At 39.0% G+C, this 144,179-nt stretch overlaps 2 protein-coding genes and 2 long non-coding RNA genes across 6 annotated transcripts; 1 reads left to right on the forward strand and 3 right to left on the reverse strand.

The window, feature by feature from the left end:
* Positions 1-10,895: 10,895 nt before the first annotated feature.
* Positions 10,896-11,641, reverse strand: LOC118819138. Its single transcript, XR_005008134.1, has 2 exons — positions 11,243-11,641; positions 10,896-11,070 (listed from the first exon to the last, which is right to left on the reverse strand). It is a non-coding gene; the product is annotated as an uncharacterized LOC118819138 (long non-coding RNA).
* An 11,778-nt stretch (positions 11,642-23,419) lies between these two features.
* znf710b (zinc finger protein 710b) lies at positions 23,420-39,558 on the reverse strand. Its single transcript, XM_036586444.1, is given in 6 exon segments — positions 23,420-24,493; positions 24,496-24,606; positions 24,691-24,862; positions 25,174-25,365; positions 35,157-36,689; positions 39,317-39,558. Coding segments are annotated over 6 exon segments (2,082 nt in total). The 5' UTR covers positions 39,362-39,558; the 3' UTR covers positions 23,420-24,464.
* A 34-nt stretch (positions 39,559-39,592) lies between these two features.
* Positions 39,593-64,430, reverse strand: LOC118818901. Its single transcript, XR_005008120.1, has 3 exons — positions 64,221-64,430; positions 44,231-44,387; positions 39,593-39,756 (listed from the first exon to the last, which is right to left on the reverse strand). It is a non-coding gene; the product is annotated as an uncharacterized LOC118818901 (long non-coding RNA).
* Positions 64,431-84,884: 20,454 nt separating this feature from the next.
* Positions 84,885-112,287, forward strand: tmem208 (transmembrane protein 208). 3 transcript variants are annotated; one of them, XM_036586394.1, is made up of 6 exons: positions 84,886-85,074; positions 109,429-109,524; positions 109,608-109,661; positions 111,166-111,302; positions 111,456-111,540; positions 111,624-112,287. In XM_036586394.1, exons 1-6 carry the CDS (start codon positions 85,069-85,071, stop codon positions 111,759-111,761), a joined length of 516 nt encoding a protein of 171 aa, XP_036442287.1. In that variant the 5' UTR covers positions 84,886-85,068; the 3' UTR covers positions 111,762-112,287. The 3 variants fall into 3 exon arrangements, with proteins under 3 accessions (XP_036442288.1, XP_036442287.1, XP_036442289.1); XM_036586395.1 differs by lacking the exon at positions 109,608-109,661 and having other exon boundaries at positions 84,885-85,074; positions 111,624-111,881; XM_036586396.1 differs by lacking the exons at positions 109,429-109,524; positions 109,608-109,661 and having other exon boundaries at positions 111,624-111,881.
* Positions 112,288-144,179: the final 31,892 nt, after the last annotated feature.

Raw genomic sequence — 144,179 nt, forward strand, 5'->3', positions numbered from 1 at the left:
CAGGATCTTGTACTCCTCCTCCTGCCCTTCTCTTACACAAGCCACAATGGCAGTGTCATCCGAAAACTTCTCCATGTGGCACGTCTCAGAGTTGTACTGAAAGTCTGAGGTGTACAGTGAAAAAGAGAAAGGTGGAAAGTACAGTCCCTTGTGGTGCTCCAGTACTGCTGACTACAGTCTCCGATGTACAGTCCTTCAGCCTGACATACTGAGGTCTGCCAGTGAGGTAGTCAGTGGTCAGTAATCCAGGAGACCAGGTGCGGATCAACTTGCATCCTTGCCAGCCTATCTCTCAGTTGGAGGAGGTGAATGGTATTAAAGGCACTGGAAAAATGAAAGTGGCATCCTCCACTCCCACTTTCTCCCTGTACGCGACTTGCAGGGGTGCATTGCGTGTCGAACCTGGGGTCCGAGAAAGTGTAGAAGCAGGTGCTCCAGGGTCTTCATGATATATGATGTTAGAGCGACCGGCCTGAAGTCATTGAGCTCACTGGATCACCCCCTCTTGGGTACTGGAATAAGGCATGATGTCTTCCACAGTGTGGGAACCCTCCCCAAGCGCAGACTCAGGTTGAAAATATGCTCTAGGGGTGCCCCCAGCTCAGCAGCACAGGACTTTAGTAGTCTAGGACACACTGTGTCTGGTCCAGCTGCCTTCCTTGTGTGGAGTTTCCTCAGCTCACCTCTGCAGTGATCTGCAGTGAAGATGTGCAGAGGGGGAGAAGGCAGGGCTGCAGCAGTGCCGCAGATCAGATCTGAAGTGTTAATGTGTGAAGAGGAGGGAGATGGGGCTGTGTTGTCTGTGCTTTCAGCATGTGGGAGGGGGCATGAATATCAATAGAAGAAGATGAGGTGTTGATGTCCAAGCAGACAGAGACTGAAGTACCAGGAGCTGAGAAGAGGGAGGGTGTGGACGTGCCCGCTGGACATACAGGAGCTGTGGAGATCTGAACAGGGCAGTCTAACCTGTTATAGAAGATGTTGAACTCATTGGCTCTCTCTGCGTCACTGTCTAATGCACTGTCCATCCTCTGCTTACAGCCTGTAATGGTCTTCATACCATTCCATATCTCCCTCATGTTATTCTCCCTTAACTTCTGCTCCACCTTCTTCCTGTAGGACTCCTTGGCCTCTTGCAAGTGGATTTTGAGCTCCCTCTGTACGCTCCTGAGCTCTTCCTGGTTGTTGACTTTAAAGGTTCTCTTCTTTTTGTTCAGCAGGCCTTTGGCAGTGCTGGTTATCCAGGGCTTGTTATTAGCAAAGCAGCGCACAGTTTTCACAGGAATGACAATATCCATGCAAAAGTTCATGTGGTCCGTCATGCAGTGTGTAATCCCCTCAATGTCCTCCCCATATGGCTCCTGCAGTACACTACAGTGAGAGTCGCTTCGGCTTCAGGAGACCATTTCCTGAAGGAGCGTGTGGTTACAGGTTGTCTTCGGACACAGGGCTTGTACTGAGGTTGCAGGTAGACCAGGTTGTGGTCAGATTTTCCGAGGGGGGCAGGGGTGTGGCAGTGTATGCATCCTTCACATTAGCGTAAAGGAGATCCTGTCCTGTTCTTCCTAGTGGGGCAGTCTACATACTGGTAAAAAGCAGTGAGCATTGAGTCCAGTGTAATATGGTTAAAATCACCAGAGATAGCAATGAAAGCCTCAGGGTGCTGGGTCTGAAGTATCATGATGGTTGCGTGTATGATATCATATGCCGTCTCAGCATCAACGCGAGGAGGAACATAAACACAAACAACAATGGCATGGGACAGTTCCCTAGGCATGTAATAGGGACGGAGACTCACTGCCAGCAGTTCAATATCCTGACAGCAGATTATCTCCTTCACAGTGACAGGGAGTAGTTATTAACCCCAGTAAATGTCAAAATGATTTATGAGTTATGCGTGACGTCACGTGTGAAATATGTAAAGTATTTTCCCAGGGGGTTGATGTGTATAAAAATGTAAACATCAGTTGTATGACGTCACGTGTGAAATATGTAAAAAAATTTCCCAGGGGTTGGTGTGTGTAAAATGTAAACATCAGTTGTATGACGTCACGTGTGAAAATTGCAACTAATTTTCCCAGGAGGTAATGTGTGTAAAAAATGTAAACAACTATTGTAGGTTGTTAAGATTTTTTTTTTTTTCCGGTGATAAAATGTTCAATTTTCCCCAGGGTGCATGTTGGGAGGGGTGGCAAGCGTGAGCAAATTTTCCCCTTGAGAAGTGTTAATGAAAAAAATGATGTGAATTTTGTGTAAAAGTTTAAGGGTGAAAAATTAAGAGTAAGGATGAAAAAAAAAAAAGATGCGAGGACTTACCGTTGGTGGGGTGGGGTGGGGTTGGGTCGGGGTATGGTGTGTGTGTGTGTGTGTGTGTGTGTGTGTGAATGCTTTTTGATAACTACCCGAGGTTTGCCCGGTATGATGCATGGGAATAATTTTCAAAAGATTCCCAGGATGTGTTTTGGAAAAAAAGATATGTTTTGGAAAAAAAGATTCCCAGGATGTAATGGTATGATGTAGTTGTTGTTGTGTTTTTGAGTGACAGTAGCAAGTGGGGGGCCCGTTCTGCTAAGCGTGACTAATAATTGAACAGGTGTCGTGGTGTTTTTCTCCTCACAATACTATAAAAACTGGCCGAGAGCCATAATAGTTGTAAAAAGTTGCTCATTATGGACCAGTTTGCGAGCAATTACAATACCCCTGCTGGGGGTGAAGCTGAGGTGATAAACTTATCGACCGACTCTGAGTACGAGTCTGACACCGAATCTGCGAGAAGTACGATGGTTCTCACAGATTCTGACGAATCATCCACAGCGGAGGATGGTGTTGTTCGCAACACCCCAGAAAAGGACACGCCAAACTCAGCTGTCGTTCAGGAAAGACCCAGCGTGATCGTGTGGCGATCTTTCAGCGGCACTGGTTCAGACGAATCACTCAGAGCGGGGGCGGTGGATGAAGTTATTTGTATCACCACTGAAAAAGATGCAACAAACTCGGCGGCGGTTCAAGAAAGACCCAGCGTGATCGTTTGCAACGTCACCAACTGTGTCAACTGTATCACCGCCACGGTCCGCTCGCCACCGCGAACAGACAACGTTTTCATTTCGGACGACAACGACGACAACGAGGAGGAAGAGGAGGAGGAGGAAGAATTTCCGGGGGTTTGTCAGCCAAGACCCGGCGACCGTGTTTGCAACACGCCGAAAGTCGGTGCCAACACAGGTGACGGACATCGATCGCAGATTACAGCCCGGTCTCCGATTACGAGGAGCGAGTTGATGAGTCGAGAGTTTCTGCTAATTTGACGTCAACGATGAGATCTGTTTTATTTAACGACAACGCTGTATCTTTTTTTGATGACAGGATACAGAGTGATGACTATGACCATGTTGCGACAAACGGAGGTGTGAACTTTCTTAACGTCAAAGATCCGGTCGATTTGTTTAAACTTGAAACTTTAGTGGACAGAACTTTTCGCTGCGACTTCATTCAATAGAACGAAGCTGAGGATGGATTACCGTCGCAGAACGAATGGGATTTATCGGATTTTACCTCACACGCTGATGATGGAGCAAATCAAGATGTTTTTATGCAGGATATCAACGCATCGACTTTGGGAGGGTTACCACCGCAGAGCGAAGGACACGCGTCACACGTTAACAATGGAGCAAATGGGAGCGCTTCGACGGGGTGTGAACGGAGGTGTCAGGCGGCAGACCCTGAAATTCACGCAGAAGACCGTTCGATCAGCAGACCCTCCTCAAGCGGTGAGGGGGATGAGGTGAGGGAGAGACACAGACCCATGTTTAATCACAGTGAATACAATTATCAAATACATTTATCGGATCTAGGTACAGGTTTGAATTTAATTCAGTTCACGCAGGCTCTACACAACCAAGTAGACCGTTTGTTACAAAAAGCCAGACAGGTTTCACAAGGGGATGACATTATCCAAGTAAGTTTGAAAGGTGAAAGCTTGTTCTCGCCCGTGATATTTCAAACTAACACAGAGGAGCTGAATGCTGAACATTTTCTGAATTACGTAGAATCGGTTGTTCAATCCAATAAAAAACTGTTAAGCGACAAATCACTCATACTGAACGTTCAGATAGTGAGAAACTTTCGAGGCGGAATAGGTTATTCCAGAATGATAAACAGTAATTTGTCATCGGAAATACTTACAAAAAAAGTAGGCATTTAGTTATATTTTTAAACGCTTACCAAAATTCCTGCTTCGCGTGTAGTTTGACGGGTGTGATGAAACCGGGTTTGACCCAAAGCAAATGTCAAAAGGAAGCTCTATTACTTTTAAATCGGTTAAATATTTCACCGGAACATTTAGTTTCATTTAACGACGCGACTTTATTCGAACAGTTTTTAAACGTCAAAATTGTGATTCTTTACAGAGTAAACATCGGTGGTTCGTTTCAGACTTTCCAAACGCATAAAGAGCCGCACGAGAAGACCTATTACCTTCTTTTGCTAAACAATCATTATTATGGTATTTTGAATTTAAAAGGTTTTCTCGGTGTTAAACATGTGTGCAAAGCCTGTCACAAGCCGTATTCGCACAGTAAATACACGCACTGCTGCGATTTTATGTGTAACGTGTGTCAGAGGGTTTGTTTAAAAACTGAGAACGTTTTGAGGTGCGCGGAGTGTCTTAGATTCTGCAGATCACAGGATTGTTTTTTCACACCACAAACGAATGGGATATTGTGAGAAGGTTAAATGGTGTGAAAACTGTAATCGCTCATACATAGTGACGACCAAACTCCACAAGTGTCCCCGGACCACGTGTAACATTTGCAAGTCGCCTTTAGCCGAGAAAGAGGATCCCTCTAAACACCAATGTTTTATCAGACCCACTTTGCCGAGGCCGCAAACGCAGAAATATGTATTTTTTGACATAGAGTCCCGTTTTACGGAACATAACGAGCACGCGGCGATACATATACACACCGTCACGTACGAAGGTCGACATTGGTGCGCCACGGGTCACGACTGCATAGCAAAGTTTTTTAAACGTTTTAGAAAAAACAGATACAAAAAGTATACATTTATCGCTCACAACAGCAGCGGTTATGATTCGTATTTATGCTAAATTACCTAACAAAGAACAAAATAGTACCGCATCTCATTACTCAAGGAAATAAAATCTTATGCATGACCGATATTTTTTTCAAACAACGTTACATAGACAGCCTGCGCTTCTTCCAAACGAAACTGGCTGATTTACCCAGAAGTTTGGGTTTTGAAAATGAGAAAAAGGGTTATTTTCCTTATTATTTTCACACAAAAGATAATTTGTGTTATGTTGGACGTTACCCAAAACCTGAAATGTACGGATATTCACAAATGGCTCCTACGGAGCGGACTGAATTTATAAACTGGTACGATTCTGTAAAAAACGGTGTGTTTAATTTAAAAAAGGAACTGTACCAATATTGTAAGAATGATGTGGTTATTTTAAGAAAAGCCTGCATGATATTCAGAGAACGAGTGCTGTCCATGGCCAACGTGGAAAAATGACTATTTGTTTAAGTTTAAGCGACACGAAGGTGTCGAACTGGATATGTCAAACATCGGATTTAACCCCGCTCAGAGGAGTATTAGCAAACTGTTTCTGAACGCTCTCTGGGGGAAATTTGGACAGAGAACGAATCGGATGAACACGGAATTAATAACGCAGCCTCGTCACTTTTTAGAACTGATGTTTTGCAAACAAACGCATTTCTTATTTTACTTTTATTAACGACGACGTTGCTTTGGTCCAGTGGCAGTACAAAAAGGATTATTTGCAAAAACCCGTGGTTTCTAACGTATTTGTAGCCGTTTTCACGGCGGCTTACAGACGATTAAAACTGTACGATGTGCTAGAAAAATTACAAAAGCGGGTGTTATATTTTGATACGGATTCTGTCATGTTCACGGCGAAACCGGGGGAATACACTCCTCCCACGGGGTTTTATCTCGGTGATCTGTCGAATCAGCTAACGGATGGAGATTATATCAAGGAATTTGTGTCTACAGGACCCAAAAGCTATTGTTTCGTCACAGCCGGCGGGCAAGTTTCTCTGAAGGTCAAGCGGTTTACAGTTAATCCGGAGACAAACTCGTTTTTATTACGAACTAACTTGATTCTCACGGCGACAGAATTTAAAAGATACTTTTCCTGAAATGCAAAGTCGTTATGCAAATGTCCCATTAATTCGAACGTTCGGCTCCTTTCGCAATAAGCGCTTCGCCACGTTAACCCCTCATTGTCTCTGTTCGGGTCAGCTTCGTCCATGCGCCCCGCCGTGTCTTTGCGAAACAGCCCCGCTGCGAATTGCGAATTCAGAGTAGGTTCGGAATAGTTAAGCAAACACTCCAGAACGGCCCTGTAGGCGTACGTGGAACCGCTTTGAGAAATGAGCTTATCGCCGAGGGACAGGTCGACTTGGCTAAAAAGAGTGGCCGCGGGGTAATTGATCAAACCTAAGGCCGCGCCGGCCGCCAGATCGGTTCCGTCCGCGTTGGTAACTTTGCACGTGAGGTACAAAAGCGAACGGTTCAGATCGACGTAGGTGTACCCCGACCCCGCTATAAAAAATTCCAGGGGGCCGTTTTCGGTGATGGCCGTGATCGGTGGCGTTTCTACATATTTGTAGGATTCTATACTGTGTTGCGTCATAGGGATCGTAAATAGGTCCAGCTCGGACTTCATGCATTCCGCCGAGGCGCTGTGTATGAGAGACATCTTTTAAAATATGTCGGGACCCGCACGGGTTTTCCGCTCGCTCTTTTTTTTTCTTCTTATTCCTTAAACGAGAGGCGCGGACGAGCGCACCCGCCAGCTTCCTGTTCAGACTGAGGCCTTTTGAAAAAACGCTTTTATTTTTAAAAGGTACGGAACCGCGACGCCCCGGCGGGCGTATGCGTCGATTCGCGCGGCTCAAAACCACCAGGCCTTCCCCCTCCTGCCGCCTTTCCGACGCGTTTCCCAGTAATTTCCCCGCCGCTGCAGAAACCACGTCTTTCGTGATATTTTTAGCAGCGGTCTTGAGGTGCGGTCTGACCAAGTTGAAGCCCGATTTTAGCAGAGGCACCGCCAGTCTAAACAAACCCCGAAAAACGTTGCCGATCCCTCTTCCGTACTGCACGGGCGCTCCGCTGAAACCTTCTAAACCGGACCCCGCCTGTCGCGTATAGTAGAGGACGTAGGGGCTAGGGTCGGCGTGATAAGCAGACATTTTTTATCGGATCGGTCTAAAATGTAGCTTCACGATCACTTTTCCAAATTCGAACTTGACGTTTCGGTTTTGATCCGTCCTTAACTCTATTAAAATTTCATCAAAGACGTGTTTGCTGAGCGGGTTGTAGTGCACCTTGTCAAAGTTTAGCGTGACGAAATCCAGATGCGCTTTGGGTATTTGAACGGTTCGCAAAAGAGGTGCTAAGGTATCAGCTACAATCTGATGCGAAGAAATATCCGAATAAAGAAACAAATAAAACGTTCCGCCTTTAATATGGGCAGGGAATTTAGTTTCGGTCGGGTCAGTCCACTTCTGTTCCTCGAAGCCCAGAATGTGCGCCAACTGTCCGTGCGTTCGAATCCGAATAGGCCATCTGTTCAGCGAGGTCAGTCGTATAATCTCCTCCGGTGTGACCCCTAATTTTACCCGTCTCGTGACCTTATCCAAATATAATTCGACGTAGGTTTTGGTGGTTCTAAAATATTTGTTAATTTCAGTCAAAATGTCAGCGATGTAAGTATAATAACCGCATTTTACTTTAAAAGCCACCTGTTTACTGAGATCCGGCCCTTCGCACACCCAAAAGTCCGTTTCCTGTCGCCCGCCGTCCGCCAGCGTGTACCAACTCTGGGGAAATGAAATTTCTGCTAAGCCGACCTCCCAACCGCCCCTGAGGTGAACGGTTTTGGCTAACTTCACCCTGTAGCTGGATATATCGTTTTGAGGGTATAATTTGTCGCTAGCGTTACTCGGCAGAGTGATGAAAAAATCTCTAGTTTCTTCCGTGGTGGGGGTCCGCGCTTCCGAATAGGGCTCGCGCCGCTCTCTCACGGGGTTTTTATCGAGCGTCCTGGATAGAATTTTCGTTTACCCAGGAGTCAAATTTTTTATCCCAACCTTTCCATCTCACCTTAACGAGAACCTCGGATTTAGTTTTTTCCTAGCCAGTATTTTTTCTACACGATAGACTTTATTTTCAGGTACAATAATTTTCTGCATTTCTTCTTCATAAAAAGAACCTTCTATTATTTCATTATCGAGGTCTTTTAGTTTATATACCGGCGGGTCTCGTTTAATAATTTTATCCACAAAAAAATATTCATCCGTGAAAGACTGTTCGTAACCTTTCGTGAAGACCCTGCGCTCTTTCGAAATCCGAACCGCGTCACCTATTTTAAATTATTTTCCCGTACAGATGATGAAACACCTGTATCTGATTGCCCTCGTTCACTTCTTCGGGACGCATTTGAATGGATCTGTGGAAGGCACGATTGTAAGCGCTCACTAGTTCCTGAAGCACATCTAAATATCTCAAGGTGTTAAAACCTGTAAAATATCTGAACATCCGCGTTTTGAAGGTTTTGTTAAATCGCTCCACCACAGAGGCTTTCAATTCGCTAGCCGTAGTAAAAATGTCTTATTTTATATTTGTTTAAAAGTTTTTTAAATAAATGATTACAAAATTCTCGCCCCTTGTCAGTTTGAAGAGTTACGGGTTTTCTACCTCGTAAAAGTATTTGATCAAAGGCCTTCGTTACGCTCTTGGCGTTCTTATTTTCCAACGGCTCCACCCACGCGTATTTTGAAAACACATCTATGCATGTTAGAATAAACTTTTTCCCATCGTTGTGTTCCGATAGAGAGGATAAATCTGCCAAGTCTAACTGCCATTGTGAATCTCTTTCGGACGCCAGTACGAAACTCCTTTTAAAGTTTATTCTTCTGGGTTTGTGTAGCGTGTAAGTGTCTGAACTTTGTAAAAACCTATCAATTTCATCTTTATTTTTATTAGCCAACCCCACCTCCCTTACGCTTTTGATAAAGGGCTCCCTACCACACAGACCGCCTTCCGACCCGGGTTTATGGTACAACTCTTGCAGTGCCGTCTGAAACATGTCCAAATGGTCTAGGTGTGAAACACGTTAGGGTTTTTATATTTTCTTCTGGGTAAAACACAGTCTAAAATAAAATGTGGAGAAAACAAACTGATGACAGAAAACGACTTCAAAAGGTTTTTATGTTTTTTTATTTTTTTGTTTAAAGGTTTTATGTGTTTGTTATAAACGGTTTATTTCTTTTATAATTTTTTTGGTTGTTAGTATCTAATCTACTGACAAACCGTTAGTTCGAGATATAGGTAAATTAGTTTCAAACTAAATGTGATGAACACTGAAGTATAAAATATAAAAATGAAAAATTATTACACTATTAAAAATATTAAAATGATTACACTATTAAAAATATGAAAATAAAAAAATGATTACATGGTTTAAAATATTAAAATGAAAAGGTTACACATTTCTACTAAAATATGAAAATAAAAATGATTACGCTCTTAAAAACATTCAAATAAAAAATGATTACGCTATTAAAAACATTCAAATAAAAAATGATTACACTGTTAAAAATATTTAAATGATTACATGGTTTAAAATATTAAAATGAAAAGGTTACACATTTCTACTAACATATGAAAAAAAAATGATTACACTATTTAAAACATTTAAATAAAAATGATTACACTGTTAAAAATATTAAAATGATTACACTATTAAAAATATTAAAATGATTACATGGTTTAAAATATTAAAATGAAAAGACAATACAGTTTGTCTAATAAACATGCACAAAAGGGGTTCAAAAAATATGTAAACTACTAGCAGCGATCAAAAGATGTCATAAAGGTGCTATAAACAATTACACAAACTCAAACGACTAAAATATTAAATGAAAAACATGTGGTGTTTTTTAATAAAACAAAAAGGTCCCAGTTTTTTCTAATAATAATAATGTTTTATGGTTTGTCTAATAAAAAAAATACAATGTATAAACTTACTAGCAGCAAAAAAAACATCGGTGTCATAAATGTCTTATGTACAAATACACAATCTCTCTCGCAAATCACTACACCGATCTGTCATCCTCAGACCCCATCAGAATTTTACACACGTCGGCGGCCGTTGATTCCGCAGCGCTGTTCAGAGGTTCATCCGGCCGCATGTAGAACGGGCTCAGAATTTCGGACGGATCTCTGCTCAGGTACTCGGACAGCGGGTTATATTCACTCAATTTTTCCTGCGCCAGCGTGTAAATTCTACGCAAAATGTTTATTACAAAACCATCATGAGGTTCTTCTAATTCAAAGTGTTGCTTTAGAGACTCTTTTATTTCCAATTCACAAGCGGGAATGGTATTCAGCCACTTCTGCTTTAACTCGTTGTCCAGAAAGCTTACGGGGACGCCTTCCACGCAACTGTGCTGTCTCTGTGATGGGTGTTCAATTTGACACCCAGCGCAATCTCTCGTGACCCATTCACGAACAGCCAGGATGATCGCTCTTGCCCAGATAAATTCCACAATTTTCGTGGCTCGGTCCTTCAGACTGGGGTCCGAAGGCTTCTCGCTCTGACTTTCCGAGCTGGCGCCGGCGTCAAGAGGTTCCTCGCATTGACATTTTGACCCCGTTCCTGAGAAAGCGCTCGCGTTCTCTCTCTCACGCTGCTCGATGTCAGCCGGCGAAGAAGGTCGGCTTTGTAAGCCGTCCTCGTCCACCACGATAAATTCATCGCTGTCCAGATCGGTCACGCCGGAGACTTCCTCTTCTTCTACCTCGCTGGCGCTGGTCGAATCTGACCGCTTTTTTTACGTTCCACGAGGTCTAGATCAGAACTCTCTTCATCGTGCTCTGGCTGGTGAGTGGGGGAACACCCCCAATCTCTCCCGCTGGGCATGTCCTCGCACATGCGCATCGCTGTTTTGTCATGTTGGTATTTAGACATCAGACTTGTCGGGCGTGGAATATGACAGCTGTCGCAACCGCATATTACGCTGGCTGGTGATAGAGAGAGAAAATCGTTAAAAGGTTTAACGGGCTTGTACATGCTTACTCTTCGGCCACACGCTGCAACTTGAAACGGTATAACCCTTTTCACGGCTTATATTCACAAACTACGGTACCTCAAACGGTCAAAATGAATTCTTAAGAAAAAAAGCGTTTTTCTTACCTGTCAGAACATGTTTGATCGCGTGATAAATATCCAGTAGTTCGCTCTCCCGCGAAGTTATTTCAATCAGCTGGACGTGCTCTTCTTTTTCAGTAGGGGCAAAATAAAAAACCCACTGGTCATCATCGCTGGAGCACACGTTTTCATGCCTTATCACAGGTGACGTGCACACTTCCAGTCGAACTCTGTAGGTAAACTCAGTGGTCTTGAGCCCTGTGATGGTCAGGGTGATTTGACGCAATTAATGCGCGGATCTGACCTTCAGTGTGATTGTGGCTGACCTGGACAGTTCGGTCTTGTGTTTTGTGTCGCGAACCATGCATGACCTGTTTCTGGCCTGTAAGATCATAGCATGCAATTCCCCCACTTCATTCGTTTTCGGGACGGTCTGGTTTAACAGGTACAACTCATTTTCAGAAATGGAGACTTCAGTCGGCTTGTCACTGTGAAACAGTCTGCTCTGACGAAAAACGATGTAGCGATTGTTCAGCCGGGGTTCTTTCGGCAAAATTGTCAAATACGTCATCGAAAGACATCTCCTCTTTATGCTCGGTTTAAACAGACTGTCGTCCGCTCTGAATCTGTCGATTTCCTGCTTTTTGTTCTGCGAAGGTGTAACATCGTTTTCTTCCCGAATCGAACGGGGCCAGCAGTGTCTAGGTATGTCATTGCGAACGCAGGCCTTCCTCGCGCTCAAAATTTGACTGGTCCTCAGGGGCTGCTCCTTCAGTTTCAGTCGTTTTAGGCTGTTTGGCCACATGAAATAAGGTATTCCACGCTTTTGGAAGTTGTCCCGAATGAATGTGCGATAGCGCCATTTGCTCAAGGAATTCAAGACCGGAGATCCAGCTTGAGCCTTAGACGGTCTGACACATTCTGGGAATCTTTTGAAAATTATTCCCACGCATCATACCGGGCAAACCTCGGGTAGTTATCAAAAAGCATTCACACACACACACACACACACACACACACACACACACACACACACCATACATTTTTATACACATCAACCCCCTGGGAAAATACTTTACATATTTCACACGTGACGTCAGGCATAACTCATAAATCAATTTGACATTTACCGGGGTTAATAACTACTTCTGGGTTACACCATCTGATGTTCACAAAAAGCACAAGTCCCCCACCTTTGCTTTTGCCGCTCAGTTTAGCGTCCCTGTCCGCTCTCACAGTGGTGAATCCGGGAATGTCCACGTTAGCATTGGGAATGTTGCCGGTTAGCCACGTTTCCGTGAGACATAAAAGAATACATTCCTGGTATAACCGCTGATTACGAACCAGTGCCGCTTGTTTGTCTGTCTTGTTGGCCAAAGAGTTCACATTCCCCATCACCACCGGAGGAACAGATGGTTTATACCTCCAATGTTTCTCCAACATGCGCTTAGCCTTTAGCTTAGCGCCGGCTCTGCAACCCCGATAGCTCCTCTACAGCTCCTCCAGAATGGGGTGCGTTGTGCGGGTGCGACCCTTTGTGTGGAGCGCTAGCTGCTCTTCCTTTGTATAAACAAAGTTATTTCTGCCCACACATGAAAACAGGTTTCATGTCCTTAGCACATATAAAACAGTCACTAAATTAGCAGTATAAACATACAGAAAAAGAAAAAATAAGGAAAAAGTGCAAAAACAATACACAAAAGACAGAGTTACTGGAAAAGCTGCCACTCACAGCGGCGCCGGAAGGAGTACACAGTGGGGAGAGCAAGGGATGAAGCACGCTATGTAAGGAGGATACTATTACCCAATGACTTAGTTTCTTGAACCTGCAATGTGTTCACCTGTGGCTGGAATAACCAACGGACCAGACCCAGCCCATTTGACATTAGCCACTTTGTCCTTGGCAGAACCAGCAGCTCTTGTAGCTTGGAACAACAGATCTGAATTGGATGTATTGGCACATACTCTCATGGAGCACACCTGGTCTGCACTGGACCCCTCTTCAAGAACAGGGGCAACAGGATGGATTTTGTGCCCACCAGAATTGGTATCTCATCAGAACACTGGGGGTCAGGGCATACCAAAGCTAAGACAGCAATGGACAGCCACCTTCTTTGGGAGCTCTAATTCAACCTGTATGTAGCTCCTGTAAGGATAATTGTCATCAGAGCCACTCAGACCCCAAATGGCTAACTCACTTAATGGATGAAGAGATATGTGAGCTAAGTGCTTGGTATACCAGCTGTCAAAGACAATAGTTATGTGTGACCCACTGTCAAGTAAGGTGGGACAATTCTTACCTTCAACTTTCACCTGGGCTAGAGAAGGGGGTCCTACTAACTTTCTTGTTACGCTGTTATTTTTCCCACTGATGACCACTCTATTTACATGAATCTTGGAGGACCCATCCCCAGCTCAGCCCCAGATTCCATCTTGTCATCCTTCCCCATGCGCCATGCACGGATGAATTTCTGAATCACTCTCTGAGGGTCTTCTGGAGCCTGACACTTTACAGCAACATGCCCGTCCTCTCCACAGTGGTAACAGAAAAAGTCACTAGGGCCCAGGGGTGGGGAAGAGCTTGACTGATTGACAGAGGGCAGCTGCTTATGAGCTGGCTTCTCAGTAGCTGGCTTAATAGTCATGACACTTATCTGTTTCCTCAATTTCTTCACCTCTTTTTTTAAAGCTTTCAAGTCCTTTTCATTTTTTAGAGACTCAGAAGTTTGACTGCCACATTGGGTTCAACAGTTAATGTCAAAGGTGTTGACTGCAAAGAAGTGTAATCACCAGCCTCTTGTCTCAATAGTCTTATCTCAGCTTGAAGATCTTGCATTTCATGGTTTGCTTGCGTCATCACACTCCTTTTCGCACTTGGACTGACTTCTTTGTAGAATTCAACTTGTATCATGAAGCCTCATAGCCTTCTTCCAGGCAAATTTCATTCAGCAGCTGCAGGAAGTTAGTTGGTCTGTTCCCCCGCTCTCTCAGCCTGAGAGTCAGTATCATCATGTCAGATCCAGTGGCCCCTTTAATGAGCTGATCCAGATGAGCCCTATTAGCAGCCAAGGCTGGGAGTCCGCCTCTTTGTACGACTCTGTTCAAGCTTTTCTCAATACACGTTAAAAACTGAGAGTTTTTCTCCTGAATGCTGGCAAAGGAGCCTGAATGCAAAATAAAGTTCCTCCCCAGTCTCAGATGTGCCAAATGCATTTTCAATGGTGTCAGTATACTCTTGGGGGGGATGCATCAGGGTTGCTAAAACTACCTGGGCTATCTCAGATGCTGGGCCCTTTAGACTCTCCATAATTTACAACGTTTTCTCTTTATCTGGTCGTTCACAGGTCACGACCATGAGACGAGCTTGTTCTATCCAACCATCTAACTGCTAACAAGGCATCATCAGGGTTGATGCCTTCCCCTTTGCACCAGTGACGAAGCTGCACCATACTCTGGGTTGTGGCTAACTTGTAATTTGCTCAAACTGTAAACAACTGGCTTAAGTTGTGTCTTAAAATCTGACTAAAAGTAGATAGAGCTTATACTTGGTAAAACGAATAATGTCAAATAATGTTTGAGGCTGTAATACTTATTATTTTATAGGCTAAGGTAAAGCATGGCGTCTGGTTTAACAGTTATACTTCTATTTCATCCCAGTGGTGCCTCCATTTTATGTAACACTCTTATTCTCTAAGCACCCAAAAGTAGTTTAAAATATAGAGGACGGGGCCATGGGTTCGTAGCTTTAACAAAAATGTATAAGGATTACCTAACCCAAAATAAAAATATTCAATTCGCTTGATTAGTGTATATGATGAGAAATAACTAAACCAGACACATTAATAGAGTTAAATTATTGTTGCGCTTTACTCTTTTGTCCTTTTTTCCTTTTGAAATTAAACCAAGATTATTTACTGTTCCAAAAGCACAGCAAATTCATAAAAAAAACAATGGTGTTTCAGAAAGAAAGAAAATGATTACATAAAACAGACAAAAAGGAACACCCCAAATATCAATTTAAAGCTTGTGACTAAAACTGAATTAGCTCTATCTATAAGTCTAGTCAAAATAGCTCTGCTCCAGAAGTGAACAACACCAGCAGTTCAAGCTTGTAAGCTATTCATAGTATACATAACAGTATACATAACCAAAACGAGAAACCTTTACAGTATTAACTCAGTGTGGGCCCACAAACACACTCTCTTTCTCACACACACCGAAAAAAAAAATGTTGCAGGCCTGTGTGATGCTCGAGTGCAGTGTGGCTAAACAACTAGCCCCTTCTATAAGTTGGAAAATATAGAAATGAAAGCTTTAGTGCAAGTTTTGCCAGGGAGACTCCAATGCTATGTCACTCATTACTCTGACCAATCACAAGCATCCAACTGTCTTTAAAATGACTCGACTTACACAACGACTTTGCCGCTTTCAGATGCTGACGTTTCGTCATTCCAGTCACGTAGCCGACGTGTCTCACTCCGAGTTTCAGTTTGCATGTTTCTGACTCAGACGGTGAGCTTGCTGCCCCATCTCCGTCGACATCTATGCGCAGGAGTGCTTGCATTCATGGCCTGGAATCTCCCTGGTATCCTTGGCTGTCCGAGAGCTACTGAGTGATCACGGCATTCCAGTTGCAAGCGGTTTGTCGATGCGTGATCTCCTTCTACTGGCTGCTAATACTTTGGGCTGCCCTCCCGTTCCTTTCGATGGTGTCGCCCCTGTTGTTTTCATGGTGCCCTGCTCACCACGAAAGCTAGAAGGAAGCGTTCAGCGAAGTCTTCCTCTCCTTGCTGGGTGAAGAGGACCTGCAGCTCTCCTGCTACTCCGACCCCACCCCCGCTCACCGCCTCCGGTCCCTCAGGCTCCAACTGCCCCGGATCCCCAAATGGTTCAGGTGATTCAGGATCTTGCGGACTCTGCTCTGGGAGTGGTCTGCCTTTGACTTTGGATCTCCCTGGCCCTCCACCTCTGCTGTGGCCGTCCTGGCTTCTGCTCACTCTGTGGCTCTGGCTGCTCCGCTTCCTCGTGGCTCTGCTGTCTCGTCACTGCCTTCTTTCAGTCTCTTCACCGCTGTGCCTGCGCAGGCCTTGAGTAGGCCCTTCATTCCCCCTGCTGCAGTAGCTGTTTCATCTCGCTTGCGGTCTGATATCCTTCAGGGTAAGGACGTTAATCTGGCTTCTCTGCTGACACCAAGTCTATCCTGACTGTAGGGAGGAGCTGGACCTGTATTTGTCTATGATGGCGGACTTTAGACAGCGTTATGGCGGTACGCTTTTTTATGAATATCACAAAGCTTCTTCGGCTAAGGCTGCCTCATACATTTCCTTTTATAACTCCAGACTGGACTGGTCTGCCATGAACACTGAATTGCAGGTTCACCACTTCGGCGGCCACCATGCGCTGACTTGCGCTGTGTGTACCTCTCATGGCCACTCTTCTGCCCTAGGACCTACGCTGCTGCGGCTGCTCCCACTGTCCATGGTGCTGAAACTGTAAGCGCTCCCCGCGATAGGCTGGGCCACCCACTTTTTCATTTTAATGGGAACGTTTTACGCAATAATTTTAATGAATCTGTCTGCTCTTATCTTCATTGTAAGTTTTTGCATGTTTGTAGCTTTTGCAAGGAGCCCCACCCAAAGTCTGTTTCATCTGGCAGGGCGGGGGAAGGCCCCTCTGTCAAAGAAATTTTGAGCGGCCATCCGTCCACTCCCATTGACATGACTATTCTGTCCTCCTATCTTTCTTCTCACCCTGACTGCTGTTTTGTTAATTATTTGCTCACGGGGCTCTCGCGGGGTTTTGGGTTGGTGTCCTCTCCCCTCTGTCCTCTTCCTTCATTTCTAGGAACCTCCGGTCAGCGTTGGATGAACCTAGTGTAGTTTCTGCTCTCCTTGCCAGGAAAGTTGAAAAGCGTTATATGGTCAGTCCTTTTAAATCCCCTCTTTTTCGTGTTAATTCTTTTAGGTTCACTACTCACAAGTATTCTGGCAAAAAGCTGCTTATTTTTTATATGTCTTCTCCTCATTCGGATCTGGTTGCTAGTGTCAACGAATGCATTCCTCTTGAGCCCATTTCCCTGTAATATGCTTCTGTTGATGATGCTATCCGGTTTATTAAGGTTGCGGGTTGTGGCGCTCTGCTGGCTAAAGCAGATATTACGGACGCCTTTATAATTTTGCCTATTCACCCATTGGACTGGCCTCTCTTTAGCGTTAAGTGGAAGTCTAGGTTTTATTTTGACATCCAGCTTACTTTTGGTTGCAGGAGCAGCCCTCGTATTTTGATTGTCTTTCCGAGGCCTTGTTTGATCCTGTTGAATGTCTGTAACTTGCCTTTCGTTCTCCATCTTTTAGATGACTTTTTTTCTCATAGACTTTCTGTCTTCTTGTCGTTCCGCACTAGATGTACTCAGGGGCATTTTTTGTGAATTGGGTGTCCTCTCTCTGCTGAAAAGACCCTTGGTCTTTCCACCAGTCTGAACTTTCTCAGCATCGTTTTGGATTCTGTTGTCTCTTCCCGATGTTAAGCTCGCTAGGATTAGATCTATTTTAGGGGCTTTTCTCTCAGCTTGGTCTGTTTCTAAGTGTGGCATTCTCTCTTTTCTTGGCCATCTCAACTTTGCTACGTGCATCATTCCTCAGGATCATTCTTTTATTTCTTTCTTGCTCCTTCTCACTCACTTGGTGGTGATTTGCCTGATGTCGTTGCCCTTGACGATGGCTGCCGGTCCGATCTGCGGTTCTGGTCTTGGCTCCTCAGGCAATGGAACGGCACCTCTTTCTCGTTGTCATCGTCGTCATCTAGCACAATCATATCCTTACTTAGATGTTTAACATGGCAATCAGTCATTCTTAACTTTATTGTAACAGCTGAAAATATTCCTGGCCATTTTAATGCCCTCGATTTCGTTTACAGGAGTTCAGATGTCAACAAGGATCCAACACCTTGCCCTCCTTTTCTCTTACTAATATTGGACTAAATAGCTATTATAACGCCTCACTAGATTCAGCTAAATATTATACATCAAAACGCTTAGCCCCTTCCACTCTTAAAGCTTATAACTCCACATGGTCTTGGTTTATACTGTTCTGTCTTTCTCTACAAATTCCATTTTTTTCCATTCTCCTGACAACAGTTTGCACATTTATCGTTCATAATTATCAGACTCGCAATCTTAAAACCTTCAATTCACAGAATGTTAGCAGGTATCCAATTCCATGCTAGATGTTATGACACTGGCTATCCTAGTTTGTTCTCCAATCCAGCAATCTGCTTGCTTCTTAAAAGTTTAAATAAATCTACACTGAAAGTTTCAGATAAACGTTTACCAGTAACTCCAGAAATACTGCAGATACTTATCTCTACTCTATGTGAGGGTCTTTTTACACCATACATTAACGCTTTATTTGAGGCTGTTTTTCTCGTGGCTTTTTATATTTTCATGCATCCAGGGGAATTCACTTCTGACACTCAGTCATTCAATCCCACACGAGGTCTCGCTGTCTGATATATGTTCTCGCCTCACTTCTTTACCCTCTTCATAAAAAACTCTAAGACAGACTTCTCGGAAACTGGTGTTTCGATAAAAATCTGTAGACTAAATACCTCCTTCTGTGCCTATTCCTCTATGACCCGTTAACTGAAATGTGTGGGCTTGTCACCCAACAAACATAATGCATGTGTGGGCCCTTCGCCCCGTGGACATAGTGCATGTGTGGGCTCATGGCATCTTATGTTTACAGAAAAAATAATGCAGTACTCCTAACGTTGTGTTAAGCATGAATTTGTTGCTCTCTGCCAACTATTTGCAGCGTCAAGGCCTCAGCCTCTAAATCTTGGAGTTTCCTTTTAACATGACAATAATTTAAACCTTAAAGCCCCCTTATTTACTTCAGGTGACCTAATGCGCTAGAGCGACTAAGTCCTGTCACTTATTACACCAACCACAATAGGCTCATCGTTCGCAATACCATTGACTTATCACCAGTGGTGGATGAAGTACACAAACCATGTACTTGAGTTAAAGTAGAGATACCCAAGGTAAAATATTACTCCAGTAAAAGTAGAAGTCCTCCCTTTAGACCTTCACTTAAAGAATTACAAAAAAATTACTAAAAAATTAATAATGGCTCTAATGTCCTATTATCATTTTTATAACAGACTCTTTCTTCATCAACTCATTTTAAATGAAAATACTCTAGTGTAACTCTTGTAACACCAATATTTTAATAGAATGTCATTAATTAGTCTGACACTGATGTCTATTAATATTATCAAAATCACAAAACACTTAAGGCAAACAATTTCCATTAGGTAGAACCAAGTGGCTATGAAATAACCTTTTGCAAACAAGCAAAGTTTAGGTTTAAGATTTATTTGCAACTTAGTTACAAGTTTAAATTTAATAAAAACTTGCTTTAAACACAGGTTCACAAATGAGTTTTCCTTTGCTATATTGCATCTGTAGGTCTCTGTTCATAAACATAAACTAGCCAAAGCAAATTTACTATAAAATAAAATAGTGTTTATATAAATTCAGAAAAAAGAAACATGCCAGTTACAACAGCATATGTATACATATTTCTATATTGTGGTCTATTTACACAAAGTTTGGTTAAAGTCAGGAGTTTCTTCCATCATTTATGTAGGAATAGGCACCCCAATTTTTGATGCACTGACGTTGAACCGTATGCTTGCACTGGGTAGGAATGTCCAACAGGTCAAAACAAGCTCAAAACAAAGTGTGCGCTGTACCCTGATTGGTGTGCTTGCTTCGCGCTGCTTTTGTTTTGACGTTACAATTTTATGCACACATAAGCCAAAAGGAACAACAGATTTTGCATAATTTAGTGGAGTAAGAAGATATTTGACTTTGAAATTTAGTGGAGTGAACGTAAAAAGTCACCAAAAATAAAATACTTCAGTAAAGTACACATACACAAAAAAAATAGTTAAGTACAGTAACGAAATACATTTACTTCATTACTGTCAACCACTGCTCATCACTCAATCTTAGCATACGCAATAATTAAACACACTTAGTACATGTAATCATTAATTAATTTAACCGCACTTGTTACCCATAACTCATCAACAATCTGTACTTTTATTGGATATATACTGATGCATCTTTGCTAAACTTGGTCTACCCATCGATTCAATCAAGCTGCTTGGGAGATGGTCCTCATCTGCCTATGAATCGTACATAAGGCCAGATGCTCATCTCATCATGGATGCTCAGTTGGCTCTCTAAAAAATTTATCAAGGTATATTATCTTTCTTGCAACTACTGGTGGCAGCTATCGACTTTTAAATTCAATGCAATTGGATGAATACTGCATGAATCATAAATAACTAGTACTGTAATGTGAGACAGGCATAACTGTGTTACTGTGTGGGCCCATCGCCCTGCGGACATTGTGCATGTGTGGGCCCGTCGCCCAAGTGAACATAGTGCATGTGTGGGCTTATGGCAGCCCTTCTATCTAATGTTTACATAAAAAAAATTCTATAGATAACAGTTTTTGTAAGTAAAAGTTCTTGGCGCGGCTCCATCGTCGACCCAGGTCTTCAAACGTGTAGAGCCGTATAGGGACTTTAACTTACAAAAATTGTTATCTATAGAATTGTTAAATATTATTAAGATTAAACTATTTTCCTTCCTTCACGTTTGTCTCTGGAATCTTTTTGGTAGAAATTAAAGCTTTAGTGCAAGTTCTGCCAGGGAAACTCCAATGCTACGTCACTTATACTCTGACCAATCACAAGCTTCCACCTGTTTTTAAAATGGCTCGACTTACACACCTGCCTTGCTGCTTTCAGATGCTGACGTAACGTCGTTCCCCTCCTTCCTCCCCGCCGCCACCAGTTTGTCCCCGCCCGGTTGCTCAGGGGGTAGGCTCCCTGCCGTCCCTGTACGGCAGGATCTGCGAGGCTCTGCGCATTTGAAGACCTGGGCCGACGACGGGGCCCGTGCCAAGGACTTTAACTTACAAAAATTGTTATCTATTGAATTGTTAAATATTATTAAGATTAAACCATTTTCCTTCCTTCAGGTTAGTCTCTGGCGTCTTTCTGGTAGAACTTACAGTTCAGTGGCGGCGGGAGGACGAAGCATTCGAGGTGCGGTGAGGAGTAAACTCCCTTTCTTCTCAGGGTTGAGCAGCGCAGCGGCGAACGTGAAAATCTTAATCAGAGGGCCCACACAGCTTTCCGGTCGCTGTGGGGTCTATCTGACCTTGCTTCTGGGTTGGAGGATCAGCTTGTTTAAGCGGAAACAAGCTAGTCCATGCACAACGAGCCACACTTTCACTTTGCAAGAAACCAGTCCACAAGCACATAAAAACCAGCATCAACAGTTGTTAGTTCTGGCTCGCTAAGTGCTCAAAACGGCCATAACTCACGTGGAAATATGTCTCTTCAGAGAGAGTTACATCGCTCACAGCCTTCATCTAAAGCTCTTTTACAAAAGAAAAGAGTTTGAAAAACGCTACAGCTCACCTAAACTCCTAAACTTTTATTTTCATTTTTCTCGATGCCGTCTCCTCTCATTTTTCCTGCCGTCTTCCCCTCTCTCCTCCTCCTTCTCTCTCTCTAGTCCATCCACCTAACCCATCAAGCTAGGGAAATCTGTGGTTGACATTCTGAATACTCAATCAGATGTTTCAACAATCCTAATAATTCTAAAAGAATAAGTTGTCTCTCGGACACGATTGTGCAAGTCTTTCTAACTCATGGTTCTTAAAGTGACAGTACCTAAATAGAATAATTCAAACACTAGAGAACTAATGAATCAGTTTGTACCCCAGGCTATATGTATATATCACATTCATAGAAATATGTGTAATTGTGTATATGTTGTTAATATAGTTATATATTTTATAGATATATTTATCTGCATTTTGTTGCCTTGTACATTTACTGAGCAATGACAAATTTGGATCTATCTATGTATCTATAGCTGGAGGAGTTTCATATTGAGCACTTGTAAAATTAAGTGAACAAACTTTATGTTCACTTAAACCATTTACAATTTACTGCATTGTTCTGTAATGATTTACAAGTGAAATAAATCATTTTGAAATCGGATGAATCTTTTGGAATTAGCCTGTATTCCAGTGGATGAGTAAATAATGTTAAATCTGAAATGGAGTGAAATTCAGTAATAACTGAGGTACATCTGCCATTTAAAAAAAACTGTGCTTTGCTTGTCCACAAAACATACTGAAGACTGAATATTCTCAAATGTCCATCATGGAGAGCGTTTTCAATGGTTTTACCACAGTTTTTGTGTGGACAGGAGGCCAAAACACAGAAAAAGAACATTTTCAAAAGTATCTGGATACGTGTGGACAGGCCCTAAAGTAATTCTGCTTACCCAAACTCTCCCACAAATGTCTACAGTTTCTCCGAATCATGTGGGGAGTCAAGAAAAATGCACATTTCCTTTTGAGGGAGCAAAAATATGAGCTAAAACCCCTTGCTAGCATACATGTGAATGTGTGAATGGTGCTAACGTTAGCATTATAGCTTCCAAGCCAGCTAACGTTACACTGGCAAATAAATGTAATATTGCAAATTAATATTTCTAAAAATAGCATGCAACACATCAAAACATTATTTTGGTTACACTCTGGTTATGTATTGGTCATGAACCTGTTTGTTATCTTCACCTGGAACAGTTAAAAAAAGCTAAATAAAGCTTCTTATACAGTAAGATAAAGGAAAAAGTTCTACTGAAGTCGCACTCGAATACAATTACTCACTGCTGTATTATTTCACCCGTTATTAGAATTAATTGTTTCTATATTTTATAAAATGAATATTCAAAGCTTTTATGTGCTGTCTTGGGTTAAACATTAATTATTGCCTGATAGCTTGAAAAAATAGGGGGATGGCTTCTTCCCCAAGTTATCCTATTATTAATAGTAGTAATAACTTATTTTCAAAAAGTGGCTGTTAACATTGACATTCACTACACGCTACAATTGGGTGGACTGCATGTCAATTTGCCACACTGTACATAACAATTTTTAAATATTCTGTACTTTCCAGTATTCTATACTGTACAAACATACTTGACAAACACAGAAAAAAACTCACTTATTCTTGTTTTCCGTTAAAAATACTAATTGTTCAACTCGGTTTAAAACTTAATAGAAGTATTATGAATTGAACAAGCTGGATGAAACTTATGTGGCTAACTAAACAGTAAGGAAATGATTGCACTTCAAAAATGGTTTATTTAAAGAACCTACACACTTTCAACTTTGCCTTAAGGAACAGCATACAAAGGATGTGACACAGACCTATTTCCTTGGAGAGGGAATTACCAGGGCTCGCAATGTCAGTCATGAAATGAGGTTTTTCTTAAAGGATATTTTCATCAAAAGTGCAAAATAAATAGGAAATCAATATAAAGGAACAATTATTCTTCACAAAATATGTGGTTGTTAAACTAAAGATTTCTGATGATGTTAAATTCAGTTCTGGAGACATTAATGGAGCTTTAGGGTGAGTGGCACATAGTTGTGTACCACACAGAGAGCAGTAGCTTTGGTACGGGGGCCCAAATATCCACTCCCAAGTTTGTAAATATCCACACTCACCACAACATACTCAGACAGAATTCCATTCATACACCATACTACACTGCTCTACTGAGCAGAAAATTGGCCTAGTGTGTGTATATATTTATATACAGATACATTATTATTACTTTTTTCACCTAAGAGTCTTCTGGTGCATTTATATGAGCATTTATAAGTGAAGGCAATGTTAATGATTGCTGATGGTTGTGGCAATTTAAGTGATTAGTTCGGCTGATTCTTGAGTATGTTGGGATGTGCTGCAGAAATGAAGGCCACAAGGTGGCATGCACCCGCAACAATTTCGGAGTGTTTATAAACACATCTACAGCTGATTATCTAGTGTCTGTTTTGTATGTAGTCATAATAATCTACAATGTACGGAAGTACACTGGTGAACTTTCAAAAAGACTCAGACTCTGTAACTTTTTAAGAGACTCTTAGCAAAGTCTGTTTTTATGAAAAAGGAGCAGAGTAGTTACACCATGAGAGTGAGTCTGAGAAGGCCACCCTCCCATCAATCCTAAAATATAAGTCTTCATTCTCATGGAGGAACAACTCAGTCAGCCTCTGGTTGATAAGAGCCAGCCCAGGTCATCTGTTAATCAACAGTACTTCAACTTGAGTCTAATTCAAATATTGTTCAAGGCGTGTTGTAGCTAGACACATCCTTTCCAAAGTTATAGTAGTCCAGCTCCTGGATGGCCACCTCGGAGAGCTTGGTGAGATTAGGCGCATCATTATTATCCATATGCTCGGGGGTGGCAAAGTTGAAGTTTTCCTCCTCATAGTCCTCATGAGGTTCCAGATCTGGTGGAGCATCTGACAAACAAATAAAAAACAAACATAAAACCAAATTCGAAAATGAAACTTGTGGTTGAAAATTGTTTCTTAGATCTTGTTCACCTTGTCCATCTGGGGAGACATCCATGCCATGTTTGACCTTCATGTGTCGGCTGAGGTTCCCCTTCAGGTTGAATCGGCTAGAGCAGTATGCACACTTGAAAGGTTTGCTGCCAGCATGCAGATGCATGTGACCCAGGAGGTTGTACATTCGGTTAAATGATTTCCCACAGACCTGTAACACACAAATTAACAAACTTAAAAATGAACAAGTGATGTATAAGATTCTGGCTTGATTTTTTTACCTAGATATAAAGAACTAAGGACCTACTGCTAAAGAGTAACAAACTACGATATATTTGCATCTCTGCCAAATACTACAAAAGCAATAAGGAATGTTGCTTGTAAATAGTTGTGTATTTACCATATCCTTCAAAACAGAAGCAAGTGATTCTAAGTGAGTTGGAGTCACACAGTGCCATGATTGATCAGTTTGTTTACATAACATCAGTTTGATTTGGGTGGTTGTGTCTTCTGGAGTCTGACCTTGCACTTGAAAGGTTTCACAGGAAGGTGGACGATCATGTGGGTTTTGAGGGTCTGCTTTTGGACAAAGGACTTAAAGCAGACGTGACACTGGAAGGGCCGGACACTGGCATGGATCAGCATATGTCTCTTCAAGTTTGCAGACAATGTGAATTCTCGAGCACATACATCACACTTGAATCCCTTCATTCCCTGATGATCAACAGGAAGAAACACCAATCAGATCTCAGTGTTATCAGATCTTGATTTAACCCTTTAAAGGCCTAGAACCTAAGAACTACTAAGTAAGTTCACACTGTTTTCTACGGAATTACTGAATAATATTTCATAGGATTGAAATTTAAGGCCCAAAAGCATAGGATGTGAGGTTAAGCTCAGACCAGTGTCTGTTGTTATCAGTTATGCTTATAACAATGATTACCTGTTTTTCGGCATGAGCGATCCATTAGTAAACCACTGTTTACATAAGTTTCCTGCACTCAATACGCTACAATGCTTTTTATCCAGACAAATGTGGCTGATATGGAAGATGAAACTGAAGTGAAGTTTTTCCTTAGTAAGGGTGGGAGTGTGAGTACAAGTAGTGAGGGAGGAAGAAAGGTGGCGATTAAGAAAAAAAGAAAAGCGAATGGAGTGACAACAGAGAGGTAGGTAGGGATGTAATGAAAGGCTATCCCCATTACCAATTACAACAATGATACAACCTAATAATCTTGCAATTCTAATTCTATATCCGGTTTGGATGTCCAGTCAAAAATTTGGGGAAAACCTAATCACCTTTTCATAATATTAAAACCATTCTTACATGCTTCTTCCTTGGTGTTTGAAAGTTAAAGTCCTTAAGCACATATATATTTCCATATTAATTTTCAAAGTAAAAATTTAAAATCTAAAAATATAGTTTTGAACTAACCTTGACCCTCCCCATTTAATAGTTAATTGAGAGAATACCAGTGAGCAAAGAGTGTCTACATTAAATAATCTAAAACAGAAATTCTTTTTGCTTCATTTAATATTTCTTTAGTCATTACACAATTCCAGTTTAGTCATATCCAATTCCACCCACTAGTTATCACTCCCCCAATCACACGATACCACCAGCACTAAGAGGGCGAAGGCTAGCATAAGCTTCATCTGAGTCATGAGAAGCCAGCTACCGCTTTTTGTTGAATGTGCTTGGAGGAAACCGCTAAGCTCCAATTGTGTTACGTCAGCTAGCAGGCGCCTGCTGTAATTAAACATGCAATCAAGTGTGAAAACAATAATTACTTTCACTAGCAAACTAATCTGTAAGTGATGGTGTAAGTTGTTAGTGGTAAAGAAGACAGCAACTTTCCCAAATATTACTGATTTGGACCCTTAAAATAAAACAACCTAGTGGTCAAGAAGTGTAATTTTAAAAGCAGCTATCACAGATCACTGATTTGGACCCTTACAATAAAATGACCTAATGGCACACCTTTTTTCTTATTCTTAGTGTCTATCATCTGCAATCACAAAGGTTTCCTCACTAATGACCATAAGCATAGGATATTAAACTTTGATCAATATTTGTTATTTGTTCTAATCTAATTTAAACCAAAATACAAAAGACATTGCATGCAGCACAAAGGGTTAATCATAATGGCAGCACAACAGCCAATCAGACAGTATATTTGTGAATTGCACACCTATTTGGAGAAATGACATTGCAAACAACAACATGGTAAAGATGTGGCACAGGAAGATGGGTAGAACGCCTGGTTAAGAAAACAAATTAATTCTTGAAATTGTTAGGGATACACTGATACCACTTATTTCCCTTCCAATAACTGATCCTTAAGCATCAGCCACTAACTAATGTAGCTTATGAGCCCTGATCTTTATACAATTCCACTTTTTAAATACAACCCCATTTCCAAAAAAGTTGGGACGCTGTGCAGAATGTAAATAAAAATAGAATGCAATGATGTGCAAATCATGTAAATCATATTTTTGAAGGAAAATACTACACAGACAACATATCAAATCGTTCCAAATAAGTTGGGACGGGGGCATGTTTACCACTGTGTTTCATTACCTCTTCTTTTAACAGCACTCTGTAATCGTTTGGGAACTGAGAAAGTTTGAAAGTGAAATGTTTTCCCATTCTTGTTTGATATAGGACTTCAGCTGCTCAACAGTTCAGGGGCTTAATTGTCGTATTTTTCATTTCATAAAGTGGCAAATGTTCTCAGTGGGTGACAGTTCTGGACTGCAGGCCGGCCAGTTTAGCACCCAGACTCTTTTAATACAGAGCAATGCTGCTGTAAAACATGCAGAAGGTGCTTTGACATTGTCTTGCTGAAATAATCAAGGCCTTCCCTGAAAAAGACATCGTCTGGATGATAGCATATGTTGACAAAATACGTATATATCATTAAGCATTAATGGTGCCTTCACAGATGTGAACGTCACCCATGCCATGTGCTCTAATGCACCCCTATATCATCATGAATACTGGCTTTTGAACTGTGCACTGATAACAACCCGAGTGGTCTTTAGACCACAGCGCAATATTTACATTTTGCACAGCGTCTCAACTGTGTTAGAAATGGGGTTGTATTTCAGAGCTGTGTTCATAATAAGTGTGAATGAATGGCATTTACCTGGTGATACACACACACACACACACACACACACACATATATATACATATATATATATATATGTGCGTGTGTGTGTGTGTGTGTGTGTGTATGTACAAACCCATTTCCAAAAAACCTGGGATGCTGTGCAAAATGTAAATAAAAACAAATGTAATTATATGCAAATCATTTAACCACTATATTTAATTAAAAATAGTACAATGACAAGTCAAATATTGCAAATGAGAAATTTTATTGGTTTTGAAAAATATATGCCCATTTTAAATTTGATGCCAACAACACATTCCAAAAAATTGGGACAGGGACAACAAAAGGCTGGTAAATTTGTTTCATGCTAAAAAAACACCTGGTGGTTAATTGGCAACACGTCAGTAATGTGATTAGGTATAAAAAAGCATCCCAGAGAGGCTTCAGAAGTAAAGATGGGGAGGAGCTCACCAGTCTGTGAAAAACTGGACAATCAAATAGTGCGACAATTCAAAAATAATGTTTCTCAACATAAAATAGCAAAACACTTTTGCTATTTTTCATCATCCACGGTACATAATATCATTAAAAGATTCAGAGACTCTGGAGAAATCTCTGTATGCAAGGGACAAGGCCAAAAACCATATATGCTGGCCATGATCTTTGGGCCCTCAGGCAGCACTGCATTAAAAACGGACATGATTCTGTAGTGGAAATCACTTCTAAAAACCACTGTCTGTGAAAACATTTCATCATTGCATCCACAAATGCAAGGTAAAACTCTAAAACACAAAGAAGAAACCATATATAAACAGGATCCAGAAACACCGCCGCCTTCTCTGGGCCCAAGCTCATTTAAAATGGACTGAGGGGAGGTGGAAAATTGTCTTGTAGTCCAACAAATCAACATTTGAAATTATTTTTGGAAATCATGGACACTGCGTCCTCAGAAAACATTTGGCACATTATTAAATGTTGAGCAGCTGAAATCATATATAAATAAATATATTCAAATATATTCAAATATAAATGGGAAAAATTTCACCTTCAATACTATAGCAGTTGGTCTCCTTAGGTCCCAAATGCTTACAGAGTGTTGTTAAAAAAAGAGGTGATGAAACACAGAGGTAAACATGCCCCATCCCAACTTTTTTGGAACATGTTGTTGGCATCAAATTCAAAATGGGCATATATTTTTCAAAAAACAAAATTTCTCAATTTCAACATTTGATATGTTGTCTTTGTAGTATTTTCCTTTAAAAATATGGTTTACATTATTTGCATATCATTGCATTCTATTTTTATTTACATTCTGCACAGCATCCCAACTTTTTTGGAAATGGGGTTGTATATATATTTATATATATATATATATATATATATACACACACAAACATACAATGCATTTGGGAAGTCTTTTCATTTTTCCACCGTTTGTTATGTTGCGGCCTTGTGCTAAAATAAAAAAAATTCAAATTTTTCCCCATCGATATGCACTTACCCCATAATGACAAAAAGAACAGAACAGAATTTTCGAAATTTTTGAAATTTTATTGTAAGTGTTCAGACCCTTTACTCTGTACATAGTTGACGCAGCTTTGGCAGCGATTACAGCCTCCAGTCTTCTTTGGTATGATGCCACAAGGTTTGCACACATTTTCTGCCATTCTTCTCTGCAGATCTTCTCAAGCTCTGGCAGGTTGGATAGGACCGTCAGTGCACAGTTATTTTCAGGTCTCTCCAGAGATGTTTGATCAGGTTCAAGTCAGAGCTCTGGCTGGGCCACTCAAGGACATTCACAGAGTTGTCTCTAAGACACTCCTGTGTTATATTGGCTATGTGCTTAGGGTCACTCTGTTGATGGAAGGTGAACCTTCGACCTAGTCTGAGGTGCTCTGGATCAGATTTTCATTAAGAATATCTCTGTACTTTGCTCCATTCCGCTTTCCCTCAACCCTAACAGTCTCCCTGTCCCAGCTGCTGAAAAACAACCCCACAGCATGATGCTGCCACCGCCATGCTTCACTGTAGGGATGGTATTGGGCAGGTAATGAGCAGTGCCCGGTTTCCTCCAGAAAGGACGCTTAGAACTGAGGCCATAAAGTTCAGTCTTGGTTTCATCAGACCAGAGAATCTTGTTTCTTCCAGTCTAAGAGTCCTTTAGATGCTTACAAATTCCAGGTTGGCTTTCATGTGTCTTTTACTGAGGAGAAGCTTCTGCCTGGCCCAGATTGGGTGAGTGCTGCAGTGATGGTTGACCTTATGTGAGCTTCTCCCATCTGCACACAGGATCTTTGGAGCCAGAGTGACCATTGGGTTCTTGGTCACCTCTCTTACCAAGGCCTTTCTCCCCTGATTACTTAGTTTGGTGGGGTGGTGAGTCCTGGTTGTTCCAAACTTCTTCCATTGAAGAATTATGGAGGCCACTGTGCTCTTGGGAACTTTCAGTGCAGCAGAAATGTTTTTGTAGCCTTCTCCACACAATCCTGTTGCTGAGCTTTACAGGCAGTTCTTTCCTCCTGATGGCCTGTTTTTTGCTCTGATATGCATTTTCAGCTGTGAGACCTTATATAGACAGGTGTGTATCTTTCCAAATCATGTCCAATCAACTGGATTTACCACAGGTGGACTCCAATCAAGGTGTAGAAACATATCAAATATATGATCAAGTGAAAAGGGAGGCCCCAGAGCTAAATTTTACGTCATGGCGAAGGGTCTGAAAACTTGTGTACATGCAAATTTTTAGTTTTTCCTTTTTAATAAATTTGCAAAAATTTCTAAAATTCTGTTTTTACTTTGACATTAAGGGGTAGTGAGTGCAGATTGATGGGGGGAAACTTGAATATTTTTTATTTTAGCACAAGGCCACAACATAACAAAATGTGAAAAAAGTGAAAGGGTCTGAAGACTTTCCGAATGCATTGTATACACATATACGTACACACACACACACACACACACCCACACACACACACACACACACACACCATAGATAAACCTACACACACACACACACCATAGATAAACCTACACACCCCACCAAACACACACACACACACACACACACACACACACACACACCATAGTAGTACGTAGTAGTACACGCAGTAGCTTCTCTGGCTTGGCACGAATGTGAATGTTATTTCACGTCCAGATTTCTCAATACACTTGTCCCATACACTTACACAATTCTTACAGTCATTAACACTGTCAGCACCTGATGTTTTCAACTGATTTCCTGGCTTAAATCAAACACAGGCCACAAAACCACGCTGCTGCCTGATACAGCTGACCAAAGGAGGTGCACCTCAGACGGAGCTAGTGGGCCCTCTCACCCGACTAGCAGGCTGCTTATGCTAAAGACTAAAGGCTTTCATTACCCCAAGATACTGGTTCTTCTCATATCTCTCTCTAAGGTCTGCTCGCTCATTAGCAACCTGGACAACTGTAACTGACCAGACAGTAGCCACGTTTACATGCAGCCTAATAATCCATTAATAATCCGACTAATCTCTCAATCAGAATAGAATACGTCCATGTATACACTTCAATTGGAATAGACTAGTCCAATTGAGGCCATTCGGAATACAATTTCTATCCGATTGAACGAGGTGGGTAAACCTGTAAATAATCCGTTAAATAGAAGAATAATAGCTGTAAACGCCTGTATCCGATTACATTTCCAATTGGAATGTGGAAGTACGTTCTGCGTATGTGCATTCGCGTCACAGCAAAAGCAGAGAACTCATAAACTGGCTCTGGCAAAAGTTTATAACGTTCAACATGGCAGGAGCAGAAAGTGGTCTGCAGAGGAGACGAAGTTTATGCTCTGAGCTTTAAAAGACGTCGGTGGGATGGGCGTCCAGCTTATGTGTCTCAGAACATGACGTCTTCCTCTCGCCATTCTTTAATAAGCACATGTGAGGTACGTTTTCCTGAGTCTGACATATTTTTAAAGTTATTAAAAACACAAAAGTGCCAACTGAAAACTCATCTCACTCTGACTGAATCTCATGTGATGTTCGCTGTCATGTTAACGTTTACTCTAAGTGGTACTCCACGTATGCGCATCATTTTCAATCGGATTACTTGTAGCGTGCATGTAAATGAAGATTTTGCATCAGATTGTTTAATAGAGTGTGCATATAAACACCTCAGTCTTAATCTGCAATTGCAATGTATTTAATCGGATTGGCAAAAATCTTTGCATGTAAACACAGCCAGTGGGAGATAAGTTATTACTGACAGAAGCCTGGCACAGCTGTTCAGGTAAAGATCTACTGGTATTATCAGCTGCATTTAGAGCTGGGCGATAATTTAATCACGATAACCAAAATTCATATCGTTCGATATCAATACATATCACAATAAATGTCAAATCATTATTTCTTTTAAGTTTGAAGGCTGATTTTTGCTCCTGAGTGGTTTGAGTTGCTGTTTTAAACTGTCCTTTATAGTTAGAACATGACAAACGCTCGCCAAACAGTGGAACATTTTACAAATCTGTCATGGGATAGTGGGAGAAAGTTTCTGATTAGCTGTTTTTGTTTGTTTTTGTAATAGTCATAATTTAAGAAAGAAAAACAGATTATTTTTAGCTGTCTGGTGACGAGTGCTATGCTATCCCATTACAAACACTGAACAAGTGGCCAACAACAGTACTAAACTGTTTAGTTTCTCAACAACATCAACTTAGCATGAACAGCAAACATTAGCTGGCTCGGTAGGTCAGTGATGGATCACACCGCCTTACTGCCGTCACTCCTACCACATCCATATTCATATCAGAGCATATCACAGTATTCAAACACCAGCTAGCAGACGTCTGGATTTCTCTATAGCAATTTGAGGGGTGAACCGCAATATATATAACACCAGACAAACGGAGTCTACTTTTTAGGTACGTTTAAACTGAAAACGGTGCTTTTGTGTCTTGTCTGGTCTACAGTATCATCAGTTTGCGGTGTTGTGCGAGTGATGGATCACCAATTCAAGTTAGCCAGCTGCTAAAAAAGACAGCCTGGAAAGATAACGTTCTCCCGCTTTCCAATGCCTCACAGCTTCCTCAGTTTACTTGCATTTAACTCAGGGCTGTAACTTACATGAACCCACTTCTTTCTTTCACTTTCGTTGCTTGGGAATGCACTAATACTTAAACTTCACTGTCCGAGTGCTGCAACAGCACTTTAGTTGTGTGGAGCAGATGTGATTTAACGCTGCTAAAGCTTGTTAGGATGTACGGAGAGAGGTGAGTTCACTTTAGGACAGTACAGTTACGGCACTGATCTTGTCACTCGCACTTGGTCACAGGAGAACACATCACCGGTTGCTCCACTCAAACAGAGAATGTATAACTCCACGTTTCAGACATTACTATAGTATATTTTGCGATTCATTTTACTCGTCGCCCCCTCCCTCTCTAATCATGTCGAAAAACTCAGAAGTGTGCCCTTTCCTGGCGACAGCAGAGTAGTGTCACTTTCCTTGCAGTAGAAAACGCCACCAGGGCTTTCGCTAGAACGTGGAAGTGTGAGAATGGTGTATTATATTGAAAATTTATGAGGAAAGTTATATTGCGATAATTATCGTTATCGTTTTATCACCCAGCCCTAGCTGCAATCTTGATACAGTATCGGTGCAACCCTAGAAATTATCGAGAGTACAAAAGCCCATGAGTTTCAGTAAAAAAAAAAAAAAAATCACAGAACTTTAATCAAATAATTTTATTCCTTTATTTGTAGTTTTATTCCTATTTTTCTTGGCTGTTTGACCCAACTTCAAACATGGAATTATGGCACAGTAGCAAAATGGAAACCACATCTGGACTGGGGAAAACATTAATAGTAATTTCAAGTTAGCCAGAATATGAGTCCTGAAAATCTTCTATTGAAAGATTAGGGTTTATCCAGCTTTCTTACCAATGTTTCCCATTATGTCTGGCAAAAAACAAAACACTTTATTCATAAGGCAAAATCAAACTAACAGTCAAGCACGGTGAGGGATGTGCCATGGTTTGAGGCTGTATCAGCGCCTGCCTGACATCTCACTGCAAAAGGGTTTACATATTCTGCTAAGCATTGGAAAATGTTAGAGCACAAGGGCAAGTCCATTTGCCCACAAAATGAAAGTGGACTTTGGTCTTGTAGAGAACTCTGAGATGATGTGGCAAGACCTAAAGATTGCAGTTCAAATAAAAAAAAACACTGTCACTGAATCAAAACAATTCTGCATGAAGGAGTGAACTAATATTTCTCCATGGGGACATGAACCTCATTAGTACCTGGAGGAGGCAGTTGGTTGCAGTGATTGTTCAGTAAATGTTCAGTAAACTGACACATTTTGCAACAAATAGGGCAATTGCTTTTTTGCTCTTAGGCCATGGGTGTAATTTAATGAGGTACATGGAGACCACCTCCCACTTTTCAAATAAAAACACTTTAAACAGAAATTGTATGCTTAAATCAATTCAGTTCGAAAGTCATGCAGACACTAACGAAATTTCTCTCTAAAGCCCATAGTACATTATGTTCTACGGTCAAAAATTGTGATCAGTACATCATTGTTACTGAACCGTATAAAAAAGCACAGGCATTTTGAGCTTTCCCTGTGTAACTGTAACTGTAAGTCTTGTCTGATCTAAAATCAAACTAACGATCTCATTCAATGTCAAAAAAGTGGAAAAAACATAGAAAAACATTAGGGTGTGCACAAACAGCTTGTACAATTTCCACAGAAAGCAATATCAACAGAAAGAGATGCTTATAATGCCCAACTATAGTTCTCTAAGTGATGGAGCACAAATACCTATGGATGCATTAGATAGTGTTTGTTATACTGAACTAATCATCCAGCATCACTACCAGACCTCAGTAATGTTCTCATGGCTGAATGCAATCAAATAATCACAGCAATGTTACAACATCTAGTTTTAAGTCCTCCTAGAAGTTAATTACCATAATTGTCATTATATTTATACACTACAATTTATACAGTACAACAAAATTCTTTTCTTTGCATATCCCAGCTTAAAATAGCTGGGGTCACAGCGCTGAATCACCCATGATACAGATCCCCTGGAGCAAAGAGGGTTAAATGCCTTGCTCAAAAGTGGCAACTTAGAAGATCTGAGAATTGTGTAAAAATGTTTGGATATCTTGTTGCGGATAATTTTCCACCACAGATTAAAGTTGGGTCCTACTTATGAGCTCCCATGCTTAAAATGGAATATAGCTGGATGTTATGTGGGTGCAGGAAATTAAAATTTTTTAAATCCTACATTCCATAAAAATTTGTATATGAGTTCCATTTACATATTCCACAGTCAGCTTTCAAACAGACACAGATTCATAAAGCCACACAAACACACATAACAACATAGCCTTTCTGTACCTTGGAGGCACGTGCCTGAGGCTTGAGCACTTTGTGCGTGAGCGAGTGTTGGCGGAGTTGGTGTAGCTGCAGGAACTGCAGGCCGCACTGGCTGCAAGAAAAGGAGCGCTGGGTCTGGTGTTTCAGCATGTGGTTTTGCAGCTGACTGCGGTAGGCAAAGGCCTTACTGCACTGGCCACACTGGAAAGTGGCTGGTCCTTGGTGGCTGACCTGGTGGCGCTTGAGGTGGGCATAGGTGGGGAACTCCATGCCACAGTGCGAACAGACATGGCAGCGGCCACGTTCATGCTTGACCTCATGGGCTCGCAGCTCACTGGGGTAGGCAAAGCCACGGCGACAGAAGCGGCAACTGTAGGGCTTCACGTCTGAGTGTTGTAGCATGTGCCGTTTTAGGTGGCTCGTCTGGGTGAAACCCTTCTTGCAGACAGTGCACTTGTGTGGCCGAGTGCCCTGGTGTGTCAGGAGGTGTGTCTGCAGGTGGCTGGGCTGCTTGAAGAGCTTGCCACAGTGTGGACAGGCGTGTGGCTTGATGCCATTGTGACCTAGTATGTGTGTAACTAGGTTGTACTTGGAAGTGTAAGACTTTTCACACATACGGCATTTCCAGCGCTTCAAGCCCTCACCTACATCCACGCAATATGACTCGTTAATCTGGATGTTGATGTCCAAACGGTCAATACGGCGGCCCCGTGGTGCTTCCCCTTCCACATGCTCACCCCAAAACATGCCCTGGCTGCTCTCATCAAAGTCCCCTACCCCATCCATATCACCACCCTCATAGCCAACGTCACTAGCCTGGAAGTAGCTGCTGATCTCCTCCCCTCCACCTCCGGCTTTCCCCATCCTTCCATCATCCCCTTCCTCTGGGACCTCGTCAACTCCTCCCTTCTCCTGTGTGTGGTTTCTGTCGCGGGGAGGAACCTCATGAGGTGCATGCGGGTGAGAGTGAGGGTGAGAATGAGTGTGGTGGTCAGATGGTGGGTGTGTGCTCTTGAGTTCCCGGACGCAGGTGGCGCAGCAATTGTTAGCATGAGGTTTGGGGGCAACCCGGTAGCCAGAGGGATCCATCATCTGCATGCTCTCTCTAGGTATCATGCTGTTCATCATGTGGTTGCAGGATGGGAGCCCTGGGGTTACAGACTCACCTTTGACATGTGAACCTACATCTAGGTGCCCTGTGGGGGTCTTGCCATTCTCAGATGGCCCCTGCCACCTTCGTTCAGCACAACTTGGATGCATGTGGTTGTCCTCACCGAGGTTCACGCCTAAGTAGTCACCGTTAGCACCAATAAGCTGCTCAGCATACTCATAGTCCATCCGCTCACTAGGTGGAGCAGGTGACTCTTTGGGATCTCCAGTGTAGAAACCATTCGGGGCAATGGTGGCACCAAAGACCTCATTCTGAGATATGAGGCCCAGTACAGCAGCCTGTGCCAAAGACAATACCACTACAGGGTCTGTCTGTGTCCCCACATCCATTTGCTGGTGCATAGCCTCAGAGTAACATCTGACCAGCCGCTGGGTCTTCTCCTCCTGCAACATACACACACAAACATGTTCAAATAAAAATTCAGCTGAGAGCAAACATGCTGGATTTCAGTGTTTGCTGAATATTTAACTCACATCAGTGGTGTAAAACTGAGGTCCTACACTACCTTAAATTATGGCTCTTAATTACCTACCACTATCAAGAGCATATTTTATAAAAAAGTAGTCTGTAACACATTTTTGAACAAAACTCTTCATATGTATAAATGTATATTTAAAGTAAGCAAAAGCTTAGCGTAAAACTGTAAAAAGTATCGTATCCATCCATCCATCCATCCATCCATCATCTAAACCGCTTATCCTTCTGGGTCGCGGTGGGGTGCTGGAGCCTATCCCAGCTGTCATTGGGCGGAAGGCAGGATACACCCTGGACAGGTCGCCAGTCCATCTCAGGGCAGTATCGTATCGATTAATTTTTATTACACAGTTTAATCAGAAATGCCAATTACTGTAAATATTTACATATTTAGCAGATGCTCTTATGTACACTGACTTACAGTCATCTGTTCACAGAGTAGAGTAGAATATTAATGCCTACTATTGTCTATACATTCGGCAGTAGATGCATGAGCAAATATGGGGTGCAACTTATCAGTTGTAGTTCCAATATCATACTGGGATGAGTCACTCCATGAACAGAGTGCCACTTGAGTCTACAATATTTGATGCAGTGTATAAGCAAAAACTATTTGCTAAGAAGTGTTATTTACATAATTCACAGCAGAAAACTTACATTGGAAAGTTAACCTTCACAACCAGTTTTGCCAAAAATATTCCCCTCTGTCACAAGCTCAGTATGATGGTGTTGTACTTCTCAGTGTAACTTTTCCTCCAAGAAATAAATATGGTTACTGAAATAGTTTTTTTTTTCTGTAACTGAAACTAATGAGGCCAAAAGTAGTACTTTCTTGACATATAACATCAAATTATCATGTCCATTTGGCATAATCTTGTGGAATGATTCAGATTAACAGTACTTTAATTTTATGATTAATCACCAAATAATGCACCAGCATTTAACTGCATTAGGTTACATCAGGTCGGTCATCCCTTTTGCAGCTATAACAGCTTCCACTCTTCTGGGAAGGCTTTCTACAAGATTTTGGAGTGTGTGTCTGGGAATATTTGCCCATTCTTCCAGAAGAACATTTGTGAGGTCCGACACTGATGTTGGATGAGAGGGGCTGGCTCGCACTCTTTGTTCTAGTTCACCCTACAGGTATTCGATGGTGTTGAGGTCAGGGCTCTGTGCCACACCAACCTCACCTAACCATGACTTTACTGACCTTGCTTTGTGCACTGGGGCTCAGTCATGCTGAAACAAAAAGTGCCTTCCCCAAACTATTCCCACAAAGTTGGAAGTATAAAATTAAGCAAAATGTCTCGGTATGCTGAAGCATTGAGATTTCCCTCACTGGAACTAAGGTGCCTAGACCAACTCTTGAAAAAACAACCCCAAAGCATTATCTTTCCTCCACCACACTTTACAGTTGGCACAATGCAGTCAGGCAAGTAACATTCAACTCAGACTCATTCATCAGACTGCCAGATAGAGAAACGTGATTTGTCACTCCACAGAATACGTTTCCACTACTCCACAGTCCAGTGGCAGTGTGGAGCAGTGGACCACACTGCCACTCCACTCCATCCAATGCTTGGTATTGTGCTTGGTAATATAAAGTTGCGTTCAGCTGCTCTGGCCATGAAAACCGATGCCATGAAGCTCCCGCCACACAGTTTCAAACAGCTTAATTCAATGATTAAGAGATGTGTCCCAATACTTTTGTCCATATAGTGCATATTTGAGACAGAATTGAAGATTAAGACCTAGTTCAATCAGTTAATTTAACTGAACCCCACTGCACATTGTTACAGAAAACCAGACTGTAAAGACAGATATATATCCTTTCTACTTTTGCCAATATGTTAACCTTTTCATTGCCAAAACACCTGCTAACTTCTCCTGAGTCCTCTACAAAGTACATTCCTTGCTTTTTATATTCCGACTGTCTTCACTTTTTATGAGAAGTTTAAGAACTAAAGAATGATCTCAAACTTTATTAATACCTTATGCAAACCTTGTCAAAAATACTAGGTAGGTAATACTAAAAATTAAATAGGGAAAATGACAGTGAAAGACCAAAAATGATGAAGATGGAAAAAGTGTAAGAAAGGAAGAGCGACAGAGTGCAGAAGTGATAGAGAGAACGAGGGGGGGGGCTGAGTGAGCGAGTGAGAGAAATAGAGATAGGGGGAGGGAGGGGCAGACACTGAGTGAGCAAGAGAGTGGGTGAGAGTGAGAGAGAAAAGGAGAGACAGACAGAGAGAAAGATAAATAGAAACAGACAAAAAGGGAGGGAAAAAGACAAAATGAAACATTAGATGAGAAAGTAAATCAGAGGGTGAAGAACACGAAAACACAGACTGGTGAACCAAACACATTAAAAGACTTTTTTTTTTTAAACAACATAGTGCCTGTAATTCTATCATTAAAATAGGTCAATTCAGTGTCTTCCAAGAGAACAATCCTTTACATTACACAATAAAGAGTACACGCACACAGCCAGATTATGCTCTATGAGGGTTTCCTACGTGCAGTATAAGGAACTCACCACATTCTTCTTGGTTTGGGGTTTGAGATGTTTCAGAGATCTCATCCTGAAGCAGAGGTTCACAGTCACCTTCTGGCCGTCCTGCTCTTCACACTCTACTGTTGTCTGTAGCTACACTGGCTCTAACAACACACAAACACACACACTCCCTCTTTCCCTTTTCTGTGTGTTGTTGTTCTCCCTCTCTGTTCTTTCTGTGAGCTCTTTTTTCCTCTCTCTCTCCCCTCCCCTTCTGTCAGACTCTCTCTCCTATGTGCTTGCTCTAATTTCCCTCCCTCTCTCACTCTCTCTCTCTCTTTCTCTCTCTCTCCCTCTCTCTTCCCCTCCCCCATCCCTCTCTACCTCTTTCTGGCGCAAGAACGCACATGCACACACACACTCTCAGTGCCCCTCTAACATAGAGGCATTCTTTCATTCTTTTTCATTCTCTCTCTCTCTCTCTGCCTCACGCACACACACACACACACACACACACACACACACAGACACAATTGTAATACTAACATAAAAACACTGTTATATGACCGGTATGTCCAAAACATTATAAACACCCGTCCTAGTACTAGAGTAAGAGGAGCAGAGACAAAGAATGAAAGGGAAAGGAGAGGAAGACAAGATTCTTTTGGGGGGGGTATAACAAAATGTAGGGGAAAAAGGGATAGGGAGAGTGAATGAGCGAGTGAGGAGATAATATAAGGACATATCATTATGAGCAAAATAATAAAAAAGAAAGGATTAAGAAAGATGAAGAGGACAGATAGATGTGATGATGAAAAGATCGCTACTGTCAGGGAGGGACATTGTTCAATGTGTGTGCGCACATGGAGATTTTCTTTCACTGTGCCACCTGTATTGAGTGTGCACTGAGCATGGACAGTTATCAGCTGATGTCCCACCTCTCCCACTTTTACACATACAAAGAAACACACTATGTACAGCTACAGCTTAAATCCAGCAGGGACAAACAAAATATGAAGTAACTACCATTAACTAAACATGTACAATGTGCTTACTTTTGATAACCTTACTGTATTTATTACTTCTTATGCATTGCTCATTCTCTCTTATTGGATTACATCTGTATTCACATGCAACTTGTAGAACTGAATAACTTGCATAAATGCAAAACAAAGCATTGCATGTAGTTTTCCATATACTTGAAATGTTACCATACACTGCTTATATTTTCACAGGCTTTAGTCAAACAAACAATGTGGCAATATGTAAACAAGATTAGCATTATCATTGTTAGTATTAATTATTATTAATATTTGGTAGTAGGTGTAGAATAATTGTGGTTACACCTCTGGAGAAAATGGCTGAGAGAGAGGGGGATTCAGGAAGAAGAGAAAATGGACGGATGAGGGAGGAGAAGAAAAGGCTTCACCAGTGAGGAGAGAGAGAGGGAGGGAGGTAGAGCAAGAGAGCAAATAGAGAGAGACGGAAAGAAGGAGAGCAAATGGAGAGAGAGCAAGAAAGAGAGAGAGGGGAGGGGATACAGAGAACAAGAGGGGAGGGGAGAGAGAGACAGGAAAGAGAGTGAGAGGGAGAAAAAGAGAGGAGAGCAAAGGGTTAGAGGAGAAGAAAGAAGTGGGGGAGGGGAGGGACATAGAAACCAAAGGGGTGGGAGAGAAAGAGAGAGAGAGAGAAAGAAAGAGAGAGAGAAACACAGCGAGAGCGAGCAATGATTAAGAGAAATAGTGAGAGATGGAGGAAAGGAGAGATAGAATAACAAGAAAGAATCAGGGGGAAAAATGCATTATCAAAGAGTAAAGAGTAAAAAAAAGGAAGAGAGGGAGGGAGAAAGTGTCACAGAGAAACAAAACACAGATAATACAGAAACAACAGAGAGACTAGTTTTGAGGAGTGTAAGTATTTAAACAATACAGTTCAAACAGTACAGTCCATATGGTACTATCATCTCACAAATAATAATTATGATATTCACGTATCCATAACAGTTCATAATCATATATTCGATTAACCGCAGGGGGAATTTTTTTTTTTCTCCTGGTAATGTTATTATGATACACATACACAGTAAACTGGTGCACTAGTGCTAGGAGGATAAAAACTACATTAACACTAGGACTAACCGGTGCAGTTCTAAATGGCTGTTTGTGTTTTTGCTGTCTTTATTTTTGTTTTTCATCTAATGTTTCATTTTGTCTTTCATTTTGTTATTTTCCCATTTTGTCATTTTGTTATTTTTGGCCATCACTTTGTTTTCAGAAAGGCTGTGTTGCTGAAGAGATGTTCATATTTGCAAACATTCCCTTACATTTTAAAGTTCTAATTAAAGTCATAATAAGTCATAATGAATTATTGTTTATTGCTTAGTTATAGTTTGTAATGCCATGTGTTGGAACCCATGGTGTCAAAGTTCATCACCAGATGTTTTGTACACACTGGCTATGTTTCAGAATAAGCATAATATCACTATGCCTGTAATACTGTTGTTATGTTTTAGTACTGACATGTAAATCATATCATATATCATGACAATTTTATAACCCTAACTGTAGGCATACTTATCCAAAAAGTTAGACCTCAAGTTGCAGACTTTAAGTATGCAAAAGAATCATTAAATTATACATGACAAGATATTAAGTATTCTATCTTTGTCTCTTCTTATGATGTGTATTTTGCTCCCTGATTACCTAATCAAGAACAGCCTTGCACTTGAGGGCAATACTCCCTATGATACAATAGCTATCAAAATGCTAACAATTGATGAAAGCTGGTAAAAATGAGTTAGCATTATCCTACATTTTCGGCCTGGGTTGGTATGATGGTTGAACCAAATACCAGTCAATTTATTGCTAATGTATTACTGATAAAGAACATTTGCTATGTATATTATAATCTATAAACCAGTGGAGGTGTGCAGCAGCCTATCAAATGACACTGCAGAAAATCTACAAAATGTTTGGCTGTTTACAGGAAATTCAAGCAGTAATTTATAATGGCACTTGGCACCTCAACCGTCATTAAGAATACAAAAATCTATGAAAATGCATGATTATGCACATTGTAAATACCCTCTTTTCTACTATGCTGCATGCCATCTCTATGCTACAGACTGAACTGATGAGGCAGAGCAGAGACAAAAATATAACATTAATAATCAGAAAGATTCTGTCTTTTTGACTCCAGTACTAGTGACTTGATTTCAATGCAGTGTCAGTGAGCTGGAATTCCTGGTGGTTTAGCCTTCTCACCAAGCTAACATTAGCCTCTGGCTAATAGGATATAAATATAAATATATAAATATATATAAATGAAAAAAGTAGCTTAATAGCTTCACACAAAAAAACAGGTTTATCTGCTCAGATCAGAATATTTATTATTAAACTGTCAGTGAGGTTTCAATGAGCCGGAATGAACCTGCGCAGTTTCTCTAGCCTTCTCGCTAGGATAATATTAGCTTTGTGGTCAAATGTAGAGCAAACATAGCTTAGGCTAACAGCTCCACACAGTATGGCACAGGTTTACTCACTGAGATTTCAGTCTTTATGCTCAAAACTGGCATCAGAGAGGCTTCAGTGAACCGGAATAAACCTATACTGTGGTGAAAGATGCTAAGCTACTGCAGCAGTATGCTACCCCCTTAAAACATTGCCAGGCGCCGGTGCTAGCATCTTAGCATTAGAACGACCAAGAATGCAAGAATGCACTATGCTTGCAGTCAGAAAATGCTTTTATATTAAGTAATCGGGCCAAAACCATTGCAAACACACTTTACAAATGAATGCAGTTTTGTTTAACAACAAGCTCGGAAGACCACCAACTGTCTAAAAATCTTTAATTTCAAGTTCTCTTCATCAGCCAAACGACTAAAAAATTATAAACGCAATGCCGATGTACTTAGTTGGCTCATATTATATATGCTATAAAATTGCAACTCAGATCATCTAAAATAATCTAAACAAAGATTAAGCAATAAACAGTTGCAAAAAGTACTGCTACTATTAAACACTACCCAAAACGTCAGTTACCTAAAGTTCATAAGTTTAAAAGCTACAGTAACATTCTGGTTGTGTGGGCACTGTGTGATGTTCCTGCACAGCTCAGCTGGCAATTTCACTGGCACCTTATTCTACATACATGCAAAGCAAATGACAAAGGGATGTGACTTCCATTACAATAATTAGTATTCACCCTTGCTGGAGCAGTTCATAGCAGTGCACTCCCCTGTGCATGTTCAACATTACTTTTGTTGTTGGGGAGATACTGCTACCACTTAGATAAAACCTTTTTTCCCCATAATTGCTGCTCGCCACCTGTACATCCAAATAAGAATAGGGCTGAGAGTCTGATCTTTGAATATTTCCATTTGCCCAATATAAATTGTTTCTAAGTAGGCAAACATTACACTATAAATGAAAAAATATGAGTGCACACATCAACTGAATTCTGTGTTAATGCAAAAAAAAAAAGATCTTAAATACTGTTCTTGTATAAACTGCGGAACATAGTACTGAGTCCGGAATCCACATCCTACACTTGTCCTCTTGTATCTATGATTTAGGAAATGGATCAAATTTCACTTCCCACATCCAAACTCTCAGAATATTGCTGTTAAATTCTGAAAACATGTCAGATGCATCGTGACATTCCCAAGTTGCTGAGAGGGGTTTAATGAAAAGTGCAATATAACTGATTGGCTTCAATTTTAAAGTGCATCCACATTTTTGGGATATTTTTGAAAAATCCAGTTTTCTCCCACTTCAGAGCAATGACTAACAAGACATACTTTGCAGAAAGTAGTAGAGTAAAAAGTAGGATATTTTACTTTGAAATGTTGTAGAGTGAAGGTAAAAGTCTCAAATAGAAGCACTTCAATAATACTTGAAAAACTACTGAAGTATATTATCAAAGTATGTGTGATACAGCATGACTGTCCAAGCTTACCTGTGAATGGTAAGGATTTCACTTGTTAAATCAGTCCATCTCAGTCTTCAAACACATGGTCTTCTGATTTGTTGGAAGAAAACTTGCCATCACACTGGCCCTTTGCAGATAAGATTGAAAGACTGATATACAGTGCCTTTCAAGTCACCAGATTCGCCTGGATTACAAATGACAAACAGTTTGTTCTAGCCAGTATACTTATTGCAAACCAATATGCTCTTAAAGTAAATGTTCAAAGTTAAAATTCATTATTTGTCAGTAAATCTGCAAAAGAAATTAAAAACTGAAAAATGCTGCTTCCAAAAGTATTTAATCAAGGGTGTCGCTAGGCCTGTTATTTAGCCCCACCTATCCAGTGGAAGTAGACTGATAACTCTGGCCAAGGGTCTTCAAGAAGTAAAATCAGGACGGGTAAGATTGAGCTTCACAGTGGCCATCCTCTGCTGTGTAGCGTTGGGGAAAAATGTAATGGCAGCTCAGCCAATCGTTATCAGACCTCGTAAGCTGTAAGCCAAATAGACCTGGGAAAGGGTCTCTGGTGCTACTCACTTTGTGAAGTAACATCAGACGACAATCGCTGAAGTTGTGACAGGATTTTAGCTGAAAGCATAGTAAATTAAAGATTAGGCCTCATTCAAAATATATAATATACAGTCCGACTCTGTTAGGTAGTTGCTTGTTAGCTAGCTAACTTTAAGCTCCTGTGAGGTAAAGAACTGCTTGACTTTAACACCTCTGTTTGATCTGTGATCTATGTAGGTGGACAGATATTGTATTGAAGCTGTAAAAGATCTATGCTTAATACACCATGAAGAAACACATCTTCTGTACGCCAACTTTACTAAATAGACATTTTTTGATACATTTTCACCTATTGCTACTCTACAAGTACATGATAAACAGATATTTTGGGGCCATTAAAAACATGCTACTGGGGGAGTATGCCTGGACCCTCTTAATAAAGCCTCAGCCCCCCATCCTTAAGTCTCTAGTGACGCCCCTGTATTCAACCCCTTCAGAATAGTACTACAACCACCTGCCAGAAAAACAACTTTAAATCTGTTTGGGTAAGATTTTACCAGCTTTACACACTGTTTAGGAGTGATTTTCACCCATTCTTCCTGCCAGATTTGCTCCAGGTTGTTAAATGACACTTGTGGACTGCGATTTTCAAATAAGGCCACAGACTGAGAGCTAGACTTTGACTTGACCCATGTAAAATATTCACCTTTCTGTTGTTCACACCTGTGTCGCTTTGGCTAAAAGGTGAAATTTCTCCTAAAGGAGTTTTGAGTAGACTGAAGCAAGTTGTCTTGCAGTATCTCTTTCATCTGTGTAAAAATGAAGATTTCACAGCACAAGGGTTAAATACTTGTGCAAACAGCATTTTTAGTTAGTTTTCCTACACAATATTTTCTTCACTTTAAATTCATTTATTATTTAAATTAATTAATTTAATTAATTAATAGTCTTCTAAAATAAAACATGTACAGGACTTAATACTTTTGCAAGGCACTGTATATCTTGATATTTACGCATTTTCTGAAATGACTTAAAAGAGTGATTTTTAAATTGGGAGAGCCATAATTTGGTCTAAACAACGTTTATTAATCACAGTGAGACTTGGAAGTAAACAAAATGTTGCCAAGCACCTTTAAAAATGTTAACCACAATAAGACAAATAACAAAAAATACCAAAAAAAAAATGTTTAGTGTTCAGACAAAACCAGGGTTTTTCAGTTATTTAACATAGATACTGTAGGGGATACTGTTTGAGGTGTTAAAGGAGGGTTTCAGATACTAAATCTTTACCCCCCAAGGTATGCTCTGTCAGCATTTCTAGCAGACACTGTTAGCTATAGCAGTTTAAGGTGGTAGAAAAATGCAGAGATAGGAGCCTTGCATGTATTCTCACCTAAACCAGGACTTAAACCCGCCTGTGTGTGACGCAGTGTTACCACTGTACTTTTCGGCCACTTTATGTGCATTACATTATTGCTTGAGGTTTCCATTTTGCTATCCTGTTCATACTTAGGAGACAAGGCATTGGGTCACTGCCATTGTCTTCAGGGAGTTGAACTGCTTGCATAAAATGCACATAATAAGACACAATAAGATCTCCACAATATTTGCAACATTGCCTAATTTTGTACCTCCAAAAATATAACCGCATATATATATATATCGCAAATATTTGATACATCACCCAGCCCTAACTGCAAGTTAGCAACATTTTGTCCCTAACTGGAGATAACACCGGCCATTAGAATTTTAAATGGTAAAAAATATAACAGACTCCAGTGAATTTACTAACAGACGCACCAAAATCTGACAAAAACCCTTGTGTGGTGTTCGGGTCTGTGGGACCCATTTTTAATGTGTACTGCCATACAAGTAAGCTAGTAACACCTTAGCATCCACCTGAGATATCATAGCAATGGCCTAGCAACACCTTAGCAACCGCCAAACAACAAAAACAAGCTGGAATATGATAGCAACCTCATTTCAACAGCATAACAACTAACTGGAATGATTAACTCTTTTACTGCTTAGTAATGTAATTTTTGTGCAAGCACAAAGTCATGTGTAGAGAGTGCCTGATGTCACTTATGAGAGACTGTTCACAGAGCAGCTGGACTCAAAATAAACATCAGTGTTCAAAGCATTTTAGCTCTGGTCCCATTTAAAAAATCCCCAAAAATCTAGGGAATATTTACAAGCAAAACTGTATTTGTAAAAAGGATTTCAGATATTTAGTATCATCACCTATAGTTTATTTTAGGCAACTGAAGTTAGTTAGCTTAAAAGCATCCATGGGATATCTAACATTACTTACTTCCTATAAAGGTGATTCATGTGCGTGACGTTTAGGCCCAATCCCGTTTCTCCCCTTGCCCCTACCACTTAACCCTTACCCCTCTGTACATTCATGCCTAGGATTGGGGTGTCCCAATTTTTTTTTTTTTCGCAAACGAGGGGTAGGGCGAAGTGTTTTGGCTACACAGCCCTGCAAAGGGAGGTTTTTCAAAGGTACACTCCAAACAGAGTGTTATGAGAAAAAAAACAAACACCGGCAAGATGGAGGCGCAATTGATCAAATAAACCCACAAATGTAAGTATTTTCTCCATAAAAAATAACGATAATGGTTGTATTACCTTAGTTTAATGTTGTTTCAATGTATTATGGTCCTTTTCTTCATAACAAGCACAATAAATTGTGAGTAGTATGCTGATGTCTTGGTAGCTAGGTAGCTAAATTTCCCATTCCACATTAAATGGTGCAGCAGTTCTGATGCCTGAGGTGCCAGAATGTAACCATTGAGGCGGAACGAGAAAATCTGAACAAGAAGCTAGCGAATAGCTGACTTCAGCTTTGTATCACTTAAGATTTAGGGGTGGGCAGTGTCACATCCCTGCCTCTTTGAAGGCATATGACTCCCTAAATTTATCTAAAGAACAGCAGCGAGGTTGCTGAACTTTACCACTGAAGTCAGCTTCTTGTTCAAATTTTCCAGTTCCACCTTAAATGGTGCAGCAGTTACATTCTGGCAGTTCAGGCACCATTTAAGGTGGGACCACCGGCACCAATGAACATCTACTCTCTGCCGAGCACTCACTCTCTCAGTTGATCATTTTTAAGGGAGAAAATTAACTGTTCCTCTGAAAAGTGGCTGTAGCAGCAGCTTGTTTTCCTCTGTTCATCGCCAGCTGACAAACCACTGAAACTGAGATAAGGCTGTTTTCACTTCAAACTTAATACTTGAGTGATGTGTGCATGCTCTACTCACCATTGTTGCTACTGTAATTGCTTTAGCAGAAGCAGCACTGCCCTGCAACGAATACTTCCTGCAGCAAAAAATGTGGAAATGTGAAAAGAGCCATTTGGGCCTTCGTCTCAGTGGCTACAGCTTATTTTAACCAACCAGAGCCAGCCCGTTAGCTTGTAAGCATTACTAGCTGCAACTATCTAACATTGCTTATGATCTGTGACTGTGATTCATGCAAATGCATTGCTTTCTCTGACAAGCTAAATCATAAAACTCTATCTATGAAAGTTTATATTCTAACATTTAGTCAGCTACAGCTTACTTTAGCCAACCAAATCTAGAGTTGGTCAGAGTGAATTAGCTAGCTGGCATTCATAATTAGCTACTACTTTTATTTCTTTACTTATGATGAAGCTTCATGAAGAACAGGATAGGTTTTGCCCCCAACAGAAGTATTCGGTGGTGTTACGGACTTATCATTATGTTCTGCTATTTTTGTTTGCCTTTATGAAGACTGAGAATAGGGCGGAGTGAAGGGGAGTGTCTATTTGTCTGTGTCATTCACGTGACCTTTTCCTTGCAGCGTCCACATTAATGACAGCCTTCCATTCCTGGTGGATAATTGATAGATAACAAATATTAGTTCTGAATAACAATATGTTAAAGTACTGTGGTATGACCTTATGTTACAATGCCATTTTAAATCACTATGGATAAAAGCATCTACTAAAAAAATTAAAAGTAGGCTACTGATGCCTGATGCTTTATCGCTGGATGGGCAAATGGTAGGAATTTAAGGGAGGAAAAAAAAGCTCTATGTTAACAGGAGATAGAATAAGTGACGTTATGTATGATTAATATAAAAACTGATGCCATTACCATAGTGCCAACATTAGGTAAATAAGGCAGCAAACTGTGTAAACCAGTCACAGTGTTATGCATGGTGATTGTATTGATCAGCATGGTTAGTTTTGATGGCTTTTGCATAGTAAACATTAATATTAGTGACATTAGTCAAAACACTCCAGTAATTGAACAATTCATGCTGGTTACACAGGAATATAGTAAAATTTTTCACTTCTGTTTTCTGATAGCTGTTCTCACATCAAACTGCACAGCACAGAGAATACATTTTAATTTTCCTGGTCACAAAATTGGAGACACATTCATATAATGACATTGAGACAATTGTCCAAGTTGGGCCATTTTGTAAAATGCAATAAAAACGAATCTGTGATTTGTTAATTCTCTTGAAACTTACAAAGTATAAAAGTACAAAGAAATAACTTTGTTTAACTTTGTTTTGGCAGACCAACTTGATTGTATTTTGTGAATATAAACAAAATTTGAATGTAATGCCTGCAACACACTCCAAAAAATCGGGATCAGGAAAAATAAGAGTAAAAGGTTTATAGAATATTCTAGTTACATCATTTTAAAACATTCCACAATAAGCAGGTGAATTGGTTACAGGTGAGGTTATTATGACTGGGTATAAAAGGAGCATCCACCAAAGGCTCAGTCTTTGCCATCAAAGACAGTTCGTGGCTCACCACTTTATACCAAACTATGTGACAGACTGTCAAACAGTTCAAAAAGAACATTCTATGTAAGATTGCAAAGAATTTAGGTCTTTTACCAACTACCATACATAATACTGTGAAAAGATTTAGGGAATTCGGAGAAATCTGGGAAACCACTGTTGAATGTGCGTGACTTTCGAACCCTCAGATGGCACTGCATGAGAAACCATCATGTTAAATATAGCCAAATGGGCTCAGGAGTACTTCAGAAAACTGTTGTCACTTAACACAGTCTGCCACTGCATCAAGGAATGCAACTTGAAACTCTATAATAATAACTCTATTACACAAGGAGGAAGCCATACAGTAATTTTATGTAGAAATGCCAATGAGTTCTCTGGGCCCCAGCTATTCTTAGATGGTCTAAAAGATAGTGGAAATGTGTGCTGTTATCAAATGAGCCCACATTTCAGCTTGTTTTTTGGGAAAAAATTAACATTGAGTTTTCTGTGCCAAAGAGAAAAGGGACCACCAGCGAAAAGTGCAAAAAGTCAATAACTGTCATGGTATGGGGGTGCATCAGTGGTCATGGCATGGGCGACCTGCATGTGTGTGACATGGAGGTGTATATTAGGATTTTAGAGACATATAATGCCATCAAGATGACGTCTTTTCCCAAGAAGTCGATAAGTATTTCAGCAAGACAATGCCAGGCCTCATTCTGCATGTGCTACAACAGTATGGCTTCATTGACACAGTGTGCGTGCTGGACTGGCCTGCCTGCAGTCCAGATCTGTCTCCTATTGAAAATGTATGGCACATCATGAAGAGGAGAATCAGACAATGATCACCACAAACTGTTGAGCAACTGAAGTCTTGTATCAAGCAAGAGTGAGCAAAAACTGCAACAATTAGTTTCTTTTAAAAAGTGTAATTAACAGGAAAGGTGATGTAACACAGTTGTAAACATGCCTCTGTCCCAACCTTGTTTTAAGTGTGCTGTGGGTATCAAATTCTAAACTTGTTTTTATTTATAAAACACAATTAAAACAGTGAAAACACTGTAAAAAATTCTTTGTACTTTTGTCATTTAAATAATGGTTCAAGAGAATTAACAAATCAAAGATTCTTGTTTTATTGCATTTTACAAATTGTCTCAAGTTCTCCAGAAAAGGGGTTTTGTAAATCATAAGTCCACATTTATAAATATTTTTCTGTCTCCCATTTTCCTATAAATGATTAAGGCTTTCATACACATTCAATAGAGTGACAACATTAATCTATTAACATGAGCCATTTATTTATTTTTAATTATTTGTAACCAAAGTGTATTTTGTTTATATTTTTATTTAAAAAATCCCAAACCAAAATGACACATATCAGATAATACCCTAACTTAGTCTCACACAACACAAGTTAGTACTGCTGCTCAGTCATCCAAAGGAAACACAATTAAAAGAGAAAATTCCACTGATTTTTAAACATTTCTGCATAATTTAGTTGTTAAGGTATGCACAAAGTCATTCAGTGTGGTTTGACAATAAATAGTTCTTTGTACAAAAACTAAGATGTCTTGGTGGTGATAGCAACCAGAGATCACAATGTCTAGAACGCAAATATAGCCATTTTATTTACTATCCAAAACCACCAGTAAACCTACATGTGTCTTGTGAGTTTTTATATGTAGTGCTGATCATGATAAAACAGTGGTAAATTGGAAAAAAATGTCTTTGAGGACTATTTTGATTTACAACACCCTGTGTGTGTACCCCTCTATCATGAATGCAAAATAATGTCTCAGGCATCATGCAATAAATTTGGAGCCATTACATGTATTACACCGCATTACATGATGTAGCTTTCAGAATTGCTTCAGATGTCTGTTTCCTATAACTACTGTTTTGGATAATTCTGTCAGTTTCTCTAGAATGGTACATTTCACATCAAGCCTCCCTGAAATCAGTGGAATTCCCTTTAACTTCACCACAACTTCTTCCATTCCTTTTATAATCATTTGGAAAAAAATAGAATAATTCTGTTTTTAACATGATGTATATATTTGAAAAAACATACAAATGACAAACTAATGGTTAAACTGACTGTTTGAACTAAATGACTGGTTAAACTAATCACATGAGGCCATAAAAACAGGAATAAAAATACACTTTTGTTTATATATGATAATTTATGACAGTAAATATAGGGTATTGTTTTAGCAAACTAGTCAATCTTTAACTGTTAACTACAGGAGCATCACAGTGTCTTTGTACACTTAACTGCATTGGCTTTATCTACTGAATAGACACATTTGTAAGAAAAGCTTTTAAACACTTGTAGTCTTAAATTAAATTAACTACCTCTGCAAAAGAAAGAAAAAATGGACAAGCAACTGTTCATTGTTTTATTTTTCAGTCAGGCTAATGTTAACAAGTTAGCTACTAGCAACCACTGCTACCTCCTGTGCAATTCACCTGTGTACATTTTACAAGATTCCTTACTAACATTTAATTGGTTAAGTGCTGGATAACATTTCATATAATTCATAAGGACAACCTTAAAAACAAAGGTACCACACATTAAACCAGGCATGCCCAATCTTATCCTAGTCCTAGTGTGGCTGCAGGTTTTTTCTTCATTGCACACAGACTGCAGCACACCTAATACTACTGATCAGATGGTCTCAGTCAAACAATCAGTCCCTTCGCATTAGCGATGAAACGATATTAAAATTTCATATCACGATTATCATGACCAAAATTATCACGATTATCGGTATTATCGTGATATTGTTCAAATGTTTTAAAAAGTAAAATAAATAAAAAAATAAATACTGATACACAAACTGAAACTCTCACCAACTTTTATATTAACACAAAAAGAATTGGCAGCAATATGCACTTTTTGTTTGCATAAACATTAAAAAATAAGGTCAATACATTTTTAGTATTACTTTTGTATTACTTACAATACTTGTAATACTCTGTAAACAAAAGAATAGCAAATGTATTATTATTACAGTTATTATTATTATTATTATTATTATTACTACTACTGTTATTCTTATTATTATTATCATTATTATTATTATTATTATTATTATTATTATTAATTACAATAACTAGGGATTTCCCTGCATAGAGAATTAAATCTCGACCAACTCTGAGGTGGGTCTTAATGGAAAATTACTACTTCTAAGAAGTGCTGCACTCGGGGGATTTCTGTCCGAACTGCAACTGCAGCATTATTGTGCCGTTGTGGCGCTGAACCCCTAATCAACACAGTGCACCAGGAAAAACAGCCAAAATCACAGAGGAATTGCGTGACCGCGCTGTGAGCTGCAGACAGTGTAGAACTCACACAGTGTGTCTTCACCTGTGGAGCTGCTTCTCTAAAAGCATTTTAAAACTAAAACATAACTTAAAATTAACATGCATCTGAGCTGCGGCAGAAACACTCCTGAAGTTTAATCTCTGAAACTCTGCTTTTCCTAAAAGCAGCACACAGCGTTACTCGCGCGAGGTCCCGTCTCAAAGCACACTATCTTCCCTATGTAGTGCACTTCGTGGATCATGAAATAGCAAGTCCTTCACCCAAAGAGTGCAAGAAACGTTCGACTAAGTCATCTATAATCAACATTAACAACTGGCTACAAAGTCCCTATTTAAAACTCAACTGCTTGTTAATGATGATCGTGTTTGTTTGAACAGTAGCGCACTATGTAGGGGACACTGAGTGATTTGAGACGGTGTTATTCTCAGACAGTAAACACTGCAAGCGAGACGAGAAAGGGGAGCTGTGCAGATTGAACCTCTGCAGCGTCTCGTTCCAGAGCTCGTCAGACTTGGTCTTCTTAGAAGACTGAAATATCTCTGAATCTCCGAGTTTTCACACCGCGGTAATCGACCGCGGTTTTAACGATACTTTAAAGTTCAAACGGTACTACTAACCGTCATTAATTTTACCGCGGTTTACCGTGAAACCGGTAACCGTTTCATCTCTACTTTGCATATAAAATTGAAAGCCCCTACATTAAACTGATCATATCACATTATGTCTTCTCCACAGTTTACATGTAAGGTGAACTTTAAATTGAGCTGTGTTTAGTCTTGCAAGTCAAACGTCTGATGCTCCATGTAAGTGCTGGCAGAGCCTCAGCTAGATGGCATGCCCCTGGATCTGCCCTGATAATACCAATTAATATCAAATAATAAGATCAAATAATATCAGGTCGGTGATGTAATAGTCTATAATAGTCCCTTGAGAGTTTTGAAATTAAAAAAAATAAAGCACAACAAATGCTTATTCTGCCTACTCTATTCACTCCGTTATTGCTATTCTTATCACAACTTGGAACATCAGTGCAGGTGGATGTTCACAAATTGTACACTATGTGAAATGCTACAAAATCACATGAAATGCTTTGTAAATTTCACATTGGTTATGATTGTGCAAGAAAATTGTTTTTGTATAAAACTGTAAACATCAGTATAGTTTAAAAAATGTTCCTTAAGGAGGGCACTTTCTCACCATACAACAGCTGGAGTAAGGTTACCCTATCACTGCTACTGGGAAATATTACATTATTATTAAAGATGAATATGTTTGAACATTTATTTGAATGAAAATAGACCCTATGATGTGGTTGTAGAACTGTGTGTGGAGTGGGTGAATTGAATTAAAATCATATAAAACTCATAATAGTAATGTTTGTCTGTTATACCTGTGTAAGTACATACCGGCAAAAACACTTTCCTCTTAAAGAGATCCATTCTTTTTCAGACGCGTTCCCACAACAGTGTAAAAGCTAGACACTAATCCTCTACACAGAACACACTTCTGCATATGTTTATAAACAATTACTGTTTACTTGCTGAATTTAACATATAGGAAAATAATAAATAAAACATAAAATGTGACCTCTGCAAAAGTTATGGCATATTTTATTTTTAATGTTTTATGGTTTGCGTCAAAAAAAAGTGTGTAAAGTATGTGTTTTTTCAAGTAAAAGTCAATTTAATTTTATTTGGTGAATATGTTGCTCCAAAAAACAGCTATCAAACAGCCTATAATTAAACCAGAGGCTTATATGATAGCATAGATAATCTACCTGTGCTATCTAAACAACCAATAAACAGGCCTGTTATTTTGACTAAATTAGCCACACCATCCATTTTTTCTAGTATAGGAATGTTGCTTTCCCGTGACACCAGCACACAGTCTCTACAAGTTTCCAGTGCGCAAAAAAAAGCTGTAAATATGAAAGGGAGGTTGCTCTTTGCACTGACAGACTGAGGATCCTCAGCCTAAAGGCTACTGTTTCTGTCATCAGCATGACCATGAGTAAAAAACACAAAAGCTGGACAACATATCAGGACCAATTCAGGACTAACATTACACATTAAAGGAAAACAGATTAAAAGAAAACTTCTGGTGAGACAAATATAATTATTTCTGTGCATCTTAAAGCAGCGGTGGTGTGTTTTTGGACATTTAAAAACCTTACCCTAGATTGAGTTAAAATACATCTGTGGTGCCTGCTACGAAATCCACTCTACGGTAGTAATGTGGAGCATCCCTAACAGCCACCCTTTATAGCAAGGTGCAGAAATGTTTTTCCAATTCAAAAGGATAACCTTTTTAGCTACAACTATGCTGGCCATCAAGCCTGCTGATGAATATATAAGACAGAGAACACAGAGACTGTGAGTATCCACAGATTACAGTACTGAGGTCAGGCTATAGATGCATATCAAGCATTTTGGAGAACCACTTAAAGACACTAGATCAGAAGGTCTGAGCAACGGGCAAGACCAGAATAGATGTTTTGAAGAGCCATCAGCTATATTACATTTAACCAGAGCTGATCAGCACTATACGCTCACTGCGCATGTTGCATAGGGCCCCGCAAATTATGCAAGGGTCCTCCCTCCCCCTCATGTCAAGGATGGGAGGATGCTCATAAAGAAAGAAAAAAAAACATGAGAGTGATTTGCTGGAACAGCAATAAGGTAAACTTTTGTTCTCTTCAAGTCTGAATTCAGCAAATAACATAAAAGTAAGAGTGAAATACAAATATTTATTAAATTACAGACAAAGGTGTTAAAACTGCAGCTCAGAAAAGATAAGTGCATCGCATGTAAAACGTGTCTATATGTGCGTGTACAAAATGAAACTCGTGCTTTGTTACAGCAGCCTCTGTGGAGACCACCATTTATTTATTTACTCTATAAGTATTTACTATTAAATAAAAAAATAAAACCCATATTTAAAAAAATAAGGTAAATACAAAATGTTTTTATTGTGCAAAATAGTTCAATCAGAACTGAACAATAAATAGATAAACCTGCAGTTTGTACATGCAAGCCTGCAGCAGCTTCTCTTGCTCAGCAAAAAGAGTGCAGAATGTTGTTTCACATCCTAATTTCTCAAGTAATTTGTCTAATACATGCATCCCATACACTTGCACTAAAATCTCCAAATGTCAGACTCTCACAGTGTTTTGTCAATATTAGCCATTTATGTTGTCAGTAGTGGCACGCGAGCTGAGGACTTCTTGACATTTTTGAAGTAAAAGGCCACAAGACTCCGCTGCTGCAAGATGCAACTGAAGGTCGGAGGTGCACTGTAGGCAAGGCTAGTGGACACATAGGCCCAAGCTAGCGGGCCGATATGCTAAAAACTAAACCAAGGCTAAAGGCTATTGATACCCCAAGAGACCAGCAACTACGTCTCTTAAATGTTTGCTCCCTTGATAACAACGTGTTTGCTCCCTTGATAACAACTTTAACTCAGACTGAAACTGACTACTCAATATCAGATGAGGGATTACTAAAAGAAAGCCTGACTCAGCTATTAAGGTAAATTGCTAAGGTTTGCATGTTTTACATTGTTTCTATGTTGTGTTATCTGGTGTATTTGTAACACAGCAGTGAAAACAATAGCTTAGAAAGAATTCCAAGCAGTATATCACCAACTACTATTACTATTCAGACACCAGCTAGCGACGGCTGGATTTCTCTATGCTATCGTAGTAGTTTAAGGGGTGAACCGCCAAATATCTGACGTTTGCTGTGTAAAACCATTATCTGCAGTGTGAATCTCTCGCACCAGTCAAACAGAGTCCTCCTTTTAGGTATGTTTAAACTGAAAGCGGTGATTTTGTGTCTTGTTTGATCTACCGTATCATCAATTCACCGTGTTGTGCCGGAGTGCCGGAGCGCTGCTTCAATTAGCCAGCAGCTAAAAACAGCTAGCCTGGAAAGATAGCGCTCTCTCGCTCTCCAGTGCCTCACAGCTTCCTCAGTTTACTTTCGTTTAAATCAGGGCTGTAACTAACATTAACCCACTTCTTTCTTTCACTTTCGTTGCTCGAGAATGCACTAATACTAAAATATCACGGTTTGGCGCTGTAACACGGCGCTGCAGACATGATTTAACACCGCTAAAGTTGTTAGGATGCACAGAAAGAGGTGAGTTCACCGTAGGACAGTACAGTTATGTCATTTATCTCGGCACTCACACTCGGTCACAGGAGAACAGATCACAATCGCTCCACTCAAACAGGGAACGTATAACTCCACGTTTCAGATGTTGCTAAAGTATATTTGGCGACCCCTACTCGTGGCCCCCTCCTTCTCTAATCAAGTTGAAAAACTCTGAAGTGCGCCCTCTCCTGGTGACAGCAGAGTAGTGTCGCTTTCCTTGCAGTAGAAAACGCCACCAGGGCTTTCGCTAAAACGTGGAAGTGTGAGAATGGTGTACTATATCGAAAATTTTCGTCTTATCGCTCTATCGAGGAAAAGTTATGTCACGATGCTTATCGTTATCGTTTTATCGCCCAGCCCTACTTCATGGTATCACTCATAGGTATCAATACTCCCATTGCTGATATTGATACTGTGTCTAAGTGCCAGTATGGGCGATACCGCTACGATTTCGGTACAGGCAGAACCCTTGTGAAAACAGATGATTAGACAATTTGCAGTATTAATTTGCACCAAAATTTCAACCACTGTAACAGTGGGGGGAAAAAAATGATGGCCATGCAGATCTATTTTGCGATTTCACAGAGGGACATTAGACAGAGCGATTTGTTATCTCTGTTCATGCTGAATATCAAGAGGGGTATGACACTCAAGGACGTCTCCTTTGCAGATACGACACCATTTGAAAACACAACATCCTGCTCAACATGCAGAACACAGCAAAACAACAGAAATTGAAAGAAGAGTCCCGCTACCCACACTTTTTGAAATGCCAAAAAAATCACAAACGACAAAATACAAAGATCTAAAATTAGGGATGCATCAATACTATTTTTTTCAGACGGAGTACAAGAAATTTTATGTACTTTCCAATACCCTAATGAGTAACCTACTTAGAATTAGTGTAAATGAGTGCAATGTACTTAAATAGTTAAATCATTAAAATCTAGCTGATGTTAAGTCACGTGCATTAACTAGCTATGCTACATTAGTTACCTTGGATCAAGTATCATAGTAGTGGCGCTGAATGTCCGCTAAAACAAGGCATACAGTGTGAAATTTTAGAAATCTTGTTCCTTAGTGACAACTCTGCATACAGTCAAAACCTATGACTAAAACACTTTGATTGACATGCTTTGCACAGCGTATTCTAGCGAAAACATGCCAAAGTGGGACATTTAAAATGACCAACAACTTGGCATCCAACTGCCATGGCATTAGCAAAACTTTGCTGGGCAAGCAGACTATCGTCCATGCCAGCTTGTTTTTTTAGCCCAGCAGTGTACACTAGGCTTACGTCACATAGTATCAGGTGGTATTAGATATCGGTACCAGCTCATTTTTATATGTATGAGTAAATGAGCATGGTATCTGGCCAATACCTGACACTAGTATGGGTATTGATAAATCTATCTAAAACTAAAAAAATAATGGAATTCATTGCCTTGAAAGCACTCTTAGGTCACTCTCTTAACTCACTGTTAATATTCTTAATAAATGTAACTTATTGTTAATAAATAAGACTTAAAGGCTGAAATATGAACTATTTAAGTGCATCCAAACAACTCAATCATTATGAATAACTATTTAATAATTGTCTACATTTTTTTTTAAATTATGAAATGATGTACTGCGCAAAAGTCAGAGACCACACTTAATCTGATTTTTTTTCAGTCAAAACAGCTGTTATGTACAAGTTATTCATTTAATTTTATGTTTGAGACCTAAACATTGAGCCAGACCTTCTTTTTTGTCGATGTCTGTGACCCAGCACCTCTTATTTTTAATTTACTATTTCAGGTTTTACAGGGTGACTCACAGCAGCATATGCACATCACATTTTAGTGTTTTTTTTCTCCTGACTCACTACTGCTACTTCCTTCAATTTTACCAAACATACATAGTGCAGCCTTACGTATGTTTGTTTGTTTTATATAATTAATTTCTTTAATCAAAATTTTCAAATTTTCAATTTGTAAAAAAAAATGGTTTTACCCATTTATGCATTCCTTTTTCAGATGGGAAAAGAGACAGTTATCAGCTATAACTGATTTAGTAATAAGAACCATAATTAACAACTTCAGTAAATGTAAAACACTTTTCTTGCCCAAACTAGTTAAAAAAATAAAGAACCAATCGATATATAGATAAACCAATGGTGTGTATGCATAAGTATGTTCTCTTGGCTTGGCAAAAATAGTGCTACATGTTGCCTAAATTTCGCAAGTCATTTGTCCCATGCATGCGTCCCATACATCTCTGACTATCAGACTGTGGAGTTTAGTAAGCATTACAGGCATTTACGCTGTCAGTACCAGCTGCATTCAGCAGATTTTTCACCTTGATGGGAGCATCCGGCCTCATTATACATTGTAGTAATTATACCGCTGTTGTTTTGTTTTTTTTCTGTAACCACAAAAAATTCATTACAATCTAGACATTTTTCCAAATTTAATTTTAAATATGGCAAATACTGCTGATTATTTGAAAACTAAACCATTGTATTTGTATTGCGTTCACTGATTGTTCTGGCAAACTCCTAGCTAGTTATGTTCAAAGGAAATACAGCAGTGAATATGTAGCGCTAGGCTTCATCTGCATGGGAACTGAAAAGGAGTACCTACCATTCTGTGGTGTTTGCTCAGGGGTCTTTTCAACCAAAACTTTGAAATCCGACAGTTTACACCATCACTTGGGGACCGAACACATCAAAGAGATATCTAATTGTCAGATTGAGCCAGAACTCTGTTTGCAACTTTCCTTTCATCAGCCTGACATCCAGCAATCAGTAGCTGCCAAACATCATCTTCACATAAGTTAAGAGATCAGCTAAATCTTGTAGACCACTGAAGCTTTTGTAGTAGTTTGTGGGGGCTGCGAATTACAACAAGAACCCTTGACACAGAAAAAGCACGGTTTTATTCTGTTTATGTTGATATTCAATAATAATTCAGTTCCCGGTTCCCTCAGTCATTGCACTTAGCTGGTCTTGACAACAATTTCTCCAATTGAAAGTCCAACTGATGTCAAGTCAGAGATTAAAACAAGACTACTGGTTTATGGTCTCGAGACCAAGAGGGGACTCGAGCACTACAACACTACTAGTTATATCTGTATATTAAATCTATGTAATAAACTCGCACAAAATTTCAAGCATAGTTTTCAGTTCACACATATGACCGAAAAATAAATACATACACACATTTTCTAAGCCACTTATCCGTCTGGATCGCAGGGGGAGCTGGAGCCTATCCCAGCAGTCATTGGGCGGAAGGCAGGATACACCCTGGACAGGTTGCCAGTCCATCGCAGGGCAGACAGACAGACATATACATTTATACTTACACCTAGGGGCAATTTAGCATATCCGATTGGCCTGACAGCATGTCTTTGGGAGGAAACCCACACAGACATGGGGGAACATGCAAACTCCACACAAAAAGGACCCTGGTCGCCCAGCCGGGAATCAAACCCAGGCCCTTATTGCTGTGAGGCAACAGCACTACCCACTGCGCCACAACTTCGCAGTATCAAGGGGAGGTCTCTCTGTCAAGCTGCACTGCCTGATGTCATAGATAGTGTTGTGTGGAGGGAAATCACCCACGTGTTTGTCAGTGTTGCTAACATGAATGAGTCTCAGACTTATGTATATATTTTTGTTGCCTTCCTGGCAGCACAGAGATGTGCAGGGAAATACCTGCAGAACGCATAGTCAGATGAGCAAATGCATCCATAAAGTAATTTTTGAAGACGTTTTTTGCACTCTGTTTTCACTGGTGTTTTAATCATTTCTGTCAACTTCCAATGTTTCAGTGTTTTAAAGCACGGCAAAAGTTTTTGTTAATGTATTACAGTTAAGTGTACTCGGTAATAAGAGTATTATGATTTATTATTTATAAATACATTATAAAGTTCAGTCGCAACTTTATAATAGTGCTCCAATTAATGATTATTAATGTTTAAAAAAGTATATAGTAGCCACTTAATGATTAACTAAACGTTAAGTAAAACGTTAATAACAAATTAGCAATATAATAATTTCTTCATTTGAAACAAAATTTAGACAACTTACTTACTCACAATGGTTATAAATTGTTTGTATGTGACAAAGTAGACAATATTTCAAGTTAGTAGCTATGAGTTATGAGTATCAAATAATAAGTAATTATTAAAAAATGAACAAAATGAACATTTGTATGCATATTTAGCAATTATATAAATATTAACAAACTATTAGAAACTATTATATTTTTTAAAATTCTGCAGTACTGTGCTGTGACTACTCGCTTGTATAATTTTGCCATTTTTTAAAAAGGACATGTCAGGCTGAAACCTTATTTCAGAAATCATAAAACAATGTCTCAAACATCAGGAAACGTAACATAATGATTTCATGTTTCATGTGAGGGAGCTTTTAGGTTCATCAAACTCTTCAGAAGCCTGCTTCCTTTCATGAGCATCATGAACAATTTTGACTTGGTGAGTTTCTCTCAAATGGAACATTTCACAGCAAACCACTTCTGAATGACAGTTTACACCTTTACCATTTAATTATGCAGAAATTTTGAAAAATCGGTGGAATTTGCCTTTAAGTTGCTAATTATTAGGGTCTATTATTATAAAGTTTTACTGTTTTCAAGTCATCTTCAAATATTTTAGCAGTGTTATTAAAGAAGTGGATTCAGTCACAAAAATCAGCATCACTGACTTTTAAGCTCAGTTTTATGCCAAAACCACAACAGCAGCAAGTTCTTCTCTTACTGATGAACACTGCCTTCAACTCATAACGTAAAATTACATGGATAAACAATGTTTACAGCAAAATAATGGCACTTATCATGTAGGTGTTGCATTAAATGTATATACTATCATCCAATGTCTAGTGCAAATTGTTTAATTTTCCAAATTATAATACCTTTAATTCTACTTCTACTCAAGTGTGTTTGTCAGGAAAGCAGTCTACCTTTTACTCCATTACATTTCAGTCTTTAACATTTAGTTATGTATGCCTTTTCTGGGTTTACTTTCATTATGATACACTGGAGAGAGCATCTGTTCTGCTTTTCAGTTGGTTACACCTACACAAAAACAGAAGAACTGAGCCTAACAAACTTCCATTTCTATGCAGACAGATCCTGGATTTATTATGATGTTCCACCTCAGATCTATAAGTTGCTCAGTATTTAAGTAGTTTTTGACCTGTTACTTTTGTACTTCTACTCAAGTTGCTTTTTGTTAAATTACTTATAGTTTTACTTGAGTCATTATTTCACAGAAGAAGCAGTACTTGAATATGGGTTTAGGCTACTCTGCCAACCTCTGCTGGACAGTCGTGGACAGCACACAGTACAGCTTTAACTCAAGCCATAGAACCCACAGAATTCAGCCAGACCTTGTAAGCAGAGCTTAATGAGAAGCCCTAATAATTTTATTGTTAGACTAAAATGGATCCAAATAGATAGTGTAATTTAATTGAAGACTAAACTTGAACCAAACTAAATGTGTTTTGGATAACTGCTCCACAGATAGACTCCCTCAGCCCTCACAAGAGACCATTACATGATAATATCTACAGGATGGCATGGCAGTCTCTACAGGATGCAGAAAAGCTAGTTCATGCATTTATTACCTCAAGGCTTGATTACTGTAATGCCCTGCTGTCTGGATGTTCCAGCAAAAGCCTTAACAAGCTTCAGTTAGTCCAGAACACTGCAGCCAGAGTCCTCACAAGAACCAGAAAGTTTGACCATATCAGCCCAGTTTTATCAAACCTACACTGGGTTGCCAGTTGAATTTTGCATTGATTAAAAAATTATTTTATTGACATATAAAACTCGAAATGGCCTGGCCCCTCAGTACCTGAGTGAACTAATCTCTTATTATGAACTATCACGCCTACTTAGATCACAAGGTGCAGGCTTACAATTAGTGCCAAAAATTAATAAAGTTACAACAGAGCCTTCTCATACAAAGGCCCCCAGCTTTGGAATAATCTTCCAGTCAGTGTTCAGGACTCAGACACAGCCTCAGTCTTTAAGACTAAACTTTGACTTTACTTGGCAGTCGACTACACACCTAAAAGGGTAATTCATTGCTCCAAAGCACAGATGCCCTCTTGCCTTACAATTTGAAGGTGAGATGCAAAATACTGTAATTACGATACTGCAGCGAAGTCACACATTCTATGTATGTGTAAAAATCACACATTATAAAACTAGAAACTAATCTCCATCAGTATATACAACATAATGCAAAATTTGTACTTAGTTTAATTCCACCCTTAAAATGTTCCCCTTCACCACATTTTTTCGCAGTCTACTACAAACTTTCTTTTTGTCTGTTAAAGTGAAAACAACTAATTGACAGCTAAATTTAGTTCACGCCATAGGTTTGTAGCTTTCTTTCTGATCAGAAGAGCTAATTTGACGAATCACAATTGGCCTGTCACGACTCTATGGGCAAGTTAACGACAGTGGAGTGCATACAAGGCAAATACATCATGCAAAGCAAACAACAACAGAAAATTCTTGGGCCTCAGTCTACTTTCAGTTCACAAATTTTCTTAGGAACATTCGGGAAACACAAGTGAACAATAACTACATTAGCCTATATCACAGCAAGCCACAACCGAAAGCATAATAACATTATATTAGCCACTCAGCTACACTCATGAACTTCGCAACATTCTCGTACATAGCTGACCACAATTAGCCTTCAAGCAAGACGTCTGAGAGAGAATAAGTTTGAATCCAAGCAGAAATGTGGTCCAAACGCGCATATCTTGTCCCGGTCGTTGTGGGCTAGGCTAGCATTTGTACCATTAAATGGAGAGGAGGACTGTGGCCTACTGTATTCGTTTATGCGGCTTTTCCCACTCAACCCCCTCCCCGCCCCCGCCCCCGCCCCCGCCCCGCCGCCATCTGTTTGTGGCATGAGAGAATGTGGAAGTAAAAAGAAAAGGCGACATTTTGGCTTTGAAAAATAACATGGATAAACAATGTTTGTCGCTACACAGTTACACGTATCGTCATATAGGTGTCGCATGAAAAGCGGAAATGTATATATTAGCATCCAGTTCAGAGTGCAGATTATTTTACAAGCCAGTCATAAAGAATTCGCTGAGTTTCGCTGGAATAGACATGGGGCCAATCGACCGATCAGTGCTAGGCAATGACTTTAATATTCCGTCCAAAAACAATGAAGTCGTTAAACTTACCACGCTCCAAAAATCGGTTGTATACGTAGAAAACACTTTGGAATATTTGAATACCGCTGTATAGTTTGAATTGTGGCTAGGTCTGGTATCGGTGCTCGGCAGGAAGGAAGAAGGGAATGAGAGCAAGAGTGACGTGAACGAACAACAGCCGGGCACCTCCTTGCTGTCAGAAGGACAGGAAAGCCACAAGAGTGCTCACTAACTTTAAAATATGATTAATAAAATTCCACGTAGCTAATATTCCCCCCTAAGAGCCAACAGCTCATAGATTCTAGGGGATGTAACTATATGTAGATTTTTTAAACTTTACCTTTGACTGTCATCAAAAGTGTAACAGAATTATACATATTTTGATAATGTTTCAGCCATAGTCCAGTCGACAGCGCGAGAACGTTAAACACATTTGGCTAACCTAAAACTGAAAAAAAGAGAAATTCCACATGAACATATAATCGCAGAATAGACCAAATATATGTCTCTGTGGGGCAGGGCGTTTTTCTATCACGACAATGAACATCGGAGGACGCAATTGTCAAACTATTCTTTTTTACTTATTTTGCTAACACCAGAGGTCGCTACAGACAAATGGGAAAGGGCATTTGGCGTCTGGAGTGTAATTCAATAATGTAGCCTACGTCCCTACCTTGCCCTTAAGAAACCAGATCTGAACAATGTTTTTACTCATTAAAAGCAATGACCAAACAGTGTTTGTCACAATGTTGCAAGTACCACATTAATGATGCGTTCATAGCCCAGTTACTGAAAACACCAAAAAATTAACTTGTGGCTACAAAGAGATCTATCTCTAAGAGGTAGAACCCGGCTTTGTAAAGCAGAAGGTATTTCTAGAATGACCTATGTCATGTTGATAAATCAATTTGTGAGGACATTGGCAGATTGCTTTTTGATATAATGGAAACATACATTCTGTTAAAAAATATGTTATTGTAAATTGTAATGAATTTCTTGGTCTAAACGCTAACCATAAATCTATATGAAGAGCTATCCCAAATTTTGTGTTCTCCAAAGTGGATGGTCTTCAGTATCTTTTGTTATGTAATTACAGCATATCCAAACTACCAATTCAGTTACTACATCTACTTATTTTATTAGCAAAAAGCTTATTTTAAGCAAAAAGCCATTTTTCCCATTTTTAGGATTGACATGAAAACTATTTCGACACTCTTGCTATCTCAAACTATCAGAACCTTTTCACTGCTAAATGTTTGTACCTTGCTCAGAATTGTGTTATTTTGATCTCCTTTCCATGCAAAGGGTTAACATTAAGGCAGCTTACAATTGCAATTACACTGTAATGCTCAGTGGTACCAAACAACAAAATAAACAATAAATAAATAAATTATAATAATAAATGAATAAATTAGATAAAATAAACTATATTCCATTTCTTTTCAGAAGAGGATGTAGATTAACAACTCAGCTTTAAAGGTAGAAACATTTGGAAGAACTATCATATGTCATTTTCAACCATCATGTGTTTGAAAGCAGGAAAAACATGGACACCTCCATGAAAGCAAGTATTGTTAGCAACAGGTTAGCCAACAATTGAAATGAGTGATAACATTCATATAACCTTCTCAAAACAGTGAAGGCTGGTTCTGAGCAGATAAATAAATGAACCTTCCTTTCCTAACTGCTTTCCTTGATTTTGGTTGATTTAAAGCCCATGGACTCACTAAACATGTTTGCAAAGCTGAGTAATATGTGGATCTACATGACTGGTCAAAGATCAGAGCATAATAGGCCCTTTTCATAAGTAACAGACGTGCGTAAATTCTGGATAAAACAAGTTCCGTTATTTTCTTACAGACAATTATTAACCACAGAAACACTGGCATTTGTATCACTTCAGCTCACCACAGAAAGCGGTCTCACTTTATCTTTGTAATAGTTGCTAAGACTGGAATTTGAGGATGTGTCCAGAATGGTTGGAGATCACCAAACACACAACAATGTAGGACTTCAAACTAAATAAAGGGTGTATATGCTTCATGGAAAAATTCCTTCACAGCTATGCAATACCATCAGCTAACACCTACAGAGTGATAATTCGATGGATAGGTGAAAATGACTTTAACCAAAACACTAGATAAGCCATGTTAGGTGGCGATGTTGAAACAGCTTGTTAACAGTAAATAAACCAGATGGCAAAAAGTTAAACACATGTCAGCAGAGGAGCATGCCAGGTTGTCATGGTCCGTGTTTTCTACAACCGGCTCCAGTGAATCTACTCCCTGCTAAGCACTTGCTGTCTCAGATGCAGACACCTTTTGAGGGAGAAACTGAAAACTGAGGTTTTTACCTCCGTATGACAAAGTTTATTCCTTTGTTAACCACACACACTTATTTTTCCTCTGCTCATTGTCAGCTGACAAACCACTGAAACTGAGAGATAAGGTTGTTTTTGCTTCAAACTTGAACACTTGAGTAAGCTGTACAGAATCTATTCATCATCGTTGTTACTGTTGTTGCTTTAGTGGAAGTGTTATACTGCAACGACTACTTCCAGCAGAAAAAATGCAGGAATGTGAAAAGAGCCTATCAAGGAAAGCAAGAAAGTTTCATTTAACTATTTGGACACTGCTGTAGTTAAACAGCACATAGGAAGCATTGAAAGTCACGATAAACATCAACCTCAAGCTCATTTTATAGATCTATGTAGATTTAATGGAATAAACTTTCAACAAAATTTAAAGTCCCAGGGAAAACACATACTAAAAAATTATATTGTATACAATTTTTTAAATGTTTGTATGATACTATGTCACATTAAACATCCAGCAAATCTTGAATTAAAAATGAGCAGCTTCACTGAAAGGTCTCTGTCCAACGCTCCTAGCCTGCTCCACCACTCATACAAAACTAAAATCTTCATGCAGCTTTTATGTGATGGTAACTGCATGAAAAAAGTCACAGACAAACAGATGTGCAGACAGACAGATGGATGAATGAAGAAATGGACGGACAAAGCAATGTGCGAAGGAACAGATGAACAGACGTGTATACTTTTGGTTATGTTTGGTTAGCTTTAGCTCACCAAGTTTCTCTGACTCAGAAACTGTTTTGTGTGGACGGGGCAAGAGACATCAGCCTTGTGATTAGTAAGGGGAATGCTTATAGAAACATTACCCAAGATTAGGACTGCCTAGTTTACATCAAGAGAAGAGAAATATGGTGAAATATATCAGTGGTCATTATTATTAGTCATTGGAACACTATTCAAAGGGTATACATAGTGCATGTTTACTGTTTGCTTGCAAGAACAAGATTTATCTAACTAGAAATAACATACAGGTTTAGGTTCCCTGGGTCTGGATTTATCACGTTTGGAATCAGCTAACTAACTCTGGTGAATAATACATCAATCACAACATCATGGTGAGGTATGCATTGATATTGCCACTACAGAATACCAATCTAATATTTTACCTTTGAAAACATGCTGTTTTCCAGCTAAAAGGCTAGTAATTTTATGTTAAGTGTCAGGCAATTAGCATTTGTCTGTTTCTTTTTATGACTTTAGATTGAGTTGTGATGGGGTTTAATATGCCACAGTACAGTAAAATTGTCATCAGTTTGCTAACTAGACAGGCAAGCAGTGTTTGCTGCCTACAACAAAATATGCCAATGCCTGAGTGAAATATGCCGAAATCGAGTAAAACTGCACTCACACGTTTGGGAGTTTGTGTGGACCCACATGTCAGTAAGGTTGTTTTTTCATTATATAGTTATTTGGCATTCTTCTGGAGTTGGTTAAAGTTCACTCCCTTTTCATTTGATTCACCTTTTAAGCATGTTAATCCTGAAAAACACAATAAATCTCTTTAATCTTTTGCAGTGTGTGTGTGCCTATTTGCAACATGTAAACAAGAACTAACCCTGCCAAAATGGCATGATGATCCCATAATGTGTCACGGCGTGACGTCGACTCCCAAGCCCTAGCTGTATTATTCCTGCATTCCATGATGTTTTGAGTGACATATGGAGAGAACTTCTGAAGAAGCTTAAACAAAAATAAAATGCAAACAACATCCTAACATCATCCCTGCCAGAAAAAAACAGCATTGCTGGTCATCAGCAAAACCAGCATATGTTGTGTTATGGATGGTGGTATGCTGGTCATTCAGCATGACAATGCTGGGTGACGAGCTAAGCCAGCACCAGACAAGCACTAGACTAGCATAAACCAGGACAGACCAGCTTAGACCAGCATGTTTTTTTTTTCTTTTCAGTAAGGATAGAAAAGTGGGAATACATCAAAATGTAGAATCTTCAATGCTAGATAATATACATCTGCCATTCTCTGGCTATATTCACACACTATCATCTCACCTGGTTTTTCCCCAAATCTTACAAGACGATGACTCCACTACACCCTTCCCTTATTTTAGTTTTTAAAGTTTATATCTACATGAATTTGAATTCTCTTTTTTGACACAATCTTCTACAAATAAATGTAAACATTTCTCTTAGAAGCAATTACATAAGTGAATATGAACTTAAAGAAATTCAAATACAAATAAACTGGCTTGTATTAAACTATCCCAAAATTCCCTGTTTTTTTTATCTCAGTAGTTAGACTGAACAGTCTTTAGTCGCTTCTTAGTCATAATTTTTATACCATGTCCTTAAACCTAGCAGGTTTCTTAACAACTCTCACTTCTAGTGTTCAACTGTTTCTCCATAGGTTATTCAACAGACATCTCTACCAACTGATATTTTTTCATCATTGTCTTTCAGTTCCAGGTTCATATGTTTGGTTCTGTATTTGTTCAGCTGTTGTTTGTTCTTTTCTGTTTCAGGCATAGCACGTTCTGTGTATCCTCACTTCTGAGGATCCTAGATCCATTATCTTTATTCATCAATTAAAATGATCCTACTGAGGTTATTCTGACAAGGACACATCAGAATAACCAACACTGCATCACCTACCTTGAATGTGTGCTTTTTTGCTCTGTTGGCCTGGTCTGTGTATTCTTTCATTTTCTTCAAGTGACACTGTTTTCTAACGTGTTGTGCATTATTCTCTTTCACCAGCTCAATACTAAGTAACTTTCTCCTAATATCTCTGGAAAATATCAGAAATGGTGGTGTTTCTTCTCAATTACGGTGTGTAGTTGAACAAGAAATCATGAAAATCTTTGTAAATTCACTTTTTCAGGCTTTGCCTTCACACTTGCAAAATTTCAAGGCTTTCTGAAGGTAAATAATAATAATAATAATAATAATAATAATAATAATAATTTTATTTATATAGCACTTTTCATGTCGGTGGCAGCTCAAAGTGCTTTATAGACAGGTGATAAAACATATACAAGAAATCATTAGTATTTATTTAGAATTAGAAGAAAATGAAACAGATCAAATTAGAAGATAAATACCATCACGAGACATAGAGTTTTAATTAAATGATAAATTATAGAGATAAGTTTTTAGATGCTTCTTAAAAATGAGCACCGAGCTTGACTGTCTAATAAAAGGTGGCATTGAGTTCCACAGTGTAGAAGCATAATAACTGAAAGATGCCCCTCCATGTTTTCTGTATTTTACAGAGTGTATTTGTAGAAGGCCACTATCTGCAGATCTTAGATTACATGCCGGAATATAAACAAACAGACACTCTGTGACATAAGCAGGTGCTTTAAGGTCATTTTGAGCTTTAAAAACTAGTAGCAGAACTTTATAATCTATCCTGAATGATACAGGTAGCCAGTGCAGTTCTTTTAAAACGAGTGATGTGATCTCTCTTCTTTGTTTTTGTTTGGATGCGCGCTGCCGCATTTTGTACGAGGGATGTATAGTTTTCTTAGGAAGTCCAGTAAGAAGAGCATTACAGTAGTCAATTCTGCTTGTAACAAATGTATGAACAAGTTTCTCTGTGTCACTCTAAGAGAGAAAAGGCCGAACTTTAACGATATTTCTCAAATGATAAAAAGCTACTTTAGTGACTGTGTTTACATGCGGGATAAAACAGAGCTCAGAGTCTAAGATCACACCCAGGTTTCGTACTTCAGGTTTGATATATGAAGCTAAAGAACCAAGTTTCTCATAGATCATTTTTTCTCTGAGTTTCTGTACCAACGATCAGTATTTCAGTTTTTTCATGATTTAATTGCAGAAAATTTGGCGACATCCACTGAGAAACATCTGACACACAGCTGGTTAGTCTGTCTACAGAGTGTTGAACTTCAGAAGGAATAGAAATGTATAACTGGGTGTGATCAGCATAGCTATGAAAATGTATACAATGCTTTCTAATGACATCACCTAGAGATAGCATGTACAAAGAGAAAAGCAAAGGCCCTAAGACTGAGGAACTCCACATGAACTGCCTATTATTTAAACTATTATTTAAATATGATTTTAACCATTCTAAAACTGTGCCCGAGAGGCCAACCTAGCATTCAAGATGCTGGATTAAAATCTCTAATAAAACCAAAATAAAAGGATTTTGTGCATCAGTGCTGAGCCTGAGGTCATTCATAACGCAAATCAATGCTGTCTCAGTACTGTGATTAGAACGAAAACCTCACTTCAAGTTCTCATATAAATTGTTGGATATTAGATTCGCATTTAGTTGTTTGAAAACAACTTTTTCTAAGACTTTACTTAAAAAAGAGGTAGGTTTGAAATTGGTCTGAAATGATTTAGTATGGAAGGATCCATGCTACTCTTTTTTAGCAGAGGCTTTACCAAGGCAGTTTTAAAAGCTGTTGGCAGAGAGCAATTTACAATAATTAAAACATCATTGTGAACACAATCAAAAACCATATTGAGGAATGAAGTAGGAATAGGGTCAAGATCACATGTGGACAAACTTAGTTTGTTTAAAATTCTGATAGTTGATAACAGAGAAAGATGTCATTACTGATGTAGGATGCTTATCATGAACATTATAGGAGCTCGTTTCAGTCAGCTGAGCTATACCCTGTCGTATCAGGTCTATTTTATTTTAAAATTGAATTGCAAACTCTTCGCACATTTTAGAAGATAAATCACCATGAGACGCACTAGCAGAAAAGTTGGGGTTAATTAGTCGGTCTATGGCCTCTCAATCTTTTGTTGCTTTTCAGGTAATAGGGTGAAGCATAGATACGCTTGATACCTCCTTTCTTCAAAAAGCTCCCAAAAAGCTGAACAAGTTCTCTGTCTTTGTCTGTGACAACTTCAAAAGGGTAGCCAAAACAAGCAAAAAAATCCATCAATTCTGATGACAGTCTAAAATGATGCAGGAAAAGAAGATAAAATAATTAATAACTGTCACATTATTGATTTATTTTGTTATTTTTTGTCATTTTTTGTTATTTCCTGAATAGGACCAACCAGATCAATTCCAATCTTTGTTAAGGTTGCAGCGGCTAGTCATCATGCAAGGGTTGATTCAGAGTGCATGCTGCACAATTTCTTACCAGCCTCTATACATCTAAATCTGTGTTTGGCCAGTAAAACTTACTTCTTAAGTACTATTTTGTTGTGGCCACTCCTTTATGCGTCTTATGTGCTAGTTAAGTACTTGACTCACCAGTGAAGATGGAAGCACTATTTTCTCAAAAGACTCTTTTCACTCTTTTCTCAGGCCACACCTCCAAAAGTGGTGGGGCAAAATATATTGTTGAGTAAAAAGGAAGCTTTTTACTTAGCTACATTTTAGTCATTCATATTTAATTCCATTTTTTGTGTTTAATTCTAATTTGTTTTGATGTTGGCAATATTTGTACTGCTTTGTGATTAGTAGCATCTCCGACTTTGGAGCTTTGTATTTTAGAACAAAAAAAATCCCAAAAATAGAAGAACGCTGAATGCAGTAAGAAGTTCCACTACAGTACTCAGTACTTAAATAGATTTTCAACCCTAAGCCTAACCGACCTTCTTTTGTATAACCACTTAAGTTATTTTGGGTAGGGTACTTTTACTTGTGTAATTATTTTATGCAAGGATCAATACTTTTACTTGACTATTGATTTAGGCTGCTCTATCCACCCCTGAACTTGATCACGAACAGTGTCAGTGGGTGTGTTTACATTCACTCAAAAATAATAATAATAATAGGATTTCTGCAGTTATCTGATTATTCAAATGGTCATATAAACAGCATACTCCAATGTAGAAATCCAATTAAGAAATCACAGCTGGATTTTAGCTCAGTAATCAGATTTCTCAGTGCATGTAAATTCCTACGTGGTTTTCTTTCAGATTTCTCAGCCTGCACATGCACGAGAACAGACCACAGTACCAGAAATGAGCAAGCAGCGTATGCTGCGAGATGGCAGCAAAACACTTATGGAGCAACGCTGGAACCAACCACATGCTTGACGAAATGAAGGATTCAAATATTCTTCTTTTTCTAGATGATGTATGTTCATATTTTAAAGCCGCAATGTTTTATATTAAAGCTGCGGCACTGAGTTTGAGTAAGTTACAAGCTTATGGCAAAGCAGAAATCTGGTTACTGCCTGACTCATGTGGACCCAGAGTTTAACATTATCTGATTACTGACAAAATCAGATTTTCTGTAGTTATCAGAGTATTAAGTGTATGTAAACACACTCACAATATGGTATCTCTTTTATTTGGTTCTGATGGTCGACTGCAAGAGCTAAAGTGGACTAAATTACACGTGTGTGTTTTTTATTGATCAGAAGTTTTACAAGGATGCAAGTGCTCTGTTACTCTCACATTCACCACCATGACGCTTATTGTGTAGTCGGAGAATTTGATGACATGAGATCCTGAGTCACATGAGCAGGCAGAGGATTCTGGGAATCGTAGTTCTGAGGCTGGCTGGCCGAATACGTGACAGTACCCCCCTCCAAAGTAGACGGAGGATTTGATGACACGAGATCCTGAGTCACATGAGCAGGCAGAGGATTCTGGGAATCGTAGTTCTGAGGCTGGCTGGCCGAATACGTGACAGTACCCCCCTCCAAAGTAGACGGAGGATTTGATGACACGAGATCCTGAGTCACATGAGCAGGCAGAGGATTCTGGGAATCGTAGTTCTGAGGCTGGCTGGCCGAATACGTGACAGTACCCCCCTCCAAAAGAGTCCTGACGAGGGCGACCAGGACGACCACCCCGCCCCCCACCATCCCTCGGAACAGGGGCCGAACCAGAGCTGCCGAGGCGCTGGACCGCCGGTGAACTCACGTGGTCTCTGCAGACGAGCCGGAAGGGATGCGGGTAGCCCTCTATGCGGGTGACCCCTGGGACGTGGAGCAGGTTTCTCAGGGTGCTGGCTTTGAAAATCCACCATGAGCCCAAGGTCCAGAATGTCCTTGGCCAGCACCCAACACTGCTCCTCAGGTCCGTAGCACTCGAGCCAATGTCTCCATTCCTCTGGAGCTAACTTAACTGCTAATAGTTCTCTATCCCCAATTCCATAATTTCTTTCTGCTGCTGACAATTTGTGGGAAAAAAAGGCGACTGGGTGCAACTTTACTGGTGATCCAACTCTTTGTGACAAAACTGCCCCCACCCCTGTCTCTGATGCATCTACTTCTACCACAAATGGTTTGGAATGATCGGGGTGCGTGAGCTGAAGTGAAGGCTTCTTTGAGTTCTTGAAACGCCTTCTCAGCTTGCCCAGTCCATTTGATCCTCTTGGGGGCGCCCTTGAGTAGAGATGTGAGTGGTGCGGCTTTTGTACTGAAATTCCTAATAAACCTTCGATAGAAATTAGCAAACCCTAGGAATTGTTGGAGCTCTTTGAAGTGGGAGTGGGCCAGTTAACTACGGCGTCGACCTTGTGATCATCCATGAGAACCCCTTGACTACTGACTACATAACCCAAGAAGTTGACAGACTGTAGACTGAATTCACATTTCTCCCCTTTTACATACAGATTATTTTCTAGAAGTCTCCAACACTGCTCGAACCTGCAGCACATGGGTATCTGGGGAATAAATCAATATATGATCCAGATAAGCAATTACAAATTGACCTAGCATGTCTCGCAGTACCTCATTAATAAATGCCTGGAACACAGAGGGCGCTATAGAAAGGGCATCACAAGGTACTCATAGTGCCCCCTAGTGGTCATAAAGGCTGTCTTCCACTCATCTCCCTCTCGGATACGTATTAAATTGTAGGCACTTCTAAGGTCTAGTTTGGTGAATATTTTAGCCCCCTTTAACTGCTCCAAGGCTACTGGGACCAGAGGAAGTGGATAAGGATAGGGCTTCGAAATGTTATTGAGTGCTCGATAATCTATACAAGGCCGAAGTCCTCCATCCTTCTTAATGGAAAAGAAACTAGAAGATATTGGGGAGGTAGATGGTCTAGTAAAGCCTTGTTCGAGCGCCTCTTGAATGTACACATCTAATGCCTTCTGTTCTTCCTGGGTTAACGGATAAACTCAGGCCTTGGGGAATGTATGATTTTCAATCAAGTCTATGGCACAGTCATAAGTTCTATGTGGGGGTAACTTGGTGGCATTGACTTTGGTGAAAACCTCTTTGAGGTCCTGATACGCAGGTGGAATGTGGATCTGGGCTTTTTCTTCATCTGGGCTTTCTACTGATGTGGAGCGAACAGAGAGTGAAGGGGAAATGATGCAGGTTTGCAAGCACTCGTCTGACCACTCGGTAATTGTGTGATCGGACCATGAAATCAAGGGGTTGTGATTTTCTAGCCACGGGAGTCCTAAAATGATTTCGAATTCAGTTTGTTCTAGGACTAAAAAAAGACAATGTCTCTTGATGAAGGGCACTGGTCTGGACTACTAGGGGCTTGGTGATCTGGGAAATGGTTCCAGCTCCTACCGGTCCTCCATCCAGTGCTACTACTTTCAAGGCATTCAGAAGTTCCTCGACTGGAATGTTGAGTTCCTCCACGATCCTGGCTTGAATAAAGTTCCCTTCTGCTCCGGAATCTAAAAGGGCTGAAACGACAACAGAATCGGGATGACAGTATATACACTGATAGGTAGCATAAATGATTTAGAGACCCTTTTGTGGGAACACTCACCACATTAGCACGCGGAGTATACTCCACGTGCTTTCCAAGGGTTGGCGCCTTGCTAGTTTGTGGTCTCACAGCACAATCCTTAATCTGATGACCCGACTTCCCACAATACAGACAAAGGTGATCTCTCAGCCTGTGTCTCCTTTCTTCCGGAGTTAGTCGCGCTGAGTCACATTGCATGGGTTCGGGGGCTTCCAGTGATTCCGTAGTACTTCGTGATCTAGTGAAACTGCGTCTGACATTCTCGTCATACTTCCTCTTGACCCGATGTTGTAACAGATGATCGATTTTAATAGCCAGATTCACCAGTTCCTCTAATGACAAGTCGTCATCTTTACATGCTAGTTCATTCAAGATGACGAGTCTGAGTCCTTGTCTAAACATAACTACTAATGCAGCCTCGTTCCAACCACTACTTGCTGCTAAAGTCCGAAATTCCAAAGAGTAATCCACTACGGAATGAGCCCTTGTTTGAGCTGAGCTAATAATTCCCCACTAATTTTTCCTTCATAAGGATGGTCAAATACAGTTTTGAATTCACGTAAGAATTGGGCATATGAAAGACGGTGTATTCTATTCCAGCTTGCGGTAGACCACTCTAATGCTTTATCCGCTAGCCTGGAAACTATGAAGGAAATCTTCGCCTGGTCATTACTAGTGGGAGAATTATCAAAATAAACGGAACATTGGAGTAAAAACCCTCGGCATTTATCAGGGTTACCGTCAAACTTATCAGGTTTACTAACTGGAAAAACAGCAAGAGAGTTCAGATCCTGAGCAGCGGGGTTAACTTAAGGTTCAGTGACGTTCAGAGTCTGTAACTGGCTGCTTAAACCTTTAACGCTTGCTACGAGCTGAGCTAGCTGAGAGTGTTGTTCAGCTTGCTGGTGAGCTAGCCATTCTAGTGAGTTAGTTACCCCAGAAAGAACTTGCTGATGTCTGCCGAGTAGCTGTCCTTGTTCCATCAGTGCCTTCTGGAAAGCTAAATCCGCCATCTGCCTGTGCGGCGAGGTATTCTGTAACGTGCGACCAGTAAGCAGACGCTCGCGGATGTAAAACAGTGAAGAAGCTTTACTTGGGGATTCAAACAGATATCGTTGTCAATACACAGGCATGGGTCAGTTCCAGAGTTAGCAACAAAACACAGAAGGCGATCATAAAGTAGGGTAAAGCAGATCAGAGTCCAAAACACAGGCGAAAGTCAAAAACCGAATATCCAAAAAAAACAGGCGACAGTACCAAAAGGGCAAATCCGAAAAGCAGAGAAAACGAGAAACAAAACACAAGGTCAAAAACACGGGAGCTCGAAACCAGAAAGAACGCTCAGTAGTTTCACTAGGAAAGCAATACCTCGCAATGAACCTGTCTATAGCCCGGGCTAATATACTAACTAAAACAGGTCATGTGAGAAAACATACAGGTGAAAATTATCAATATTCAGAACTAGAGCGGTGATAGGCTGCTGATGATCTTCCCAGAGTCAGGTGATGAGGCGGAGGCTTCTGGGAATCGTAGTTTTTAGTCACTTGTGTAGACGGAGGATTTGATGACACGAGATCCTGAGTCACATGAGCAGGCAGAGGATTCTGGGAATCGTAGTTCTGAAAGCTGGCTGGCCGAATGCATGACACTTATCATCTTTGTGGATACCAGTTTAACCGATCACGTCGCTCATGCTTGCCCAAAAATATGCTACATGATCCATGTGCCAAAATCTTGTAGCTTGTAATACTGGAAGGAAATGAGCGTTTGTAAAGAAATGTTGAAGCAGCAGATTGTGCGGACAGTACAGCAAAAATGTGCTTTGGTGTTGAATTCTCTTGTGAATTAGTGCGATTCAGTTGTTTAGTGTTGCCTGAATACATGTGGAATCACATGTCAAAACCGAACTAAAGAAAAAGTTTGACAGGTTTGCACCATCCAAGTCATCTCCCAGCTAAAATGGAGATTCTGATTGGCTCTGCCACTGAGTTTACTCTGTCTGTTCGTGATGCTTCATACTGTTCAGGGAAAGTGGAGGTTTCTATGTGTGCGTCCTGAACTCAAAAAGTAGTGGGGCGTCTCCCCATTACTTTGAAAAGTATTGGGTCAAATGCCCACTGGCCACCGTGGCCCTCCAATGGCCCTGCATTTACTGGCTCAAGGTAGTTGTTGATCTCTAATTCAAGAACCTCAACATCTCACTCTCTAAAATTCTAGGGGTGTAGATGATATAGCCAAACCCACTAATTAAGAAGAGGGGGCAATTTTGGATGCAAAGTTGGGACAGCAATACTGAAAATCACTTGCGTGATCAGACAAGCTGGATGTTTGGACATCTGGACGTTTGGATGTTTTTGGGTACAGTCGACTTGAGAACAACATACTCGATATTGCACCATTCATTTTAATATTCAAACACTTTCGATGTTCTTAACTCCTCCCCGTTCTGCCATGTGTTCAGCCCACACTTGTTTTTTTGTTCTTAGCTCCGCCCCGTCATTGTTCTCAACTATCTCCTCTTGAGTGTTTGTATATACCCTTTGTTTCAGTCTAGTATTTGCTTGGCATTAAATGTGCATTTCTTTGTTCTGTATTGTTCATAGATCAGATGTAGCTTTGCTATTATGTTTGTTGCTGTTGTTCTGGTTTAGTTTTGTTTTGTGGCTCTATTTCATTTCTTGTTTGTTGTTTTTCACTGCTTATTGCTCCTGTCTCTGCCATGGACTTCAGTAAAACCAATTCGCACTTGCATTCAGCCTCATCTCCTGCTCACCCAACATTACACCATAGTTATACACAGTTGTACATCCATTTTATGATGGATGTTCCAAAGCTGCTGAGAGACAGATGTGCTGTACCATTAAAGGAGACGGATGAGTCTGACTGAATTTTTTCTTATCTAGATAGCATCAATGATACAGAAGTAGGTTCAAGAGGTAAATCATTTAAAATCTTTGTTTTGTGATGTGTTCCAATAGTCTATTTAGCTGGTTTACTGAATAGTCAATTAGTTCAGTGTTGGTTGTTGTTGTTTGTTTGTAGTGGTTTATATAAAAATTTGCATAGATTTGAGTGTTAATGTCTTAAAGAAATCAGCTAAACTGATTAGCTAGGCTGCTATCTCTGTCTCTCTGTGATTAGAGATCTGTCTCTAGTGTGCTTTGCTTCACCTGAATGTTGGGACAACAGTGGAAACTATTGACATATAAGTGTTTCTCTTTGTGTAAAGTTTGCCATTTTAATATCTTTCACTAACTTCTCTAGTTTCAGTTGTCCAAAGAAAAGGAGTGACTTCATGTGAAATCGTAGTGGATAGTCTGGCTGGCTGTTCAGCCTTTAGCTAATGTTATATATGACAATTATTATAGTCTATCACATTCATATATTTTCTTCTGGTTTTATGATCAAATGTATTGTATAACCCTTAGAACCCTTATAGCAATTTGCGGCCAAACACGTAGTTGACTTCTAGCCTTCATAACTTCCGAACAGTTTAAGCTACAGACATGATACACCTATCAGGACATTCAGCAGACCCGTCCCAAACGTCATTGAGCATCAGCATCAGTGAGTAATTTGACTCAGAAAACCATCCAATATTGATATTATTGATCTGTTTTTTGGTCTTCATATTCCAACAAAGGGTTAAAATAGCAAAATGATTCACACATCAGATCACTCATCAGACTCTGCCTTCACCATCCAAAGTGATTTCATCCACCTGTGACCATCCATCAGCGAGCAATTCAGCTCCAAAATCACCCAAACCCCACTCGCTATCGTTATATTACATTTCTGCTTTTAGCCTTCATATTATAAATAAAGGGTTACAAATAGCGACATCAGCAGCCAGAGTGAGAGAAACCAGCTCTAACATCCCACAACCCAGCACAAACACACAGCCGGATCACTGTAAAACCTGCTATTAGCTCTCTGCTTTAGCCTTCATTTGGCAACAAAAGGGTTAAAACAGTGACGCAGTTCACACATCACGTTGACCATCAGGACTTAGCCCGTGTGTCCAGAGTGACTCTGTAGAGATTTCAGTAACGATTCAGTGAGTAATCCAGCTCCATTTAAATCCTCACAGCAACATGTTCGGTCTACAACTTTCCCTCGTGTCTCAAACAGTCCTCTGATTGATTTAGACTCTGAGTTATATGACTCAAAATGCAGTCACACATAAAAATGAGACTAAACGCTAACTGTATGCTCTGTGCATGTGGCTGAGCTGAGAGAGTGGGGGAGGGGCGAAAAGGCGACAAAATGTATTGTCCCAAATCCACTACACTGAGTGCACCTTCACTCTTCCCCTCAAAATCACACAAACAGGCCCTAAAACACATTTGAACAGATAAATAACAAAAAATATGACAAATATTATTATAAAATTAATCATTATCTCTGTCTTTCAGTTTACATTGATTATGAGTTTTAAAAAATGTGATTTTAAATATGCAACTCAATTTGTAATTAAAACAAATTGCCTGTCTTGCTGTGTATCATAGTTTTAGCACTCAGCATGAATCCAAGAGAACAGAAAATCAATAAAAACATGGCCGCCTTATGCTAATTGTTTATTTTTACTCATAATAACCAATAGAATGGATGACCATCAAAATTCTTGCACTTTCAGTTCGTGGACACTCCTAACAATTTCTGAAAAAGTATCTGAGCTACCACTTTTTTTCAAGATCTCTATAAGCAAAAAATTACCAGGCGCTAGATATATTTTTGCTAAAAAATTTGCCTAAATCATAAAGATAAGAAATTTCTGTTGACATTTAGACGTCAAACAATGGCATATCTGAGTAGCCCAGGGTCTCCTGAAAATAACAGCATATGGCATGTGTGACTGTCTCATGTAAATACTTTATAATTGCAATTGTAATTGTAATTGACCCAAAATGCCAAAAAAATTACTCAAAAATTTAGGGTTCTAGAGTTAAAACAGTGATAAGAAGCATCTAACTGGAATTCAGAAGAGTGTTCGAGAGTTCTGGTGGGGTCTATAGCATTGAAAAAACTGAACTGGTGAATCGTCTAAACACTAAATAAGGAAACGAATATCAACATCACAAATTTGTGATGACTTGCTTTTTAAGAAATAATAACATTGTGTGCACTTTACAAAAACAAAAGGATGTGATTTATAATAAGATTGTAACTTAACTCAGTTTGAGCTTGAGCATGTCTCTTCTTGAACCAGGTTTCCTTTGGGATCATCACGTCTGATATTGTGATCCTATAAGTTCTGAAACAATATCAAAAGAAAAACTGACCTATGTAAAAATTGATTTCTTCAGCTTATACAATTGCTCAGTGGTTTCTGAGTAGGATAGCTAGTGCCAGCTAGCTAGCAGAGTGCTCAAAATATATTACTTTTTCATATTCCATGTGAACATGCAAAGATATCTAATATACTAACTACTGACTGCCTGAGGCAAAAATATTTTAATGTCTTTCAAGGATGGTGTAAGAAAGTGAAAATGAACATGTTATTTTACTGGAACTAAATGGGTGTCCAAAAAGATAGTAACACTATTGTGTAAAAATGATGTACATTACAAAAAAGGGTATCTTAGCTGTTGTATGAATAAATGAATAAAAAAATACTAGATTTAAGACAAATTACCTTTCCAAGATAACATTTTTGCAGTGTAATGCTGAATTTGAATGGCCAATAATAGCCAACAGCAAATAAGTATTCAGAGAAGATGAGATGTTACAGAATGTGTATCATAGTGTAGGACATGGTGAAAGTGGTAATGACAACAATGATTACTGAGTATAGTGAAGTAACTGAAGACTAATAAACCAGTACTGAGAGGGATTCTGTGAGATTTTGACAAGTATGGATGCTGCTTCGAAACCACAGGTAATGGAAAGACAGGTTTACCTTGTACATGGACATTGTGCTTATATAGTGGATGAGAAAGCAAAGGTAAAGATTTCAAATATTTAATAATGGAGTTTGAAAGAGAACTTAATGTCACTGAGTATCACAATACTGCTGGGGAAGAGCACACTGTCAGTATGCTAATGAGGGCTTCTGATGAGTACCGCAATCCAAAATGGAATGTACCTGTACCTTAACTGTCGTCAGCTGCAAATTCTAGTCAGAAAGCAACAAGTTCCTTTTGCCCTCATGAACCCTCTGAATGATGAGCTGAGAAACCTACAAGAGAGAGGAATCATTGCACATAAAGAAACGTGAGCACAGAGGGGATCAATTACAAACTTACTGTAAACAAATAAATCAGGAAAATTAAGAATATGCATTAACCCAAGACCACTAAAAGTGCTAAGGATACAAACTATCCAAGTTATTACAACAGTGTACTACTAGACCTAGCCAAAGTTGGTATTTTATTCTGTTTCAGAGATGAAGAACACTCTGGCATTTGAAATAGACTGAAGAGTCAAGCTACTTGAGCACTTTTGGCAGATATTTGGCCAGATTTACAGAGGAGTGCGCAAAACCTGCAGTATATGCTAAAAGATCACTCTAGTTTGTGCCTGATTTACTATGACCTGCTGTTTAAATGATATACTCTGCAAACTGGCTAACTGAATTGTGGAAGTGACAACGGAAGTGCTAATACATAAATTGACTCAGACTACCTTTCAAACAGAGGAAAAACAGACAGAAAGAAGAAATTCCCTGTAAGACACACAATTTGGAAATCACCGTGAAGAAAATAAATACAATTAAAACTACTAAAAGATCCATGCATATACTGAAAAAAGGGTAAGTGGGCTCAGAGCAATACCTATGCAAACAGGTCAGCCTACAACCTAGCAGACATGCTCAGCAGAGCATACATTCCTGAATTTGGCATTGTTGGATCAGATGCTGGAATAGAGAAAATTCAAGAACAAGAAATCATTCTACAGAAATGTGTAGAAAGTAAAGCAGCAATTATAATGACAGAAAGCACTACATTCACAATGTAGATTATGGTGCTTTTGCCATTACAATACTTTATTTATATTTTTCATATTTAGGGATGATGTCTTGTTCCTTTGCTGAAAGGAATGATTGGCCATGATCAGTCAGATACTCAACCCAGATTGGTCCAAGAGCTGTTTATGATCCATATTCCTGCCCTGGAGCAGGTTAGGTAGTGCAGCATAAGTTACTAAGGTGATGTATCCTGGAAAAAAGTGATCCACCATTGTGAGAATGTTTCAAGTTAGCTAGCTAACATGAACACCACACAAGGGTTAAAAATCCCTCTACAGTACTTGCTTCTCTGGCTCTTTTTTCCAAGCACAATATTTGCCCACTCTAGAGCCTTGCCTTAAAACAAAACTTTAAAAGTGTATGGAGGGGTGGGACATTGTAAATATTGAAGGTAAATCTGCACTGCATAATAAATCCTTCACAAGTGCCATCTTCACCATCATACTCACTAGGGGTTCCATCAAAGAAGGAAGGAGAAGAGATTTCCCTGACTGGAGAGTGGAAAGTAATTCAAGATATTTAAACTCTCTCTCTTGGGAGAGAAGAACACTCGCTGCATCCTTGTTTGGCTTGGCATTCTATATTGGGAGAACAGGAGATGAGGGTGGATGCAAGTGCAAGTTGGTTTTATGGAAGTCCATGGCAGAAACAGAAGCAATAAGCAGTGAAAAACAAGAACACGAGGAAACAAACAAAAAACGAAACGAGGCAAAACTAAAACAACATAAAAGCAAAGCTACAACTGATCTATGAACAATACAGAATGAAAAAATGCACATTCAATGTCAAGCAAAGACAAGACTGAAACAAGGGGTACAGATTTACAAACAATTAAGATGAGAGACAGCTGAGAACAATGAAAGGGGCACAGGTAAAAAAAGAAACAGGTGTGGGCTGAACACATGGCAGAACAGGGCAGGAGCTAACACAACAATAAAAACACACACATACACACATTTTCTAAGACACTTATCCTTCTGAGTCATGGGGGGGAGCTAGAGCCTATCCCAGTGGTCATTGGGCGGAAGGCAGGAAAAACAAAAAACACATGTACCAGATTACAAAGGCACATGTCAGATGTAAACAAAAAAGCACCTGACAGAGGAAAACAAGGAAACCAAGGCTAAAACAGAGAAAGACAGGACAAGGCACGACAGGACATTACATATGGTTTACAAATCAAAAATGGGAATATTTTGATTTAAAAACAAGCTACATAAAATAAACAAATTAACATAGTATACTTAAAGTAAGGTTAATTCTAAAATGTAATGCAATGTTTTGAAGGGTGGCCCAGAAAATGAGTATGTGAGTACTCTGGCGACCCGTCCAGGGTGTATCCTGCCTTTCACCCAATGACCACAGGGATAGGCTCCAGCACCAACCAACCCCAACAACCGCCCCAGAATTTATGGTAAATATATAGTGCTTACTAGTAATATTTACACAATTTGCGAGGTTATTTTGTAAGCACAAAATAAGTACCAGGTATGTTTCAGCTTTTTTATGATTCAGTGCAAAAGTTTGTATCCCTTTACTTTGAAATGACAAAAGGACTTTCTCCAAACTAGAGCGAGGGAGAATTTTGGCGCAGTTTTGCATATATATATATATATATATATATATATATATATATATATATATATATATATATATATTGACTCTTGTTCTAGGTAGTTATAATTGTTAGTTCTGAGTTTGTAGATATTGTAACATTAGCATTTGCACTAATTCAGCACTGTGGTAACGCATGATCAGTTACGTCCCCGTACCAAGACCATCAGCATGCATGACACTTTGATGAGGGGAGCTTCGCCAGCTTTATTGAGGTGAAACTGTGTTATCTGCCTGAGCGACACCTTTGCCTGAATGCTGACGTCCCTGAAGAGCACCTAACATTTCTGGCTAAGGTAAGTTCACGTTATGTCTTACTGTAGAGCATTTTGCTTAAGTTAAGCATTTTGTCAAATGTCTGTGTTTAGAAACAAAGGAAGCAATCTAACGAATCCTCACGCACACATCTTCCAAGCCGCTTATCCCTCTGGGTCGTGGGGGGAGCTGGAGCCTATCCCAGCAGTCATTGGGCGGAATCTAATGAATCTAAAGTACAGAACCTAATCAAACTTAGGTTGATATAAAATGTTACGATTAGCACATTTAATGATAAAATGATAACGTAAGATTAGGTAACCTGCCTGACTGATTAAGTGAGTATTCTTGCAAGTCTCCATATAACGTCAGTGCCATGAACAGTTTGCAGAACGTAAGGATTTAGGGCCACTGCAGCAAATCCTGGATGACCGCTGAGGCAGTCTTTCTAGTGGTTAGATGTAATATGTAATACACTTGCCTAAAACAAACTAGACATATGTAAATGTTTGAAATAATATTTTCAGTTTTTCCTGTGCTTTTTTTAAGCTGATATAATGCTGTCCGGGCTGCTTAAATATTCCACTTCTATTGTGGAACACCTCCAAGGACACGAAATAAGGATGAACAATTCAAAATATAAGATTCACTCTTCGAGAAGAACAAAGTGATCAACACCAGATAGCAGAAATAAAAAATAAATAAGATCCTGTCCATCTTTTTAATATATTACAATAAGTACTTTATGTAATGTTGTTAGATTCTGCAGTTATTATTATTATTATTATTATTATTATTATTATGCTACCACTATTAGCCTAGGGTCTTTTACTTTAAAAATGTTCACTTCCTGTGGCCATCGAGCAAGCTATTGTTGCTGTCTTCACTTATCTGCTAATGTGCTACTTTTGCTTAAGACGTCTCACTGCGAAGAATATTTTAGGCTTTAGGTCAAGTCGTATATCGATTTAAAATATTTGTAAGTATAAATGCACGAAAGAAAGGATTTGCATCACGCTAAAGGAAAATAAAGAGGACGTTTATGAAATGGCGGTAAGTAATATATAACTACGTTTTGTCATCAGAATGTTACTTAGCTACAACTGCTATAGCAAGTCAAGCTAAATCTTATAAGCTGTTGAGTTAATGTATTCAGAATTCGGAATGCTGTGCGATCTTCTGTTGTTGGCCAAATTAGGACTGTGTCGTTATACCATCCAGCACAGTTATATCAGTTGTTACAGGTGTTGCGTCGAATTCCGACTCCCTTTCAGAATGCGCGTGTCACGCAGGCACATGGACCCCACATATTAAACTCGCGATTTCTGTAGTTTGAATGTATAAATAACGGTTAATCTTAAATTACTTAAGACTAAACACCAGAAAAGGACCTAAAGCCAAACAAAGAATCTCACAGTGAGTTTAATTTAATGCGACGAATTTAAGACGTTGGTCGTTGGGGCATCGCTAGGGTGACCAGCCTTTGAGTCATCAAGTTTTATGAGAACATTGCGAACACAGGATACAGCTGTCAGATTTAGTTCCCAAATCTGATACATTTGCACAAGCACACTGACGATGTAATGTGACAGTATTATTCTTTCTCGTCATTATTAGACAGTGAAACTTTAATATCTCTATTAATGATATTTTGGAAATGGCATATACAAACAGTGTGTCCTCAGTTGTCTCTAATTAGCTAGGTGATATCTAGCAAGGACAAGTCTAGAGTGATTTCTGACCTAGGTCATAAACACATGTGCATTGTACTGTGCAAAGAAGAAGTTGAGGGTAGTTCCTCTGGGGTGCAATTTGGGAGTTGGGAGTGTAATTCTGGCTGGTTTCAAAACAGCATTACTAAATTCTGCTGCTTCTAATACCATACTTTTAATTGTGCCAGAATGTCATAATGTTCTCATACTACCTATCTTTATGGCATAATGACATTCAGTTCCCCAAGTGTTGCTCTGATGATTAACATCTTAGTTTAGTTTAGTTTAGTTTAATGTAATAAATTTATCACTGTGACATTCTTTGTTTGGCTTTAGGCCCTGTTCTTATGTTTTCCATGAAGGAAAATTTAAGATTAACACAGAAATCGCAAGTGTAATCTGTGGCATCCCTGTGCATGCGCATACATGCGAAGGGGTGTCGGAATTTTGCACAATTCCAGCAGGAGTTCAAATCTATGGATGCCCGTTTCTGCCATGGGGAGAAGTAGTAGAGTGTGTAATTTAAATAATATTGTAAAATCTTAAAACATACAGAAACATTATTGCAATTATAACAAATAACATGACTGACCTATTTGATCCTGTACCCTGTACCTGGTGCTGTAGTGTGGGATTGTTGATTGGTTTTTGAGAAGCGAAATGCTCCAGCGTTTTGTTCAAGTATCTTTGTAGGTTTGCATAGCAAGCAGTTTTAGTTTGAATCTGCTTACTTTCATTTCTTTTTTTTTTTTTACAACAGAATGAATTAACAAGTAAAAAAATTAATACTAGTAAAGAAATGTAAAAAATGATTTGTAACTTGTTCAGACTTTATTGGTAAGAATTATATGTGAGCATGTGAAAATTAAATTGCCACATGTTAAACTTGAGTTCATAGCAATAAAAATTCTCCCATTAAATTCCAGTCAGGAAAAGCCATGAGTTCATATTAGTGATAACTGAATTCTTACATACTAAAATTGTAAAAGTTGAATTTCAACATGTTCAAATTCTATTTTTCCATGTCATTTCATATTTTTGCTAGTACTAATAACTTTTACTTGTTATAGTTAAATTTCTGCTGTCATGAAAGTGTACATTAAGAGCTAAAATGATTTTCTAACGATGGTTAACAATAGTTTTTTTTAGAGTTGTGGATCCTGTCCTGATCCTGGAGTACCCCTGCCCTGTACGTGTCTTTCCCTTTTTGTAGCTCCTGCAGTTCAACTCAGGAAGGGCTTGCTAATTAGCTGGGCTTACTGAGAAACAGTGAGTCTTACAAACCACCAAAAGACATGAGAGAACTGGGTGATCCCTAAGCATTGAATTTTTTTGGTTGTAGTGTGTGTGGGGGGTGTGTAGTGTGTGTGGGGGGTGTGTGTACTGTATTTTGCAGTACATCATCTAGCTGATGTACTGCAAAATTATGCTCTAACTTATAGCAATGAATAAATGAATACCATGAGCTGTCTAAATTATACAGATTCATACCTTGCGAAATTTGTGTATTGTTGACGATGCTTGTTTGGCAATGTAATAAGTTACAGTTTAAACTACAGATAACATTTTTAGCATCCTTTATGCTACATTATGCAGTATTAGTTGCCAGCTAACTTGAAGCTTAATTCTGTCTAACTCTGGTGGCAATGGCGACAGCATTGCTTTTTAGGGTTCCAAGCACAGAAGGTGTTGGAACCCTATTGTAATTGCTTTTTTGATTTTTTGATTTTTCTTATTATAAGGTGTCCAAACACAAAGTGCAAGAACCTTGTTGTTGCTAGGATTTTTTTGTCACTCCTCTGATCCTTCTTCTTTTTCTTTACTAAAACAAATCATGCAGACCAAACTGTAAGTCGTACAGACATGAAACTTGGTCAATAGGTAGTAGGCCCTCCCGCTACTCAGGTGCATGAGTTCAGCCTCAGCAAGGGTTTAGTCCCTGATTGGCAACTGGCAGCAGGAAGTGGCAACTCCACCATCTGGAAATGGCACATAGTGGCACATGCCACTTTGCGAATGGCACCTGCCGTTAATAACTGGTAACGAGTGGCACTTGCCGCTCATGTTGCTCGATTAGTGGCACTCATAGGTGGCACCTGCTGCTCGGAAATGGTGCGTGCTTCTCAGTACAGGCACGTACCAACAGCTCCTGTCAGTAAAGCAGTGGCTTTAGACAGCGGCTACTCAGCTAGGCTAACTAGCAGCACCATTGGTCATTAGAACCTGGGAAAAGTTATGGTGGAATGTTGACTTAGTCTTTGTACAGATAGTCTATCATTTTGTTATCAGAGTGGAATGAGCCGCTTTAGCCATAGCTGTAAGGTTAGCTTGAATTCGGACTCTTTGCGGACTTTTGTTGTGGCACAGAGGATTAAAGAAAACAGTTTGTGTTACAGACGTGCTCAAACTAATTACTGAATTATTTGTCGTGTTTTGCTAAATCTATATATTGTAAAAAACATTTATCAGTGTCTTTATTAAACAACACGAGAAATGCAGGCTTGTGATCTTGTTTTATTTATTCATTTCTATAATCAACAGTGAACAATGCAAAGTTCTCATACCACCTTTCTGATTATAAGTGGCACCCACTGTTTAAGTGATCTCTATCTGCAGCTCTGACTAGCTTTCACACACACAGACCATTGAGGAGCAAAGTTTTCATTAGCCACGCTGAGAGTATATTGATTATGCACTCTCAGTGTGGCCAGTGTCACTCCTGAGCGGCAGTTGCCGATAGTTGGTGCCGCTGGTGTTTGGTTAGTGCCACTCCTGAGTGGCAGGTGCCGCTGGCTATCCGTTGCAGATGCTAATGAAGAATCATCGCAAATTATACAAATCAATAAACAGAAACAAGATCACAAGCCTGCATTTCTTGTGTGTTGCTTAAAAAAGACGCTGATAAATTGTCTTTACAGCGTTTAGATTTAGCATGAATAACACATCACAAATTCTGTTTCTTTAACTCTCTGTTCAACAACAAAAGCCCGCAAAGAGTCTGTTTTCGAGCTAGCCTTACAGCTATAGTCGCATATGTTAGCCTTTGGCTGAAGTGGCTCATTTCGCTTAGAATCGTCCACCCAACAGCACAGCCAGTGAACCATTATCTGTACAAAGTCTTCAGGTCGGCATAGTGCCACTACCCAAGTGGCATGAGTGGCAACTTGCCATTTTCTACGAGTTATTAACAGCTGGTGCCATTTGCTAAGTGCCAAATTCCAGTATGTGCCATTTCCGGACAGCGGAGTTGCCACTTCCTGCTGCCAGACGCCAGTCAGGGACTGAACCCTCTCTCTTCAGTCTGATGGTGGTGCTATAGCAAAGCGTTAAACATTTTGCTCCATATCTCCTGGACCATATATCATAGAGACAAAATTCTTTTTTTCCCCTGACTACACTTCTTATGCTATATTTAAAAAAAAAAGCCTATATGAGTCAGCTGGTTTCAGAACTAGCTAAGTAATGAACTGGCCTTTTAGAAGACCTGACCATTCTTATTTAGAACTCCTTGAAGTCTTTGCAAACATCAGTAGATGTGTACAAGAGGTGGTCAGCACCTTCCTTGCCTGCAAAACTTTGAACAGTTTACCATCACAGAATCAGCCATCAAATTTCTACAGGCTCAAAACACATTCCTACTTAACCATCTTGATGATCTTGAAAACATCTCGCAGAGCAAATCTGTGCATTGCGAACGTCTCTGAGGAAAGTAAAGAAAAGCCAAAGGAGGTAATGGGAGCAAACATGCTTGACAAACCCAGAGCTCGAGAGAGCGCACTGCTCCCTCAGCCCAAAGCCTGTGCAAGGGAAGCCACAGAGACCATTCATAGTTTCGAGACACCGGAAGCAGCTAATGCGTTCTGTCATCGTCGTGTGGTCAGTTAGGAATGAAGCCATTACTGTGCCACTGGCTGTTAGCCAGGCACAAATTTTGGTTTACCAAGTGTCTGAGTAACTTTTTAACTGTCCATCACTGCTAGTTATGACGGGCCGGCTTTCTGCACTCTGTAACATTGCCGAAGTGTTAACTGTTTGGTGCTTGTCTCAGGGACTGGCATGTTTGCCGTCTCGGGGTTTCAATTCAGACTGCTATTCCCAGACATTTAAGCTTATGGAGCAGGTAGACTTGTTTGCACAATGTGCATGTTCATTGTAATTTACTTGACACATTAACTTCTTAAAGTTTCCACTTTTTTTCACTTTGTTAACATTTGCTTATCTTTAATTCCTGTTATGCAGTTTATGCAAGAAGTGCTTGTTTAGTAGTGTCACTTTTGTTACATGCTAATCTAGCAGAGGCTATTATTTGCGTTTTATTGTCGAGTAACGATGCTCAAGTGACTATTTAGGATGTTCAGGAGTCCCCTTGGACTAGAGTTAGAAAAAGTACTAGAGGATAGTTCATTGATTTGTGCAGCTTATTTGGGGACTTGCTGTTGGCCTGTTGGTTGGGGAGACCAACTTAGGAGAACTTGGTGTGTAATATGTTTACTGCCTTTAACTTGGTTTAGCATTGTTTGTTTTTTTTTTTTTATATTGAGGGGGGATTGATTTTGTAAAGAAGTCATGTGTTCTTATTTAAGAATCACAGTATTGTTGTTAAATAATTTTGGGTACCATTTTTGTTTTATATGTTCATTAGATTGTTTAAATAATTATGGCTGACAATTCAGATGTGAATCGGGCAAAGGGATCAGCAGGCCACTTCATTAGTTGGAATGTTAAAGGTCTCAGTGGATCAGTCAAATGGGCCAGAATATTTGCTCATCTTAAAAAATTAAAAACTCAGATAGCATTTTTACAGGAAACATATTTACGCGCAATTGACCATAACAGACTTAAAAACCCATGGGTTGGACATATCAATCATTCAAGTTGCGATACTAGAGCCAGAAGTACTGCAATACTGATTCATGAAAATATTTAGTTCTCTGCAACTGAAGTAGTCCCCGAACCCCAGCGAAGGTTTATCATATCTGGCTTCCTATTCCAAATTCCTGTTGCCCTCGTGAATGTTTATGCACCTAATTGGGATGACATGAATTTTATCAGTAAGATTATTTCTTTATCACCCAATTTAAATACGCATTGTATAATTTTTGGTGGCAATCTGAACTGTGTGATAGACCCAGTCTTAGATCGTTCAAATTGTAGGGTGTCATACTGCTCCAAGATGGCTCAGTCTCTAGAAGCTTTCATATTACTTTTCACATGTTCACCACTTTTATTCAAGAATATATTATTTTTTCATAGATAAAATCCTTTTCCCTTCAGCTAAGAATATTGAATATTTGGCCATTGTGGAATCAGATCATGCACCCCTCATACTGGACATCTTTTTCTCTCTCTGTCCAGCAGAGCGCACGCCTTGGATGTTTGACACAGCCTTGCACTTTAATATCCAATACAATTGATAACTTCTTGTCAACCAAAAAGATTGGATTTGGTTACACTGTGTACCTTGTGGGAGATGCCCAAGGTGGTAATTAGGGGAGAAATGATATTGTATCTCACTTTATAAAGCAAGGGGTTTGAGCAAAAACCCCTAAAATAATACTCTGATTTATACTCTTCTATTTTCTGAGGACCTCAACCATGATCACTTGTTTTAATAGCTTAATTATGCCTAGTACCAGTCCTGAAGTAAAGGAAACTCTGGACAAAACCTTAGAGCTTAAGGACATTTTGGAATCAATAACAGCAATGCAAAGTGGTAAAGCACCCAGACCAGATAGTTATCCAAATTAATTCTACAAAAAAATTTCAGGTAAATCGGCCACACTTCTTCTTTTAGAAATATTTGAACATTCTCAAAATCAAGGGCTCTAGCCACAAACCCTTACTGAAGCATCTATCACTCTCTTATTGAAACTTGATAAGGACGCATTAGAGTGCAGCTCATACAGATCAATATCACTATTAAATGCAGATGTCAAAATCTTAGCTAAAGTCTTTCTTCTAGGATAGACACCATTATGATGGACTTAATCTCACCAGACTAAACTTTTTTTTTTCTTTTTTTTTTAAATTGCCATTCCTTTACTAATATCAGTGAACTGCTGGGAGTCATCCACTCTTCTGCATCTTTGGAAACACCTGAAATAGTTGTTTCTTTGATGCAGAGAAGGGATTTCATAGAGAGAAATGGGAATATTTATTCAGTGTGCTGAAAAGGTTTAACTTTGGCCCAATGTTGATCTAATGGATTCATTTAGCATACTCATCACCCAAGGCATCAGTAGTCACAAATAAATTGCATGCACAATTTTTTCTACTTAGAAGGGGTATGAGACAAGAGTGCCCTCTTAGTCCCCTTTTCTTCTCTTTAGCCATGGAACCATTGTCTGTCATGCTTAAAACCTTGTGATGTATTTATGGCATTAATAGAAGGGAAATAGAGTTTAAAGTTAGCTTATATGCTGCTAATCTGTTACTATACGTTTCAGATCCTGTTTCATGTATTAAAAACATAGTGGAAATTTTGCACACATTTGGCAGTTTTTCAGGGTACAAGCTGAATTTTTTAAGAGTGAATGTTTTCCTAGAAATCGCCCAGCTCTGCAGATTTTAGACTTGGACTTTTTATCTGAACAAATCAGGCTTCAGATAAAGTCTAGCCTTTGTAAACATAACTTTGTACCTTTAATCAATAAACTGGAACGTAGAGCTGGGCGATATGGCTAAAAATCACGATAAAAAATTTCATGTGGTTCGATATCGATACATATCGTGATAAGTGTCAGATCATTATTTCCTGCAAGTCTGAAGGCTGATTTTTGTTTCTGAGTGGTCAGTTGCTGTTTTAAACTACCTTTTATAGACAACTGTAGTCACGCGTCATTCTGTAGTCCTCGTTATGCCCATATCAGGTACTCTGGGTCTGAGCTCCATTTCTCTATGGCTAGAATGAATAGGGTTTTCGAAAAATCGCCTCTATCGCACCCTGTGTTAAATAAAAATCTTCAGAACCTGATACGTTTTGTCTTGTGAACATTTTTCTTCTGAAAACCACTGTATCCTCTGAATTATGAGGTCGTTAAAGAGCTATAATACTAATATTGCTACATGCAAGCTAAAACTACTGCACATCAATTTGGTGTCACTAAGCTACACAAAACTAAGGTGGGCTGTGCCGGTGCTCTCACGAGCTGTGGTGCCTTATCAAAATGTTCTACTGTAGCGTATATTTACAGGTATACCTGTAAATAAAACGTCTAGGTAGGATATTTTGACAGACTAAAACTCCTTATCAAAAATACTACCTGTGTTAAAACTACGAGGCTGATTTAAGGTTCTTTTTCGCCAAAACTACGAGGCTGATTTAAGGTTCTTTTTTCGCCAGCTTCTTGTTTGAATGTTCCCGTTCCAAATGGTGCAGCAGCTGTGACTAGCTATCACAAACATTAGCAAACGAGACAAAACACTGACCTGTTGGTTCTGTGAAACAGCAAAAATAAGTTAATGTTAATAGATCATATCATATGCCTTTCAGCCCTCCATGAAGCCGGCTGCTTGTTAGATATTTTTTTTTCCAGTTCCACCTTAAGTGGTGCAGCAGTTCAGAATGTGACTGCTGCACCATTTAAGGTTGAACGGGAAAAGTCGAACAAAAAGCTGGCGAATGTCCTGAGAAAATGTCCTCAGAAAAATGTTACCAGCATTAAAATAATAATTAGGATATTCTGATAGCCTAAATCAGTTTATCAGGGGGTGAGCAGTGATATTAAGCTAAGTCTGTACTCGATTAGCCTGGAGTGGAGTGCAGGTACGTTTGTCGGTCTTTTCAAATCAAGCTAAAAGCAAAGATCTATTGTGTTTCAGTGAGCATCAGATGAAGAACAGAGAACTGCAGGGGGACCTGCTGATTTTGTTCTGACTTCATCTGCCCTCAGTCTGTACATGGAAATGTTTACTGCCAAAACCTGCTTAAGGAGGCTGCCAGTCTAATGACGTCAATTCAGTGCGCCGTAGGATTAGCTTACATGTAGCAATATTCATATTTCAACTCTTTAACGACCTCGTAATTCAGAGGATCCATTGGTATTCGAGAGAAGAATGTGCACAGGACAAAACGTATTGGGTTCTGAAGATTTTTATTTAACACAGGGTACGAGGTTAATAACACAGGTTATTTTTCGAAAACCCTGTTCTGGCCATAGAGAAATGGAGCTCAGACCCGGAGTTTCTAATATGGGCATAAGAACATGGCGCCGAATGCAAAATGATGACACGACTACAGTGGTCTATGGTCAGAACATGACAAACACTTGCCAAACAGTGGAACATTTCACAAATTTGTCATGGGATAGTGGGAGAAAGTTTCTGGTGAGCTGGAAAAGCATGGGTGCAATTTTTGTAATATTCATAATTTAAGAAAGAAACAGATTATTTTAGCTGTCTGGTGACGAGTGCTAGGCTGTCTGGGTACAAGTGCTAAACTGTTTCATTTTTCAACAACGTCAGCTTAGTACAAACAGCAAACTTTAGCTGGTTCGGTACGTCAGTGATGGATCACACCCCGTTACTGCCATCACTCCTACCACATCCATATCAGAACATATCACAGTGTTCAAACAACAGCTAGCAGACGTCTGGATTTGTCTATTCTATCGCAGTAGTTTGAGGGGCGAACCGCAATATATCTGATGTTCGCTTTGTAAAAGCATTAACTGCAGAGTGAATCTCTCGCACCAGACAAACAGTGTTGTCCTTTTAGGTACGTTTCAACTGAAATCATTGCTTTTTTTGTCTTGTTTGATCTACAGTAACAAGAATTTACTGTGCTGTGTGAGTGACTTGAGCGCTGCTTCAAGTTAGCCAACTGCTAAAAACAGCTAGCCTGGGAAGCTAGTGTTCTCTCACTCTGAATGCCACACACAGCATCCTCAGTTTACTTTTGTTTAAATCAGGGCTGTAACTAACATGAACCCACTTCTTTCTTTCACTTTTGTTGCTTGAGAATGCACCCATACTAAAATATAACTGTGAGCACTGTGACTGCGCTGTGGTTGTGAGGAGCAGACATGATTTAACGCTGCTAAAGCTTGTTAGGATGTTAGCTAGGAAAGAGGTGAGTTCACTTTAGGACAGTATAGTTACGCCGCTTATCTAGTCACTCACACTTGGTCACAGGAGAACAGATCACTGATTGCTCCACTCAAACGGGGAATATATAACTGCACGTTTCAGACGTTGCTAATGTATATTTGGCCTGATCATGTCAAAAAACTCTTTCCTTGCAGTAGAAAACGTCTTGTCTGTCGCTAGAACATGGAAGTGTGAGAATGTTGTATTATATCGAACATTCTTATAGCTCTATCAATTATCATTATCGTTTTATTGTTCAGCCCTACTGGAACGTCTTACATTTATCTATTGCAGGCAGAATTAACTGCATCAAAATGTATGTGCTGCCCAGATTTTTGTATTTGTAACATTGCCTCCCATTTTTTCTGCCAAAATCTTTTTCTGAACAGTGGACAAAATGATGTTAGTATTTTAGTGGTGTTTCCAAAGAAGTTGGGACACAGTACAAAATATAAATAAAAACAAAAATGCAATGATTTCCAAATCATTTAAATCCTATATTTAATTGAAAATAGTACAAGGACAACATAACATATCAAATGTTGAAAATGTTGAAATGTTACTGTTTTTTTGAAAAATATATGCCCATTTTAAATTTGATGCCAACACATTCCAAACAAGTTGGGGCAGGGCAACAAAAGGCTGGCAATAAAACACCTGATGGTTAATTGGCAACAGGTCAGTAATATGATTGGGTATAAAAAAAGCATCCCAGAGAGGTAAAGATGAGGAGGGGTTCACCATTCTTTGAAAGACTGCACGGGCAAATAGTGCACCAATTCAAGAATAACTTTTCTCAACATAAAATAGCAAAGAATTTTTGCTGTTCATCATCTACCTTACATAACATCATTAAAAGATTCAGAGAATCTGGAGAAATCTCTGTATGCAAGGGACAAGACCAAAAACCAGTATTTGCTGGCGATGATATTTGCGCCCTCAGATGGCACTGCATTAAAAACAGACATGATTCTGCAGTGCAAATCACTGCATGGGCTCAGGAACACTTCTGAAAACTACTGTCTGTGAAAACAGTTAGTCGCTGCATCCATTAATACAAGTAAAAACTCCAAAACGCAAAGAAGAAACCAAATATAAACTGGATCCAGAGATGCTGCCACCTTCTCTGTGCCCAAGCTCATTTAAAATGGAATGAGGGGAAATGGAAAAGGGTGCTGTGGTCCGCCGAAACAACATTTGAAATTCTAAAGACCGCTCAGTTTGTTATCAGTGCACAGTTCAAAAGCCAGTATTCATGATGGTATAGGGGTGTATTAGTGCACATGGCACATCTGTGAAGGCACCATTAATGCTGAATGATATATTCAGGTTTGGAGCAACATATGCTGCCATCCAGATGACATCTTTTTCAAGAAGGGCCTTGTTTATTTCAGCAAGACAATGTAAAACCACATTTTGCACGTATTACAACAACATGGCTCTGTAGAAAAAGAGTCTAAACTGACCTGCCTGCAGTCCAGACCTGTCACCACTGAAAACATTTAGCGCATTATGAAATGAAAAATATGACAAAGGTGACCCTGAACTGTTAAGCAGCTGAAATCCTATATGAAACAAGAATGGGAAAACATTTCACTTTCAAAACTACAGCAATTGGTCTCTGCCCCTGTCCCAACTTTTTTGGAACTTGTTGGTATCAAATTCAAAATGGGCATGTATTAAAAAAAAAAAAAAAATTCTCAGTTTGAACATTTGATGTGTTGTCTGTAGTATTTTCCTTAAAAAACATGATTTACATGATTTGCATATCATTGCATTTTTTTTATTTTTTTATTTTTTTTAACATGTTGCACAGTGTCCCAACCTTTTTGGAAATGGGTTTGTAAATGTGCAACAACTTTAATGATGGGTGAAGGAAGGACGCTGGGGGCAGGTGTGAAGACGGAGAGCTTTTTATTATTTACACAAAAATGCAAAAACCATTCGGCTTTTCAGCCCACGGATTAATTAAGACAAGACGCTCGCTGGGACTTTTCAGTCCTTTTTCTTTCTTTCTTTCTTGTTCAGTTCAGCTCAGCTCAGCTCAGTTTAGTTTAGCTCGGCTCAGCTCTGCTCTCACGCCTTCATTGGTCTCCTTCTCTCTCTCCTTCTCTCTCATCTCTACTGAGGGAAGAGATGACTATAAGTAGGCTGGCAGAAACAAGGCACAGGTGAACATCATCAGCTACTTAGCCCGCTGGTTCAGCCCGACCGGCTTCTCCATCTTGTATTCGATGCTCGGCCACGCCCCCTTCTCCACAAAATGTTTTATTAAAGTTCTATACATTCAGTTGGGCTCAAATAATCTGTAAATTTGACAGCAGTGTCTAAGTTATTTACCCATTTTTGTTATGCTACTAATTATTTAAAAAACACACATTTCGAAATAGTCCTACAGTTCACACCCAACTCAAAGCTGACATTTTTGACATGTTTGTTTATATATATATTTATAATTGCATATCATTGCATTCCATTTTCCAGACTTAGTGGAATAAATGAACAATTTATAACAATTACAGAACAATTTGGACCAATTACTTTTGCTTCTTCTAGTGACTGAATAAAATACTGCAGTATTTTATAATTTAGTGATAATGAATTTAAAAATAAATTTGCCTGACTTCCTGTTTAATTTAGAAACATACATAAATTTGGAAAGTTTTAAGTCTTTATGAGGCGTGTTGTTTGAAACCATTATTGTTTTCTTACTTTAATGTTAGAGAGATGATATTTTCATTTATTAGTACTAGACTGAGGCTGAGACCGATTCAAGACAAATTTCAAAAGCTTCCCCAGATGGTTATGTACGTGCATATAAAATTTGGTCACAGTCAGGATATTACTGAGGATTTATGGCCCCTTGTGTCAGAATAAGCCAGACCAAACTGATTGATATCTTGCAGTCATACTGTGCTTAAAAAACACATTTTTTTAAATAAGTATTGACCTTGAGACTTAACCAGTAGTTTAAAGACCAAGTTTGAGACAATGCAATAAAAATCCAGGGAGGAGTATGAAAAAACGTTTCTAACTTAGATGATCTATTGGAAAACAATAAGGCATGTTAAAAGACTTGTCTGGCTCAATGGAATACAAAACATTCAGAAACTTTCTGTGCCACAAGAAAAATATAGTAAAGCTTATAAATATTGGCAAACGTGAAGTTGACTATTTGCAGTTACCGCTGAAGCTTCTTCTGGTGGCTGGAGAATACATAGCCATTCCTGATTCTGTGACCAAGATATGTTCAAGACAGATTGCCATATTTCCTGTGCAATTTTAGAATACACAAATAAATGCAGAGTTTTAGGTCTTAATGAGATGTGCAGTTTGAAACCATTATCTTTTCTATGTTTCAATTACAGAAAGAATTCTGGCATTTTAATAAATTTGCACTAGATTAAGCATTGTAGGGGCCTATGGAGACCAATTTAAAGGAAACTTTGCATGCTTCAGGCAATGGTTTTGTATAATCTTTCTAAGTTTGTTTATAATCAGTGAAAGACTGTTGGGTTTGTAGCCCCATATGTCAGGAAAAGCTAGGCTGAACAGTTTGATTGATGTCTTGTGGCCATTCTGTACATTAAAGTCAATGTTTTGATGATTATTTACCTACACACTTCAGAGATTGTTGTAACAACAAATTTAAGACAATTTGATTAAAATCTGCAGACTAGTTCAAAAAGCTATTTTTTAAAACTTTTGCAGAAATTGCAATTGCAGAAAAAAAATTAATCTTTGAAAAAATGCCAGTATCAGTGTAAGGCATAACATGATGTAATTGAATAGCCACCTCACGGCTAATTGGGGTCAAACTTGATGGGCTAATAGAGATTGCCTATTTGGACTAGTTATCCAGTTTTTGTGATGATTGCCCATTGCTAAGCCCTTCAAATGCCTGTTGAAAGTTTATTGGCTAATGGTGACCATATTTGTCCAACTATTGGATTGTCCTTAGTATCTCAGTTATAGAGTAGCCCAATGATACAGCATGCAAGGTTTCAGCTCAGTTGGCCAAGTGGTTGCTGAGAAGTAGTTTTTTGGATTTTATAGCACCCGCTGTTGAATAATTGGTGTCAATCTTGGTGGGCTTCCTCAGCATCATGTATTTGACCTATAAGAGTCATGAGAATTGGCCAAAGTGGTTCCGATCTGTAGCCATTTTTATGAATTAAGCTAAATCCCGAAGGGCTTAATTGGCACCTGGCAGACTTATTGTTTACAAATATTATTATTATTTTTTTAAAATAATTCTTGACCTTAAAACTCCCATGAACAATTTGAGACCAGTATTGTGTAAATATCTTGGAAAAACCTCAGACTAATAGCAAAATATTAATGTCGCATAATTTGTCAGTTCTGATGCAAAATATGGGGGCGCAGCTAAATAGACCCAGAGGGCATTTATATGGAATTACCCACAGATTAAGTAGAAGCAAGAGTTTTGTATGTAGGCTTCACTGGGTACATTTCCTTTAGCTGAGTAGTTGGGGGGAAAACTACACCTATCCTCCCATTTTGGTGTTTGGATGACTTACGGTGTCTTCTTCCCAGTTTTAGGGCCGAAAAAGAATAAGAAGAAATATAGCTCCAAGCTGTCATCATAGGGGTTCAAGCAAGTCACAAGCTTCATAGGCCACATAGCCAACATAGCCCACACCATCCACATTTACAATTACAAAAGCTTTTACTGTTTAATAATCTATTTTTGAGAAAATCTTGTGACTTTCCAGAGCCGAGCTGAGATTCAAACCCCTCAGATTTAAAGGCAGGCAGTGTGCCAGTGAGTCACTAAGCTTGTAATGCTACAATAACTTTGAGACAACATGAATGTTTGTGGCAAAAGTTTGACACATTTGATATTCTGCAGATGGCCACTTCCGGCTATATTTAGGGTCCAAACACACAGTAGATAGGACCCTACTGGAATTGAACAGGTTTTTCTTATTATTCTAATTCTGCCCAATCAGCTTAAGGTGGGGGTGCTATAGTACAAGCGAACACATTTGGCCTTGTAACTCCTAAACCCCTTTAGCTCTGCCTACTTATATTTTTTGCTAATTAGCATAATAATTAGCTTAAAAATTAGCTTTCTCAAGACTGTGAACCTCAATAATTATCAAAAACTTATTGACTTCTGTAAGCAATATGGCTGCTATATGCCATAGACGCTGTTCATGAAAATCACGAATATCATCAAATATATCTTATACGTTTTTATTTATGGTCAGATAACTGGTCTCAGATAATGCAGTACATTGTTCCAAACACCTTGCAATAAATAGCATTTTTGCAATTGTTAATTATTTCAAAACTGGGCTTTTCAAATTAGTCTCTGTGTTTTTCGTTTTTTTTTCTTTTAAGGATTTTTTTTTTTTTTAAGGATTGTTTTGCAGTCTTCAGATAAACAGTCAGTGTCATGTGGTTCAGTTCTTTGTCCTGAATAACTTTGCCATTCTGTCATACAGCTATGTCAGAGATTGGGCTTCTTGTCTGGTATTTTGATACCAGGACTACAGCTTATTATACCAAGGTCAAAAGGTCAGTCTGTGCAAAACTCGAAAACACCCTTGTTTAGTGACCCTGGTCAATAATCATAACATATGGAGATCTTTTGACAACTACTGAATCCCTTTCATTCAAAAATGTTCCTTATGGCTCCTTGCATTGGACTTTGTCATGTATGTCAAAGGGCTAAACTTTGAGAACAGTTTTGCAGAACATTTTGTCAGAAATTGCGCCATTTATCATGTATTTTTGGCTTCTGAGACAAAAGCTCTTTTCCACATTACACAAAGCTCAGTAAGAATCTGTTATCACGTGGATGATGGACTATCTGTCTGGACGACCTCAGTATGTGTGACTGCAGGGCTGTGTCTCAGACAAGGCAGTGTCCAGTGTTGGGGCACCCCTGGGGACTGTATTAGCCTCATTCTTGTTCAACCTGTACACCTCTGACTTCAGGTACAATACAGTCATGTCGTTTGCAAAAATTCTCTGATGACATAGCCATTGTGGGGTATAATGGACAGGAGGAAGAATACAGGAAGCTGGAGAAGGACTTTGTTGACTAAGCTGAACCAGCTGCAGCTAAACATTAGTAAAACTAAGAAGATGGTGCTGGACTGCTTTGTCCCCACCATTGATGGAGTACTCGTGGGGTGGGGACCTACAGTTATCTGGATGTGCACTTGGATAACAAACTGGGCTGGAACTGTAACACGCTGTGTACAAGAAAGGCCAAAGCTGCTTGTACTTCCTGGGGAGACTGAGATCTTTTGGTGTGTGCACGAAGCTCTTATGGACATTCTACCAGTCTGTTGTAGCCAGTGCTTTATTCTGTGCTGTGCAGCAGCATTAACAAAAGTGCCCTGAGCAAATTAAACAAACTTATTAGGAAGGCTGGCTCTGTTGTAGAAGTCAAGCTGGACTCTTTGGAGGTTGTGGCAGAACAAAGGACTCTCAACAAGCTGTTAGCCATCTTGGACAATACCTCACACCCCCTCCATGCTACGCTGGAAAAACAGAGAAGCACATTCAGTGGCAGACTGATACAACTGCGCTGTGTTAAAGGGTGCCATGTAAGATCTTTCTTACCCACTGCTATATGGTTCTGCAACGAGTCTCCTTACTGGAGAGACGGTACTGATCTCCTGCTGCCTGAACTGTGCTGAACCACATCACTCACCTCTCTTGTTAATACAAACTGTGCAATATATCATAACCTACTACTGTAATAATACTTACTATGCACGTTAGACTATAAACACTGCTGCTACTCCTAGTTATGTTTATAATCTTGTTGTAACTACCTTATACCACTTAGTGCAATACTTGCTCTCATATAAATACAACTAATCTGTTTTATATCCTATGTAAATATACAATAGATATACTGATACTCTTATAGTTTAATTTGTCTGTTTTTCTGTTTCTGCCTAACTTATGTCTGTTTTTATTCTTATTTTTATTTCTGCCTAATATATGTAAGTTTGTGTGCAATTACATGTTTTGCTATTGTTACACTGCAACTCGATAAAGATTGATCTATCTATCTATCTATCTAAATTTGAACTTTAACATACATCAAGTTTAAAGACCACTGCTCAGCCTTTATGTCAATGAAAGCCTTTTGGTAAATCTTTCTCCGAAATTAAGACCCAAACTGCATTAGGCCTTGGTAGGCCTCACTGCCCCTAACAGAATGAGGTCTGTTTGTGCTCACTGGTGCTTACAACCTTGAACTGCCACTTGCAGCTATATATATAGGGGTCCAACCACTGTAGGTTGATGGAACACTATTGCTTTTGCTAGGATTTTTTTCTTATTATTAGGGGTTCAAGCATTGTAGGTGCATGGAACCTTATTGCTTTCATTTCCTTTTTTATTCTTCTTTTTTTGCCCTAAAACTGTTGGGGAGCAGACATTCTGAGGTATCCAAACATCAAAGTTGGAGGGTAGGTGTACAAGCCCCCATGAGCAAGCCAATGACGGCAGTGGCAAGGAAAAACTCCCTAAAAGCAAGAGGAAGAAACCTTGACAGGAACCAAGACTCAGAAGGGGAACCCATCCTCCTCTGGTCGACACCGGATAGCAAACAGTATTAGTATAAAATATCAGGATTGGATTGACCATTTTCTTGAAATTTTAGAGTCTTATACCCAACATGACTGACGTACTAAGTTTGACGTCAGTTTTCAATTGGGACACTATAATATCCAAAAACTGTTTCTCAGCAACCGCTTATCTGATTGAGCTGAAACCAATGCATCTTTGGGCTACTTTATAAGTGAGGGGTTAAGGACCGCTCAGTCATTGGACAGATATGGCCGCCACTTGCTAAAAAGCTTTCAACAGGCATTTAGAGGACTAAGCATTGGCCAATCATCACAAAAACAGAAGTAAACAATAGACTTGGACTGTATAGACTGAATTTTGTATATAATTGCGCTTTGCGTGAACTTATTGGGAGTGTCAGAGGAAAAATGCACTTAGTATATTAAATGCTACTGTGGATATGTGAATGGTTGTACACGTGGTGAGAGAGATGTATATTACGCCGCCCCGACCTTAAAAGGTGTTTGTGAGAGCATTCCCCATTGGAAAACCTATATGCTAACTTTATATTTCTGAAGCTCCATTCAATAAAGGGTTCAATCGCCTGGGTGCTTGTTACATTGTCGTGGCCCATACAGGGACAAATTTTGGCTATAATATTTTCTTGTGAGCCCACTTCAGCGCATTTCATGTGCATTTTCAACTTGTGTTTTCCTTATTTACTCAGTTTGGCTGTATCGTGAGGTTAGTAGTATATTGCACTTGAGAAGTTTGTTTAGCTCATTCTAGGCTATTTAAACATTTCTAGCTTAACTCCTGGAGTTTGTTTAGAGGTAAACAAAAACATCAGTAACATGCACAACATTTACATATTTCAGTCAAACATATATTTGTACCTTCATTCACCTGTACACCCAGGATACCTCTGGCCCTCCTTTTCACAAAATAGGGTGGTTGAAGAGCGAGATAGGCTACCTCAGCATGTAACCCAGAGGCAGCCACATGGAGATATCACTAAGATTTCTAGCCTGCTTGAACAGTTGTATTTGGATGATCCTAAAGCATCATTAGCATAACATGAACATGTTATGACTTGAACTTGCTGACTTTTTGGCCTCTTTGGAGTGATCAGGTGCTGATGGGAACACTCAATGCATTACTACAGGGTCAGCCCAAAGTTGGTGGCAGGCCAAAAAAGCAAAATCCAAAACTGACCCATGTTTAAAACAGCTTTTTTGAAGCCTTTTTAGACGACGATTACACTACAGAAACTGAGGATCAGCTCCATGCCATGGGGCAAGCCCCAAACCAGTGACTGAGAGATTTGCTTAAAAGCACTTTGCTTAAACTGGCATCCAGAGATGTCAGACGAGGAAATGGTGAGAAGGATCCTCAATGGTTGTAATCTTTGGCTGGCTAGTGGATTGAGGCATAGTCACATCAGTTGATCAGCTTGTTAAGACTGGATGAATGATAGAGAGAGATTGTGTTTTCTCAAAAGCTACTGGAGCAAAATGTCCGTTCTGGAGAACGCCAAATCAAGAAACCACCAAAAAGGTGGGGTAAAGCATTTTGGTGATGATCTCGCCTCAGTGCAGATCCGTTGAGCCAGTGGGGATGCTGTGTTGGACACTGGCAACACATACATGCTTATTCAGGAGAGCTTGTGAAAACAGATTGCCAAGGAAAATATTTTGCTGTGCTCTGACAATCAGGCCTTTATTATGGCAGATGGGCAAGAGAGCAAAGCAGTTGGCAAATTTCCTCTAGTTCTCAAGCTCAATGATGTGTGAAAGTTGATGTGTATGTCCCGAAAGATGACAGGCTGCTTGGCATAGACTTTCTGATCATCAGCAAAATGTCCCCTCAGCCTCACCTTGGCAAATACACAACGCCAAATGGAAAGTCCCATCAGTTCTTGGCAAAATCAAGAACGGCGCTCAGCTGGACCAACATGGGGGTTAGAATTAATTTTTATATGGCCATGTGAGGACTGAACTGCAAGAAGGCATCTTTATTAACTCTTAACCAGAGGTGGTCCACAGGCTTGACTGGGAGGTGGGGTCCACAAAGATGGTCAAACCCTGCGTTATCAACGTGCATGAGATCCCTGTAAGGAGAGGAGTTTATCGGACTTCCATCCAAAAACAGGACATCATCAGAGAACCCGTCCAAAGGATGTTGAAAGGTGACATATTCAGATCATGGGCTTTTCATGTGCTGCTGCTGTGGTTTTAGTTCCAAAGCCGGATAATTCATTCAGTTTTTGTGTGGACTACCGTAGTCTAAATTCCAAGACGTTTAATGATACCTACCCTATGCCCCTAGTGCACGATATCCTGGAGTCAATGTAGGGTGCTGCCTACTTTAGCATACTATATTTGTACAGTGGCTACTGACAGATAGGTATGGATGAAGAAAGCAAGTTGAAGACAGCCATCATCACCCTGCAAGGATTATACCATTTTAAAGCTATGCCCTTTGGCCTCAAGAACACTGCTGCCACATTTCAGGTGTTGATGGAACATGTGTTAGAAGAGCTGAAGGAGAAGGTGTGCTTTGTTTACATCAATGACATTATTGTCTTCTCATAGACTCCAGATCAGCCCCTCCAACATTTGGATGCGGTCTTCAACAAATAACAGACACAAATCACCTTCCTGGGACATGTAGTTTTAGGTCGGGGATGGAAGTAGACCTTGAAAAGGTGGCAGCCATTTGCAGGTACCCAACTCCAACTGATATCAAGTGCCTTCAGAGATTCTTATCAAAATTCACTGTGCACTTATCAAGAGCTCTGTGAAAAGTGCACAATGAATTTTGATTTAATTTCTTTTTATCTTAATAGCATCAATAATAACTTATTTATCCATGAAAAAGGGGCAATTCATGGGCAGATCGGCTGTGTTCATTACTCACCATACTCTCTCTCCCTTATTACTTTGAACTTGTGGAACCTTGACACCTAGTTGGTAAACGGGATCGCCGAGTTCCAATATTGACTCTCTTTGCCAGCGTACAGACTGAATTTTGTATATAATTGTTCTCAGCTTTGCAGAGACTTATTGGGAGTTTTTTTTTTGGGGGGGAGGGATACACTTGTAAAAAGTATATAAAATGCTGCTGTTGATGTATGAAAGGTTGAATGTGTGGTTAGCTTGATGGAGAGAGATATATTACGCTGCCCGACCTTAAAAGGTGTCTGTAAAGGCATTCCCAGTGGGAACCCTATGTTGTCGCTGTCCAAAGAAAACAATATCTCCATTTTGTTGTTTTTTTTTCTACAACACCACACCACACACCACCTGTCCTTTATGTTGTATAAAGATTTTATGATGAATGGACCAATAGAAATGCTCCAAAATCACTTGGAATAATTATTTTTTACATTGTTATATTAAAAGGTATATTAAAAGGATTTTGCCTTCTCCTGTAAAGTTACTGTTTTGGAGATACCTGTTTTCCTTTGGACAGTGACAATATGCTAACTTCATATCTTTACAGCTCCTTTCTTTAAAGGGTTAAATTTTCCAGGTGGTTGTTACACCCTTTCCCTGTGGTATTGGTTTTCTCTAAAAGGTAAAGAATGAAATGGGTTCGCAGCAGCAGGTACAGACGCACACAGTCCTCTGTGCACTTCAATGCTAAATGGTTGATAAACAGTGTGCTGCTGAAGTGGTTAGTAGAGCATCAGTCCTTTTTTCAAACGAGTGAAAAATAGAGCTGTTACCAGGGTTTCATGTGTGGCTTTAACTGCTGTATGTGTGTTTTTTTGTTGTCTGTGTGTGTTGTGTTGAGTGTGTGATATATGTAGTTTGTTTGTGGTATCCGTGTTTAGTGTTGAGTGTGTGTGTGTTGTGTGTTCTGTTGAGTCTGTGGTAAGGGGTTTGTAAAATGTGTGTGTGGTGTGGGGCATGTTAATTGTGTTGTGTGTTGTGTGATTGTGTGGGGTGTGTGTGGTGTGGGCTGTGTTAATTTTAGTGCTACCTTACCTGGAGTTCCTCCTTAAATTCAGTGCAATCTTGATAATAGTGCTACCTTAAATGCAGTGTCACCTTAAATTCGTTGCCACCTTAATTTTAGGGCTACTTTAAATGCAGTTCTACCTTAATTTCTGTGCCACCTTAAATTTAGTGCTATGTTAATTGCAATGCCACCTTAAATGTAGTTCCACCTTAAATTCAGTGCCACCTTAATTTTAGGGCTACCTTAAAGGGAGTTCCACCTTAAATTCTGGACCTCCTTAAATTTAGTTCCACCTTAAATGGAGTTGCCCCTTAAATGCTGTGCGTCCTTAAGTTTCGTGCTATGTTAATTGTAGTTCCACTTTAAATTCAGTGCGACCTTAATTTTAGTGCAACCTTAAATGCAGTTCCATCTTAAATTCTGTGCCACCTTCAATTCAGTGCCACCTTCAGTTCTCTGACACCTTAATTTTAGTGCTACCTTAAATGGAGTTCCACCTCAAATGCTGTCATCTTAAATTTAGTGCAGTGGTAATGTTATTGCTGTGCATTAGGCTGTAAGCATGTGAGCCTGTGTGTACTGTGTATGAGTGTCTGTGTGAGAGATGTGCTTTGTGACATCATTTGTGGTAGTTAGATTTGAATGTCCCAAACATTCTGCCATTCAATGTGGAAAAAATATTTGATTTTAGAAAAACAGTATGTCAGATCACTTAGAAAAGCACAAGCACACTCTTCAGGTATGGAACTCCATTTAAGGTGTCACTGATTTTAAGGTGGAACTGCAGGACGGGAAAAATTGAAAAAGCCAGCTAATTGCGTTAAATGGTGGAAGACTGTTAAAGGTTGTTAAAGTGTTGCTAAAATGCTAGGCGGTTGCTACGGTATCAAAGGTGGATGGTAATGTGTTGCTAGGTGTTCCACCTTAAATTCAAGGCTAATGCTATAGTGCTATTTTAAATGAAGTTCTACCTTAAATTCTGTACCACTTTAATTTAGTGCCACCATGAATGGAGTTTCACCATATATTTAGTTCTACATTAAATGCATTAAATTAACTGCCACCTTAAATTTAGTGCTATTTTAAATACAGTTCCACCTCAAATTCAGTACCACCTTAAAAGCATTTCCACCTTAAATTCATTATTTCTGCTGTTATTGCTGTGCATTAGGCTGTAAGCATGTGAGTCTGTGTGTACTGTGAATGAGTGTCTGTGTGAGAGATGTGCATTGTGACATCACTTGTGGCAGTTTGAGTGTTCTCAACATTTGGCCGTTCATTTTTTTCATTGGGGAAAAATTTTGTTTTTAAACAATGTTTTTGCACAAACTATACATCGGATAGGTCCAAAAAACAAAACTATTATCTCCAAAAAGCACAAGCACGCTTCCTGTATATGAGGAACGTTGGTGCAAAATTTGGTGGTTGTATGTCAAAAACTGTGACCGTGAAAAGTTTACAAAATTTGAGCATATAGTAATAAGAAGATGATGATTATGAAGCACAATAAGTAGGCTTTTCCAAGCCAAATTAATAATAATAATAATAATAATAAGAAGAAGAAAAAGATTACAAAGAACAGTAAGTTGATTTTTTTTTAAGCCAGCTTAGTAAGAAGATTACAAAGAACAATAATTTGGATTTTTCAAGCCAACTTGATAAGACGATTACAAAGAACAGTGAGTTGGCTTTTTCAGCAGTCCTCAGATTTTCAGTGATGTTAAGGTCTGGGGACTAGGAGGGCCATGGCGTTAGTTTGTTGATTTTGAGATGTGTTTAGGATCGTTATCTTGTTGTAGAAGCCATGCTCTTTCGTCTTCAGCTTGCTTTTTTTATGGTGTAATATTTGCCGTTAGAATTTGCTTGTATTTAATTGAATCTATTTTTCCGAATGTTCCCTGTGCCACTGTCTGCAACACAAGCCCAAAGTATGTTCAATCCCCCCCCCCATGCAGTTGGATAGGTATTCTTTTTAAGAAATTCACCAAATATACCTTTGCCCATTGCACTCAATGTTCTATTTTAACTTTGTTAGTCCACAGGACTTGTTTCCAAAAAGCATCAGGCTTGTTTAGATGTTCCTTGCAGACTTCTTATGCTGAATTTTGTGGTGAAGATGCAGGAAAGGTTTTCTTTTGATGATTCTTTCAGAAAAGTCATAATTTTGCAGGTGTATCTGCACAGTAGAACAGTTAAATCTTCCTGAAGGTATTTTTGCAGTGAAATGGGGGTTTTGATTTGTCTTTCTAGCAGTCCTACAAGCAGTTCTCAAGTATTCTTGGTCTTCCAGACCTCAATTTGACCTTGCCGGCTGCATGGCTGCTGATTCATAAAGGAGTGTTCATAAACCTTTGAACCTTGCATCACTTGTCCTTTCTTGATGGTGATTGTGAACAAGCCATAGCCCTATCAAGCTAATTAAGGCCTGAGACCTTGGTAAAAGTTATGAGAGCTCAAATCTCTTGGGGTGCCCGAACTTTTGCATAGTGCTCCTTTCCCTTTTTTCACTCTAAAATTGTACAAAATAAAATTAATGTGCTAATCTTGCTTAAAATGTTGCAAAGAACGTCACACCTTTAACTTGGTGCCTTTTGGAGATCAGTTTACCATCTACTCACTCAACTATTCACAGTAACGGAAATTTTGATTGGGGTGCCCAAACTTTTGCATGCCACTGTATCCATGCAGTTTTGATACAAGACAAATCACAAAGACCAAGGTGCAACTGACAAGACCGCAACAATAACCTTACTGACACCACTCATAAACCTGTCAGATGCATTATAGTTTGACCTGCACTAGTTTTTTCATTATTTTGAGAAAAGTAAAAATTATGCAAGATTTAGTTATTTTTAGATGATGATGTGATTATGTTCAGAAAGAGCATAATTATGACTTGTCAGCTTATTGTCTTTCCCATTACGTAAACGGGCTTCCATATAAACTATACCAAATATTCTGCAGAAAATTGCTGTTTTGTTTAGAAAAATATTATGTCACATAACGGAAATGCATTCATACACTCTGATCTTATGTGGTGCTCTTGCAACATTAATTTCTTGGACGAATTGTCACTTCTCAGCCTAAAGGTAAGATTGGAACCAAAGGCAAGAAACAAATCCATGAGGAAAATGAGGCCACTCTGAAGTTCTACACCAGAGTCATACTAGGAGCCAATGTAAGCCACTCTTTGATGTCCTTCTCACTCTGTTCCTTGGTATTTTGTTCCTTACTTTGCTTTTGTCACGTCTCAAATTTCAGACTATATATGCAGCTGTGAATCTGCTTTTGTACGACACTTCGTTTTGGACATGGGTAAGTGCAGTATGTTTGAATTAAGGGCCTATGCTTGTGGTCAGGCCCGGATCATCCAATGGGTTTTATGGGCACGTGCCCAGGGGCAAACAACTAGGGGGCCCCCGTAAGCAGTCATGAGAAAATCTAAACAGCTGCTTTGACTCACAGTGGAAACTTTACTAGCAGCACAGCAGAAAAATTAACTTATTTGTCACTGTTACGGCTGATCATAATCCTGACACTCTCCACGTCTTTCCTCAGTGTGTGTTTAAATTTTTCTCTAATCACTGTTCCTCTATTTGACATTACTTTGATAGCTTTCAGTTTTTTTTGCAGCAACTTCGTGTTCCTGTGAACATAGTTTGAATTTGAAGCTCCAGATATATATAAGATTGGGCTGGGGATATGTAAAAGCGAGACTTCAACAGAGTAGAGGATGATCATTTGCAAAGCCAAATATAAAATGTCAGCCACCCACTTTAAAGAATAAAGTTGTATCATCCTTGTTGGCACTGATCTGCAAATTGTCATCAGAGTTCAGACATGGAAATGTTTTTCTTTTTATGCCTGCTGTGGCAGTACGCTTTAGCTAGGATGCTTGACAATTAGGGTTTTTAAATTTGCTGCTTCCTTTCATTTTTTATGTATGTTTCAGCGGTCTGATTTTCATTTGTCATCTTGACTGAGCTAAGTTTGCTTGTTAAGAGTGGAGTCATGCTTTGTTGGGAAATATTCTATGGGTTTGTGTTGTTTCTGGGTTTATGTTCGTCTGTGTTCTCATTAATATGTGCGAAATAGTGTGGTGCTGCACAGGCTTATGTTTATGTTGCTTATGTTACTTGCTGTGATATCATAAAAAGTCCACCCAAGGTAGCCAGGTAGGGATCCACCAAATATTTGTGTCCAGGGGCTAATAACTTGATGATCCAGGCCTGCCTATGTTTTCTCTTATTAGTAAGGTTATGATTATTAATAATACACTAATGGCAGCTTAGTATTAGGAATGTAACATTTACATTGATTGAGTGCTGCATCGATTCTAAAAGCTACAATTTGATTCTGTCAATTCAGTATACCTTAATCTCTATCCTTATAAGTCGTAGATGCTAATGGCCTTAATTAACTGGTATTAGATGAGGGCTTGAGCCAAACTCTGTAGATCTCAAAGAGCAGAGTTCAGGCTGGTTTTGGTAAGGTTTATGGTGAACTCAAATAGAAATGAAAAATATCTTTACTGTTTATATTGATCATATAGAGCATATGTTACTGTGAAAATTTTTCACAGTATATTTTAGCATTTGAAATTTGCTGATTTGTATAGTGGAGAAGATTACATTCCTAGTTATTGTGTAAAGAGAAAAAATCTTTCTATGATGAATATTTGTTTGTTTTTTTTTCCTGCTTATTGAACAAAGATGATAGTATTGTCAAAAAACATAATGTTAATCTGTCTGCCTCTTGATGAATTGCTCTCTTTGTGAACTGGTGTTTTTTTTTTTTTTGTTTGTTTTTTTTCCCCCAGCTCCTCCTGTTGTTTGCATTGGTAGTCTACATTGGCAGCTACAGGTCCATGGCAGCCATGGCTAAACCAGTATTTGCTGGCGATGGTAGTTTACTAGATGGAGGAATAGATCTCAACATGGAGCAGGGCATGGCGGAGTAAGTGCCATTTTGCTTTCATGTTCTTTCATGTTATCTCAAGGACCAGATACCTATCAAAATTACTCTGTCCAATGACTTAAACACTAATGTTCATTGTAAATATTTAGATATTTATCATGGTCTAAGCAATTTATTTGTATTTACATGCAGGCACCTTAAAGATGCCATTTTGCTAACAGCTATAGTTCAGGTCCTCAGCACCCTCTCTTCCTACTTTTGGTACCTCTGGCTGTTGGTAAGACCCACATTTAGCAATTTAGTGTTTTCTCTCAGAAATACATTTTTCTTTTTTAAAATTGTCACTTCTCTCTTCATCAGGCTCCTGCACGGGCTTTGCAGTTATTGTGGGTGAACTTCCTTGGTCCCTGGTTTTCCTCAGAGTCATCTGCACCTCTAGAGGAGGCAAATGAGAAGAAGCAGAGACGACAGGAGAGACGGCAGATGAAGCGATTCTAGCTGTTCTCCTTCTTTTCATTTTTATATCTTGGGTATCGAGATAAACAGAATGCAAAGTTTAAGTTATTCTTAAGAGTCGTTTTTGTGTTAAAATAATACAGGCATTGATACCATTTCTTTTTTACTTGTCCAGTGTCTCCTTGCCATCTCAATTTGCTCCCGTTGATTTTCTTCCACCACCAGTCTATTACTCAGGGTTCAACCCATTATTGTGGACTATCATTAAAAAATTTTACGCACTTAAAAAGGACTCTTACAAGTCTTAAACACGCTCACATGTTGGTTAGCTACTACACCCTACGCCTTCTGGCTGCTAGGTGGTATTATCTAGAAAGGAAACAGAAAAAAACGTAATACCTATAGTTATGAGGTATTCTGCAGTACTTTTATTACCAAATTAATCTATATTCTGAGAAGATGTGTGCTAATGACAGAATGGCTTAGTGTCCTTTTGCAAGTGAGGGAATGGGTATGAGGTAACAATACTTCATCTTCTGTGATAATAAAATACCATTCGTTTTGGCCAGTTATAGTAGTGTTTATTTCTTCACATAGCATGAATGAGTGTGCAATCTGTCGTAGGCTGTGTGGTAATTTGAGGATATAACGGTTGAAGAACGTGTTCATCTAGTATGTGCAAACTTGCTCATGTTCTCAAGCTCCTTGCAAACTTGAATAAGTGTATTATTACTATTGCGCCCCATTATGCTCATATTTTTCTAGAACTGTTTTGTCTTTGCATTCATTGGTCATTTCTTTGACCCAGACTATTATTATGTTATGTTATTATTATTACTATTATGTCCTGTTTACTCATAGTAATATTAGTCATATTAGTCATATTGAGTAAAGCATTAGTCAATACCAGAAATACAGCCCACTGAGCATAACTTGTTAAAACCGTATTTATTTATTAAGAGTCTTTACATAGTGCCATAAAATGAAATTAGAAAATTTGTTAATAATCGCAACCTGACATCAATTTCTATATGTTTTCATGCAGACAAACATTTATAAATAAAGCTTTGTATTTGCTATTGAAAGTAATCTAAAGAAAACAGGAGAGCATGACATGGTACAGCTACTACAGATTGAGAAAAAAGATGAAAAAAAAATTCAAACTTCAGTTCCTGTATGACTTGGGTGTGCTTTGTGTTTGGAGGAATTATTCGAAGAGAAAAATGTAGGGATTCCATTTATTTAAAAGTGGCATGTTTTATTTTCTCAGCAATTGTTCAGTTCCTGGCTAGATTTTCTATGGTGAAAAGGCAGCTTTAGAGGTTTCTGGGTGCAGATATTGAGCGAGCAAGCATAAGAAAAAAGTGGTATGGAAAAACCCTCCAAGAAAGTAGGTGGAAGACACCTTGAGGCTTATGGACACAAACTTCAAGTTGTCTAGGCTTCCTCTGTGCTCCCCCCATGCTACAGTATGAAGTAGCAAGTGTAATCCAGCAAAAGAAGCAATCTGTCTTGACACAGTCACAAAATAGTTGTTTGTTCTTCAACAAATGATGTATCTAAAGCTAATATTGCAGATATTGCTGGCTAATTGCAACATGTTGGATTAATTGAGAGGTAACAAAGGTGTTGAGTGTGGCAGCATCATGTCCATTTACCCAAAAATCAGATTTGAATCACTTTCATACGTGGTAATACATTGCGTTTGTTATATATATATATATATATATATATATATATATATTAGTGGCCATGCAACCTTAATGAAAACAAACATGCTTTTTTCCACTGCACATTCATGTATCATTTTATCATATTCTCATATCTATTACTCTTTCTTTCTTCTTCTTTTTTCCCTTGGTAAAAGCTGAAGGAAAAAGAGCACTCAAATTCTTAGTGTTGACAACAAAGAGCTTCTGATGAATTTTTGCAAATCTAAGTTTCTGTTAAGCTTATGCGTTTTCATTACAGACCTTCTAATCCATAATGCCTTGATTTAATAAACATCAGTAATACACAAATACAAAGCAGTTTAATGGCAACTTCAGTCCTTAAACCTCTCTTACTTAAATAGAGATGTTGCCAGAGACAAGGAAAATTTTAAACTAAGAAATACACATTCGAGTAATAATGCAAACACGTTTTTTTAACAAGCTAGGCAAAATATCAAAACAACCACTGTTGCTAAAGATATACCAGACTACCTTTTTCATAAATTATGTGATATGCTTAGCTATAATATCAAAATGGACTCTTGACCCTGAACCCTGTGGTAACACAATTTTTTTCAGTGGCTAAATGGGATGTAGACTGGGCTTGGGTTGTGTTCAACACAATAAATAATACTTTGTTTCATGTACACAGTTTAGAAACAGTGTTAAACAGCCATATGTGGAATTTGTCTTTGAAATCTTTGAAAAAGTTTGTTTTTCCATGCCTTCAATGTTCAGTCTTTCATTTTACCTTTATTTAACTAGTGTATTCACATTGAGATTAAAAATCTCTTTTACAAGTAAGCCTTGGCCAAGAAGGCAGCACACAAAACAATCAGCAAAGAAACAACATGACCACAACCAACAGAATCAAATCAGGGTCAAAACCAAATTAAAAACAAGAACAAACAGAATGATACAGCTCTTTTAACAATCATCTTAAATTCACTCAAGGAAATAAACTGCTCCAATTTCAAATGTTTTTGCAGATCATTCCATGCAAATGGAGCACTGTAACTAAAAGCTGCCTTGCCGTATTCAGACTGTACTACTGCAACATCCAGCTGAATATAACTACTAGAATGTAAATTGTATCAAGACTTATTTGTTGATATGAAAGAAGATAAACATGAAGGAAGCTGACCAATTATTGCTTTATAGACAAAATTATCCAACAAATTTGTCTTCGCGCTGAAAGTGAAAGCCATCCAACCATTTGACAGTGATGAGCTGAATAGCTAGCGCCTGTTATAAATCTTAACGCTGAATGATAAACAGAATCCAGTGAGTGCAGTGTTGTCTTTGAAGTATACGTATAAAATTATCACCATAATCTAGAATAGGTAAAAAGGTAACTTCAAATAGTTTTTTTGTGCCTGTTAAGTAAAGCAAAAACTTCTTTATCAGTTGTTCCACATGCAATTTAAAAGACAGGTTATCATCTAATATAAAACCCAAATATTTATAAGATGAAACTAATTCTATTGGTCTGGCCAGCAGTGTATACATTTGTGGCAAAGATGATCTCTGTATCAAGTTTTTAGAAATGCATATTTTGTTTTTTGATCATTAAGAACAAGCCGTAGAGACCTAAGATGGTGCTGAACAGTCACAAATCCTTCTTGTAAATTTGAAAGAGCCTCTGCCAGTGATAAAGCAGAACAATAGATAATAGTATCATCTGCATAAAAATGCATATCAGCATTTAAGACATTATTACATTACATTAGGTCATTAATGTATATTGTGAACAACAAGGGCCCCAAAATGGAACCCTGTGGCACCCCATTTCTAATAGCAAGCTTCTCAGACAAAAAAACATCAAAAAGTATATGCTGACATCTGTAATTTCTAAACCAGCCTATAACCTTATCAGACAACCCAATACTAGCCAATTGGGACAATAAGATGTTGTGGTTAACAGTGTCAAAAGCTTTTGATAAATCTATGAATAGTGCGCCACATGATTTTCTATCAAGAGTATTAATTATGTCATTAAGTACTTTAGCGGTAGTTGTAGCAGTGCTATGATTTTTTCTGAATACCAGACTGATAGACAGACAAAATATTGCTTTAACTGATCACTAACCAGAGATTCCAAAATTTTAGCCAATACCGACAGCTTAGAGATTGGGTGATAATTATCTAATTTAGATGGGTCACCACCTTTCAACAATTTAGAAGTTGGTTGCATTTCTTTTACAAGTCCATTGTTTAGAGAACATCAGCAGTTTCTCATTTTGCAAATGTTCTTTTTTTTTGTTTTTTCACTTTTTCTTTTCACTTTCCCTTCCAAATACAAGTGGATTATTGTATAGCTAATCTCCTCAGAAATATCTCCTGAAAATTTACTAAACGTAAATTATACTTGATAATTTAGCATTAATTTTTTCTTTTACTCCAAAGAATGTCTGGTGCATTCTGGCCTATTTCCACCAGTAGATGTAATGATAGAGGCAATTAACTGATTGCAAACAATCTGACAAGCAGTAGACCCTTGGTTGCTTATGTGTGGTGCAGGTGTGGCCAACAATAGCTGAATAATAAAGCATTGTGAGGTGTGTGATATGTCTCCTTTAATAGTGGTAAATACGACAATATGTTGCTGTCCAATACCCCACCCCCACCCCTAATTCCCAACAATATGTTATGATCAGTGTGTGAAATATTCACTGGTATTCGGTGGGGTTCTATGTTAGCTGGCTACTCCAGCATTGGCTGGCTGCTAACTCACCACAGTGGTGCTGATGTTAGATTTAATCATTCTTTTTTTGGAAATCCTCTTTTCTAGTTTGGTAATGCGCTCTTCTATGCATTAATTAAGATCTTGCACATCTTTTTTGTTTTCAGTTTGAGAAATGAGCAACGCAAGTCTTTTCACCAAACTCTTGGGAAATTGGGCAAGTGTTCATATTTAAAAATATGCTATGACATAATGTAAAGTGTTACAGTGGTGTCCCAGGTGTAGTCACAGTTACTAAGCTTTGAAGGACCAGCTGGGTGAAACAATTTGCTACAGTGCCACCCTGAGGCAGACCAGTGCTGCATCTCTAGTTAGTTAAACATGTAAAAGACATAGGTTTGGGTGAAGCAGGCTAAACAGTGCCCTTTCTCTTAATTTGTATTTGAGCATCTGTTTTACTGTAATGGACAGCATGATGTCATAATGTGTTTATTTTCACAGACCCCCCAGATTTTGATTTTGAGACACTCGAGGGGTCCAAGAGGTTAACTAGGGGGTCCTGAACCCCCCAGTGCAGGAAAGTATCATCAAGAGTCATTATGAAAGTCAGTGGCATCACAGATAAAAATATGTAACAAGAATGTCACTCACTCTGTTCTCATCCAGTGAAGCTATCCATCATCTGGGTTAACAACATGAAACTGCCTTATTTTTTCTGAAGGTGTACACGGTAAGGAGCAATCATAAAATGTATTTAAAAAATCACATTTCTCAAAACAGAGGTACAGCCAAGCCTGTCAATCAGGAAACCCAAGCACTCAGCATGGCTTATGGTTATAACCAGTTGTGTGGTGGACACAGCAGGATGCTCTTGTATTGCTGGATGGAGCAGATTTTGTCCTGCTGTAAAAAGACCATTAAAACCATTCTTTTTTTTTATTATTATTTTTACCCAATTTTCTCCCTAATTTAGTCGTTTCCAATTCCACCCGCTAGTTAGGACTCCCCCAGTCACATGATACTATCAACGCTAGGAGGGTGAAGGCTAGCACAGGCTTCCTCCGAGACCTGTGAAGCCAGACACCACATCATTTCGAACTGCCGCTCACACAATGTCATTGGACAGCTGAACGCACTCGGAGGGAAGTAGCAACCGCCAGATCTGTTACGTCAGCTAACAGATGCCTGCGCTGACTAGCATTGCGTTGAGTGATGGGGGGAGAGGCCAATTGCACTCTCTTGGACTCCCGGCTACGGATGGCTGTAGCATCACCAGGGATCGAACTCGTGATCCACTCAGGAGCCCCAGTTAAAACCATTATGACTAAACCCTGATGTTTTTGCTTTCTAATGGGAGTTGACTAAATGGTTACTTTTAGAGACCACTAGTTTCTATATGACACCTTTAGATACCATGATATCAACCCATCAGGAGAACACACATACTGTATGTGGCTATTGGACACCACCAGGAACCAACAGAAACATTTTTTTTCAGATGGATGTAGCCATGCTGCTGCTGTGTTACAGATTACAGATTACACAGTTACAGATTATTGCCCTTCTGCAAAATTTGTTAGCCCCCCTCTGCCTTGCACATCAATGGAAAAGGACCATGATAGGATCACCACTGACGAGATCTTAATCAAAAACGCCAAAGCCACAATGATTGGTATGTGCAGACCATTGCGGTCAAAAAAGTCAACTTTTTTTTGATCATCATTTACCTTCAGAAGCCACAGTGACCCAGTGAGGTCAGTGACTTCAGGCCGGCCACTCTGACATCGCATATCATGAAGACCCTGGAGCACCTACTTCTACACCTTCTCAGACCCCAAGTTTGACATGCAATGAACCCCCTGCAGTTTGCCTACAGGGAGAAAGTGGGAGTAGAGGATGACATGCTATACTTTCTCTATCAGGCCCACTCTTATCTGGACAAAGGTGGTAGTGCTGTAAGAGTCATGTTCTTTGATTTTTTCAGTGCTTTTAATATCATTCAGCCCCTCCAACTGAGAGATAAGATGGCAAGGATGCAAGTTGATACATACCTGGTCTCCTGGATTACTGACTACCTCACTGGCAGACCTCAGTATGTCAGGCTGAAGGACTGTACATCAGAGACTGTAGTTAGCAGCACAGGAGCACCAGAAGGGACTGTACTTTCCCCCTTTCTCTTTACACTGTACACCTCAGACTTTCAGCACAACTCTGAGACGTGCCACATGGAGAGGTTTTCGGATGACACTGCCATTGTGGTGTGTGTAAGAGGAGGGCAGGAGGAGGAGCACAGGAACCTGGTGAAGGACCTGGTGACATGGTGCTGTAGGAGCAACCTGCTACTGTACACTTCCAAGACCAAGGAGATGGTGGTGGATTTTCGCAGGGCTAGGCCACTTACACAGCCAATCTCTATTGAGGGGGGTTGAAATGGAGAGGGTTAAGACCTACAGGTATCTCAGACTTCAACTGGATGATAGGTTGGACTGGTCAGCCAACACAGACATCCTGTACAGAAAGGGGCAAAGCTGGCTCTATTTCCTGAGGAGGCTGGGATCCTTTCACATCTATAGGAAGCTCCTGTAGATGTTCTATCAGACTGTGGTTGTCAGCTGTCTTTTTTATGCTGTGGTGTGCTGGGGAGGAAGCATGAAAAAGAGAGTTATGACTGGACAAACTGGTCAGGCGAGCGGGGTCAGTGGTCGGTGTGGAACTGGACTCTGTGGTTAAGGTGGCCGAGAGAAGGACACTGCACAAACTGATCTCCATTATGGATGATGATGGCCACCCACTGCACACCATCATCATGGACAAGAAGAGCATGTTTAGTGGCAGGTAGCTGTCACAGAGCTGCTCAACCGACAGATTCAGGAGATCCTTTGCCCCTAGAACCATTAGGCTCTTCAACTCTTCCCAGTGGGGCCAGAAGAGAAGAGAGAAGAGGGAAGAGGATAGATTAGGACTGAATCTCATATGCTAAATCATAGTTGTTGTTTTTTTTAGCCATCTGCACATATAGAGACCTTAATTTACATATTACAGTACTGCACACCTTATCACACATCTTGCACATCTGGACACTCCACACCTAGACACTTCATTTCAGTACCAATATATTCACATATTTATTCAGTCAATTTATACAGTGGCTTGGGTGGGGCGGAGTCCTTCAGAATCCTCCAGGTCTTCCTCAGGCAGCAGCTGGTGTATAAATCCAGGAGGTTTGGGAGCTGGACCCGTGTGATGTGCTTGGCTGTCCGCACCACCCTCTGCAGAGCTTGCTGCTCGATGGCTGAGCAGTTCCCATACCAGGCGGTGTTGGAGCCTGTTAAAAAGCTCTACACAGCACATGTGTAAAATGTTCTGAGGATCATGCCAAACCTCCTCAGCTGCCTGAGGTGGAAGCGCCGTTGTTGTGCCTTTTTTGCAACCCATGTGGTGTGTTCGGCCCATGTCAGTTCCTCTGAGATGTGAATACTGAGGAACTTGAAGCTGCTGGTCCTCTCTACCGTGGCTCAGTTGATGGTGATGGGGGTGTGCACTTTCTCTTGCTTCCTGAAGTCCACTATGAACTCCTTGGTCTTGTCAACATTGAGAGAGAGGTTGTTCTCCTGGCACCAGTGCGTCAGGAAGCTGACCTCTTCTCTGTAGGCCTCCTCGTTGTCATTGGAGATCAGGCCCACAATCGTGGTGTCATCTGCAGATTTGTATTCAAGCTGTGTCTGGCTGAACAGTCATGGGTGTACAGAGAGTACAAGACAGGGCTGAGCACCTTACCACCTGGCATCGGCCCGTCAGGAAGTTCAGGATCCAGCTGCACAGAGAACTGTTCAGACCCAGATCCCGAAGCTCCTATAGGTACAATGGTGTTGAATGCTGAGCTGTAGTCCACAAACAGCATTCTCACATACATGTTCTTTTTATCCAGATGGGAGAGGGCAGTGTGAAGAGTCAGGGCTATTGCGTCATGAGTGGATCTGTTCTGTTTGTAGGCAAACTGCAGTGGGTCCAGAGTGGAAGGTAATGAGGAGCAGATAAAGTCTCTGACCAACTTCTCAAAGCACTTGCTTATGATGGAGGTCAGAGCATAGAGGTTAGAGTATTAATCCTGGCTGACTTTGGAACTTGCACAATAGTGGCCAGTGTGGAGCACGCGGGAACAACTGAGAGTGAGAGAAGTTACACGAACTGTTTTTGTGGGCACAACATCCTCTTTTTGATGAAGCCGGTAACACACTCTGCATATTCATCAGTGTTATTAGGCTTGTTCGAGATGAACTGCGCCTCGCCTTGGAGGTCAGCGAGAGCAGCCGGTTGCAGTTGACGGAGGAGGGTAGAAAAGAGCCGTTAAGTCGGACAGTCGCCACATGAAACCCACGTGAGCTGGCGGATCTCGCGGCGTTTGCGATCTTCGTAGCTGATGAAGTGGATGTAGTAGAAATCCCTCTGTGATTGCATCAAATCAAGTATGATGAACAACGAAGGTGAAACAAAGTTTATTTAATCGTCTGTAGGCTAAACAAACTATTCGTGATCATTGTTGCAGGTTAAACCCAGCGTTTGTTTTCCAAATCCACAGTTGTGACTATAGGTGACCACAAAGCATCGAACTAAGTTTCTTAACATCTGTAAACACAAGTGGTTTTATTCATCATTTATTTAACGTATTAATTAGTGAAAGAAGTTTTAACAACCAGTTATCCACGTTTATCAATAGCCTTAATAATGGTCAATGAGAATTTAAATTAATAGACCTAAATTAAGTAGTCTGTTTTTAAGACTATCTATTGAATCATTTCACATTAAAACGTTTGAATAAAGAATTCCAAATATATATATATATTTTTTTTTCAATGTAGAATGAGTGAATATTGATAAACAGTCAATGTACAAAATTCTAGAATTTTTTTTTTTTTATTGTACAATAACATGACTTACAACAACCAACATTCAGGGGTGTGCTTAAAGGTTAAATAAATCATAATCAACATATAATTCTAAAGTCCTTTTTGCTTTCTTGTTTTTTTATATTTTTTAAAGAAGTGCCATATGCCTTAAGCTCATGGAGGAAATGTGTAAAGTTTGGCTTATAATCAGTCCATCTTTTCTTATGTAAATAATATTTACCCATAATAATTAAATATTGTACAAAAAGAAATACTTTAACATCAAATCTGTCCATAGAAAAATAAATAATAACATCAGAAACATCCAGTGTAATACTGTGTCCAGTTTTTCCTCTTACAAAGTTTTCCACATCAATCCAAAACACTTTAGTATAAGTACGTTGGTAAAACAGATGGATAATTGTTTCCTTTTCCAAACCACAAAAAGTGCAGAAATATTCATTAATAATTCTAAATCTCTCTAAAACACTTTTAACAGGGTATATGTTGTGTAAAATTTTAAATGTTACTTCCTTTATTTTATTATTCATACAATATTTATCACAAATTGTCCATGTTTTATTCCAATTTATTTTCCCAAAAATAAAAGACCAATATGGTTGTGTATAAATTCTTTCAGTAGATATTACTTTCCTGATTTACCTGTTTGTACATTTATATTTAAGGATATCAATGTCCCCAATAAAAGTATCATTCCCTATGACATCCATATCATTATTTGCTGAACCCTTAAGAAGCTGTAACATTTGTTGTGGTATAGTGTCAAAAACTATAGAATATTCTTTAGTTGTGACTGGCACTCCAAATTTATTAAGAAATTCACTATATGTCAACAAAAAGCCATCAGCATTCAAAAGTTGTTTCACTAACATAATATTATTATCAAACCATTTTTTAAAAAAGAGAGATTTATTCTTAAAATTGATATTCCTATTGTTCCAAATAATACCTTTGTGAGGGGAAAAATTATGCTTATAAGCCAGTGTCCAAGCTCGTAGAGCCTGTTTATCTATACCACCCATCAAATTAAACAAGTACTTTGGAAATGTGTTCAATTTATTTATTTATTTATTTTAATTAGCCTAATAAGCCAGTTAACTTTGAATGTATTATTTAAGGTTTCATAACTTAAAACTTCTAAACCAATATTACTTTTATTATTACATAAAACACCTTTTTTAAATAATGAGTTCTATTCTTCCATATGAAGTTGAATAACATTTTATCTAACTCTTGGCAGCTGTTATGGGGCATATCTAAAGATAAAGATATATAAACAGATCTGGAGATACCCTCAGCTTTGGATAATAAAATCCTTCCATTCAGTGAAAGATCTCTCTGTAGCCAGAGATTAAATCTTTTTTACATTTTTTCAAGGACGGGTTTAAATTAGCCGTACTACGCTCATTCTCATCTTTCCCCATAACAACTCCTAAATATGTGACTTTGTTTTTGATAGCTATTCCATTTATTTCTGTTAAGTCACACTTGTTTGTATTCATTTTAAGACCAGATACCTGTGAAAATTCTTCAATACATTCCACAGCTTTTTGAACCTCTGTATTATTTTTAAGGAAAAGCGTAGTATCGTCAGCCAATGGGCACAACTTGAATTCCTTTCCCAATACTGTTATGCGTTGAAATTGGCCGTCTTTAATGTGTACTGCCATAATTTGAGCTACTGATAAAAATAAATATGGAGATAGTTGACTTCCTTGTTGTATGCCACAATCTATTCCAAACCGAGCAGTCATACCATTTGCTAACTTTACTGAGCTAGAACAACCATTATATGAAGTTTTAATAGCCTTTAGAAAAAAATATCCAAAACCAAAGGTCTGAATTGTTTTAAACATAAAGCTATGGCTCACCATATCAAAGGCCTTATAAAAGTCAATAAACATAAGAAATCCTGCATCTGATATAAGATTATTATAATCAGTCATATCTAATATAAGCCTAATGTTGTTACAAATATGTCGTCCATTCATAAAACCAGATTGTTCCTCATCAATGATAGTATCCAGTCCCTTTTTTAATCTTTTGGCAAAAACTAAAGCAAATAACTTTGCATCATTATTTAATAAAGTAATTGGTCTCCAATTTTCTATATATAATTTATCCTCATTTGGTTTTGGAATTAATGTTATAAGGCCTTGTTTCAGGGATGCAGGAAATTCTTTATTTTTTAAAGATTCCATGAACATTGCTTTTATAAAAGGAATCAATTGTGCATTAAATGTTTTATAAAATTCACTAGTTAAGCCATCATTACCTGGCGATTTATTATCTTTAAGAGACATAATACATTCTTTAATTTCTGTGTAACTAATATCTTTATCACAGAATACTTGGAAGTCTCTATCAATTAAACTCAAGCTACTTGATATCTTGTTCAAAAAAAGATCACCCTCTCTGTCATCACATGGAACCTAAGTATATAAATTTTCATAAAACTGAGCAACATATTGTGCTATCATTTTATCATTATCACAGAGTTGTTGATCATATGTTTATTCAGTGCTGACAGCTCTTGATTCCTTTTCTCTAAGCTAAAGAAATATTTTGTATTTTTTCCCCCTTTTTCCAGCCATCTACATCTAGATCTTATAAATGCCCCTCTTGCTTTTCTTCATATATATTATCAAGTTGAAACTGTAAAGCAGACAATGCATGGAGTTCTTCATTAGTTAAATCTATTTTATTTGAGAGTTTTATTATTTCTTCAAATATTATACCTTCTTTTTCTTTTCTATCTCTAGCAATTGATTTCCCCATTACAATTGCAACTTTTCTTATTTTATATTTAATTAATTCCTAGTTATGTCCAAAGTCACAAAGAATAAATGCATGTTTCCAATATTTTGTAATTACCTCTTTTACCTTATGCATAAATACTTCATTAGAAAGTAGTGTTTTATTTCATTTCCAGTGATTACTTTTACGATTTGTCATAGCTGAATCCTGTAAATTGATCCTAATAGAGATAGCCCTATGGTCTGTTAAAATTGAAGTTTCAATCTGTACACATTCCACTTTTCTACTATCTCTTCTGAAATTAGCCAGAAATCAATATGAGATTGTTTAGATTTATCCTTACTACTCCAAGTAAACATTCTCTGTGTTGGGTACATATGTCTCTATATATGCAACCCCATTCTTGCACTTGTATTTTTTAGTTCACGTTTCTTTATCCTTAGGTGGCCATCTATCAATAGAGTTATCCATTACTGTTGCTACTCAGTATCTGACCTGTAAATTTGCCTTTGAGTATAAGAACCCCAGCTGACCTATTCCTAGTAAATGAAAACCAGGCATCATTCCCCCACAGGCTCTTCCAAAATTTTACATCTGCATGAGTTTCTTGAAGAAAATAAAAATCAGCACCTTTACATTGACATAATAAAAACAAGGTCTTCTTTTTCAAATTGTTTCTTACACCTCTAGCATTAACAGAGAAAATAGAAATAGACATGAACAATAAGGACTTGCTTTTCGCTTAGAAAGGGTAGAACTGGTCACACACCATCTATGCTTGTTGCAATCAAGCTGTTTCCCATCACATACTGTCCCAACCTGAAAGTACCAATAAGATTTAAAATGAACTTTTCATCAGTCTTTCAAAACAAAGGGTCTCTGAACAGTCTCTGAATTAGTCACAATTCTTGTCTTGCCAAAACTTAATTTGGCTACATACCCAGCTGTCACTGTGTCTTAAGATGTCTTGACAGTATTTATACGATGTCTTGGGACATTTTCTTATGCCAAGACATCTCAAGAACATCTTAAGACGTATAAATGAAGACGCTGTCTTTGTCTTGAGACATGAAAGTTAACGTCTTAAGACAAAGAAGTAATTATTTTGTGTGTCTTGAAGATGGGGCATGACTTAAGACATCACTTTGTCTTAAGACATAGAGATGTGTCTTAAGACAGTTCAGTTGAGACCAAAGAGTGGTCCATTACAAAACGTCCTGTGGTATTAGTGTGGTATTCCTGTGGTACTGCCAAACAGAAAATTACAACAGAGGATTACCAGGATTACCACAGCACTCCCTAATGTAAGATATAATGAGAATATAACAAGTATGTCCTCAAGAAACAGCCTGCTGTAATCTAATGGTTTTTGTGTGATATTACTAAAAGAACATTCGCCAAGGTTTTGTACTTGTTGTACTTTTATTTTTTTATTTTTTTTGTATGTTATGTTTTGATTATTGCAGAAATGTGTTTACAATAGCAAAAGAGCAAAAGAAAAAATCAATTTTTAAACCATTTACCTTATTTTAAAATGTTTAAACTCGTTTCCTTACATCATTGAAGTTCATGGTAGAATAACTTTTAATTTATCTCCATTGGTAAATGTTACAATCATAGTCAGTCACAGCCTTTTGCTCATTTGCAGAAAACATGCAATGATTAACACAACATTGATCTATTTTCAAATGTACAATTGTAACCAGAGACAACAAGCTAGGAACCAAGATAAAACAACTTTGAACTAATAGGAAGTAAATGTACTTAACAGCTAACCTGAGTACTTTAGAGATCACATACCACCAAAACTCGATAAGACAGTCTCTTACATTCCTCACTAAGACAGCGCCGCCTGTCTGGTGATGTTTTTCAGCTCCCAAAAACGAGGATTTTTCAGCTGCGTAGCTAACTAACGTTAACTGACTGGATCGAGTGGAATGGCGACTGGAGTTACGACTGCAAGGGTCAGAATCTGCTTTTAAAAGGTGAATAGTGACAAAATGAGATAAGCAACCTCACTAACAGTTAGTTGGAGTAAACATGTTTTTCTATATTTCTGGGTCGATCTGCCGAGTGACGCACCAGCGTTAGGTGAGGTTAGCGTATGTAACGTCTGGTTCTTGTCACTGCGACTGTGAACAACTCTGACTCTGTGTTTTTCCGCAATGGAACATTTCATATCAGACTACTTATTTGCATCTTAATGATGGAATTGTGCTTAAAAATTGTGTAATTTTCCTTTAACACAGCTTTTAACAGATATAGATACCAGTACTAAGCTCACACCTGCCTCAATAGCAAATGATCATTTCTGTCACGTGTTGACTTTGGCATGTTAGAGGATGAAAACAATAGAATTGTGAATTATCTAATCAACTTTGTTGTTTTCAATCCTTCCAAAGGAACATCCTCTCTTTGGGCCTCATCCAGTATGGTGGCAGTCCATATCATTCTCAACACTCAACTGTGCTCTTACCCAAGTGGCCTCATCCTGATGCTTCTTTCATTACACTGAACATCATTGTCTGAATGTGCCACGCTGGAGTTCATGCATAGGTATTATTTAAAGCCTTGACACAGTTCTTTGTGTACTAAATGCCTGAGTTGATTTTAGATGAGTAAAAGTATGTATACTGTACATTATATTCTATGCATAAAGGGAATATATAATGCTTTCCCTTTCATTTAGTGTGCTGTGTAGCTTTTTGTGCATGTAAGATACAAAGCTGAAAGTATATGCCAGAGGGAGAAATTCTCTCCCACAGAAACCACTTTTCTCAGCTGCCTGAGGGCTGGAGTTCCCCAACCCTTTTCCTTTGTTACAAGATGATGTAATCCCATAACACAATCCTTATTGCCCACCTACCAGCGAGCTTGGCACACCCTCACACAACACAATGCATCTGCCGGAGGCCGTGTATTGGCGGAACCGCTCTGGCGCTTGATCAGTCAAAACCAAGTAAGCCAGCTGACTAATCAGAGCGTTCTGGGCTCATCAGGAAGGAGGGGCTTAAAGACACAGGAGCTCTAACAGAGCATTTCAAACAGAGGGTGAGTAGAGATTCACAGTATGAGAAAAATTATTTGTTTTTGGAACACTGAAGCTTGTAAATATATTATAGTAGACCCCAAAAATAAAATTATGAACACTGGAATTTAGCATAATAGGTCCCCTTTAAATTCAGCCTGTTTGTGTATGCAGATCCATTGTCTTAAAATTGATTTTTCAACAGATGCATTTTCCTCATATCTCTGACAAAGAAGACTAACAATGAGAAAAAACAGAGGAAGAAGCGATGGGCTGTGAATCTGACAGTTCTCTCACTCATCACAGATTTGACTCTAAAAGGAGAGATTGGTAACATTAGCAGAGTGACATCAGTAATGTTAACGTTCAGACATTATGGCATGGACATATGCACATCGAGTTATCTGTGTCCATGTATGTCCACATAAAATGTCCACAGCTTGGCTCTATTCCAGCTCCTAGCACATCTGAGTCTAGTAATAAGTGTTTGACAGCTGATAATTATCTGGCTCAGGTATGTTAGGAGTGCTGCTGGGGTTCAGACCTCTGTATTACTCTGTTGGTCAGTTTTTCTTTTTAGTCCATATGAATTTGTCTTAAAATTGTTTCCCATCATCTATAATTGTTCATAGTACTACCTTGCTAATAACTTTAGCATAACTTATATACGGAATAACAGCAGACTTTAAAATCAGATTCATTAGTTTATGGAACTGTGTATTTATTGCAGTATATTTCACATTTCTACACAAAGTCAGTTAACATGTTTTTTGTCTGAAGAAGTGTGATGACGCTACTGTACTATGCATATACACAGTTGTAAAAACAATAAACAATAACTGTAATCTATATTTTTTTAAAGCTATGTGGGTGCTTTTTCATGGGCTATGCTTTGGATTGCAGAGTAAATTATTTGAATGTAGAAGTATTTTGAATTTTTAACAGATTAACAAGGAAATACAAAACTGTAACATAGTGATTTTCCATACCCCTTTAAAATTACATCACTGTAATTTTTGCGTACTTACTATTGTTCTTGTACTCCTTCTTCTTATTATTATTATTTTAAAATTTGATAAAATGATACCTTCATTAAAAAATAAAGCAACTGTAAAATAGTAATTGTAAAAAATGTATTTTTAACATATTTTTACCACATTTTTTAAAACATTAAGGATTAATTACTATAAAAAGGTATTTAAAAGCACTGAATTCGATTTTTAAATTTTGCAGCAACGCTGTATTATAAATAATTTTAAAAATACTAGAATTTTTGCTGTAAATAATGTTAACATTAAATAATGTTCAAATTCCCCTAAAAATATTTAAAAGTAAAAGATTTATTTAAAAAAAAAATAGGTAAAATTTAAAAATACCTATTATGCATCCGACATCTTGGGATGTTATTATAGCCAAGACATCTTAAGATCCGTGTCTATAGACAAGACATGTCTTCATTTCTTAAGACATGCCCCAAGATGTCCTAAGACGTCTTCATAATGTGTCTTTAGACATGTCTTAAGACATCCCAAGACATGGTAATGGCTGGGTATGTACTGGGCATTCATTCAGCGTGAATCTCTTTACCTTCCACAAACGCTCTGTTGCCAACAAAGTAGGCTCTTTCTCCCTTTTTCCTCACCTGCTCTACAAATGGCCAGAGACGATTGCGCATTTCCTTATCTTCAGCTGTCAAATCTTCCTTTACGTGAAGGTGATTGCTCTTGAGGAATGCATTCTTTTTGGAGCTTCTCCACAGTACATCTCACGCTGACCTTGACAGGAATCTGATGATCATCGGATGTGGCTTCTGACTTGGGCTTTCTTTTTTGGCTTTTCCCAGTCTATGAACCACTTCCACCGCAGCCATGACCATATCTCCCTCGCCATTTGGCAGGGCAGCTCGGCAAATGTCTTTTATTTTAGCTTTTATATTTTCCTCTTTTTCTTCGGTAACACCATACACTCGCAGATTGTTGATCTCCAGCTGTATCTGTCCAATTCGTTCACTCGTTTTTGCATCTCAACAACTGTCTTGTGCAGCTGTTCGTGTTTAGATTTTGTGGCCGCATTTTCTTTTTGAGTTCAACTATCTCTTGATGGCAGTAATCCAAAGATTTTTTTAGTTCTTCAATTTGCATTTTGTTGTATTTCACCGCTTCGTCGGTTTGATCTGCTCTTTCGTTGATTTCGTTGACACGGATAATATCCTGCAGCTCAGCTAGAGAAAGCTCAGTAGACACACCTGGATTACCTTTTCGCGCTTTCTTTGTTTGTTTGCATGGTGTACTTGAGTTTGAACTACAGATCTCATCCTCGTTGTTATATGCTTTGCATGTATACGAGTGTGTTTCCTTTATCAGTCTTTTTGCTTTCTCCAGGGTAGCGTTAACTTCCATCTCCTCCATATCAATCGGCTACAGCGTGTTGAGTTTTCTCCATTACTAGTTACCCTAACCAAATATCTCAGATTGTTATCACAAAACCGTCTTTAAGTTCGGCCAAACATATAAAAAGAACAGCCGTTGCAGCTAATCTAACTCTATTCTCTGTTTTGTGCAACAATTTTTTCTACCAAATTATCTTAATTTTTTAAGCACAACCAGACGCGCCGCCATCTTGTACAGCTAGAAATAATTAAATGGAAATGATCCAAGTGCACTCAGTCAGATCTTAATCATTAAGGTTGCGTATATGGTAAATAGACTCCAATTATATTGTGCCAAAGTGACTGTCTAAATAAGCATTTTGTCTTTGTAAGGACTTAATCACATTTCCCCTTTTTAGGCTTGTATCCAAAATACAACATTTAGAGGATGTCGTCCCTATCTAATAGCCTCTCAGAATGTAGAGGTCATTTCAGACTCTCCTAAGGACAAGTAGAGTGTGTAGAGTATGGAAGCCGCATAACCATCCAAATGGTTTTAATGTTATTATAACCTTTTATTGTCTATTTAGGATCTGATTAACACCTTGGCCCTGTTTATATGAATCCACAGCAGAAAAAATTGCCACTGACAAAGAGCCTGTCTATGGACACTGTCGAAGCAGGAGTCATATAGGGGTATAGCAGAGTATAATAAATACAGAGTGTACCTGCAGGCCCAGAGGTTTTGTAATCCTTGCAGTTCTTATTTGCTTCATTTTGTCAGCCAAATACTCTTTATCTGGAAAAGTACATCAAAATGAATCAAGTATTCCCAAAACCATTGCATTCGCATCATGCTTTTTTTGTTGACTCACCATTCTTCAGCCTTTCTGCAACAGTTTTTGGTACACATAAGGTGATATTTCATTGGCTATCCTTCAAAATGATAAGGATGTTGTCTGTGTTGTGATGTTAGGGCACATATAACATGAAACAGTGGCCTTATATGCCAAAAGGTCTAATGGAGATATAGTGCACACCTGTTCCATATGTGTAGATTGTCATTCCTCATTTGTTACAATGTGCCAAATTGCCACTAAAAAAGCACATCTTTCCATTGAGAAGTGATTGGCTTTTAGATTTAGTGAGTGGTCTTTAGCCTACATGAATTGAACACACTTCAATTAGCAGTGAATGCCATTGTGTGTGCCATTTAGATGAATTATCCTACTCCTATGTGGTGTGTATGAAACTGGAGTTTGTAAGTGCATATATTCATATATTGTCAACATCAGTGATGACATGAAATTGTTGGGAGATAAAACAAACCTATTATAACTAATCACATAACATGCAATACTGGATGTTATTTTATGGATGTATCGTGTAACAGAACTTCAGTAGGCTTACCAATGAAGGATGTGCCCAATATGAGTCACTAATTAATATTGGGGTTAATTTGTACATTGTATGATTGTGTAGAAGTCTGTGCTTCTTCAGGCACAGACAAAACAATTATTCAGGCATTGAAGATGAATACTGGCTGAGGTTAATTGAAGATGATTTATTAACAATCATCTTCTGAACAACACATTGTTTTGTTCTTATATTTCAATACAGCTTACTTTCTGGCATTGGTTCTTGTAAAGAAACATAACACCACACTCTTAGAATGTGTCATTTTTTGTACACATCCACTGTGTCATGAGTATTCTAAAACATTCTGTGCTATTTTTGAATACACTGAACCCATACATGTCATATATATTCAAAGTTAGTCTACACATATGTGTTGATTCCTGAGAAAATAAATTTGTGATTTTTTTTAACTTAAACTTGCATGTGTTGTGTAAAAATGAAGAAATATGTGTTGTATCTAGAAACATAAACTATTTCTTTTCAAAAAAAAAGAAAATTATAAAAAGGACTTGGTTATGCTTTGGCCAATCATATCTCTCCAGTCCAGTCATTTTTTAAAGCTTCAACCATTCACTCTCTCTTTTTGGACGTTGGTGAAGATGAAGCATATCTCGGTATGTTTTTGGCATTCTATGAACATTGGAGATACAATATAATTTTAGACGCAAGTAAAAACAGAAAATACCCTAAGATGCTGTGTTAGGTCAGTGTTCCCCAAGCAAGCTAACTTAGCTAAGTGTAGCAGCTGAAAGGGTGACTTTTGTTGACGTAACATTAGCTAGCTAGCTTAATAGCTAATAAGCACAGAATTTAGTTAATATAGGTTAACGGTTTGCCCATTGAACTCATATTCAGCGAAGCCAGGTTTAATGGCAAATGCTAACATACCGTTACATTTTAACCTTGCAAGCTAGCTAGCTAAATGAGCTAGCGCTAGTCTGGACAAAAATGGCACCAAAATAGACAGGCAGTGGCCAATACCTCAGCGCCTAAAGTCGTTTTCCTTCTACCATGGTACCCCCAAGGCAGAATGTAAGTAACGTTAAGGCAAAATACAACTATTCCAACACACTTTGTAACTATCCGGTTAAATATTAATTTACATCCTAATTATGTTTAATAGTTGTCTAACCAACAACTACTGTTAACTAATATAGCTAGTTAGCTAGCTAGCTAGCTAATGTCTTATCTGTGCATGCTAGCTAGTTAGCTAGCGAGCTAAGTAACATTAGTCCATTGGAATAAGTTTTGCACCGTGTGTTATTTCGCCTTGCTTGGCTCTATTTGGGCAGGATTAGAATTGGGGACGTGCTTTAATTTGAGTGATTATCGACAACATCCATGATTTTCGTCCTTTTAATCCAGTTCGAATCTGCTATGTCTGTAGCTAGTTTTTACAAGTCTGCTAGCTACCTAGCTAGCTAAGTAATGACTTCCGAGTGAATTAACGTTAGCTAGTTACCTCCTGTTAGTTAATACACCTCGGAGCTCCCTTAACGTTAATGTTAGTCCAGCTTGAATCGACATGTAATAACAAAATCGGTAATAGAAAACGGACGGGGCTGAAGTTCTCATTCGAATCTTCCCATTCCATAGCTAAATGGTGCACCTCGTACATTCTGGCCTCTCATTTTTTCCGTTCCACCTTAAATGGTGCAGCAGTATCAGTCTGGCATCTCAGTTCTCTCGTTGCACCTTAAACGTGGAGGTGGAATTTAAGGTGGAATGGAAAAATTCGAACAAGAAGCTGGCGAATAAGAAGCTAACTTCAGCTTCTTGGAAACGGCGCCTCCCTTTCTTTTTTCTAACTTAAAGACAAGTAGCTATAACAGCTGAAATGATGCACGATTTAACCCAAGTTCAAAACTGCTGAAATCCACAACACTTTTGGTGATGGCCGAATGACAAGTAGAAAGAAAATGAACTCGAAAGCACCTCTCGCAAGGCAATTTGTTTTCTGTCTTGTTAGGCGGCATTTGGTAAGTTAAATGAACCACTTTATTAGCCTTATGGTAATCTATATATCATATAGCAAAATTAAATAAATGTTGTGATGAACGTGCATGTGTTAGTTAACGTTACTGACATGAGCTTGTTCTGCTTATTCTGGCTTCCTGACCATTCATTCATATTGCCAGTTTCATGTGGTTGCTGACAACGTTGCCGTATAGAGAATGAAAACTCTTCACCCGCCCAGGTGAGCACTAAATGTTAGCGTTAGTCTGTGTATCTTCCTTAGAACAATGGTTTTCGATTTCTTTTTTGGACACTGAGAAATGAGCCATCACCAAATGCGCAGTCTAAAGTCTGGTTAGCCAAGTTTAACAACAAACACGTTAGGGGTGTAGATGAAATGTGCAGCTGATTTATATTTAATTTCGTGCTTTTACGATTTATTGTTCATCGTTCTTTTGAATCAGTGAGCTGATCATCAGTGAGCAGCAGCCCACCTTGATGCTTTTCTTATCTTGGCTGGAGATTTCAATCATGCAGACCCAAAGAGTGTGTTTCCAAAAATATATCAACACACAGACTTTCCAACACGGGGAAAAAACACACTGGACCATGTTTACACCACCCAGAGAGAAGCTTACAAGGCCATTCCCCTCCCCCACCTTGGTGCCTCTGACCACATCACTGTTATGCTAATGCCAGCATACAGACCACTGGTTAACGTCACCAAACCAGTTCGGAAGCAGGTACGAGTGTGGCCAGAAGGGTCTTCAGAGACACTTCAACACTGTTTTAACACTACAGACTGGAATGTGTTTAAACAAGCGGCGACCTACAACGACACCACAGATCTCCAGGAGTGTGCTGACACAGTCAATGGCTACACCTCTAAGTGCATTGAGGATGTAACTGTTCTCAAGACCATCATGGTTTGGGCCAATCAGAAGCCATGGCTGACAGGGGAGGTCTACAGACTACTAAAGGCTAGGAATGCTGCCTTCTCAGCAGGAGACGAGGTGCCCCCCCCCCATTCACTCTGATGTCCCACGACTGCACACCGTCGCACAGCTCCAACCTCTTCATCAAGTTCACGGATGACACGGCTGTGGTGGGTCTCATCAGCAACAACAATGAGACAAACTACAGGAGCGAGGTGAGCCACCTGGCCTTGCAGTATAGACACAACAATCTCCATCTGAACATTGAGAAGTTGAAGGAGATCATTGCGGAGTTCAGGAGAACATGCACCCAGCACGCTCCTCTGAGCATCAACGGAGCTGCTGTGGAGAGGGTGAACAGCATCAAGTTCCTGGGCGTGCACGTCACAGAGGACCTCTCCTAGGCCAACAACACAGCATCACTGGCCAGAAGAGCTCATCAGCGCTTCTACTTCCTCCGCAAAGAGCCAGAGCCCCAGCCCCCATCATGTGCACCTTCTATAGAGGTACCATCGAGAGCATCCTGACGAGCTGCATCACTGTTAATCTGGATGTGGCTTATGTCACTTTATTGTTAATTTCAGGGACCGTCTTATATTTATATTATTTTTTTATTATTCTATTTTTCTACACTTAGTGTTTATTTTTACGATTAGTGTTTAGTGTTTATTTAGTGTCTGTTTAATTCACACATTTCCTGTTTACCGTCTATTTAATGTTATTGCTACACCATGGGGTCTGAGAGTAACGCAATTTCAATACTCTGTATGTTCTGTACATATTGTAGTATTGACAATAAAGCTGACTTGACTTGACTTGACTTGAACGTGTAAATCAATTCGACCAGCTCATTGAAAAGGACCTCTGCAGCTGATTCACGTGTAGTTGAATTGAACTTTAAGGTAGCCTGTAACTTTGCATATTCTCAGTGTTGTGTTAACTCTAAGCTGACAGTGGTTTAAAACAGTGCCATAGTAAGCACAGACACAGGTTATGTCATTCTGGTCATGTTAACATATTTTACTTCGTACATTGCAATTTACAGTCACTTGTAAATATTTGAAATTATAGCTGTTCACCTTGTTAGACTTAACTAACTTATCTGCTCAACTTGTTAACCTACTGTGATGAGGGCACAATGTATTAAAGTTACATATAATACAGATTACAAAATAAATAAATAAATATAATAAATACTGAAATCTTCCAAGAATATCCACGATTCCTGGACATGCCAAATCTGGTAGGTACCTTTTTGCACCTAAAGTTATTGTTATTTGTGTTTTTCTCTTGTTAAATAAAAGTCATTAACAGTTCTAGTGTAAAAAACAACAATATCATTGAGTGCGTTTACATGCACTCAGTAATCCATAATTTCAGAAATCAGTAATTTCTGCAGTTATCTGATTATTAAAATGGTCATGTGAACGTGTGAAAACAGACCGCAGTACCAGAAATAAGCAAGCGGCTTTGGAGCGATACTGAAACCATCTAAATGCTCGACAAAATGAAGGATTTAAATATTCTCCATCTTCTAGATGATGTATGTTCTTATTTTCAGGTAGAGTTTTTCAATGTTTGTAAAAAAAAAAATACAAAGCTGTAGCATAAAGTTTGAGTTTTGAGTCACGTCTTCTCCTGTGAGTTTACTGATTACTGTCTGACTCATGTAGACCCGAAGTTTCCCCTTTATCTGATTACCCAATTGCATGTAAACGCGTTGATCGGATTACTGACAAAATGATTTTCAGCAATTATCGGATTATTAAGTGGAGTGACAAGTAACATTCTTTGATTGATATATTTTAGGAGTATTGTATAACCCAATATTAGTTAAAAACATATACAATTCTAGTGGCAATATGAATTTCTTGAAAAGTCTCCTCAGTTGTCATAAAATGCTGGAGAGGATTTTAAAAAGGCTTCTTATAGGCTGATGGCATGTTACACCACAAGTAGGGATGGGCAACATGACAATATTTATCATTATTGTGGTAAATTACATCATAATATGCTTGTCTTAACACTGACTAACTACGTTTCATTGCATAGTGAGCATAATTAAGCCTGTTTAATTGGATTTAGTGCAGTGCAGTTTGTAAACAATTGAATAAAAATCACTGCAGAGTATTATTTTTGTTATGTGATTTTGTATGTGGTTCTGCTGGTTTTATTTTGTCTGTTCCAACCTACTAAATCTCAGGAAAAAAAAATATTGTGATGCATATTGTGTGTTGTGAAAATGTTTTGCAGTATTGTGATCTTTTTTTTTTTTTGCCATATTGCCCACTCTTGACCGCAGATGTCAAACATAGTTCCTGGTGAGTGTCAATACTAAAGAGTATAGCATATTGTGTCATTTAACACAACTAATTTAACTCAGCAAATTCCAATTCTCTACATCATTTCAGCTCAGCAGCTGCTGTTTACATTATGTGAACCGATAGAAATTCTCCAAAGTCACTTAGAACAAAATCACTTACATTAACTTGAATTAAAATTAAGAACATTTTTGCCTTCTCCTGCAAAGTTACTATTTTTGAAGATACATATTTTTCTTTGGACAGCAATGATATGTTAACATAGGTTTTCTTTCTTTTTTTGTAAAGCTTGATGCAGAGTTTGATAAAATGCACGAAGGAAAGGGAGACTTGTTCATAAGACGCTGTTCATAAGGGAGGCTACCATCATTCCCAAGTTGAAAGCAGCTGCTGTCCTGGAAAAGGGTGATGTTGCATCTCTAATTGAAGAGGTGGAAGACTGGACTGAAGGTATCCGTTTTCACATGCACATGAAATCCTAAATTCTTTGTGTAATTTAATGATTGGTAAATAATTTTCACTTTTCTGGCCTTTGTGTCTATTATTCTCATTTTTAGATGAGATGTGCTATGCTATGCTGGTAGTCCTTACTAATCTTGAGCGAGTCACTGTTGTGTGAAGTCTGCAATAACGTACCTTCTTGATTTTGTAACGGTAGGTTTGTCAGCATTTTCAACAGCTCTTGAATTAATCATATTGCAGTGTACTCCTCTATGACTTAAACAGGGGAGTCAAACTCAAGTCCTGGTGGACCACAGACATACAGAGATTATATTTTCCCCTTTCTAGTGCACCAAATTCCACATGAAGGCTATTGTAATTAGCTGATGAGTTAAACCAAGTGTGTTAAATGAGGCAAATTGCCAAACTGCAGTGCTGTGGCCCTCTAGGACTGAAGTAATTTAATGTAATAAAACATTACATATTCAGTGATCATGTATGTAGTGGGCCTATGTTAAAACACTTAGTGATGCTGCCAAACTGAGCTTTGATTTTGTGTATATTTGCCTCCTAGGCTGGAAGCAGCATAGCCTTCCTCTGTGATTCACAGACTTCATCAAAGAACCACCAGCCACAGCTAGTGTGCATTGGAAACCCGAGGAGCGCCGCACGGCAGTATGTCATTGTTGGAAAGAATGACAGAATTACCATTCCCCTGGAAGAAGGACTAATAATGTGCTGTGGACAAACTATTTAAGCTCTACTGGGTGTGCAACCTGGCCTATCCAGCTCAGCTCAGCTCTGTGTTCTCCTTCCTTGAACACATCTACTTCATACTCATTTCAACTAACAGGAAAGCCAAGGTACTAAACCTTATTTTCAAGCTTAAGGTGGTACTATAAGTCACAGCAGAATGTACACATGTCCAAGATGTTATGAGTCACAATTCACTGAAGTAAAGAAGCTAATTTGGCATCTTCGTGAAATACATGCATTGTCAGAAGGACTGGACTTCACTCTTATTTGCAGCCAAGATGGTTGTCTAAGAACTTATCACAGTATCAAGTCTTTTACTAAGCATCTTTATAGAGACCACCAGACAACAAGCACCATGATGGACAGTGAGTCTTTTCAAACATGCCATAGGAGATCCACAGAGGCAGGGATGTCAGCTAATAAGGAAACATTCGCTAACAAGGAACCAACAGCCATGCCTTCTGTGGCTCTTAAAGCTATGTCTGCAAGTGACAGTGCCGCCGCATTTGTAGCAAAAATGTATTCTGGATCAAATGTAACACTTATGGATGTAACAAGAAGTGTGACCTGTGTTAAAGAGGTATTAGAAATAACTGTAGATAGTTTGCGAAATTCAGTGATATAAGTGATATAGGGGTGCCAGGTGATATTGAACTTGTTCAAACATTAATGAGTGAGTTTGAAAGTGCCAAACACATGTTCGATGAAATTGACACACCCTTTAAAATGAATAACCACTTCTCAGATAAATTTCTTGGCCATAGTGCAGACACTTCACGGAAACAGGGACAACAGAAGCAAGCTTTGGCACCTGACATATGCCAGTATATTCTGATTATTGACACAATAAAGTTTTTATTCAGCAATGACCAAATGCAACACTTCTACTTAAGGAGTACAAAATGCAATGACAACATGATGCATAACTATTGTGATGGGTCTCAATTTTCATCTCACTCTTTATTTAGAATGTGTCCTGAAGCCCTACAAATTCAGTTATATTATGATGATGTAGAGACAACCAATCCTTTTGGCTCCAAAACAAAAATTCTTGAAATGGGTACTGTTTATTTTGCAATAAGGAATTTACCACCAGAATGCAATTCATCGCTTGCCCATATTTGTTCAATTCAATTGACAGAGAAGTCTACAGGCTTGGTAAGATCCTTGAACCACTTCTCATCGGCTGTATGGAACTATTTTAGTTTTAAGAGCAGATAATTTAGCAATACATACACTGTGTGGCTATGTAGAGAGCTTTTCTGCACATAAGTTTTGCCAGTTTTGTATGACTGCCAAAGAAGAAATGCAGTCTGTGTTTAATGAAGATGATGTTGTTAAACGCACTAGAGAAAACTATGAGCAACACATTAGGCTGAGTGATCCTAGCTCAACTGGTGTCAAGGAAAACTCATGTTTGAACAGCTTTCTGTATTTTCATGTCACAAAAACATATGTGTGGACATAATGTATGATGTCTTTGAGGGTGTAGCCCCCCTTGAGGTGAAGTTGCTATTGCGCCACTTCATTTATGAAGAAGAGAAATTTACTTTAGAACAGCTTGATCATAGAATCTCCAGTTCTGACTATGGTCATGGGAATGACAAAAATAAACCAAGTGTCATTCTCAATTTGAGATCTTCTGAAAATGCTGTTAAGCAGACGGCTTGACAAATGTGGTGCCTTTTGCATGTCTTACCCTTTTTAGTGGGAGATTACATTGACAGAAAAAGTCAGCACTGGCATTTGTTTATTTTGCTGAAAGAAATTTGTAGTATTATTTTTGCACCTGTTGTGACTTTTGATCTTGCTGTGTTTCTGAAGCAGCTCACTGTAGATCACCATACACTTTTCAGAGAACTGTATGGCCTAAGTCTCATTCCTAAGCACCATTTTATGATCCATTATCCCAGAATGCTTTGCACATTTGAACGCATCTCTCAGTTATATTGCATGAGATTTGAAGCAACACAACCCACTGAAGAGGCAAGCACATGTAGTGTGCAATTTCAAGGATATTGTTAAAACTCTGGCCTGTAAACATCAGGTTCAGCAAATGTATCATTTCAAGCTTGGTGACCCTTTCTGTAAAATAAAATGGATGTTGGTAATGCATATCCTGTGTGCAATGGGTCTTTGAGAAAGGCATCGATTGTTTTGGGAGGACTTAAGTCAGTCTTTAATAGTGATTTTACATTAAATAGCACTGTTTATGTCACTCACATGGTGACTGTCCTTGGCCAAACATATGGAACTGGATCAGTCTTGCCACGTAAAACCCAATACTATGGAGAGTGTTTATTTGGTGAGATAATTCATATCATACCTCAGGCTGACATTGAGTCCTTCTTGATGTTTAGCAGGATTCTCTCTGTTGAGTATTTTGATGAGCATTTTTATGCTTATATAGTGAAGCAAACAAAAGACTATGAAATGATCAGTTTAAATGATGCTGCTGATTTTAGGCCTCTTGACATATTGTCAGCTTTCAGCAGTGACAAGCTCTACTTGAGTCCAAGATACAAGATTTTGTAAGTTCAGAAGGTACAAACCATATGTAAAAAGACATACATGTGAATGGTTTATTTATGTACTATTATTCCATTTTTCAGCAGCTTAAGTGAATGCGTTGTAAGAAAATGCTATGAAGCATTTCTTTTTTTTCTAAATTTGTGACAATTTTAACAAATTACCTGTTAAAAATGTGTTTTGTGCCATTGATGTTAAGCTGTTTTCACTTTTATAGGTCTTAATTATTTGCTTAGCACAAAAGAAAACTGTTTGAACTGTTAACTTGCTATATGATGTCACTGTTTCATTGTTAAATAAAAGGCAATTTTATTTCAGTTTTCCTCATTTATAATTGAAAGAAAAGGTTCTTTTATTAAAATCAGTATCTAGGTTACACATAACACATGTTGTGCAGTAACAACACGTGTGTTGATTAGCCTAACACAGTTGGTGTGTAAAAATTGATAACACATTTACTGTGTCTAAATTAACACAACACGTGTCGCCTCTGAGCACACTCTGTAAATGTGTTGAAATTCTACACAATATGTGTCAAATTTAACACATCTCTTTTTAGAGTGCATGGTCATTCACACAGCTTTATCTGTTTATCATATTTTAAAACATTTACAAAGTTTACAGAGCAGAAAGAAAAATAAATCAAAGTGCAATAGAAATGTAGTGCTTTAAAAAAATTATAAATCATAAAAGCATTTCAGAGTGCTTCAGAAAAATAAAATAAGACAATAACCATTAAAAGTTCTAGAAAAATATCAAGATAGATAAATATGTTAGATTGAAGAAATTTCAGGCACTCGTGTCTTTTCACAAAATGAAATGACAATTATGACATGAAATACGTTGAATAATGCACGGAAATAAACTGTCATGCTACTAGAGAGCCTGATAGTATTCGCGTAAATACAAGGTCTTTAAGAACTACAGCGGAGATTTACATTTTAGAAAAAAGTTTCATTTTAGAATTAAACGAAACACACGTCACAGGTGTCAGCGGAGCTTCTAGCCAATGAGAATTAAGCTCAATCAAGCCATCTCTCAGCTCGCGCGGCTGGTGGGAAGCAACTGCAGCGACTGGCTCTGAAGCCTGCAGCCGCCTCGCACTCGCGAGATTATAACGCCGTGCCGATGGCGCCGAAGCGAGTCGGACAAAAAAACTAACCGGCATGCACCGTACCGAGCCAGGCGCAGAATCTGGTGGACCTCTCTGATGGTGGGCGGTACCCTTTTCACCTTCTGCCTACAGGTGGGCAGGAGCAGAATGCAGAGGTGATGCGATTTGCCAAACGGAGGTCGGGGGAGGTCTTTGTATGTCTCAGGGAAGAAGGAGTAGCAGTGTGCTGCATGAGATGTGTTGAAAGTACTTTGGAGCGACTTCCCTGAAGTTTGCTTTGTTGAAGTCCCCAACAACAATGGAGGCGGCCTCCGGGCACGCGGCCTCCTGACTGTTAACGGCCCCCAGAACCAGGTCTGTATCAGCCTGTGGTGGGATATTTCAGGTCCGGGGAGCAGAAAGACTCAATAAAGTGTAAATTCTTCTGATCACACCAAGCATTCTTGATCATAAAACATACACCTCCCCCATTGCTCGTCCTGGAGAGGTCCTTTGTTCTGTCCTCGTGGTGCACAGAGAAGCCCGCGGCCTCGATGGCCTCGTTGGGAATCTCCGCTGATAGCCAGATCTCTGTGAGGCAGATTATGCAGCAGTCCCATGTTTCTCGCTGGAAAGAGATTCGTGCCCTGATTTGTTGTTCAGGGACTGTACATTTATGGATATGCCATCAAAGTTTTATCATGATTGGTCAGTGTTTAGCCTGCCAAATGTCAATATATGTTTGATATTCACTGAGGTTCAGGGTCTTGAGAAGTTCCATGAGGATTGGGTGAGAAACCAAGGACTAGTTAGCAAAAGTAGTTTTCACATATTATGCAAATCAATAAAACATTTAAGTAGGTCCAGTTAAATGGCACAAATTGCAAACTGCAGTTTGTTTAAGCGAGGGAATAAGAGGAAAAAAGGGAATTTGTCTGTATAACTTATGGTTTAGGGCCAAACATGTTACATTATGCTCCAGCACCCCTTCAGGCCAACTGGGCTCATCTCTTGTGCCTAAGCAGGAGGGAGTACAAGCACAAATCACAGTTTGTACAGTTTGACTTTTTGACCTTGGGATACTAAGCTGTAGACTTTGAACAAGTAAGTGCCGAACATAGAACAAACAGTTCAATTTCTGAAAAAAATCACAAGACTGTTATTTATCTGAATGAAACAGAAAACAATGGAAATAGGAGTTTTAATGATTTTAAGTGTTATTGTGCACTGTAGTGCTCACTGAAGTTCAATCTGGGTCCACATTTGCATGCTTCATGTGATTCTCAATTCATATAAGAGGTCTAAAATTTGATCCAATGAGGCGTTGTTGAGTCTTAATTTAATTCAGAATTGGCAAGGTTGAAATGATTACTATGTAGTCACCATGCTGGGCAAAAAACTTTTTTGATAATTGGATGATGGCCACAATTTTCCAATTATCAGTTCATCATTAAAGATCCTCTTATAAGTATGCTTAAAGATACAGTGTGAAAATTTCAGTTTGATCAGATGTACAGATTATGAAAAACAACTTTGTAAGTTTTATAGTGCTCTTTATTGACATACATGCACCAAATTGATAGTCTACCTCAGTAAAGAGTTTTTTTTTGTGTCAGAAAAGCGTTCATGCAACTTTCATTGTATGTTGCAAGTTGCCTGCACCCTAATTTCCATGCAGTTTGACAGTCACACACATGTTCTGTAATACTCCACTAGATAGCCAAATAAAAAAAAACTTTTTTTTTACTAAAATTTTTAGTATTACATAAATGTCTTTATATAATTTTCCAGCTGTCATTGATTAAAACTTCAGAAAGTAGGAAGAGAGCTAACAGTGTCCTAGTAGTAGAGAAAACAAACAAAAACTAAAAGGACTAAACAGGTGTGGATGAAATACTTGCTACTGAAAAGAGAGAAGAGTTTAAAAGCTTTGGCATCCCTGTAGCTTATCTTGGGTGCCTAAGTTTTTGGAGGGAATATCTTCTGAAGTTTTATGTCTGTAGGCCTTTCAGTATGGTCTGCATGATTTGTTTTTGCAAAGAGAAATAATTTATGTAAATCTGAGCAAAAACAATGGGGACCCATAATAATAACAAGTTTATTTATAGAGCACTTTTCAGACTGTTGGCAGCTCAAAGTGCTTTATAGACAGATGATAAAAATGAACAGTAATAGAAGAAATTACAGTTCAGTTTGATTTTTAGGGGTCCAAACACAAAGGTGCTGTACCCTACTGTAAATGCTAAGATGCAGTACATGCAGTACATAGGACCCTACTGTAAGTTTTTCTTATTAGGGATTTGAGTATATAAAGCTGGAACCCTATTGTTTTTAGGATTTTTCTTTTTCTAATTCTGATTCCGATAAAATTAATCATGCAGACCGCACCATAAGTCATAGAGATATGAAATAGGTGTTCAATAGGTAGTACTACCTCTCGCAAATCAAACAGATGAGATGAGGCCAAATGGCCTCAAGGGAGCACTGTGGTGTAGCGCAATGTGTTTGGCCCTGTAACTCCTAAACCATAACGTCTAGAGACAAATTTGTTCTTTCCCCTGGTCCTTTGGTTCAAACCAAACTAATTTGCAATTTGAGGCATTTAGTGCTGCTAATTAAAATAATGTGCAAAATGTAATTTTTCAGACTAGTCCTGCATTTTTTAACCAGTCCACTTAGGTGTCTTAGACAGTATATTGTGAGGCACACAGTCTATTTTGGCATGTTTGTTTCTATAGGGGGCTCTGAAACAGCCAAATAGTATACACGTCTGATCCAGCAAATATTTTGCATGTTTCATCTTATTTTACAGGGAGATTTACTCAAAAGAGGCCCCGAATATTCTGTTGTAACTCCCATTAGAATGAAGCAATCTGAACCAAAAAAATACACTACATACCTTGACGTATGTGTACCTGCTGACATTGCATTACATGCGATGCTGGAAGTGATCTTCGTTTTCTGCCAGACACATGAAGGGATACGGGAGTATGTGCCTGGAAGTTACAAATGGAGGTTAAACGTTGTGACGGCTGTCCGGCACCGGGGTATCCTGGCTTGCTCGAAACTCCATAAACTGAGGAGCAATCATTCAGATTGCTTTGTCCTAGTGAGAGTTATTACAGAATATTCGGGGCCTCTTTCGAGTGAATCTCCCTGTAGAAGAGAATACAAGGATGACCTGATGAACTGAAAATTTTGACCACTCTTGACAAATCAGACGTCAGCAGGTATTTGACATGCTGAACATTGACTAACCATCACAAAACCTGAATGGTATGTCCACGTAGGCACTTTCTACTAAGCAGTGACATTTAAAAAAAATGGATACTGCTGGTGCTATTCATGTTTTCAACAGTGAAATCAAGCATATAAAATCAAAATCTCACATCTAACTGGAGAACATGAAATCTGATAAGTATGCACTGCAGTCCCTAGCAACTTTTCAAATTTCCATCAAGTGGGTTTTTTTAATGCTTTGTTTTTTTCTCACTGGCCAGCTGATTGAAATAAAGCACTTTTCGAAGTAGTCAAGGATTTTCATCCAATCACCGT

This window comes from Colossoma macropomum, unplaced genomic scaffold (assembly GCF_904425465.1).
Source record: "Colossoma macropomum unplaced genomic scaffold, Colossoma_macropomum, whole genome shotgun sequence".
Classification (NCBI taxonomy): domain Eukaryota; kingdom Metazoa; phylum Chordata; class Actinopteri; order Characiformes; family Serrasalmidae; genus Colossoma; species Colossoma macropomum.

Excerpts from the sequence above, each read along its gene's own strand:
- tmem208 (XM_036586394.1), top strand. Across the intron at positions 109,525-109,607 it reads GAGTCATACTAGGAGCCAAT|ACTATATATGCAGCTGTGAA; the intron begins GTAAGCCACTCT and ends CTCAAATTTCAG. Across the intron at positions 111,541-111,623 it reads TTTGGTACCTCTGGCTGTTG|GCTCCTGCACGGGCTTTGCA; the intron begins GTAAGACCCACA and ends TCTCTTCATCAG.